Genomic DNA, 144,179 nt, shown 5'->3' with positions numbered 1-144,179 from the left:
ATGAGTGTAAAGACAAATCCGGAAGCAGAATTTGGTTATGGAGCAGGCCTAATAAACCCTGTAGGTGCCATTAATCCTGGCCTTGTGTATGATGCAAATCTAACTGACTATGTGCAGTTCTTGTGTGGCCAAAACTACACCAACAAACAGTTGAGCCTTATTACGGGTGACGAAATCGCTTGCACTCATTATGGGAGTAAAACTTCTTTAAATCTTAACATGCCTTCATTTTCCTTTCCCATCGTTCCGTCAAATACTCCTTTTAATGTCTCCGTTAATAGGAGAGTTACCAATGTAGGATCATTAAGATCTACATACATCGCCAAGATTCTTACTCCGCCTACATTCACAATACGAGTTGTACCGAGCACACTTTCTTTCACTAACGTTGGAGAAATTAAGTCATTTACATTGATTGTTGAGGGAATAATGGATCGTGTGACAGCGGTTTCGGCTTCTTTGTCATGGATGAGTAGCACAAACGAAGTGAGAAGTCCCATTATTATTTTTGGTTCTTATTTACAATGATATGAGATTGTGAATCATGGTAAACATATGTTTTATGAAATAAAAATAAAGGAAATATGAAGAAAAAAAATAAATTATATAACATATGTGATTTTTTTACATTGAAGAGTTCTTGAATAATGTTTTTTTTTTTTTTGAGAATTTGTATTTTGAGTGATCAGTCTATGTTTGTGGTGTGTTAGTGTCCCAAATATTGTTGAAAAAAAAAACTTCTGTAAATCTTAACATACCTACGTTTTCCATCCCAATTGATCAGCCAAATACTCATTTAATGTCTCCTTGAGTTGAAGAGTTACCAATGTGGGATCGTTAAGATCTACTTACATTCACAATAGAGTGTTTCCGAGCAGACTTTCTTTCACTATTGTCGGACAAACTCAGTCATTTACATTGATTGTTGAGGGAATAATGAATCCATTGAAAGTGGTTTCAGCTTTTTTTTCATGATAGGTGACACAAACACAGTGAGAAGTCCCATTATTATTTTTGATACTGAATACATATGAAGGACAATGATATGGGATTTTGAATCATGGTAAACATATGTTTTATGAAATAAAATAGATGATTTTATTATATTGATGAGTTCTCAAATAATATTTTTTTTTAGTCTTATAATATATTTATGAGATGTTATCACAATAGGATAAATTATGATAATATTAATATTATATTATATTAATTTCTTTATAAGTCTAATGTAATGTTTATATATTAGACATAACTCATGTAACTCTAAATATAATATCATTCAATACAATTTTCTTTCTTTATTCTAATATGAGCCTAGTTTTTTTTCTCTTCACTTTTCCGTCGCGCCCTAGGTTAACGGTCCATTTTCTACTATCTTCTCTTCAATCAATTTTTTACATCGTATCCTAATATTTCATCTTATGTTCATCATCTCTTCAATCATTTTTCATTTCCGATGAAGAGTAACAAACAAGGATTTCACCTAGCCCTTGTCGTTTCCAAAATTGAGAATCACGTCTCTATTTTCTTAAGTTGGAAAACGTTCAATACACGACATGGGTGAGGTTGTTCAAGATCCACGCCCGTTCTCATCGGGTCATTCATCACATCATCCCGCCAGTCCTTGTTCTACCGCCGCTAACGACGGATGAAGAAAAATATATGTGGCTAACTCTTGATGCCACTGTCCTTTAGTGGATCTATACCACAACCTCACAAGATCTCCTTCATAAGATCTTGGAACCGGACTCTACAGGTGAGAAGCCTAGACACGGCTACGTGAGATTTTTCAAGATAACCGCCATTCTCGTGCGGTTTCCCTCGAGTAATAGTTTTCCACCACCATCATGGTGGATTTTCCCAAGGTCTCAACTTATTGTCAACGTCTCAAAGTCTTGGTCGATCAGTTGCACGACGTCGGTAGCCCGGTCTCGAAAGACCGCCTTGTATTGTAGTTGGTCACGGTCCTAGAGGAGGTGTACAACGGGGCGACGATATTACTCCGACATAGTGATCCTTTACCTCAATTCTACCAAGCACGATACATGTTGATTTTAGAAGAATATGGCTTGGTAAAGCGGGTGGCCTCTGGTTCGGCACCGACGTCACAAACCATACAATGATTTCTTCAAACAATAGACATAATGAGAAAATGAGGAATCACTAAACCAAAGGGCTCGTCCATCGACGCCACAACAACAGTCAAGTCTCCTTGGCCTGCGTCTGCAAGCATTCATGGCTCAGTCTCCACTAACTACGACGGACATTGAAGTGACCATGTATACCCTTGGTATTACGTCTCCTGATCCGACAAGGTACATGGATATTAGTGCGACTTCTCACATGACATTTCTCACTCGTCTTATTTCAATTCAAGCATTAAATATAATATTCTTGTAGGTGATGGTAATATGATTCCAGTTTCAGGTATTGGGTATACCACTATTTCTTTTTTGAATCCTAAACTTACCTTGAATATTATTCTCCAAGCTCCTACTATTGTTAAAAATCTAGTTTATGTTCATAAATTCATTACGGATAATTATGTGTCTGTTGAGTTTGATCCTTTGGGTTTTCAGTTAAGAATTTTCAGATGGGGACACGCCTAATGAGATGTGACAGTCAGGGGATCTATATCCGGTCACAACTAGGAGTAAGGTGTCGTCTTCTGTTTTTCTTTCTTTGTCGTCATCCTTGTGGCATAGTGGCCTGGGTCATCCTGAAACCTCTAGTTTTGAATCTATTAGATTAAATAAATTAATTCATTGTAATAAACTAGAATAATGAAACAAAATTTTATAAATGATATTATATTTAGAGTTATATAAATTATGTCTAATATATACATTATAAACCTCATTTGAAAGTTGTTGGAACAAGTGTTAGGCCATGAGATGGACTAAATCAAAAGTTCTCAAATCTTTCCTTAAAAGTTAGGTTGAGAAATCTATCATCATAGAGCTCGATTGATCGGGTTTAGGATTATGGATTACGATCCCTACATCCATATGAATTGTTAGAAACTTACGGATCATGTTTTCATGATCTATATCAAAAGATACAAATATTCAATTTTCAAACCAAATGAAGAACACTCGGTCCTCTTGGACCGAGTCCAATAGGACCGAGGAATAAGATGTATGAACGAGTATGCTCGGTCCTTATTGAGACCAATGACCAAGAAAATTGACCTAGGACCGAGACCAAGGACGGTGTTCTTGAGTTAGGACCGATTCCTAGGACTGATGTTTTTGATAAAGGATCAAGAAATCCGACCAAGAGACCGAGAGATCTGACGTGGAACTGAGACTCCCAGGTCCCACGACCGAGAAATCTAAATTTGGGACCAAGACTCCCAGACATAGGACTGAACAATTTGATTTCAGAACCGAGCCTCCCTAATCCCATGGTCAAACCCTCCAGTCCTCTAACCAAGTATCCCGAGTTCTGATCTAGACCACATCCGATCACAGACCGGTAAAAATGGACCCAAAACCTAGAACTCCGATTCTAAGGCCTATTTGGTTTAACTTTTCAAAATTCAAAATTAGTTTTGTAATTTGGAACCTCAATCCATTTTCAAATAATCCCAAGAGGTCTTGTACTCAATCTTATATAACGCAATCGCAGAACCCCGAAAATACTAATTAAAGTAAATAAATGTTATAAATAAATATTTCAATAGCCACTTTAAAAAAATAAAACTCTTTTCAACTGGCGTAGAGGACATAGCGCGAAAGTTATTTCCAGAGCGTAACCAAATAACGAACCCTTATGGAAACTCCATTATAAAGTACGTTTATACACGTACATTTTACTTATTATTCTAAAATCATTTGGAGACTCAGTTTTCAAATAAATAATCTTTTATTAAATTAATTATGTTTGATTAACTTAAACTGGATTTCAATCAAATTATCATTTGATTATAACAAATCACTAAATTATTAAAATTTGAATAAAATTAATTATTTTAAATATATTTAATTTAAAAGCAGCCAAGTACTATCAAAATCTTTAAAAACAAAATATTTTAAAAATATGTCTGACACGCAAACCCATGTTAAAACGTATCGAATCTCAAGACACCCTAGATCCCTTGTATTGCCACGCTAAGCTACAGAAGAAATTTTCCGGGGTTAAAAAAACATATAAACAAATAATGTATTTCTAAATAGTATGTGTATCCTATTGTCATCAATGTAGAACTTAAAACATACCTAAATATAGCTAGGGTTCCATTCTAGAACTACAACCCCAAACAAATAATTCTTTACAATAATGATGTATTTTTGGAATTTCATTCAAAATATTGTGTTGATATGAATTGAGACGCTTTAAGAGTACTAATATCATTTAATGTTAAGAAAAAAAAATCCTTTTATCTAGAAATACATCATTTATTTATTTTAAACTATTTTTAATTTAAACTATTTTTAATTTGGTAAAGTACTAAAAATATTAATATATAACGGTAAACATGAAAATTTGACATACCCCAATTTATAATAATATTAAATAATTTAAATAATATTTTGAATTTTTTTAATTCAAAATAATATAAAGGAGAAGTTAAAATTAAATTAGGATTAGTTAGTGTTATAGTTAAATCCTAATTAGAAAAATTAAATAAAAATCATAAATAATTTGAGATTAAAATATTATATTTATTTTAGCCCAACTAAACCTAAAAATAGGTTAAAATAATTTAATTATTATTTTAAATAATATTAAGTATAATTTATGGTTTAAAACAATTAAATAAATACCTCAAAATACTAAAAAAAAAATTAATAAACATTATTTTTATAATGTTGTTAAAAATAATTTTGTGTATTAATATCGTGAAGAAAAGCACAATACATGGTTAAAAATTTGATTTCAAATAACCTTTACGTTAAAAATAAAAAACTAATTATCCAGTGTGGCCGAAAATAAGGAAGTTGGCTGCAGCGGGATTCGTATCCATCATTGAATCAACGCTGGATGAGGAAGAAGTCACGCATTTGGTTGTAGAAAGGAAGCACGCGCCCGGGTCAACATGAGATTAGCTAACGAGACGCTAACCCCGTTAACCTAGACACTCCAATGACCAATGGAATGCCAACGGAACGCAACAACGAATTTTATTTAAACAAAACAACGTCGTTTTATTCCTCTTCTTTGCAAGGCCAGATGAACGCGCCCGACGCCGACAATCTTCCAGAAGCCCTATCTCCACTTTTACTCAACCTTATTCCTTCATTCTTTCACCAACATGCACGTCTCTCCCTTTTCTTACATTCTCATAGGATCAGAAGTCAAAACCTACTCTAGAACTAGGCTGCCGAGGATAAATAAAAAAGAAGAAGAAGGATTTCATAAGCAAAATCGAAGATGAATTCGACTATAAAACCGACCAAGCTCAGGAATAAATAATTCCTAGGTGTTCTTCTTCCAATCCATGGACTAGAAACCACAAATCATTGCCTACTTAAAGAATTCTTGAGAACTCCGGCGACTGTCTTTTTGAATAAAATTTTCCGGCGATCTCGACTTCAATCTAGGGCTTGGGAAAGCTTCCTTAAGATCATTGGAGTGTTGTCTAATCAGTAGTAAGCTTTCAGACCTACTATAATTCAAGTTAGGATTCAAAATTGGATTTTTCCAAGTTCGATCGGGTTGATTTTATTTAGGGCTCAATTTTGTGCTTTCTTTAGTTGAAATCAATCTCAAGATGATTTCTAAGCTTTCTGTCAAATGAGATTTCATCAATTCAACTTCAATAAAAAAACTAAATTTAATTTGAATTTCATGATCTTGAGCTTTTATGATTGAATTTTGATTCAAATAGTTTCCTAACATGTTTGTGAACATGTTAGAATAATTTTCAAATCATATTACATACATCCTGATCATGTTTGATCGAACTGAAATTTTTGAAATAAAAGTTTGAATTTCATTTTTAAAAGTTTTTACAGAGTTTGATTAGTGTTCTTGTTTTGGTTATGTTCGACTATGAACCTCCTTTGAAAGTTGTTGGAACAAGAATTAGGCCATAAGATGGCCTAAATAAAAAGTTCTGAAATCTTGCCCTAGATATCTGGTTGAGAAATCGATTATTTTAGAACTCAATTGATCGAGTTTAAGATTAGGGACTATGATCCCTACATCGATATGACTTGTTAGATACTTACGGATCATGTTTTCATGATCTGTATCAAAAGATACAAACCTGTAATCTTCATACCAAATGAAGAACACTCGGTCGTCTTGGACCGAGTCCTATATGACCGAGGACGGGTGTTCTTGAATTAGGACTGAGCCCTAGGACCGGTGTTCTTAAGAAAAGAACGAGAAATTCGATCAAGGATTCTCACCTAGGACTGAGAGTTCTGGCCTGGGACCGAGACTTCTAGGTCCCACGACCGAGAAATCTAGATATGGGACCGAGACTCTCAAACCTAGGACCGAACAATCTTAGTTCAGGACCGAACATTCCGAATCATAGGGCTGAACCCTCAAGTCCTCTGACCAAGTATCCTGAGCTCCAATCCAGACCACCCTCAGTCTAGACCGAGCCCATTCGGTCCCAGATCGGTAAAACGGACCCAAGCCCTAGGACTTAGGTCCTAAGGCGTGTTTGGTTCCAATTTTCAATTTTCAAAATTATTTTCCAATCCATTTTCACATAATCCTGAAAGGTTAGAAAATGAATTTTTAATACTTTTGTGATATTTTTTAAACAAATATTTGACTAAGGCCACATTTGGATATTTTTAAATTCTAATACTTTTATGATATTTTTCAATGTACTCAATTTTAAAGTTAATTAAGAAATTAATTTAGTTGGATGTTCATGTAATTACTTTTTTTTTACAATTTTTTTTTTGTCTAAAAGTAATTTAGATTGATATTTTAAGAAATTTTTGTTGAAACTACTATAGTTTGTATTTTCTTAAATAAAATTCAGTAGTTACATTTTATTACTTTGTTTTTTTTCTTCTATTTTTCTGAAATAAGATATCGTCTAATATTTTAATTTTAAAAATCATAACTCTAATATTTTTTATGATATGATCATTGACTTAAGATACTTTAAAAATATATATTTGATTAGAAATGATTTAATGAGTCCAAAGACGGATCTATGTACAAGCCTACCGGGCTCTAAAATATGTGGTATGTAAATAACAATAATGACGAAAAAATATCTTCGTTGATAATTTTTCCGTCGCTAAATGGAATTGGTGTATTTTTCATAGAGAAATTTCTAATAAACATATTTTGTTTTTTTGCTTGATATTATTATTAATCTATCTCAAGTATATTTTATGAAAAAAGTTTAGCCCTGTTAAATTTTAAATCCTTGCTTCACCCTTTTATAGGTCTAAGCATGGTATTGCTTTTGATTTATGATGCTTTTAAAAACATTTGATTAACATTGATTTAAAATCTAAGCATCATATTGTTCTTTATTATAATACATTTTATAACTATTTGGTTAAATATGATTTAGTGTCTAAGTTATATAAATTTTTATTTAGGATAAATTTTTGTTACAAAATTGAGAAATTGATTATTGAAGGAATTTTCTATCAATTCTATTCATTTTTAATTGTTTGGTCTTCCTCTCTAGTTTGTTTATAAAATAGCTCGAACTAAAATAGATTATTATTGGTCCGCAGATTTAAAATTATATAATACAAAGAGGTTGTTTTCTTCCCATCTAAGGTTTGTACTAAATCATAATTTATAAGGGAGTGAGAATATATGACAATGATTAAGAGGTTTTTTTTGCAACGAACTCATTGATTCACATCCGTGAATCTTGACTATATTACTAAACCGGTAAAATTTATGATTACTCGTTTTCCTTTTCCATTTGGTTATCATTGCTATTATGTATCAGGTATGAAGATTTCAAATTATTAATAGATTTTTGTTAGTTTTATGTGTTTGATTACATTTCACAATATTACAATTATTTTTTCTTCTATAATCTCAAACTCACGCTTTCGATCATCGTTACCTTAGTTGGGTGAAGAACCATGCAAATATTTACAAACTTTATATTTATTTAGTATTACTCACAGTTTTCATATTTTGTTTTTGAGTATTTTGGTTTTAGAATTTTTAAGAAGACTTATTTGAGGATCTCCTCTTGTATGGTCAACCAAGATCATTCCATGACACCAGTTCATCCTATGGCTCGCCTTCTAGGAAAGATTCAACACTCGAGATCGCATCAGTAAGTATATAATTAGCATCCCAAACGTGAATTGTCTACTATGGAACGGAAATGAGGAAACCACTGATCACCTGTTTAGAAGTTATAGTATCGCTATGGAGCTTTGGGATTGTTTTGCAAAGAGTCTGGAGCTGATCAATTTCCTGAAAGAATGGAAAGAACTCAAGGAGATAGCACTCAAATCCAAAGGAAACAAATTAGCAACAAACATATTCAAATGTGGCTTTGGAGCAGTGGTCTACAACATATGATAGGAACAAAATGCGAGAGTTTATGGCAGAACCCGCAAAAGCGTTGAAGAGCTATGGAGAGAAATCGTCTCTGATTTGTGGCGCCCTCGCGGGAACATGGAGGAGAATTTCAAGCACGAAACAGAATTGAAATATATGCAGAAATTGGAATCTACCTTTTACAGAAATCACTAGTATTGAATGCATTATAATGAGATAATATGTTTACTTTTTTAGCTTTTTAGAATTTATTCAGAAATTGTTACAAACTCAAAATCGTTCTAGGCCTGTCTAGAATGATCTCGTAAAACCCGTGATTTTTTTCCTTTTTAGAAATTTTTAATGAAATAACGTTAATTCTTTTTTCAAAAAAAAATTATAATGTAACTAACCTACACTTAAATTTTATCTTAAATTGAAATTTACCGCATATATTTATCCTTTAAAATTTTATTAATTATGTGTTGACACAACAACGTAGGAAAATAACCATATATATATATATATATATATATATATATATATATATATATATATATATATATAAAAATAAATAAAAGTTCATTAATCACATCGATCTTTGATATATAATAATTACAATAATTTTTTTAATTTAATTTATAATTTTTATAATTTAAATTATCATTTATTACAAATTTTAGGAGTTATTAAGTATTTATAAAAATATTTGTTTTTTTATAAAATCTTGGTGCATGATCTACTTATTGTTTTTCTTAATTGAGCTAATAAGAAATTAATAATGGTTTAGAATAGGGATTTGAAATTAGTATACCTGACAAGTATGGTATCTAATAAGTATAGTATCGATACTTTTCAAAATTTTGGTATATTAGTGTATACCAAAATAATATTTACAAGTAATAAATTACTAATGTAATTATAAATAATTGAAATTTTACTTTTATTTAAACAACCAATCTCAGTAAATTTAATTTTTTCTTTGAACATATTTGAGACTCAACTTTCAAGTTATTTATTCTATCACTTTAACCTTGACAAATTTATTTTATTCTCCAAATAAATTTTAAGTTAATTCAATTATACAAACATAATTTTTAAAAACCAAATTAAAATATAATTATACTATAATATTATTCAATATATATATATGTCATCCTTAGATATTTTATTTTACGAATCTGAAACACAAGTGTATACTGATTTTTTTTAAATAAATGTATTTTTTTGGTATAACGATATAGTATCGATACCATATCGAAATCATGGTATACTATTAATATTCGATACGACAAATATGTTACTTGTATCCTACACAGATTTCGGTATACCAAAATATTTGTAGTATACCAAATTTTTTAATACAGTATAAGATATAAATAAAATATTATGGCATACCGCATAGATCCACCCTTAATTTAGATAGAATCAACTCACCCCTGTATAGATAGAATCAAACAAAGATAATACAAGTAACAAAAAGTAATAGGTAAGAGTTAGTGCTAAGAAATCATAATTTGTGAATTTGATTCTCACCTCGAATATGCTTTAAATTTAAGGAAAGATTATGAGTTTGAGTCATACTAACTACCTATCTTACAATATGAAGATAGGTTAAATTAACATAGTTAAAATAAAAGGTGTAATGAAAAAAAAAAGAAAAAAAAGAAGAAGAGGAATTTAGAAAACATGTAGGCACGTACTTTTAGATTACATAATGGAGTATTTTTTTTCTGAAAAAACTTTGTAAATAGAATATACTCGCAATATTACAAAAGTGATAGTAATTTCATTTGAATTACCTTCAAATCGAGCACTAATTATAAATTTGAATGGTTCAGTTTTTTAAAAGTTTCCAATTTTATTAACGTGCAAGTCTAATAAAGTTAAAAACCAAAAAAAATACATAAAACAATTACCAAAGAAGTCAATATTAATTTGAAAATGTCAAATAGTTATTAGTGTAGTCATTGTTTTTAAAATCTATAAAAGGGCTCTCAATAAGAACCTCTCTTCAAATCTTAAGTACAGCAAGAAATTAAAATCACCTAAGATGATGCAAGCTAAAACACATTTAGATGTTTTAAGTTTTCTTCAATTATGTACATTTTATGCTATGTTTCTTACTTTCGCCTGTGTAAATGGGCAAGATCGACAGGCACACATTTCTATTTTTTTATTCAACTTTTAATATATTCTTGATCTATATTTTTATTAGGCATTGTTTGTAGTGAAGTTTGTAATAAAAAATTTAAATAGTTCATATAGAAATAAACTAAGACATCATTCTAAGATCACATGCATGTTCAATTGTCATTAAAAACGCTCAAAGTTGGCCTCGGTTTTGTTCTCCTTTAGAGAATTTTTAATACATCTCCAATATTTCAAACTTTAGCAATCTTTAAGGGGGAAACATATACTATGTGTTACAATTGATATTCTAATATACAAAATAGTAAAATATTAAGGTTAAATATGTATTTGTGGTAATGTTAACAAACAATTTAGAACAATGTTATAGTTTTTACTTTTATGTAGATGGGCTAGATGCAATCTAGGTATTGAAATACTACACATATCTAGACCTCATTCATGATTCACAAATAAAGTAGATTTAAATAATCATTCACATCTTTTATCAACAATTTGTACATGTATAAAATAAACTAGTTATTATGTTAATACAGGAGTATATAGTGTACATGGGAGACTTGAATCCATCTGCAGGCATCCCTACACCTATATTGCATTCAAGATTTCTAGAAAAAGCTCTTCACATGTAATATTACTAATAACTGTTTTTTTAAATATTCTTCGTTTGTTATTAATACAAATCACATCACTTTTGTGACTAAGCTGTTTATTTCATTTTTGTTTTCTTCTGTAGAAACTCTTCGACATCACTTATTCACAGTTACAAAAGTATTTTCAATGGTTTTGTTGCCCTATTGACCAATGATGAGGTTCACCGGATTTCTGGTAAGATAATTAATTAGTTAAAAAATAATTAATTAACTTTATAACAAATTAAATCATGTTAAGAACATTTTATTAATCAATTAATTTAATGATCAGCGATGGAAGAAGTTGTATCAGTGTTTCCAAATAGAAAAAATCATATGCACACTACAAAATCATGGGACTTTTTGAAATTTCCTCAAACGGTTAGCAGAGTGAAAAAGGTTGAGAGCAACATCATTGTTGGAGTAATAGATTCTGGAATTTGGCCAGAATTAGATAGCTTTAGTGATGTTGGAATGAGATCGCCACCGAGCAAATGGAAGGGATCGTGTCATGGGCTACGGAATTTCAAATGTAACAAGTAAGGACTTGTTTTATTTGAATTATCAAACAAACTACTCAAACAAATTTAAAACAATCTTATATTATCATTTATAACATTTTAAAATATTAAATAATTCAAATTTTATAGTACAAGATGATATTATTATATATCTCAATTAATGCAGCAAAATAATTGGAGCAAGGTACTACAGAAGAAATGGCAAATTCTCCCAAGAGGATATTATTTCTCCAAGAGATACCATTGGTCATGGAACTCATGTAGCTTCAATCATTGCCAGAAATCTTGTTAGTTCGGCGAACTTTTATGGTCTTGGACAAGGTACAGCACGAGGAGGAGTCCCTTCTTCGAGGATTGCGGTATATAAAGTAGTTTGGACTGATGGTTCTGATGACATCGACATCATTGACGCATTTGAGGATGCCATCAAAGATAGGGTTGACATAATATCAATTTCAATGGGAACAGGTATTAATGCAAACTATTTGAAGGATTCGATAACTGTTGGGAGTTTTCAAGCAATGAGAAAAGGAATTATGACGATATGTTCTGCGGGAAACGGTGGTCCTGAACATGGAACTGTCGAGAATATTTCTCCATGGGTTCTTACCGTCGCAGCAAGTTCCACTGATCGAAAGATAGTCACCTATTTGAAGTTGGGTAATGCCCAGACATTTGTGGTATAGTATTTCATTATCATTTCTTATTTTTTTACTTAGGCACACAATTGCATGCACAACATGGATACAAGATTTTTTTATTTTATTTTGTATTATTGATTTCATTAATTTATCTCTCGAATGCAGGGAACTACATTGAATGCGTTTGATGAGACTAATTTCTCCACTTTGGTGTATGCCGGTGATGTTCCAAATATAAGAGAGATGGTTTCTCGTAATACATCGAGGTATTTACTTAGTTATCATGCATGACTGTTAATTTATTCTCTAAAAATGTTTACCTAGATATTATCACTAAAGGCGAATCCAGGATTTTATTTTTGTGTGGGTTATAAAGATTATATGTATTATATATTATTACGGGTAACAATATTAATCGAAATGATTCACGGATATCCTTATTAAAATAAAATAAATATACGAATTCTAAAAAGTGATAAGAATACAAATTTAAGTAGAAAATTTATATATACTTAAAATTATATAGTTTAAGAGAATTATATTAAGGAAACCTGAGAAGTTAAATTAATTAGGTTTTAAATGAATGAAAGCTAACTATATAAATAAAGAAAATATAAAAGTCTAATTTAATAGATTTTAGTCTAATTTGGTGAGATTGTAGAAAAAAAGACACAAAACGTGAAAATAAAAACAAAGACACAAAATCATCTGAAAAAACTGATTATCAAATGAGTAACCCTCGGAAAAACTATTATAGCATATTAATGCCTTTAAACTGTAAACCATTTTGGAAGAATAAATACAAAAACCAATTTCCAATTGAATGGTTTGCTATATCCAATCAATCAGTTTATTATATGATCGAATATTTATTTTATAATCGATTTAAATTTTGGTTAAATAATATAATCAAATTAATATAACTGTTTTAATTATTTTTAATATTATTTTTATAAACATTAAAATAGTTTAAAACTAATTTAAAACAAACTACATAGTTTTTTTACTTAATATTTCTCAATTTAGTATGGTTTAAATCTAATTACTCGATAGTGATAAAACATTTTAGGTATTATTATTATTGGTATACTATTAACAAGTTATAATTCTTTGTTTTTTTGTTTAATATTAATATTACATTTTTTTTTTATGAAAATTATGATTTTCACTATTGATATTTGAGTGGTTATATTGGACTTTGCCTTATAAAACTCTGAAATAACATATTGAAAACTGAGAGGGTAATTTTATTTTACAAAAACATTTTTTTAAGTTAATATAATTCTTAAATTGATGTTTTACAACTAATGTTTCCTCTTTTAATCTTAATTTTGTTTAGAAGAACTAAGCAAAATTGTTATTGTAATATTATTTCTTAAAAAGGTGAAATGATTATTTTAATATGGCTCTAGTTGAAATCATAAAAAAACTTAATTTATAATGGTTCACAATCTCTATTCAGGTATTAAATCTGAAATTGATAGGGCGTCATCTAATAAAAAAAATTCTCTTTATAAAACCTCAAATAAATTTATATCTTTGATTAAGAGGCAATCAAAATAATTAAATATTTACAGTGAATTAGTTTTCTCTATTTAATTGACAAACATTCAATATTTGACATCTCCAAGCTTTAATTTGTAATTACAATTTCAAATGCAAATAAATAGAAAAAATTACTTGGTTTGCTTGCTTGCTGTTATTTTGCTCATACAGATTCATTTTTACAAAGTTAATTATAAACTTGTATAATCTCATAATATTTTTTAACAATAAAACTTGTATGATAAGTAATTACTGAATTTTAATTAATTAGTTTTAAAAATGAATCTTATAATTACTGAACTAAATAATAGTAAAATGAGTTTTGTAATCACAATTTCAAATGCATAATATTGATAAAATACTAGTTTCCAAATATCCTCAATGAAGTTTCATGATGTTTCATTTTTTTATTGTTTTTGAAATCTAAGATTGTGAAAGAAATAGTTTAACTTTCTTAATTTCAATAGTTATTTTATTAAGAAACTAATTATTTCAGTAATTAATTAACAAATTAAATCTCATCAAATGCAGACTTTGCCTAGACACAAAGTCACTAGATGCTAGACTTGTAAAAGGTAAGATTGTCATTTGTGATGAATACAATGTAGGGGACGCAGCCTTAACTGCTGGTGCAACTGGTATGGTGATACGAGGCAATGATATCGCTGTCGATTATAGGACATTTGCTCTCCCGGCACTTTTTGTTGGAAACAGGGAGTCATTCGAACTCATGAGATATTTGGTCAGACCAAGGTATTTATGATAATACTTCACTAGATGTTCATTAAAACATATTATAATTTCCTTCATTTATTTATTTTTTAAAACAGGAGTATTCCAACTGCAATCATATTTAAAAGTCATGAAACATTTGATCAGTTTGCACCATATACTGTATCCTTCTCATCGAGGGGACCAAATCGTATAACACCTCAAATTCTTAAGGTTGTATAGTTATTCCTCTTGTACTGTCATATTGTTAAAGATGAACCCTAATATTGCTCAATTAAGTTATAATTATTTATTTATATAAAAATATTATTAAAACAATATTTCAAAGAAATTATACAATTGTTTTCAATGATTGTAGCCAGATTTGTCTGCGCCTGGTGTTAGAATCTTGGCAGCATGGACACATAACAATTCTCCTTCATTCTTGATTCGAGAAGGGTGTCATATAACATCCTATCAGGTACGTCAATGTCATGCCCACATGCTTCTGCTGCAGCCGCTTATGTCAAATCCTTCCATCCATCATGGTCTCCGGCTGCTATAAAATCTGCACTTATAACCACTGGTATAATGACATTTCCTAACTCATTTATTTATTAGAACATGTTTTAATCTTTTTAGAAGCATTATCAAATTGTTTCACATTTGAACCTAAACAATTCTTTTACAGCCTCCGAGATGAGTGCAAGGACAACTCAGTCACTAGAATTTGGTTATGGAGCAGGCCTAATAAACCCTGTAGGTGCCATTAATCCTGGCCTTGTGTATGATGCAAATCTAGCTGACTATGTGCAGTTCTTGTGTGGCCAAAACTACACCAACAAACAGTTGAGCCTTATTACGGGTGACAAAATAGCTTGCACTCATTATGGGAGTAAAACTTCTTTAAATCTTAACATGCCTTCATTTTCCTTTCCCATCGTTCCGTCAAATACTCCTTTTAATGTCTCCGTTAATAGGAGAGTTACCAATGTTGGATCATTAAGATCTACATACATCGCCAAGATTCTTACTCCGCCTACATTCACAATACGAGTTGTACCGAGCACACTTTCTTTCACTAAAGTCGGAGAAGTTAAGTCATTTACATTGATTGTTGAGGGAATAATGAATCATGTGGCAGCGGTTTCGGCTTCTTTGTCATGGATTGGTAGCACAAACAAAGTGAGAAGTCCCATTATTATTTTTGGTTCTTATATACAATGATATGAGATTGTGTATCATGGTAAACATATGTTTTATGAAATAAAAATAAGGGAAATATGAAGAAATAAATAAAGTAAAACATATGTGATTTTATTACATTGAAGAGTTCTCAAATAATGCTATGAATTTTTTAAAATGTGTATTGAGTGATAACTCTATGTTTGTGGTGTGTTAGTGTCCCAACATTGGGGTTTTGATTTATTTCTCCCAATAATTTTATTACCTTTGAATTAAGGTATGAATATTTGCATTCTTTTTCTATGTATGCGAGCTTTTACTAATGAGATCTTTTTTATTTAGATTTTCCCTTTATTATTTACTTTATGTAATCTCTGAATATAATAGTTACATCCTCAATTATCTTTTATTTTTTTATATATAAAAAAATAAGATATAAATTGAAATTTATAGAAAACATATAAAAAATAATGTATTTCTAAATAGTATGTGTAATATCCAATTGTCATCAATGTAGAACTTGAAACCTACCCAAATATAGCTAGGGTTCCATTTTAGAACTACAACCCCAAACAAATACTTCTTCACAATGTATTTTTGGAATTTCATTCAAAATATTGTGCTGGTATATTGAGACACTTTAACAGTATTAATATCATTAAATTTTAAGAAAAAATATATTTAGCTAGAAGTATATCATTTATTTATTTATTTTTCACTATTTTCAATTTGGTAAAGCACTCAAAATATTAATGTATAACATTTATAGTTTAACTACTATCTAATATTTCATAATGAATACAACTAATTTGATATTTATAACCACTAAAATATTTATTACATAAAAATATTTAATTTAATTTAATTATAATTATTCTATGAACACATTATATAATGTTAATAATTAGGTAATCAATATCAATTTTATACAGTGATATTTTATTATAATAAGGATTAAATCATTTTATTTAATTATATTATTAATTTAAAATATGTTACAAAATTACACTTATTGGTGAAAATAATACAAATTAACTTAAAATTCAAACCTAACACCAATAATTAATTTGAATAACTTATTTCACTTTGGGTTGAATATTCATATTCCAAAAAATGTGCTGGCATATTGAATACATTGGGTCTAAACATATAAAATGTGTAAATTATATATATATATATATATATATATATATATATATATATATATATATATATATATATATATATATATATATATATATATAAGTTAGGAATATATGACCTCAACTTTAACCTCAACTTTAATTAAAAAAAGTTATAAGGGACAATTGAACTAGGGATATTTCATGATATTAGGAATTACTTTTACACTTACTACAAATATATTAAATGAGTTAAAATATGATAACAATAATAAAATAGGAGGAAATAGCGACACAATTTATCTATGATATCATATTAATGTCGCTGTTGAAAAATAATAATAGTAGTGTATTAGCTATTTATGAAATAGTAACGAGTATTTTATATCACGTTGTCATCTTATCCATTTTATTTTTTAAAGATCAATTATTAATATTTTAAATATTTTTTTTTTACTTTTCATCACCCTCATTCACTAGCAACTGGGCATCGCATTCATGAAATGATCACAAGTAGAAAATATAAGAGACATGTTAGGTTTATCTTCCATCTACAAACACGCACAAACAAACACTAACTCAATATTGGAGACTAGAGTGTGGTGTTGAGAATAGATTTACAATATCACAAATATGTATATTCATACTACATAATCTTAGTACAAGGAAAATGTATATTTAATATAAAAGAAAACTATATCTTCCTATAATCTTTATATTAGGAAATAAAATTATCATAAAAAGAAATTATATCTTTTGTTATGGAAATACAATTAGAAAATATTGTAAAAATATTTTGGAAGCTCTTTGAGAAATTTGAACAAAATATTGATATTGAACTAATTAATGCTTATTTAAAATTGTAGTCGGACACCTCAAAAAGTCAAGTCTTTTCCTTAAGAGCATTGCTTCCTTGTGAGTTTTGTGTAAGCTTTCATTATAATATAATCATTATAATACTACTATAACAATCTTGATAATAAAGTTGAGAGTCTCTTTTGTGCTTCAAAAGTGAATGTTACAGCATCATTTGGTCAAACCACTATAAATCTTGTGTTTGCATTTTTAATTTGATTTCTTTCGTTTCCTTAATTGGTCAATGTTGTTATTGTTCTTGCATTAAGGAATACTTCATCTCCTGGTATCCTAACAAGTGGTATCAGAGCGAGGTTGTTCGAGAGGAGAGAAAGCTGAAGAGATTGGATGATCCTTCGAGAATTATTGACAAGTTCTAGAGAGGTATTCAAAAGATATCCAAGTTGTAATTCTTATTGGTATGAATGATTACCAATTTTGAGGTGGAAGAAGTACGAACTACTTCATTTCCAAGGAACAAAACAAGATGACAGATTGTAGACAGGAAGACAATGGAGAAGACATAAATAACATCACGAGAAAGAATGCAGAGCAGTAAGAGTTTAAAGTATATGTTGAAGATTGAAGAAAATGTGAAGTGCTTCCAGTGTTAAAAGGAAGGACACTTTAGAAATGACTTCTAAAGAAGCATAATAGAAAATGTTATGTTTGGAAGGCAAGAGATGGAACATTGCTGGTGAGCAATGTACTTTAGTTGTAATGGAATTAGTAAATAATAATGATGTGTAATCTCTATAAGGTAATTCACAAGTATGTTCAGTTATTATCTCCGCTTTTGCGAGGCTTCAAATCCCTCTCTTTGACTCAATATACATCAATCTTCTAGCATCTGAGGCCTGGTCTCAAAGGCTTGTAAGAATTGAGTAAGAAATGAGTTCTTAATACAAGAACTTTAACTCATGGTAATGCAAGAGAAGTTAAATCCAAAGACAAATAAATTTTTCTTTATTGGATTTTCAAAGAATGTCCAAAGGTATAAAGTTTGATTAGAATAAGTTGGAGATAATGTTATGTTAAGTCGAAATGTAAAGTTTGAAAAAACTGGAGCACACACAATGAAGATACAAGTAATGATTCAAGAGAAATCACAACTCAAGGTGGATACATGTCATCAAAAATGCACACTACCAAGGGAGAATTGTCATGTGACCATTGAGATTTCTTCTAATATTGGGGAGGAGGATGACCTTGGTAAAGAGTTATCCTTGGCCATGGATGGAGGAAAAATGGTACACAACAAGTCTTATAAAAAGATGTTTACCGATGATGACATTGTCAACATGTTGACAAGGCAATCCTTCGGGCCAAATTACAAGATTGCATTGAGTTGGTGGGTAATTAAGGTTTCGCATATTGCTAGTTAACACTCAATATGAATAAAAGACTAAGAAGAAGACTAATGAAAGACACTTATAAGTTTAGTTGGAGACATCATGAAGCAACTCTCAAACGAACCAAGAAAAAATTATTGCATTATCTTTCAATATGAGAAGATGAATAAGACCTTGAGTGAGATTCCTAGTTATAAAAAATGCTAGATGGGAGGCTCGGTCAATTCAAATGTGATGATTTCTTTTATTCAATCTTAATTGTCCATGCATTGTGGATCATAGTTAAGGTTAATGAGATGATTGATTTGTCATCTTATTAAGAAAATGATTGAGACCTTGAATGACATTTCTAGTCAGGGGGCTAGATGAGAGGCTCGGTCAAATCAAAGGTGAATGAGATCATTAAATTGTCATGTAATGCGAGAAGATGAATGAGAGCTTGAATGTGATTCCTAGTTATGAAAAAAAAGGCTAGATGAGACGCTCAATTAATTCAAATGAAAGGACATTCACGATTTCTTTTGAATAAACTATGAAACATGGTAAAAACAATTGAAGACAATTAGTGAATCTTGAAAGAATATTCTTGAATTGCTAGTTGTTTTAACATTATTTAAAAACTAGTAGATTGCAAGTTAATTTGTTCAAGGAGAAGTATGCGGTTCAAACTAGTTAAGTGTGCAAAGTTCAAGTAAGGATGGGTGAAAAATGTTTTTCTAGATCTTGAGCTTGAGTAAAGAGATTTCGCTAAATACCTAATTATTTTTTTATTAAGTAGATGGTGAAAGTTTGACTTGGATCTTCTTGCTTACGATTAGTATCTAAGTTTGAGGAAGTAAATGGAGGATGTTCGTTTAGGGTGTCTTCGGTGTTCAAAAGATATCTGATTTTGAAAAAGTAGATGATGGTAGTCCGTCTTGAGTCTTCTCGGCTTTCGATCAATATTTAACTTTGAGGAAGTAGTTGATGGATGTTCGTCTAGAGTGTCCTCATTTTTGACAGATATCTGATTTTGAAAAAGTAGACGATGGAAGTTCATCTTGAGTTTTCTCGTCTTCGATCAATATCTTATTTTGAGAAAGTAGACGATGAATGTTTGTCTTGAGTGTTCTCAGTTTCGATATATATTTGATTTTGAAGAAGTGGACGATGGAAGTTCGTCTTGGGTCTTCTCGTATTTCGATTAGTATCTTATTTTGAGAACGTAGACGATGAAGATCGTAATTAGTGTCCTCTATTTTCGATCGATATTTAATTTTGAAAATGAAGAAGATAGGGAGACAGAGGCGAATTAAGACGAAGGCAGATGTTAGGAAGAAAAACTATGTTTTTCAACTACTTTCTCTTCACTTTCTAGATACATATGATTATGTATTTCCAAAATTTATGAAGATACATTCCATATGTATGTACCATTTTTCATGATAATGATATTCTCGAAAATTTATGTAATCTGTGAGATTGTAAATTCCAGAGACAAGAACAAGACAAAGAGAGGGAAACAAATCAAGACGAAGGCAGGTGTTAGGAAGAAAAAAATCATTTTTCTTTAACCACTTTCTATTCAATCCCTAGATACATAGGTTAGGTATTTCCACCATTGGTGAAGATACATTTTATATGTATGTATCATCTCAAGATCATTTCTACTAATGTAGAGTCTCCCAACATTTCACCATTACTTCTTATCTTATTGGCTACTGCTACAACTCTAGCAAAATAGTATTTATCGTATCTCTATTTTTCATCTCAAGTATTTAGAATTCTCTACGTATAGTATTCATATGTGATCTTTTTACCTTCTCATTACCTCCATACTTGCTCTTTAAAGAGTCTCAGATGATTTTGGAGATACTTTTATTCAATATTTATTCAAATGGTACTCGATTGAATGCTTGATACAAATAGTTTTTCACCTTACAATCTTTCATATTCATCCCGTTAAATTAGTTTTGGATCCACTAATTAATGGATCACTGAGCGCCTCAAATCCCATTTTTACTAAATCTCACCGACCCTTGGAGCGAAGTCAGTTTTCAATTAACTCGCTCCAGTGATCGTTGCGGAAACCGTCAAAACTAGAGATTCTCATTGTAGTGACCTCAACTCTTTCAACCACCATTATTCTCTTATTTTCTTTGATCTCACAGATCTGGTCAATCAAACTTAATGCTCAATTCCTCACTTCAAGCTCATAACTTGATTCATTCGTGTTTGAGATGCTTTGGATTTAATACCACTTGTTAGAATTTAAAATTACAAAACCAACAAATTTGTTTACTAACAAAACTAGGAAGATTCATGTGCGATTCACACGAATAATGTATTGAAATAATAAATAGAAACTCTCATTCCATTCACTTCGGTAAAACAATACATGTTCTCACATATCTCATAACATATTTTTTCCTAATGAACCTTTAATTTCGTGACCTTACACTTTCTCTTTGGTCAATCAAATATTTGGTTCATATTTTTTGATATTTAGCATTGTGACCTCACACTTTGGTCAATCAAATATTTGATTCATATTTTTTAACTGTTTTCAATTGTTACCGGCTATTATACATCGGCAAACCACATCTCAATCACACTTGGTTAAAGGGTTGTACTTATTTTGTTAGGTTACAAGTTCGAAACATACATATAGAATTTTTAATTTTAATTTTAACCGTTTTAAGTTTATGGGCAGGTCAACCCACAATCCGACTCAAGTATCCATTTACTCTCACATATATATTCAAATTAACAACAACTCTCGACCCGACAATTCAGATACTATGAAATTAAGCAACATTATATATATATTAGTTAGTTAAAAAGTTGAACTTTCTATTAAGAATGTCCCGTGTTTATCAAATTTGGTGTTGTATTTAAAATATAACGTCTTATTATCATAGTCAGTTAAAGGGTTGTAAATTTGAAACATACATAAAGCATTTATTATTTTATTTTTTTGACCGTTTTAAGTTTATGCGCGGGTCTAATCGTAATCCGACCCAAGTATCCATTTACTCTCACGTATATATATATTCAAATTAACCACATCTCTCAACCTGACAATCCGGACATTTTCAAATTAGGCATCAATTATATATAGATACTTTATAAATAGGCTACACAAAATATAGAAAATTAAGGGATTATTAACTTTCTTATTTGTAAAATTAAATTAACGTCTAATTATAAATTTTATATTGCATTAATTTAGAATTTCAAAACTAAATTGTAACTGAGAAATTAATATAAAATTTATTCCTCTTTATTATTAAATCAAACAATTAGAAATTTTTTTATTTGAATTATTTCTATTATAGTCAAAAATAATAACATATTAATGATCAAACAAACTACTCAAACAAATTTAAAAAGTCTTATATTATATCATAATAACATTTTAACATATTAAATCCTAAAGATATTTGGATCAAGAATTCAATTTTCATAGTACATGATCTTATTATTATATCAATTCAGGGAAATAATTGGAGGATGGTACTACAAATCAAATGGCATTCTCTCCTAAACTGATATCAAGTCTCCAAGAGATACCCTTGGACATGAAGCTCGTGTAACTTCAATCATTGTCGGAAATTTTGTGAGTTCGACAAACTTTTATGGTCATGGAGAAGGTACAACACGAGGAGGAGCTCCTTTGAGGATTGCTGCATATAAAGTAATTTGGTTCGATGGTGCTTATGACACCGACATCATTCACGCATTCGAGGATGCCATCAACGATAGGGTTGATATAATATCAATTTATTTGGGAAAACGTTATAATGAAAACTATATGAAGGATTCAATAATTGTTGGTAGTTTCAAGCAAGGAGAAAAGGAATTATTACAGTATATGGTGCCCAAAATGATGGTCCTTGACATGAAATTGTTGCGAATAATTCTCCATCGGCTCTTACCGTTTGCAGCAAGCTCGACTGAATGAAAGATCATGAACTATTTGAAGTTGGGTATTACGGAGACTTGATATAATTTTCGGAGAAAATGCCATTTGTTTTGTAGTACCTTCCTCCAATTATTTTCCTGCATTGAGATAATAATAAGATCATGTACTATTAAAATTGTATTTATGTAATACACAGACTTTTGTGATAGAGTATTTCATTATCATTTCTTATTTTTTACTTAGGAACAACATGGATACAAGATTTTTATTTATTTATTATTATTGATTTCACTAATATTTATTCATCTCTCGAACGCAGGGATCTTCATTGAATGCATTTGATCAGAATAATTTCTCCACTTTGGTGAATGCTGGTGATGTGCCAAATATAAATTACTTATTATCATGTATGCCTATTTTATTTTTTTCCTCTACAAATGTATACTTAGTTATTATTTTGTAGGTAACCTTAGATTACATAAATTAAATAATCTTTTTCTGAAATAACTTTATAATTGTAGAAGATATGCACAATATTACAAAATTACAAAAGTAATAATCATCTCATTTGAATTAGATTAAGCACTAATTAAAAACTTGAATAGTTCAACTTTGAAAACGTTCCCATTTTATTAACGTGCAATCTAAGTTAAAAACCAAAAAAGGATTAGATAAAATAATTACCAAAGAAGTCATTACTTGAAAATGTCAAATATATATATATATATATATATATATATATATATATATATATATATATATATATATATATATATATATATATACATATATATATATATATATATATATATATATATATATAATCCCTAGATTTGCAAGATTAAAAGTGATTTGAAATTTTTTTAAATAAATCATGTTTTAAATTTAAATCCGATCCTAAATTAATGGGTATATATATAATAAATGAATAATTAATTATGAAACTTAATTAATAATAGAATAACAAAAGTTTTGTATAATTTTGTATAATTATATATTTTTATTTTTTCAATCAATAAATAATTATATATATATAACCATCTAATTAAAAAATAATTCGTAATATAATTAAATAAAAATAAATTAACCTGATTTAATTATTAGTCTCTCATTTGTATTAACATATTTTTATCTTTCCATATTTATTAAATTAATTTTTAATAATTTTTAATTTAAATTAAAATATTTTTTAAGTATCTACATATTTATTTGAAATGCCATTATTTTAACTATTTTTTTAATTTTTGTTTTTAAATAATCTGATTTAATTATTTGTCTTTAATTTGTGTTAACATATTTTTCTCTCTCCATATTTATTAATTTAATCTTTAATATTTTTTAATTTAGATTAAAATACTTTTTACTTATCTCTATATTTATTAGATATACCATTATTTTAACTATTATTCTTAATTTAACTTTTTAAATAAATTATATATATATATATAATACTATTTGTAATCATTATTTTATAATATATAATTATATATAAAATTTTAAAACTATTTTAAACTAATTATCTAAATAATTTATTACAAATTTCTAATTTTTATATATTCTTTCTATATATCTATTATTCATATAATTAATTTTTTATTCATTATATTTTTATTTTTTATTTAATAAAATGATTAAATATATATATATATATAAAATTATAAAATAAATTCAATAATTACAAATAATTTAATGTTAAATAATTAACATTTCAAACTCATGGTTCAAATTTCAACCGGTGCAAATTTGATATTTAAAGAATGGTAGTGCAAATGTATTTGCAAATAAGGTAAAATAAAAGTCCAATTTTAAATTTTGACACTTGTCTGATCCAAGAAATATAAATTTAATGTGACTATTTTTAATGTCTATTTTTCTATTATGTTTTCTCTTTCTTTTGTTATTATTTTTGTAGGTTAATTAGAATATTAGAAAATTAATATTATAAATTCATCCATAATGAAATAAAATATTTATTTATATACTATGAATAATGCTATAATTATTCAATTATGTGATTTGTTTTTCTATTTTATTATCAATTTTTATCATATAATATAATTTAATTGAATAGTTATTAAAAAAAATTCGAAACATGTGATCTTGATTATTAATTTTAAATCGAAAATATATTTTTTAAATTATTATATAACGTATTAATATTTGATAATTTATTTAATTAATTTTTGCCCTCACAAGGTGACTAGGCTAATTTAATAAATGAATAATATGTCTTCATACATCATCTTGTTTTACATTGTTCATTATACATTTATTTTTCTTTGAAATTGAACTTTATATATTTATTTTTGTTTGAAATTTCTCTTCATACATATTTATTTATTTGAATTTACATAAAAATAATAATTAATACCATTTAAAATGTTAAACTCGTTAGTTTGTAAGTTTGTATTGAAAATATGCACAAATTCCTTTTATATTAGATATATTCATTTTTTATTTATTAAATCCTAATATGGGCCACCAGTAAGAAAAGCATTAATGCCGTCTGATTTTTTTCGCTCGCAGATTTGAATTAAAGGGATTGAGGGAATGATGCCATGGTGGGTAGGATTTGAGAATGAAAGAATGATGGTTCGAACGCGTTAATAAATGAATTTCTTGAAAGAAAATTTATTGATAAAATATGTGAATTTCAGAGTGATGGAATGGTGGTGCAAATTTGAGAATGAAAGAATGATGGTTCGAACGCGTTAATAGATGAATTTCTTGAAAGAAAATATATTGATAAAATATGTGAATTTCAGAGTGATGGAATGGTGGAGCAAATTTGAAAATGAAAGAATATAGTGGTTTGAACGCGATAATAGAGTTTTGAAGGATAAGATATAATGAAACATGGTGTATTTAGGGAAATGCGGAATTTGAGAATAAAATAATAGTGATTTGAATGTCGTTAATAATGAAATCTTTGAAGAATAAGATATGTAGGATAAAGTTCTTAAATTTTCGGAATGGATATGGCGTGGTCCCTTAAAAATTTTTTTGAAACATAAAGACAGCGCGAGCAAGATGATCAACATTCAAATTGGAAATGGTAATGACACTCTGTTCTTGAATGACCCCTGGTTCGAAAACAGACCCATCCTTCATAACAGTGTATTCTCCATCACTCAAATCAGGTGAGAATTTCAATTGGCCACAGTTCAACAAGTCAAAATCGGCGATTAGAACAGCCTTCTGAGGACTATTCCAGAAGGTGCGAGAATCCTTGAAGCACTTTCATCCTATCATCTGAATAATAATGAGGATTCTCATGTTTGAAGTGTCGAGAACAATGGTAGGTTCAACTCAGGGTCTGCATGGGTTTGTGTTGTGATCATGGGAACGTTGTCCCATGGTCCCACTTAGTGTGGTCTACCAAAGTGATCCCTAGACACCAATTCATTTTATGGATCGCCTTTCGTGAGAGACTCAATACCCGTGATCGGATAAAGAAGTACATGAGCATCCCGGATCCTAATTGCTTTCTTTGCTTGGGAAATAAGGAGTCCATTTAACACCTCCTTGGGAACTGCCCTTTTGCCTCCTTGCTTTGGCGTAGATTCTCCGCATCAATGAGCCTCCTCATCTTCCCAAACAAATGGACTAACATCAAGGACCTCGCCATCATAAAGACCAAGGGCAACGAATTCAGCTCTAATACCTTCAAGTATTTTTTCGCCAACATTGTTTATCACATTTGGATGGAGAGGAACGCTAGATCCTTCTCAGGTGTCCGCAACTGTGTGGATACAGTCTGGAACAATATTGTCACCGATGACAACTCCCTCATTTGAACGTGGAGACGTAATCCTACAGGCAAGAAGAATTGGTTAATCTGTAAAAACTAGAACACCGCTTACGAGAAAGTCACCATAACCACTGATTTCATTATACTTTAATTCTCAATTCTCATCTTTTATCTATATTTTTTTTGTTCCTCATTCAGTTTGTTTTTTTACTCTGATTTCCTTTGAACTCATGTAACTCCTTTGCCTTTTTATGGCTTATATTATATTACGCTACGTTGCCTTTAAAAAAAAAATCTAAAATTTTAAGTATATATATTTTAATATGTCATTTTATAACTATTTTACTATTAAGGTGTGTATAATTTGAAAAGATCAATTAAGAGATTTGAAAAAAAATGATAAACACATTCAAAATGAGGGAAAATAAATGTTCACCAATTTTTAATTTTGATATTTTAACTTCTCCTATAGAACAAATATAAATTTAATGTCACTACTTTTAATGTCCATTTTGCTATAATGTTTTTTTTTTATCACTTTGCAGGTTAATTTTGAATGGTTAATTAGAATATTATAAATTCATTCAAAATATGATAAAATATTTATTTATGTACTATAATTATTCGATTTTGTAATTTGTTTTTCTATTTTATTATCAGTTTTTACCATATAATATTTTTAATTTAATTGGATAGTTATTAAATATTTTTTTTTAAACCTGTGATCTTGATTACTAATTTTAAATCAAAAAGATATTTTTAAAATTATTATATAACGTATCAATGTTTGGTAATTTATTTGATTAATTCTTGCAATCGCAAAGGTGACTACTAATTTAATAAATGGATAATATGTCTTCTACATGCTCGTTTTACCTAGTTCATTATACATTTATTTTTATTTGAAATTGGACTTTATATATATTTATTTTTGTTTGAAATTTCTAAGTTTTTATTTATTTATTTGAATTTACATCAAAAATAACTAATACCATTTAAAATGTTATTAACTCGTTAATTTGTATTAAAAATTGAGAAATAGGTATAATTTGAAAAGATCAATTAAGAGATTCGAGACGAGAAAATGATAAATACATTCAAAATGAGGTAAAATAAATATTTATCAATTTTAAATTTTGACATTAACTGTCCGATAGAACAAATATAAATTTTGATGTAAGATTTTTTAATGTCCATTTTGCTATTATGTTTTCTCTTTTTTATTTTTTTATTTATTTTTGTATGTTAATTTTAAATGGTTAATTAGAATATTATAAATTAATATTATAAATTTATTCAAAATGGGATAAAATATTTATTTATGTACTATAATTATTCAATTATATATGTGATTTGTTTATCTATTTTATTATCATTTTTTACCATATAATATTTGTTAATTTAATAGAATAGTTATTAAATATATTTTTAAATATGTGATCTTGATTATTAATTTCAAAATAATTTTTTAAAAATTATTATATAATGTATCAATGTTTGGTAATTTACTTGATTAATTTTTCACAAGGTGACTATGCTAATTTATTAAATGGATAATATGTCTTCATCATGATCATCTTGTTTTACATTGTTCATTCTGCATTTATTTTTATTTGAAATTGGACTTTATATATTTAATTTTGTTTAAAATTTTTCTTTATATATTTATTTGTTTGAATTTATATAAAAATAACTAATATCATTTAAAATGTTATAATTTTTTTTTATTAAAAATACGTCACAAATTTCTTTTTTTATGTGATATATTCTTTTTTATTTTTCTAAATCCTACCCTAACCCTAGGCCTAGTAGTAAAAATATATTGAATAGCGTCAGGTTTTAATCAGCATAGGGAATGATCCATTGGATTTAAATAATTATATGATTAATTTAATATTAAAATAAAATAATAAATGTTTAAAAATTTAGACATCATATTTTACTTTTAATAATATATAATTATGTTCTGAATTATTCTAATTAAATTATTTAAAATTTAAATATTGAAATATATAATAAAATTATAGTAACTACAAAAAGATATTATAAATAGTTAAGCTCAATTATTAATGAGTCAAAATTACACCCTTCACAAGAGACTTAAGGATTAGATACATGGAAACTCAGCACGAATTAAAAATTGATTCTTTATATATTCAACATTTCATATACTTTCTTGATGTATAAATCATCAAATAATATTAAAAAAATTAATTACACACAAGATTTTGATTTTCATATTTGTTTTTCTATTTATTTGTATATACTCTTTCTAGTATATTAGCTAACTTGATAATTTCTTGACTATTGAAAATATTTTAAAAATTAAAATAAAATCATACGAAATTATTTAAAGTTAATAATTTAAACTATGTCAAAAAAAAAATTGATACTTTAAATTAATAAGTATTATACATTCTAACCTAAAATTGAATTCAAATAAAAAATAAAAAAATAATATCTTTAAATAGGATAACAAATTAACATAATTAAATATAAGCAAACATGACTTATCATTTTATTAACATTGCCTAAATAAAATATGAACATTGGCATAAACACTTTTAAAAAACATATATAATTTGTCGGTATTCAATTTAAATCTCTTTTATTATATTTTGTTTGAAATATTTCTATACACTAACTCTTTTTAAACAAAATAGAATGTACAAAGAGTTTTATCAAACAAATTAGTGTAGGAGAGATATTTCAAACAAAATATATTTTATATTTAAAAAGCAAAATATATATTATCCCTAATTTATATTCATTTTCAACTTCCTACCCTCATTTCAAATATTGTGCATAAACCGAAAAAGACATTCTAAATGTCACATATATGCTATTATTCCCCACATATAAATTTCTGTATTTATCCAATATGCATCTTATAATTTCTCAAAATTTGTAATTGCCAAGATTCGAACCTCTTATAATATTTTGTAATAAACTCGCTTAACATTACCCTATCACACATAAAAAATATTATTCTATCACATAAATTTTATAGTTTCTGAAATTTTCCATTTACTAGAAATTTTTTCATTATTAGATCACTTAATATCATTTTTTTTATATTTATAATTTTGTATAAATATATTTTAATTGATATTACTTTATATATATATATATATAATAAAAAGTATTAAGTTATTATAAGAAAATAAATATATAGTTATAGAAGAGAAAATATTAATTCCAAAATAATATTTTTTAAATAAAGTAAGAGATATTTTTTTAATAGTTTAGTTTTTTAATTAAAATAAAAATTAAATTATTGAATATGAATATATTTTTATAAAAAATTATTCTCAATAAGTTCAATTAGGAGTAGCATCTAAAAAAATATATTAATTAATAAATAATAATATAAAATAACATCTATAAAATAAAAAATAACAATGCATGATGATCGATATAGCTATTAAATTATACTAAGAATTTACAAAATAAAAAATTTCAACGTTTAGGCAATTTGTTGAGTGTCACTCCAAAGAAAAACTCATTTAAATTCTTAAACAATGAATATTAAAGTAGAGCAAGTTGAACCAGCCATTAAAATAGTGTCCCAAAGATCTCTACTAAATATACGAAACCGACAGTTAAAATTATCTTTAATCAAGTGTTAGTGTTAGTAAGTAATGCAGAATAAAAATCTTGTTCGCCAAAATGGTAAGAAACCATACAAATCATTTGAGAATACATGTAAAAAAGTCTCTATGTGAAAAAACAATTATAATAATCTTTATTGAAAAAATAAAAATAACAACGGATTCGATTATTTCTTCTTATGCGTTAAGAAGGGGACGAACATTGACTCGAGAAATGATCACAACAAAATCAGAGAATATAAATATCAATTAAACTTAATATCGAACCAAAATAATTAAAGATTACATAAATAAACAAAGATATTACCTATACACATGGAAGATTACATAAATAAAATCCTAACCAAAAATACATTAAAGATTACATTAATAATTTTTTTTAAATAACTTTGTAATTGTAGAAGATATTACCAATATTAGAAAAGTGATAGTAATCTCATTTGAATTACATTTGAATTATATTAATTGCATCAAGCACTAATTAAAAACTTCAATAGTTCAATTTTGAAAAGTTTCCATTTTATTAACGTGTATATCTAAGTTAAAAACCAAAAATAAAATACATAAAATAATTAGAAAAGAGCCATTAATTGAAAATTTCTAATCTATACATATAATGATGCTTAATTTTTAAAGTGATTGGATTGCCAGATCGAGAGTTGTGGTTAATTTGGATATATCTGTGCAAGTAAATGAATACTTAGGTCGGATTGTGGGTTGACCCGCTCGTAAACTTAATCTATACATTAAAAATAAAATAATCATATTTCAAACTTACAACCTAACAAAAACAAGTAACACTTTTTAACCAACTAGGCTAATATAATAAGACTTCATATTTTAAATTCAATACCAATTAATTGAACGCGAGACATTTAAACAATATAAGTTCAAATGATACTTAATTTTTAAAGTGTCCGGATTATCAGGTCGAGAGATATGGTTAATTTTAATATATATATATGAAAATAAATAGTTATTAGTATTTCCATAGTTTTTAGGATATATAAAGGGTCTCCCAATAAGAACGAATCTTACAACTTAGTAAGGCAAGGAAATCACATAAGATATGATGCAAACAAGAACATATTTAGATGTTTTAAGTTTTCTTCAACTATGTACATTTTATGTTATGTTTCTTACTTTCACCCATGTAAACGGGCAAGATAGACAGGTACACACTCGTTATTCAACTTTTAATATTAAATCTTAATCTATATTTTGATTAGGCATTGTTTGTAGTGATTTTTTTAATACAAAACTGAAATAGTTTATATAAAAATAAACTTAGACACCATTCTAAGATCACATCTATGTTCAATTTTTATTGAGAACCTCAAAGTCACATGTTTTATAATAAAAAAAAATTAAATAGTTCATAAAAAATATACATTAGACACCATTCATGATTCAAAAATAAAGTATGTTTAAATAATCATTCACATCTTATCAACAAAACAATTTTTATATGTACAAAATAAACTAGTTATTATGTTTATACAGGAATATATAGTGTACATGGGAGACTTGAATCCGACCTCAGACATCCCTACACCTATCTTGCATTCAAGATTTCTAGAAAAAGCTCTTCACATGTAATATTACTAATAACTGTTTTTTAAATATTCTTCTTTTGTTATTAATACAAATCACATCACTTTTATGACTAAGCTGTTTATTTCATTTTTGTTTTCTTCTGTAGAAACTCTTCGACATCACTTATTCACAGTTACAAAAGTATTTTCAATGGTTTTGTTGCCCTATTGACCAATGATGAGGTTCACTGGATTTCTGGTAAGATCATTAATTAGTTAAAAAATTATTAACTAACTTTATAACAAATTAAATCATGTTAAGTCCATTTTATTAATCAATTAATTGAATGATCAGCAATGGAAGAAGTTGTATCAGTGTTTCCAAATAGAAAAAATCATATGCACACTACAAAATCATGGGACTTTTTGAAATTTCCTCAAACGGTTAGCAGAGTGAAAAAGGTTGAGAGCAACATCATTGTTGGAGTAATCGATTCTGGAATTTGGCCAGAATTAGATAGCTTTAGTGATGTTGGAATGAGATCGCCACCGAGCAAATGGAAGGGATCGTGTCATGGGCTACGGAATTTCAAATGTAACAAGTAAGGACTTGTTTTATTTGAATTATCAAACAAACTACTCAAACAAATTTAAAACAATCTTATATTATCATTTATAACATTTTAAAATATTAAATAATTCAAATTTTATAGTACAAGATGATATTATTATATATCTCAATTAATGCAGCAAAATAATTGGAGCAAGGTACTACAGAAGAAATGGCAAATTCTCCCAAGAGGATATTATTTCTCCAAGAGATACCATTGGTCATGGAACTCATGTAGCTTCAATCATTGCCGGAAATCTTGTTAGTTCGGCCAACTTTTATGGTCTTGGACAAGGTACAGCACGAGGAGGAGTCCCTTCTTCGAGGATTGCGGTATATAAAGTAGTTTGGACTGATGGTTCTGATGACACCGACGCCATTCACGCATTTGAGGATGCTATCAGTGATGGGGTTGACATAATATCAATTTCTTTAGGATCAATTATTATTGAAAACTATATGCAGAATTCAATATCTGTTGGGACTTTTCAAGCAATGAGAAAAGGAATTATGACAATATGTTCTTCCGGAAACAATGGTCCTCGACATAGAATTGTCGTGAATGTTTCTCCATGGGATCTTACTGTGGCAGCAAGCTCAACTGATCGAAAGATCGTCAACTATTTGAAGTTGGGCAATATGGAGAGTTTGTTGGTATAGTATTTCATTATCATTTCTTATTGTTTACATAGGCACAACATTGATACAAGATTTTTTATTTATTTTTTACTATTGATTTCATTAATATTCATTCATTCATCTCTCGAACGCAGGGATCTTCAATGAATGCGTTTGATCAGACTAATTTCTCCAATTTGGTGTATGCTGGTGATGTGCCAAATATTAGAGAAGGGTTTTCTCCTGATACATCAAGGTATTTGTTTAGTTATCATGTATGCTTATTTTAATTCATCTTCTAAAAATGTTTACTTAATTGATTATTATCACCTTCTACTGGACTTTTGCACAGGATAATTTCTTGTTTTCCATGAATTTTAATTTACAATTTTTACAATATTATATTTAGTTTCGATATCATGTTTTTACAATATTAAATGTTTTGTGAAGTAAATTTTACATGCACATTAACTCATAATGTGCAGACTTTGCCGAGAGACTAACTCACTAGATGCTAGATTTGTAAGTGGTAAGATTGTCATTTGTGCTGAACAAAATAGAGGGGACGCAGCTCTTTTCGCTGGTGCAATTGGTATGGTGATAATAGACCCACGCTACGATCTTTTCGAACATAAAATGACATTTGCCCTCCCGACAACCGTTTTTAACGAGAAAGAATCAAACATATTCATTAGATATTTCCAAAACTCAAGGCAGGTATTTATGGTATTACTTCATTAGTTGTTCTAAAAATATATGATAATTTCCTTCTGTTTTTAAAACAGGAATTCAATTGCAAGAATATTGAAAAGTCATGAAATAATTGATCTATCTGCACCATATATTGCATCCTTCTCATCAAGGGGACCAAATCCTGTAACACCTCAAATTCTTAAGGTTCTATAGATATTCCTCTTGTATTTTCATATTGTTAAGGATGGTCATAATCTTGAAAATAGTTTTTCTAAAACTCAATTAAGTTATGATTTATTTATATAAAAATATCATCAAGAACTATATAATTATAGTTGATGTAATTCAAAGAAATTAAACCAAAGTTTTCAATGATTTTGTAGCCAGACTTATCTGCACCTGGTGTTAGAATCTTGGCAGCATGGTTACCTACTAGATCTCCTTCAACGTCGATTTTAGATACAAGAAGGTTGTCATATAACATTATATCGGGCACGTCAATGGCATGCCCGCATGCTGCTGCTGCAGCCGCTTATGTGAAATCCTTCCATCCATCTTGGTCTCCGGCTGCTATAAAATCTGCACTTATAACCACCGGTATAATGCATGACATTTCCTAACTCATTTAATAACAATAAACATGTTTAATCTTTTTAGAAGCTTTATTAAATTGTTTCTCATTTGAACCTAATCAATTCATTTACAGCCTCCGAGATGAGTGTAAAGACAAATCCGGAAGCAGAATTTGGTTATGGAGCAGGCCTAATAAACCCTGTAGGTGCCATTAATCCTGGCCTTGTGTATGATGCAAATCTAGCTGACTATGTGCAGTTCTTGTGTGGCCAAAACTACACTAACAAACAGTTGAGCCTTATTACGGGTGACAAAATCGCTTGCACTCATTATGGGAGTAAAACTTCTTTAAATCTTAACATGCCTTCATTTTCCTTTCCCATCGTTCCGTCAAATACTCCTTTTAATGTCTCCGTTAATAGGAGAGTTACCAATGTAGGATCATTAAGATCTACATACATCGCCAAGATTCTTACTCCGCCTACATTCACAATACGAGTTGTACCGAGCACACTTTCTTTCACTAACGTTGGAGAAATTAAGTCATTTACATTGATTGTTGAGGGAATAATGGATCGTGTGACAGCGGTTTCGGCTTCTTTGTCATGGATGAGTAGCACAAACGAAGTGAGAAGTCCCATTATTATTTTTGGTTCTTATTTACAATGATATGAGATTGTGAATCATGGTAAACATATGTTTTATGAAATAAAAATAAAGGAAATATGAAGAAAAAAAATAAATTATATAACATATGTGATTTTTTTACATTGAAGAGTTCTTGAATAATGTTTTTTTTTTTTTTTGAGAATTTGTATTTTGAGTGATCAGTCTATGTTTGTGGTGTGTTAGTGTCCCAAATATTGTTGAAAAAAAAAACTTCTGTAAATCTTAACATACCTACGTTTTCCATCCCAATTGATCAGCCAAATACTCATTTAATGTCTCCTTGAGTAGAAGAGTTACCAATGTGGGATCGTTAAGATCTACTTACATTCACAATAGAGTGTTTCCGAGCAGACTTTCTTTCACTATTGTCGGACAAACTCAGTCATGTTACATTGATTGTTGAGGGAATAATGAATCCATTGAAAGTGGTTTCAGCTTTTTTGTCATGATAGGTGGCACAAACACAGTGAGAAGTCCCATTATTATTTTTGATACTGAATACATATGAAGGACAATGATATGGGATTTTGAATCATGGTAAACATATGTTTTATGAAATAAAATAGATGATTTTATTATATTGATGAGTTCTCAAATAATATTTTTTTTAGTCTTATAATATATTTATGAGATGTTATCACAATAGGATAAATTATGATAATATTAATATTATATTATATTAATTTCTTTATAAATCTAATGTAATGTTTATATATTAGACATAACTCATGTAACTCTAAATATAATATCATTCAATACAATTTTCTTTCTTTATTCTAATATGAGCCTAGTTTTTTTTCTCTTCACTTTTCCGTCGCGCCCTAGGTTAACGGTCCATTTTCTACTATCTTCTCTTCAATCACTTTTTTACGTCGTATCCTAATAGTTCATCTTATGTTCATCATCTCTTCAATCACTTTTTATTTCCGGTGACGAGTAACAAACAAGGATTTCATTCGGCCCTTGTCATTTCCAACATTGAGAATCACGTCTCTATTGTTCTTGAGTTGGAAAACGTTCAATACACGATACATGTGGAGTTGTTCAAGATCCATGCCTATTTTCATCGGGTCATTCATCACATCATCCCGTCGGTCCTTGTTCCGCCAACAACGGATGAAGATAAATATATGTGGCTAACTCTCGATGCCACTGTCCTTTAGTGGATCTATGAAACAATCTCACAAGATCTCCTTCACAAGATCTTGGAACGGACTCTACAGCCGAGCAAGCATGGACACTACTACATGGGAGTTTTTAAGATAACCGTCATTTTCATGCGGTTTCCACCTCGAGCAAGAGTTTTCCACCACCATCAGGTGGATTTTCCCAAGGTCTCAGCTTATTGTCAACGTCTCAAAGTCACGTACCTGTTAAAACAAAAGAGATGATACTGCCCTTTTTAATTTTATTGTTATTCAACAATAACCATTAACAACACTTTTTAAATTATTTAAAATCGACTTCATCCTTCAAGCAACATTCATCATCACTTTTGTAATATCCAGCTTGTATTTCTGAAACATCAAAAACAAAAATATTTAATAGAGCAAACTACTTAATAGTTTAACACAATGAGACTATTTTATGATTTTTAGACATCTTGTCTTTAATAAATTACAGAAAAATATATAAAATGATGTTACAAATAAATGAAATAAATAAAATCTATGAAGAACGATATCATCGAATAAGTGGTGATTCGAGGCATGTGTTTAGCACATTTATCTTAAAACAGTTTCATCGTGTCCCGTTTATACTAAAGCTTATCGTAGATGACTGTCTCCCATGGTACAACGAATCTAGTAGTGACTCTACACTAGAATTACTATGCATTGAACTTGATTAATGTATCCGAATTATCACTGGGTTTCAACGGAAAATATCGAGCGAAGAACTCGAAGAACATTCACAAAATTAGAAGAGGAGAGCTTTTGGAATTCTAGAGTGGGAACATTCACAAAATTAGAAGAGGAGAGCTTTTGGAATTCTAGAGTGAGAAATGGTAAGTGGATGAAATGAGTTTTAGAATAGAGATGAGAGATTTTATATTGTAAAAAAGTTAAACCATTAAATAAAATCATCAATCGATCCAACAGTGTATATTGTTTGTCTCTTCATTACTTTAACGTTTCATCTTTATTAATGAGTAATTGTTTGTCAAAAATAATTAACGCATTTACAATCCAATATTAACGTTATATTGTTTTACAATTTGTTAATAATATTATTAAATTATCATAACAATTGATAATAATAACAAACAGCTGTAAGTTATAGTACAAATTAATTATATTTTGTTAATTGGTTATAAAGGCATTTTAAACCAATTAATTTAAATCAATTAATTCAAATTATATAATTGGATCAAATTTCACCCCTTAATTCACATTTGAATTTATGTTAATTTGATTTGATTTTATTACCCACATTCTAGTTTCCATTCATTAATGGAATTTATAGAATTAGTTTAAAATTTTCAACATTTAGCTCGGCATCTTGTTTAGCTAGATCAAATTTTTCGTTACAGATTTTTATAATCCGAATAATACTCTTAATCATTGATGGGTTCTTTGTTTGTTGCTCATACCCTATAATTTTGTTGGTGATAATTTCTCGAGTCCGTGTTCGTCCTCTTCTTAACAGTAAAGGGGATAAAAAAATCGTATATGTTGTTATTTTATCAATAAAGAGTTACTAGAATTTTTATTTCATATGAAGACATTTTTCTGGTATATTTTCATGATTTGTACGAGTTTCTTATAGTTTTGGTCATATTTATAGATAGTCCATTATCATTTGACAAAATCGTTGTCTTTGTCTACGTTGCTTACCAACTCTTGGCTAAGGATATTCTTAATTGTCGTCCTGAATATTTAGTAGAGATTTTTTGGACACTATTTTAATGATTCGTTAGTTTTCTATATTTTTTTTGGGGGAAAAACGACTTAGTGTCATTTCATTAAAAATTCCCAAAAATGGAAGAAAAAAAACCACGATTTTAAGAGATCATTCTAGACAGGTCTATATTCAATACTTATGTAACACTTATAGTTCAAAAACTCATGTGAGCTTGTGTTCTTTTCAATTACTTTGAATGTAATTTACAATTACAAGTTATATTCAATGTTTGTCTTGTTTACAATTACAAGATATTTTGAATTTTTCTTATTTTTTTTTCTTTTTCTTTTTCTTTTTCTTTTTTTGTCATTAAATAGATTTATTTTAATTATGTTGACTCAACTTTTGCTTTTACTTATCTTTATATATAAATTGTTCTTAAATTTTGATGTAAATTAAGAAAAATATTGGAGTATGTACGGATTTATTTGATTTTTTGGTAATATTAAGGTAACTAGCGAGATTTCATTACATTTGTACGGTTAAAAACTAAATTATCATAATCATATACAATCAACTATATAATACTCCTCCTACTAACTCACTTTCGTCAACCACAAATTCTTTATTACCTAACTATCTCCTCTTTACCGACCTTTATCAACTCAATTCGGTCAACCAACTCCTCTTTACCGACCTTTATCAACTCACTTTGGTCAACCAACATATTCATTATTACTCAACCATCTCCTCTTTAACAACCTTTATCAACTCACTTCCTTCAAACAACAATATTATTTTAACCCACTTACCAACTTATTTTCGTCAACCAATATATTCATTATTTTCTCTTTATAATTATTACAAATTTCCACTACGTGAGATTCAAACCCTCAATTTTTATTATGCATAATAATGAACACTTAACCATTACACCACTTAAGATTGTTAATTTTTTAAATAATTTTATGTAAATATATAATTGATATGACTAACAATTATATATATTGAATGTTATATATATATATATATATATATATATATATTTAATTATGAGAAAATATATATATATATATAATTAAATTATATTAACAAATTTAAAATATTATTAGTTTAGTTGTTTAAAATGTTGAAGATACATATGGTTAGAAATGTATACGTTCATCAATTTTGAATTTGAATTTAAAATATAAAGTATTATTAGCCTAGTTGGTTAAAATATTATTTTTATTGAAAATAGTTAAAATCATTTCATTAAAATACCAAAAGTGGGAGAGTCAAGGATCAAAACTAGACAAACTCTAGCTATGATTAAAGGATGACAATTAAACGACCATAAAAAAACTTGATTAGTAACAATCAAATATATAAACAAAGATTATAAACTGTATCAAATCTTAATTATCTCAATTAGGATTTTTATTTCCATATCAACATGTTGTATCAGAAGGTTGTCTTCCTCATTCCCTTGTCCTTCATCTTCCCCTTCCTCTTGCAATGAAAGGGGGATAAACATGAGAGGTTAATGAATACTGCATATTCTCATTTTAATTTATTTCTTTATATAAACTCATTCTAATTTGATATAAAATAATTATTTTTCAGGATTTTTGGGTTCTTCACTTTGTTGTTCTGAACTTGAATTTCTATATCATTGTCTTCATTTCCTTCGGTTTCAGCTTTGGAATCCTCAAGAACTTTAGATTTCTCTATATCAACCTTGGAATTATATTCTTCCTCATAATTAGTCTAGTATCTTTCACTCTATTTTCATCAGCAACCACACTTCAACTTGATTTGATTGTAATTCTTCAACTATCTCTTCAACATGATAAGGTTGAGGTTTCTACTCCTTTTTCGTATTGCTTTCTTCTTGTACATAATTTTCTTTATCTTTTATTTCATGTTCTTTAACCACATTTTTCTCTTTGATTATAGGAACCTCTATTTCATTTTCCTGCATCTGTATTTTCTAACCTTTATGAATTTTTTGATCTTCTTCCTTAGACAAATCACATTGAAATTATATAAACAAATTTAAAATATTATTAGTTTAGTTGGTTAAAATATTGAACTTATATTGTGAGATTGTGAGGTTACAAGTTTGAAACTTTTGTATATCACATTTTTTATTTAATTTTTCAATTTTATGGACGGACAGTTTAACCTACACGACCCGACCCAAATATTTATTACTCTCATATACATATCCAAATTAACCATAACTCTCGACCCGACACCCTTGACATATTGAAATTAAGTATTTTATTATATAAAAGTATTTTTGAAATTAATAATTTATAATTAAAACTTTTAAATTATAAAATTCATAACAAATAATAATTTAAATTTTATTCGTTTAAATTTTATTCGTTCAAAGTTTTATAAAATTCATAACAAATTCATAACAAAGTAAAAATCTATATTAAGTATCAAGATGTGATTAGCCAACTTATTGCCATATTATTTAAATAATTATATGATTAATTAGTATATATATATATATATATAATAAAAAACTTTTATAAGAAAATAAATATATAATTATAGAAGATAAAATATTCGTTCCAAAATAATATTTTCTTAAATAAAGTAAGAGATACTTTTATAATAGTTTATATTTTAATTAAAATAAAAATTATCATAATTAAATTATTGAATATGAATAAATTTTTTATACTAAGTTCAATTAGGAGTAATATCTAAAAAAATTAATTAATAAATAATAATCCTAACAAAAAATACATTAAAAAAATATTTTTTTTGTTTAATTTAAACAACTTTGTTATTATAGAAGATATTACCAATATTACAAAAGTGATAGTAATCTCATTTGAATTACATTTGAATTATATTAATTACATCCAGCACTAATTAAAAACTTCATGAATATTTCAATTTTGAAAAAAGTTTTTCATTTTATTAACGTGTAAATATAAGTTAAAAACCAAAAATGAAATACATAAAATAATTACAAAATGAGATTAATTGAAAATGTCAAATAGTTATTAGTGTTGCCATCGTTTTTAGGATCTATAAAGGTCTCTCAATAAGAACCACTCTTCAATATTAAGTAAGACAAGGAAATCACATAAGATGATGCAAACAAGAACATGTTTAGATGTTTTAAGTTTTCTTCGATTATGTATATTTTATGTGATGTTTCTTACTTTCACCCATGTAAATGGGCAAGATAGACAGGCACGCATCTCTACTCATTATTCAACTTTTAATATTCTTAATCTATATTTTGATTAGGCATTATTATTTATAGTGAATTTTGTAATACAAAATTTAAATAGTTTACATAAAAATATACTTAGACGTCATTCTAAGATCACATGTATGTTCAATTTTTATTGAGATCGCTCAAAAGTCACATCTTTTATAATAAAATAAATAAATAGTTCATATAAAAATATACGTAGACATCATTCTAAGATCACGTACCTGTTTAATTTTCATTAAAAACGCTCAAAATTCACATGTTTACTCACAAAGCTTCTTATAGATATAAAAAAATGGTTAATATTCTGGTCTAAGAGTATTGTCTTCGGGTTTTTCCTCCTTTTGAGATTTTTTTACTGCATCTCTAGAATTTCGAACTTCAACAATCTTTATAGCGAGAAACATATACTATGTATTACAATTGATATTCTAATATACAAAAATAGTAAAAGAAAAATATTAAGGTTAAAGGTGTATTTGTGGAAATGTTAACATACAACATAGAACAATATTATAGTTTTTACTTTTAAGTAGTTGTGCTAGATGCATTCTAGGCATGTAAATATTACACCTATCTAGACCTCATTAATGATTCTCAAATAAAGTATATTTCAATAATCATTCAGATCTTATTAACAAAACAATTTTTATATGTACAAAATAAACTAGTTATTATGTTTATACAGGAATATATAGTATACATGGGAGACTTGAATCCGAACTCAGACATCCCTACACCTATTTTGCATTCAAGCTTTTTAGAAAAAGCTCTTCACATGTAATATTACTTTTAATTGTTTTTTTTATATATATATATATTCTTCTTTTTGTTAGATCACCTTTATAGATTTTACTTATTTATATGTTTGTTTATTTTCCTTCTATAGAAACTCTTCTGCATCAGTTATTCACAGTTACAAAAGTATATTCAATGGTTTTGTCGCCCTATTAACGACTGATGAGGTTCACCTGCTTTCCTGTAAGAACATTAATTAGATTTGAAATAATTACCAAAATCCATAATTAATTAAATTATGTTACATCCATTTAAATGAATATAATTGAATTATCAGCAATGGAAGAAGTTGTGTCAATATTTCCAAATGGAAAAATTGATATGTACACTACAAGATCATGGGACTTCTTGAAATTTCCTCAAACGATTAGAAGAGCGAAAGAAGTTGAAAGCAAAATCATTGTTGGAATAATAGATTCTGGAATTTGGCCAGAATTAGATACGTTTAGTGATATTGGAATGGAATCTCCACCGCCCAAATGGAAAGGCTCATGTAATGGACTACTAAATTTCAAATGTAACAAGTATGGGTTTTTTATTTGAATTATTTCTATTATGTTCAAATATAATAACATCTTATTTACCATTATTTTATTTTTTCAATCATCTAAATTATCAAACAAAGTCTAGGTGAGTCATGAGAATTTATAGGAATGGAAAAAAATGGAATATGCTCAAGAAACGAAACATGACTGGAGACATATAATTTTTGACTGACGGGATCAAAACAACGATAACCTTTCTATCCTATCTCGTACCCCAAGAAAACACACATTACAAATCGTGAAGTCAATTTTCTACACTCAACGTGTGGACGTAATACAAAACAAGCGGAACCAAAGACACGTAATGAGGAATAAGTAGGATCATATCCTTGAAACTTTTCAAACGGTGACAAACCTGAGTTGTGAGATGTTGGAATCATATTAATAAGATATACAGCAGTGAGGATGACTTCACCCCCAAAAGACACTAGAAACATTGGCAAACAATAAGAGAGAGCGAGTTGTTTCAACAATATGTCAATGTTTTCTTTCTGCAACGCCATTTTGTTGAGGGGTGTCTGAACAAGAACTCTGATGAAGAGTTCCGTCAGAAGCAAGTAACCTAGAGAAATCATTAGAGGTGTATTCCCCACCCAAATCACAACGAAAGCATTTAATGACAGACGAATACTGAGTTTTCACAAGTGCTCTAAAAGTATAAAATATACCTAAAAATTCAGAACGACGCTTCATAAGAAAAACCCAAGTATAACGAGTATAATCATCAATAAACGAAACATAATAGCGGGAACCGACAAACCGACATGAGAAGACGCTGACATGGCATGAGGTTGCGAAGCGAGAAACCTTTGGAACTGCTCAATCATTGATGGATCTATAGGAGGTGGAGTCAATACACTACTAGCTTGGAATGCTTGACTTGTAGGTTTCCATGGGGGAAAATGAGATGATGATTGTGGAGGGCGTCTTTGTGATTGCTGTTGTGGTTGCGATTGTTGTTGTTGGTGCGGTTGTTTACCTTTATTGATTAACAAAGGACATTGGCCTTTCCAGTGACCCTTCTTCTTACAGAAAGAACATTCATCCATAGTCACTCATGAGTTCAATCGATTCGGATGATTACTAGAGAGATTATGTGGAGTTGCAAGAATGAATGAAGTAGATGTTGGGTTATGCTCTTTGTCAAGTCGAGTTTTGATTCGTATCTCCTCAGCTATCAACTCATGGACAACCGAATCAACTGAAGGCAAAGGGTTCCGATGCAAGATTGATCCACGCAAAGTCTCAAAATCAGATTGAGTGTTGAGGGAATAATGAATCATATGACAACGGTTTCAGCTTCTTTGTCATGGATAAGTAGCACAAACAAAGTGAGAAGTCCCATTATTATTTTTGATTCTTATATACAATGATATGAGATTGTGAATCATGGTAAACATATGTTTTATGAAATAAAAATAAGGGAAATATGAAGAAATAAATAAACTATAAAATATGTGATTTTTTTACATTGAAGAGTTCTTGAATAATGTTAAGTTTTTTTGAGAATTTTTATTGAGTGATTAGTCTATATATGTTTGTTGTGTGTTAGTGTCCCAAATATTGAGGTTTGGATTTATTTCTCCCAATAATTTTATTACATTTGAATTAAGGTATGAATACTTGCATTCTTTTATATATATATGTATGCTAGCTTTTACTAACAAGATATTTTTTTTTTTAGATTTTCCCTTTATTTTTTACAATCTCTAAATATAATTAATAGTTACATCCTCAATTTTTTTTTTAATTTATTTATAAAAAACTAAGACATGCATTTAAATTTATAGAGAACGGTAAGTATGAAAAATTTACATCCACTAATTTATAATGATAATAGATAATTTCAATAATATAATCCAAAGAAATTAAAATTAAATTAAGATTAATTATTGTGATAATTACACCCTACTTAAAAAAATTAAATAAAAACCAAAAAATAATTTGAGGTTAAAATATATTTTACCCAAATTAAACTCAAAAATGGGTTGAAATAATTTAATTATGATTTGAAATATAAATTATGTATAATTTAGGTCTTAAAACAATTAAATAAATATCCCAAAATATCCAAAAATAAAATAAATAAACATAATTTTTATTATGTTATCAAAAATAATTTTGTGTAAAAATTTGGGGAAGAAAAATGTAATAAAGGGTTAAAAATTCGATTTCAAATAATCCTTATAATATAAATAAAAACTGATAATCTAGTGTGGCAAAAAATAAGGGAGTTGGCTGCAACGGGGTTCATATCCATCGGATCAGCGCTGGATGAAAGGAACAAGCCACGCATCTGGTTGTAACCAAGGAAGCGCGTGCCCGAGTCCGCACAGGATCAACTAACAGGACGTTAACTCCATTAGCCCAAACGCTCCAGTGACCGACGGAACACCAACAGAACGCAACAACGCATTTTTTTAAACAAAAAGATGTTATTTTTTTTCATCTTCTTCGAAAGGCCGGAGGAACGCGCCCGACGCCGACGATCTTCCAGAAGCCTTATCTTCGTTATTACTCAACCTTATCCCTTCATTCTTTCACCAACGTGCATGTCTCTCCCGCTTTAAATTCTCCTAGGATTTGAAGTCAAAACCTACCCTAGAACTAGGCTGCCGAGGACAAAACATAAACGAAGAAAAAGGATTTTAGAAGCAAAATCGAAGATGAATTCGATTATGAAACCGACATAGATCGGGTATAAATAGTACCTAAATGTTCTTCTTCCAATCCATCGAACAAAATTCACAAATCATAGCCTGCATTTAGAATTTCGAAGAACTCCGACGACTGTGTTTTTGAAGAAATCGTTCCGGCGATCTAGATTTCGATCTAGGGATTGGGAAAGCTTCATACAAATCATTGGAGTGTTCTCCAATTACTAGTAAGCTTCTAGACATACTGTAATTCAAGTTATGATTCAAAATTGGATTTTTCCAAGTTCGGTCGGATTGATTTTATTTAGGGCTCAATTTCATGCTTTCTTTAGTTGAAATCAATCCCTAGATAATTTCTAAGCTTTCTGTCGAAAGATGTTTCATCAATTCAACCTAATCAAAAAACACCCAAAACTTATTTGAAAATATGGAAATTTTGAATTTCGTGTTTTAGAGCCTTTAAGCTTAAATTTCGATTCAAATACTTACATGATTTTCAAATCATATTACATACATCCCGGTCATTATTGATCGAACTGAAAATTTTGAATTAAAAAGTATGAATTACAGTTTTAAAAGTTGTTACAGACTTGATTGATGTTCTGGTTTTAGTTGTGTTCGACTATAAACCTCATTTGAAAGTTGTTGGAACAAGTGTTAGGCCATGAGATGGACTAAATCAAAAGTTCTCAAATCTTTCCTTAAAAGTTAGGTTGAGAAATCTATCATCATAGAGCTCGATTGATCGGGTTTAGGATTATGGATTACGATCCCTACATCCATATGAGTTGTTAGAAACTTACGGATCATGTTTTCATGATCTATATCAAAAGATACAAATATTCAATTTTCAAACCAAATGAAGAACACTCGGTCCTCTTGGACCGAGTCCAATAGGACCGAGGAATAAGAAGTATGAACGAGTATGCTCGGTCCTTATCGAGACCAATGACCAAGAAAATTCACCTAGGACCGAGACCAAGGACGGTGTTCTTGAGTTAGGACCGATTCCTAGGACTGATGTTTTTGATAAAGGATCAAGAAATCCGACCAAGAGACCGAGAGATCTGACGTGGAACTGAGACTCCCAGGTCCCACGACCGAGAAATCTAAATTTGGGACCAAGACTCCCAGACATAGGACTAAACAATTTGATTTCAGAACCGAGCCTCCCTAATCCCATGGTCAAACCCTCCAGTCCTCTAACCAAGTATCCCGAGTTCTGATCTAGACCACATCCGATCACAGACCGGTAAAAATGGACCCAAAACCTAGAACTCCGATTCTAAGGCCTATTTGGTTTAACTTTTCAAAATTCAAAATTATTTTTGTAATTTGGAACCTCAATCCATTTTCAAATAATCCCAAGAGGTCTTGTACTCAATCTTATCAAACGCAATCGCAGAACCCCGAAAATACTAATTAAAGTAAATAAATGTTATAAATAAATATTTCAATAGCCACTTTAAAAAAATAAAACTCTTTTCAACTGGCGTAGAGGACATAGAGCGAAAGTTATTTCCAGAGCGTAACCAAATAACGAACCCCTTATGGAAACTCCATTATAAAGTACGTTTATACACGTATATTTTACTTATTATTCTAAAATCATTTGGCGACTCAGTTTTCAAATAAATAATCTTTTATTAAATTAATTATGTTTGATTAACTTAAACTGGATTTCAATCAAATTGTCATTTGATTATAACAAATCCCTAAATTATTAAAATTTGAATAAAATTAATTATTTTAAATATATTTAATTTAAAAGCAGCCAAGTACTATCAAAATCTTTAAAAACAAAGTATTTTAAAAATATGTCTGACACGCAAACCCATGTTAAAACGTATCGAATCTCAAGACACCCTAGATCCCTTGTATTGCCACGTGTCATGACACGTGCTAACCTACAGAAGGAATTTTCCGGGGTTACAAAAACATATAAACAAATAATGTATTTCTAAATAGTATGTGTATCCTATTGTCATGAATGTAGAACTTAAAACATAACTAAATATAGCTAGGGTTCCATTCTAGAACTACAACCTCAAACAAATAATTCTTTACAATAATGATGTATTTTTGGAATTTCATTCAAAATATTGTGTTGATATGAATTGAGACGCTTTAACAGTACTAATATCATTTAATGTTAAGAAGAAAAAAAATCCTTTTATTTAGAAATACATCATTTATTTATTTTAAACTATTTTTAATTTGGTAAAGTACTAAAAATATTAATATATAACGGTAAACATGAAAATTTGACATACCCCAATTTATAATAATTTAAATAATATTTTGAATTTTTTTAATTCAAAATAATATAAAGGAGAAGTTAAAATTAAATTAGGATTAGTTAGTGTGATAGTTAAATCCTAATTAGAAAAATTAAATAAAAATCATAAATAATTTGAGATTAAAATATTATATTTATTTTAGCCCAACTAAACCTAAAAATAGGTTAAAATAATTTAATTATGATTTTAAATAATATTAAGTATAATTTATGGTTTAAAACAATTAAATAAATACCTCAAAATACTAAAAAAAAATTAATAAACATTATTTTTATAATGTTGTTAAAAATAATTTTGTGTATTAATATCGTGAAGAAAAGCACAATACATTGTTAAAAATTTGATTTCAAATAACCTTTACATTAAAAATAAAAACTAATTATCCAGTGTGGCCAAAAATAAGGAAGTTGGCTGCAGCGGGATTCGTATCCATCATTGAATCAACGCTGGATGAGGAAGAAGTCACGCATTTGGTTGTAACCAAGGAAGCACACGCCCGGGTCAACATGAGATTAGCTAATGAGACGCTAACCCCGTTAACCTAGACACTCCAATGACCAATGGAATGCCAACGGAACGCAACAACGCATTTTATTTAAACAAAACAATGTCGTTTTGTTCCTCTTCTTTGCAAGGTCAGATGAACGCGCCCGACGCCGACAATCTTCCAGAACCCCTATCTCCACTTTTACTCAACCTTATTCCTTCATTCTTTCACCAACATGCACGTCTCTCCCTTTTATTCCATTCCCATAGGATCAGAAGTCAAAACCTACTCTAGAACTAGGCTGCCGAAGATAAATAAAAAAAAAGAAGAAGGATTTCATAAGCAAAATTGAAGATGAATTCGACTATAAAACCGACCAAGCTCAAGAATAAATAATTCCTAGGTGTTCTTCTTCCAATCCATGGACTAGAAACCACAAATCATTGCCTACTTAAAGAATTCTTGAGAACTCCGGCGACTGTCTTTTTGAATAAAATTTTCCGGCAATCTCGACTTCAATCTAGGGCTTGGGAAAGCTTCCTTAAGATCATTGGAGTGTTCTCTAAAAAGTAGTAAGCTTTCAGACCTACTATAATTCAAGTTAGGATTCAAAATTGGATTTTTCCAAGTTCGATCGGGTTGATTTTATTTAGGGCTTAATTTTGTGCTTTCTTTAGTTGAAATCAATCTCAAGATGATTTCTAAGCTTTCTGTCAAATGAGATTTCATCAATTAAACTTCAATAAAAAAACTAAATTTAATTTGAATTTCATGATATTGAGCTTTTATGATTGAATTTTGATTCAAATAGTTTCCTAACATGTTTGTGAACATGTTAGAATGATTTTCAAATCATATTACATACATCCTGATCATGTTTGATCGAACTGAAATTTTTGAAATAAAAGTTTGAATTTCATTTTTAAAAGTTTTTACAGAGTTTGATTAGTGTTCTTGTTTTGGTTATGTTCGACTATGAACCTCCTTTGAAAGTTGTTGGAACAAGAATTAGGCCATAAGATGGCCTAAATAAAAAGTTCTGAAATCTTGCCCTAGATATTGGGTTGAGAAATCGATTATTTTAGAACTCAATTGATCGAGTTTAAGATTAGGGACTATGATCCCTACATCGATATGACTTGTTAGATACTTACGGATCATGTTTTCATGATCTGTATCAAAAGATACAAACCTGTAATCTTCATACCAAATGAAGAACACTCGGTCGTCTTGGACCGAGTCCTATATGACCGAGGACGGGTGTTCTTGAGTTAGGACTGAGCCCTAGGACCGGTGTTCTTGAGAAAAAAACGAGAAATCCGATCAAGAATTCTCACCTAGGACTGAGAGTTCTGGCCTGGGACCGAGACTTCTAGGTCCCACGACCGAGAAATCTAGATATGGGACCGAGACTCTCAGACCTAGGACCGAACAATCTTAGTTCAGGACCGAACATTCTGAATCCTAGGGCTGAACCCTCAAGTCCTCTGACCAAGTATCCTGAGCTCCGATCCAGACCACCCTCGGTCTAGACCGAGCCCATTCGGTCCCAGATCGGTAAAACGGACCCAAGCCCTAGGACTTAGGTCCTAAGGCGTGTTTGGTTCCAATTTTCAATTTTCAAAATTATTTTCCAATCCATTTTCACATAATCCTGAAAGGTTAGAAAATGAATTTTTAATACTTTTGTGATATTTTTTAAACAAATATTTGACTAAGGTCGTATTTAGATATTTTTAAATTCTAATACTTTTATGATATTTTCCAATGTACTCAATTTTAAAGTTAATTAAGAAATTAATTTAGTTGGATGTTCATGTAAATACTTTTTTTTTACAATTTTTTTTTGTCTAAAAGTAATTTAGATTGATATTTTAAGAAATTTTTGTTGAAACTACTATAGTTTGTATTTTCTTAAATAAAATTCAGTAGTTACATTTTATTACTTTGTTTTTTTTCTTCTATTTTTTCTGAAATAAGATATCGTCTAATATTTTAATTTTAAAAATCATAACTCTAATATTTTTTATGATATGATCATTGACTTAAGATACTTTAAAAATATATATTTGATTAAAAATGATTTAATGAGTCCAAAGACGGATCTATGTACAAGCCTACCGGGCTCTAAAATATGTGGTATGTAAATAACAATAATGACGAAAAAATATCTTCGTTGATAGTTTTTCCGTCGCTAAATGGAATTGGTGTATTTTTCATAGAGAAATTTCTAATAAACATATTTTTTTTTTGCTTGATATTATTATTAATCTATCTCAAGTATATTTTATGAAAAAAGTTTAGCCCTGTTAAATTTTAAATCCTAGCTTCACCCTTTTATAGGTCTAAGCATGGTATTACTTTTGATTTATGATGCTTTTAAAAACATTTGATTAACATTGATTTAAAATCTAAGCATCATATTGTTCTTTATTATAATACATTTTATAACTATTTGGTTAAATATGATTTAGTGTCTAAGTTATATAAATTTTTATTTATGATAAATTTTTGTTACAAAATTGAGAAATTGATTATTGAAGGAATTTTCTATCAATTCTATTCATTTTTAATTGTTTGGTCTTCCTCTCTAGTTTGTTTATAAAATAGCTCGAACTAAAATAGATTATTATTGGTCCGCAGATTTAAAATTATATAATACAAAGAGGTTGTTTTCTTCCCATCTAAGGTTTGCACTAAATCATAATTTATAAGGGAGTGAGAATATATGACAATGATTAAGAGGTTTTTTTTCAACAAACTCATTCGATTAACATCCGTGAATCTTGACTATATTACTAAACCGGTAAAATTTATGATTATTCGTTTTCCTTTTCCATTTGGTTATCATTGCTATTATGTATCAGGTATGAAGATTTCAAATTATTAATAGATTTTTGTTAGTTTTATGTGTTTGATTACATTTCACAATATTACAATTATTTTTTCTTCTATAATCTCAAACTCACGCTTTCGATCATCGTTACCTTAGTTGGGTGAAGAACCATGCAAATATTTACAAACTTTATATTTATTTAGTATTACTCACAGTTTTCATATTTTGTTTTTGAGTATTTTGGTTTTAGAATTTTTAAGAAGACTTATTTGAGGATCTCCTCTTGTATGGTCAACCAAGATCATTCTATGACACCAGTTCATCCTATGGCTCGCCTTCTAGGAAAGATTCAACACTCGAGATCGCATCAGTAAGTATATAATTAGCATCCCAAACGTGAATTGTCTACTATGGAACGGAAATGAGGAAACCACTGATCACCTGTTTAGAAGTTATAGTATCGCTATGGAGCTTTGGGATTGTTTTGCAAAGAGTCTGGAGCTGATCAATTTCCTGAAAGAATGGAAAGAACTCAAGGAGATAGCACTCAAATCCAAAGGAAACAAATTAGCAACAAACATATTCAAATGTGGCTTTGGAGCAGTTGTCTACAACATATGATAGGAGCAAAATGCGAGAGTTTATGGCAGAACCCGCAAAAGCGTTGAAGAGCTATGGAGAGAAATCGTCTCTGATTTGTGGCGCTCTCGCGGGAACATGGAGGAGAATTTCAAGCACGAAACAGAATTGAAATATATGTAGAAATTGGAATCTACCTTTTACAGAAATCACTAGTATTGAATGCATTATAATGAGATAATATGTTTACTTTTTTAGCTTTTTAGAATTTATTCAGAAATTGTTACAAACTCAAAATCGTTCTAGGCCTGTCTAGAATGATCTCGTAAAACCCGTGATTTTTTTCCTTTTTAGAAATTTTTAATGAAATAACGTTAAGTCTTTTTTCAAAAAAAATTATAATGTAACTAACCTACACTTAAAGTTTATCTTAAATTGAAATTTACTACATATATTTATCCTTTAAAATTTTATTAATTATGTGTTGACACAACAACGTAGGAAAATAACCCTATTTATATATATATATATATAAATAAATAAATAAAAGTTCATTAATCACATCGATCTTTGATATATAATAATTACAATAATTTTTTTAATTTAATTTATAATTTTTATAATTTAAATTATCATTTATTACAAATTTTAGGAGTTATTAAGTATTTATAAAAATATTTGTTTTTTTTATAAAATCTTGGTGCATGATCTACTTATTGTTTTTCTTAATTGAGCTAATAAGAAATTAATAATGGTTTAGAATAGGGATTTGAAATTAGTATACCTGATAAGTATGGTATCTAATAAGTATAGTATCGATACTTTTCAAAATTTTGGTATATTAGTGTATACCAAAATAATATTTACAAGTAATAAATTACTAATGTAATTATAAATAATTGAAATTTTACTTTTATTTAATCAACCAATCTTAGTAAATTCAATTTTTTCTTCAAACATATTTGAGACTCAACTTTCAAGTTATCTATTCTATCACTTTAACCTTGACAAATTTATTTTATTCTCCAAATAAATTTTAAGTTAATTCAATTATACAGACATAATTTTTAAAAACCAAATTAAAATATAATTATACTATAATATTATTCAATATATATGTCATCCTTAGATATTTTATTTTACGAATCTGAAACACAAGTGTATACTGATTTTTTTTAAATAAATGTATTTTTTTGGTATAACGATATAGTATCGATACCATATCGAAATCATGGTATACTATTAATATTCGATACGACAAATATGTTACTTGTATCCTACAACGATTTCGGTATACCAAAATATTTGTAGTATACCAAATTTTTTAATACAGTATAAGATATAAATAAAATATTATGGCATACCGCATAGATCCACCCTTAATTTAGATAGAATCAACTCACCCCTTGTATAGATAGAATCAAACAAAGATAATACAAGTAACAAAAAGTAATAGGTAAGAGTTAGTGTTAAGAAATCATAATTTATGAATTTGATTCTCACCTCGAATATGCTTTAAATTTAAGGAGAGATTATGAGTTTGAGAGTCATACTAACTACCTATCTTACAATATGAAGATAGGTTAAATTAACATAGTTAAAATAAAAGGTGTAATGAAAAAAAAAGAAAATAAAGAAGAAGAGGAATTTAGAAAACATGTAGGCACGTACTTTTAGATTACATAATGGAGTATTTTTTTTTTCTGAAAAAACTTTGTAAATAGAATATACTCGCAATATTACAAAAGTGATAGTAATTTCATTTGAATTACCTTCAAATCGAGCACTAATTATAAACTTGAATGGTTCAGTTTTTTAAAAGTTTCCAATTTTATTAACGTGCAAGTCTAATAAAGTTAAAAACCAAAAAAAATACATAAAACAATTACCAAAGAAGTCAATATTAATTTGAAAATGTCAAATAGTTATTAGTGTAGTCATTGTTTTTAAAATCTATAAAAGGGCTCTCAATAAGAACCTCTCTTCAAATCTTAAGTACAGCAAGAAATTAAAATCACCTAAGATGATGCAAGCTAAAACACATTTAGATGTTTTAAGTTTTCTTCAATTATGTACATTTTATGCTATGTTTCTTACTTTCGCCTGTGTAAATGGGCAAGATCGACATGCACACATTTCTATTTTTTTATTCAACTTTTAATATATTCTTGATCTATATTTTTATTAGGCATTGTTTGTAGTGAAGTTTGTAATAAAAATTTTAAATAGTTCATATAGAAATAAACTAAGACATCATTCTAAGATCACATGCATGTTCAATTTTCATTAAAAACGCTCAAAGTTGGCCTCGGTTTTGTTCTCCTTTAGAGAATTTTTAATACATCCCCAATATTTCAAACTTTAGCAATCTTTAAGGGGGAAACATAAACTATGTGTTACAATTGATATTCTAATATACAAAATAGTAAAATATTAAGGTTAAATATGTATTTGTGGCAATTTTAACATACAATTTAGAACAATGTTATAGTTTTACTTTTAAGTAGATGGGCAAGATGCAATCTAGGTATTGAAATACTACACATATCTAGACCTCATTCATGATTCACAAATAAAGTAGATTTAAATAATCATTCACATCTTCTTATAACCAATTTGTACATGTATAAAATAAACTAGTAATTATGTTTATACAGGAATATATAGTGTACATGGGAGACTTGAATCCATCTGCAGGCATCCCTACACCTATATTGCATTCAAGATTTCTAGAAAAAGCTCTTCACATGTAATATTACTAATAACTGTTTTTTAAATATTCTTCTTTTGTTATTAATACAAATCACATCACTTTTATGACTAAGCTGTTTATTTCATTTTTGTTTTCTTCTGTAGAAACTCTTCGACATCACTTATTCACAGTTACAAAAGTATTTTCAATGGTTTTGTTGCCCTATTGACCAATGATGAAGTTCACCGGATTTCTGGTAAGATCATTAATTAGTAAAAAATTAATTAATTAACTTTATAACAAATTAAATCATGGGAAGTCCATTTTTATTAATCAATTAATTGAATGAGCAGCAATGGAAGAAGTTGTATCAGTGTTTCCAAATAGAAAAAATCATATGCACACTACAAAATCATGGGACTTTTTGAAATTTCCTCAAACGGTTAGCAGAGTGAAAAAGGTTGAGAGTAACATCATTGTTGGAGTAATCGATTCTGGAATTTGGCCAGAATTAGATAGCTTTAGTGATGTTGGAATGAGATCGCCGCCGAGCAAATGGAAGGGATCGTGTCATGGGCTACGGAATTTCAAATGTAACAAGTAAGGACTTGTTTTATTTGAATTATCAAACAAATTTAAAACAATCTTATATTATCATTTATAACATTTTAAAATATTAAATAATTCAAATTTTATAGTACAAGATGATATTATTATATATCTCAATTAATGCAGCAAAATAATTGGAGCAAGGTACTACAGAAGAAATGGCAAATTCTCCCAAGAGGATATTATTTCTCCAAGAGATACCATTGGTCATGGAACTCATGTAGCTTCAATCATTGCCGGAAATCTTGTTAGTTCGGCGAACTTTTATGGTCTTGGACAAGGTACAGCACGAGGAGGAGTCCCTTCTTCGAGGATTGCGGTATATAAAGTAGTTTGGACTGATGGTTCTGATGACATCGACATCATTGACGCATTTGAGGATGCCATCAAAGATAGGGTTGACATAATATCAATTTCAATGGGAACAGGTATTAATGCAAACTATTTGAAGGATTCGATAACTGTTGGGAGTTTTCAAGCAATGAGAAAAGGAATTATGACGATATGTTCTGCGGGAAACGGTGGTCCTGAACATGGAACTGTCGAGAATATTTCTCCATGGGTTCTTACCGTCGCAGCAAGTTCCACTGATCGAAAGATAGTCACCTATTTGAAGTTGGGTAATGCCCAGACATTTGTGGTATAGTATTTCATTATCATTTCTTATTTTTTTACTTAGGCACACAATTGCATGCACAACATGGATACAAGATTTTTTTTTTTATTTTGTATTATTGATTTCATTAATATTCATTCATTTGTCTCTCGAACGCAGGGAATTACATTGAATGCGTTTGATGAGACTAATTTCTCCACTTTGGTGTATGCTGGTGATGTTCCAAATATAAGAGAGATGGTTTCTCGTAATACATCGAGGTATTTACTTAGTTATCATGCATGACTGTTAATTTATTCTCTAAAAATGTTTACCTATAGTTATTATCACTAAAGGCGAATCCAGAATTTTATTTTTGTGTGGGTTATAAAGATTATATGTATTATATATTATTACGGGTAACAATATTAATCGAAATGATTCACGAATATCTCTATTCTTATCACGAATTTTAAAAAGTGATAAAAAAATACCCATTTAAATAGAAAATTTATATATACTTCAAATTATATAGTTTAAGTGGAATTATATTAAGGAAACGTGAGAAATTAAATTAATTAGGTTTTAAATGAAGGAAAGCTAACTATGTAAATAAAGAAAATATAAAAGTCTAATTTAATAGATTTCAGTCTAATTTGATGAAATTATAGGAAAAAAAAAAGACACAAAACGTGAAAATAAAAACAAAAACACAAAATCATCTGCAAAAACTGATTATCAAATGATTAGACACTCGAAAAAACGATTATAGCATATTAATGCCTGTAAACTGTAAACCGATTTGGAAGAATAAATACCAAAACCAATTTCCAATTGAATGGTTTGCTATATCCAATCAGTTTATTATATGATCGAATATTTATTTTATAATCGATTTAAATTTTGGTTAAATAATATAATCAAATCAATATAACTGTTTTTTAATTATTTTTATAAACTTTAAAATAGTTTAAAACTAATTTAAAACAAACTACATAGTTTTTTACTTAATATTTCTCAATTTAGTATGGTTTAAATCTAATTACTCGATAGTGATAAAACATTTTAGGTATTATTATTATTGGTATACTATTAACAAGTTATAATTCTTTGTTTTTTTGTTTAATATTAATATTACATTTTTTTTATGAAAATTATGATTTTCACCATTGATATTTGAGTGGTTATATTGGACTTTGTCTTATAAAACTCTGAAATAACATATTGAAAACTGAGAGGGTAACTTTATTTTACAAAAACATTTTTTTAAGTTAATATAATTCTTAAATTGATGTTTTACAACTAATGTTTCCTCTTTTAATCTTAATTTTGTTTAGAAGAACTAAGCAAAATTGTTATTGTAATATTATTTCTTAAAAAGGTGAAATGATTATTTTAATATGGCTCTAGTTGAAATCATAAAAAACTTAATTTATAATGGTTCACAATCTCTATTCATGTATTATATCTGAAATTGATAGGGCGTCATCTAATAAAAAAAATTCTCTTTATAAAACCTCAAATAAATTTATATCTTTGATTAAGAGGCAATCAAAATAATTAAATATTTACAGTGAATTAGTTTTCTCTATTTAATTGACAAACATTCAATATTTGACATCTCCACACTTTAATTTGTAATTACAATTTCAAATGCAAATAAATAGAAAAAATTACTTGGTTTGCTTGCTTGCTGTTATTTTGCTCATACTGATTCATTTTTACAAAGTTAATTATAAACTTGTATAATCTCATAATATTTTTTAACAATAAAACTTGTATGATAAGTAATTACTGAATTTTAATTAATTAGTTTTAAAAATGAATCTTATAATTACTGAACTAAATAATAGTAAAATGAGTTTTGTAATCACAATTTCAAATGCATAATATTGATAAAATACTAGTTTCCAAATATCCTCAATGAAGTTTCTTGATGTTTCATTTTTTTTTATTGTTTTTGAAATCTAAGATTGTGAAAGAAATAATTTAACTTTCTTAATTTCAATAGTTACTTTATTAAGAAACTAATTATTTCAATAATTAATTAACAAATTAAATCTCATCAAATGCAGACTTTGCCTAGACACAAAGTCACTAGATGCTAGACTTGTAAAAGGTAAGATTGTCATTTGTGATGAATACAATGTAGGGGACGCAGCCTTAACTGCTGGTGCAACTGGTATGGTGATACGAGGCAATGATATCGCTGTCGATTATAGGACATTTGCTCTCCCGACACTTTTTGTTGGCAACAGGGAGTCATTCGAACTCGTGAGATATTTGGTCAGACCAAGGTATTTATGATAATACTTCACTAGATGTTCATTAAAACATATTATAATTTCCTTCATTGATTTATTTTTTAAAACAGGAGTATTCCAACTGCAAGCATATTTAAAAGTCATGAAACATTTGATCAGTTTGCACCATATACTGTATCCTTCTCATCGAGGGGACCGAATCGTATAACACCTCAAATTCTTAAGGTTGTATAGTTATTCCACTTGTATTGTCATATTATTAAAGATGAACCCTAATCTTGCTCAATTAAGTTATTATTTATTTATATAAAATATCATAAAAACACTATAATTATAGTTGAAGTAATTCAAAGAATTATACCAATGTTTTCAATGATTTTGTAGCCGGATTTGTCTGCACCTGGTGTTAGAATCTTGGCAGCATGGACACATAAAAATTCTCCTTCATTTTCAGTGCTTGATTCGAGAAGGGTATCATATAACATTCTATCAGGTACGTCAATGTCATGCCCACATGCTGCTGCTGCAGCCGCCTATGTCAAATCCTTCCATCCATCATGGTCTCCGGCTGCTATAAAATCTGCACTTATAACCACTGGTATAATGACATTTCCTAACTCATTTATTTATTAGAACATGTTTTAATCTTTATAGAAGCATTGTCAAATTGTTTTACATTTGAACCTAAACAATTCTTTTACAGCCTCCGAGATGAGTGCAAGGACAACTCATTCACTAGAATTTGGTTATGGAGCAGGCCTAATAAACCCTGTAGGTGCCATTAATCCTGGCCTTGTGTATGATGCAAATCTAGCTGACTATGTGCAGTTCTTGTGTGGGCAAAACTACACCAACAAACAGTTGAGCCTTATTACGGGTGACAAAATAGCTTGCACTCATTATGGGAGTAAAACTTCTTTAAATCTTAACTTGCCTTCATTTTCCTTCCCCATCGTTCCGTCAAATACTCCTTTTAATGTCTCCGTTAATAGGAGAGTTACCAATGTTGGATCATTAAGATCTACATACATCGCCAAGATTCTTACTCCGCCTACATTCACAATACGAGTTGTACCGAGCACACTTTCTTTCACTAACGTTGGAGAAATTAAGTCATTTACATTGATTGTTGAGGGAATAATGAATCATGTGGCAGCGGTTTCGGCTTCTTTGTCATGGATTGGTAGCACAAACAAAGTGAGAAGTCCCATTATTATTTTTGGTTCTTATATACAATGATATGAGATTGTGTATCATGGTAAACATATGTTTTATGGAATAAAAATAAGGGAAATATGAAGAAATAAATAAAGTACAACATATGTGATTTTATTACATTGAAGAGTTCTCAAATAATGCTATGTTTTTTTTAGTAATGACTCTATGTTTGTGTCCCAATATTGGGGTTTTGATTTATTTCTCCCAATAATTTTATTACCTTTGAATTAAGGTATGAATATTTACATTCTTTTTCTATGTATGCGGGCTTTTACTAACAAGATTTTTTTATTTAGATTTTCCCTTTATTATTTACTTTATGTAATCTCTAAATACAATAAATACAATAGTTTTATCCTCAATTGTCTTTTTTTTTATATATAAAAAACTAAGTTATAAATTGAAATTTATAGAAAACATATAAAAAATAATGTATTTCTAAATAGTATGTGTAATATCCAATTGTCATCAATGTAGAACTTAAAACCTACCCATATATAGCTAGGGTTCCATTCTAGGACTACAACCCCAAATAAATACTTCTTCACAATAATGATGTATTTTTGGAATTTCATCCAAAATATTGTGCTGGTATGAATTGAGACACTTTAACAGTATTAATATCATTTAATTTTAAGAAAAAAATATTTTATCTAGCAGTATATCATTTATTTATTTATTTTTAACTATTTTCAATTTTGTAAAGCACTCAAAATATTAATATATAACATTTATAGTTTAACTACTATCTAATATTTAATAATGAATACAACTAATTTGATATTTATAACCACTAAAATATTTATTACAAAAATATTTAATTTAATTTAATTATAATTAATCTATGAATACATTATATAATTTTAAAAATTAGGTAATCAATATCAATTTTATACAGTGATATTTTATTATTATAAGGATTAAATAATTTTATTTAATTACATTATTAATTTAGAATATGTTACCCAAATCACACTTATTTGTGAACATAATACGAATTAACTTAAAATTCAAACCTAACACCTATAATTAATTTGAATAATTTATTTCACTTTGGGTTGAATATTCATATTCCAAAAACTGTGCTGGCATATTGAATACATTGGGTCTAAACATATAAAATGTGTTAAATTATATATATATATATATATATATATATATATATATATATATATATATATATATATATATATATATATATATATATATATATATATATATATATATATATATATATATATATATATATATATTTATATATATATATACATATTTATATATATATATACATATTTATATATATATATACATATTTATATATATATATACATATTTATATATATATATATATATATAAGTTAGGAATACAACATAACTCACATCTATATATGACCTCAACTTTAATTAAAAAAAAGTTATAAGGGACAATTGAACTAGGGATATTTGATATTAGGAATTACTTTTACACTTACTACAAATATATATTAAATGAGTTAAAATATGTTAACAATAATAAAATAGGAGGCAATAGAGACATAATTTAGCTATGATATCCTATTAATGTCGCTATTGAAAAATAATAATAGTATTGTATTAGCTATTTATGAAATAGTAACGAGTATTTTATATCACGTTTCCATCTTATCCATTTTATTTTTTAAAGATCAATTTTTAATATTTAAAATATTTTTTTTTTTACTTTTCATCACCCTCATTCACTAGCAAAAAACAAGAAACTTATTAGATATATCTTCCATCTATCTACACGCACAAACAAACACTAACTCAACATTGGAGACTATAGTGTGGTGTTGAGAATAAATTTACAATATTACCAATATGGTATATTCATGTTACATAATCTTAGTACAAGAAAATGTATGTATATTCAATAAAAGGAAATTATAACTTTTGATGTATAATTATATTAGGAAATAAAATTATCATAAAAGGAAATTAGATCTTTTGTTATGGAAATACAATTAGAAAATATTGTAAGAATATTTTGGAAGCTCTTTGAGAGATTTGAACAAAATATTGATATTGAACTAATTGATGCTTATTTAAAGGTGTAGTCGGACACTTTAAAAAGCCAAGTCTTTTTCCTTAAGAGTATTGATTTCTTGTGAGTTTTGTGTAAGCTTTCATTATGAGAGAATCATTGTAATACTTCTATAACAATCTTGATAATAAAGTTGGGAGTCTCTTTTGTGCTTCAAAAGTGGATATAGGCATGTTTTGGTCAAACCACTATAAATCTTGTGTTCGCGTTCTTTAATTTGATTTTTTCGTTTCCTCAATTGTTCAATGTTGTTATTGTTTTTGCATTAAGGAATACTTCATCTCATGGTATCCCAACAAGTGGTATCAGAGCGAGGCTGTTCGAGAGGAGAGAAAGCTGAAAAGATTGGATGATCCTTCGAGAGTTATTGACAAGTTCTAGAGAGGTTTTCAAAAGATGTCCAAGTTGTAATTCTTGTTGGTATGAATGACTACCAAGTTTGAGGTGGAAGAAGTACGAGCTACTTGATTTCCAAGGAACAAACCAAGATGACAAATTGTAGACAAGAAGATAATGGAGAAGACCTAAACAACATCATGAGAAAGAATACAGAGAAGTAAGAGTTTTAAGTATATATTGAAGACTAAAGAAAATGTGAAGTGCTTCCGGTGTTAAGAGGAAGGACACTTCAGAAAAGACTTCCTAAAACTAAATAATCATAATAGAAAATGTTATGTTTGGAAGGCAAGAGATGGAACATTGCTGGCGAGCAATGTACTTTAGTTGTAATGGAAGTAGTAAATAATAATGATGTGTATTCTCTATAAGGTAATTCACTTATGTTTAGTTATTATCTCCAAGGTCACTCAATAAACATCAATCTTCTGGCATCTGAGGCTTGGTCTCAAAGACTTGCAAGAATTGAGTAAGAAAGGAGTTCTTAATACAAGAACTTTAACTCATGGTAATGCAAGAGAAGCTAAATCCAAAGAAAAAGAAATTTTTCTTTATTGGATTTTCAGAGAATGTCAAAAGGTATAGAGTTTGATTAGAAGAAGGTGGAGATAATGTTATGTTGAGTCAAAATGTGAAGTTTGACAAAGCTGGAGCACACACAATGAAGATACAAGTAGTGATTCAAGAGATATCACAACTCAAGGTGAATACATGTCATAAAAAATGCACACTACCAAGGGAGAATTGTCACGGGACCATTGAGATTTCTTCTAATATTGGGGAAGAGGATGATCTTGGTGAAGAGGTATCCTTGGCCATGGATGGAGAAAAAATGGTACACAACAAATCTTATAGAAAAGATGTTTACCGATGACGACATTGTCAACATGTGGACAAGGCAATCCTTCGGGTAAAATTACAAGATTGCATTGAGTTGGCATGTGATTAAGGTTTGGCATATTGCTAGTTAACACGCAATATGAATAAAAGACTAAGAAGAAGACTAATGAAAGACACTTATAAGTTTAGTTGGAGACATCATGAAGCAACTCTCAAACGAACTAAGAAAAAATTATTGCATTATCTTTTAATATGAGAAGATGAATAAGACCTTGAGTGAGATTCTAAGTTATGAAAAATACTAAATGGGAGGCTCGGTCAATTCGAATGAGATGATTTTGGTACTTCTTTTATTCTATCTTAATTGTCCATGTATTGTGGATCATAGTTAAGATTACTGAGATGATTGATTTATCATCTAATTAAGAAAATGATTGAGACATTGAATGAGATTTCTAGTAATGAAAGGGAGCTAGATGAGATGCTTAGTCAAATCAAATGTGAATGAGATCATTGAATTATTATGTAATGCGAGAAGATGAATGAAACCTTCAATATGATTTCTAGTTATGAAAAAAAGGCTAGATGAGACGCTCAATCAATTCAAATGAAAGGACACTCACGAATTTTTTCGAATAAACTATGAAACATGGTAAAAACAATTGAAGACAATTAGTGAATCTTGAAAGAATATTCTTGAATATTTAGTTGTTTTGACATTATTCAAAAACTAGTAGATTGTAAGTTAATTTGTTCAAGGAGAAATATGTGGTTCAAACTAGTTAAGTGTGCAAAGTTCAAGTCAAGATGGGTGACAAATGTTTTACTAGATCTTGAGCTTAAGTAAAGAGATGTCGCTAGATACCTAATTATTTTTTATGAAGTAGATGGTGAAAGTTTGACTTGGGTCTTCTTTCTTTCGATTAGTATCTAACTTTGAGGAAGTAGACGAAGGATGTTCGTTTGGGGTGTCTTCGATTTTTGAAAGATACCTGATTTTGAAAAAGTAGACGATGGTAGCCCGTCTTGAGTCTTCTTGGCTTTCGATCAATATCTAACTTTGAGGAAGTAGACAATGAATGTTCGTTTGGAGTGTCCTCATTTTTTTTGACAAATATATGATTTTGAAAAAGTAGATGATGGAAGTTCATCTTGGGTTTTCTCGGCTTCGATCAATATCTTATTTTGAGAAAGTAGACGATGGATGTTTATCTTGAGTGTCCTCATTTTCGATAGATATATGATTTTGAAGAAGTGGACAAGGAATTTCGTCTTGGGTCTTCTCGGATTTTGATTAGTATCTTATTTTATGGAAGTAAGAAATGAAGTTCGTTATGAGTGTCCACTTTTTTGATAGATATTTAAATTTGAAAATGAAGAAGATAGAGAGATAGAGGCAAATTAAGACAAAGGCAGGTGTTACGAAGAAAAGCTATGTTTCTTCAACTACTTTCTCTTCACTCTGTAGATACATATGATTATGTATTTTCACAATTTATGAAGATACATTCCATATGTATGTACCATTTTTCATGTTGATGATGTTCTCGAGAATCTATGTAATCTGTGAGATTGTAAATTCCAGAGACAAGAACAAGACAAAGAGAGGGAGACAAATCAAGACGAAGGCAGGTGTTAGCATTTTTCTTCAACCAATTTCTATTCACTCCCTATATACCTAGGTTAGGTATCTCCACCATTGGTGAAGATACATTTGATATGTATGTACCATCTTAGGATCATTTCAACTAAAGTAAAGTCTCCCACATTTCACCATTACTTCTTATCTTATTGGTTACTACTACAATTCTAGCAAAAATAGTCATTTATCGTCTCTTTATTTTTCATCTAAAGTATTTAGAATTCTCTACGTAGAGTATTCATAAGTGATCTTTTACCTTCTAATTATCTCCATAGTTTCTCTTTAAAGAGTCTCATATGATTTTGGAGATAGTTTTATTCAATATTTATTCGAACGTTACTCAATTGAATGCTTGATACAAATAGTTTTTCACCTTACAGTTTTTCATATTCATCTTGTTAAATTTAATTCTAGATCCACTAGTTGCTGGATCACTGAGCGCCTCAAATCCTGTTTCTACTAAATCTCACCGATCCTTGAAGCGAAGTAAGTTTTCAATTAACTCGCTCCAGTGATCGTTACAGAGACCGTTAAAACTAGAGATTCTCATTGTAGTGACCTCAATTCTTTCATCCACTATTATTTTCTTATTTTCTTTTATCTCACAGATCCGGTCAATCAAGCTTAAGGCTCAATTCCTCACTTCAAGCTCATAACTTGATTCATTCGTGTTTGAGATTCTTTGGATTTTAATACCACTTGTTAGAATTAAAAGATTGCAAAACTAACAAATTTATTTACTAACAACACTAGAAAGATCCATGTGCGATTCACACGGATAAAATATAAAAAAAATAAATTTAATAAAAAAATTAAAATAATATGTAATCAATGTTTAAAATTCTTAATAAATCACAAATAATATATTGAAATAATAAATAGAAACTCTCATTCCATTCACTTCGCTAAAACAATACATGTTCTCAAATATCTCATAACATATTTTTCCTAATGAACCTCTAATTTCGTGACCTTATACTTTCTCTTTGGTCAATTAAATATTTGAATAATATTTTTTGATATTTAGCATTGCGAACTCACACTTTGGTCAATCAAATATTTGATTCATATTTTTTAACCGTTTTCAATTTTTACCGGCTATTATCCCTCGACAAATCACATCTCAATCATACTTGGTTAAAGGGTTGTACTTGTTTTATTAGGTTACAAGTTTGAAACATACATATAGCATTTTTAATTTTAATTTTAACCGTTTTAAATTTATGGCAGGTCAACCCACAATCCGACTCAAGTATCCATTACTCTCACATACATATTTAAATTAACAACGACTCTTGACCGACCGTCAATTCAGACACTATGAAATTAAGAATCATTATATATATAGATTAGTTAGTTAAAAAGTTGAACTTATATTATTAAGAATGTAATGCGTTCATCAAATTTGGTGTTGAATTTAAAATATAACGTCTTATTAGCCTAGTTGGTTAAAGGGTTGTACTTGTTTTGTTAGGTTGCAAGTTTAAAACATACATAAAACATTTTTTATTTTAATTTTTGACCGTTTTAAGTTTATGGGTGGGTCAATCCGCAATCCGACCCAAGTATCTATTTACTCTTACATATATATCCAAATTAACCACATCTCTCAACCTGAAAATCCGGACACTTTCAAATTAAGCATCACTATATATATATATATAGATACTTTATAAATAAGCTACACAAAATACAGACAATTAAGGTATTATTAACTTTCTTATTTGTAAAATCAAATTAACGTCTAATTATAACTTTTATATTGCATTAATTTAGAAATTCAAAACTAAATTGTAACTAAAATTTATTCCTCTTTATTATTAAATCAAACAATTAGGATTTTTTTATTTGAATTATTTCTATTATATTAAAAAATAATAACATATTAATGATCAAACAAACTACTCAAACAAATTTAAAAAGTCTTATATTATATCATAATAACATTTTAACATATTAAATCCTAATTGTTTGTAGTGATTTTTTTAATACAAAACTGAAATAGTTTATATAAAATTAAACTTAGACACCATTCTAAGATCACATCTATGTTCAATTTTTATTGAGAACCTCAAAAGTCACATGTTTTATAATAAAAAAAAATTAAATAGTTCATAAAAAATATACATTAGACACCATTCATGATTCAGAAATAAAGTATGTTTAAATAATCATTCACATCTTATCAACAAAACAATTTTTATATGTACAAAATAAACTAGTTATTATGTTTATACAGGAATATATAGTGTACATGGGAGACTTGAATCCGACCTCAGACATCTCTACACCTATCTTGCATTCAAGATTTCTAGAAAAAGCTCTTCACATGTAATATTACTAATAACTGTTTTTTAAATATTCTTCGTTTGTTATTAATACAAATCACATCACTTTTGTGACTAAGCTGTTTATTTCATGTTTTCTTCTGTAGAAACTCTTCGACATCACTTATTCACAGTTACAAAAGTATTTTCAATGGTTTTGTTGCCCTATTGACCAATGATGAGGTTCACCGGATTTCTGGTAAGATAATTAATTAGTTAAAAAATAATTAATTAACTTTATAACAAATTAAATCATGTTAAGTCCATTTTATTAATCAATTAATTGAATGATCAGCAATGGAAGAAGTTGTATCAGTGTTTCCAAATAGAAAAAATCATATGCACACTACAAAATCATGGGACTTTTTGAAATTTCCTCAAACGGTTAGCAGAGTGAAAAAGGTTGAGAGCAACATCATTGTTGGAGTAATCGATTCTGGAATTTGGCCAGAATTAGATAGCTTTAGTGATGTTGGAATGAGATCGCCACCGAGCTAATGGAAGGGATCGTGTCATGGGCTACGGAATTTCAAATGTAACAAGTAAGGACTTGTTTTATTTGAATTATCAAACAAACTACTCAAACAAATTTAAAACAATCTTATATTATCATTTATAACATTTTAAAATATTAAATAATTCAAATTTTATAGTACAAGATGATATTATTATATATATCAATTAATGCAGCAAAATAATTGGAGCAAGGTACTACAGAAGAAATGGCAAATTCTCCCAAGAGGATATTATTTCTCCAAGAGATACCATTGGTCATGGAACTCATGTAGCTTCAATCATTGCCGGAAATCTTGTTAGTTCGGCGAACTTTTATGGTCTTGGACAAGGTACAGCACGAGGAGGAGTCCCTTCTTCGAGGATTGCGGTATATAAAGTAGTTTGGACTGATGGTTCTGATGACATCGACATCATTGACGCATTTGAGGATGCCATCAAAGATAGGGTTGACATAATATCAATTTCAATGGGAACAGGTATTAATGCAAACTATTTGAAGGATTCGATAACTGTTGGGAGTTTTCAAGCAATGAGAAAAGGAATTATGACGATATGTTCTGCGGGAAACGGTGGTCCTGAACATGGAACTGTCGAGAATATTTCTCCATGGGTTCTTACCGTCGCAGCAAGTTCCACTGATCGAAAGATAGTCACCTATTTGAAGTTGGGTAATGCCCAGACATTTGTGGTATAGTATTTCATTATCATTTCTTATTTTTTTACTTAGGCACACAATTGCATGCACAACATGGATACAAGATTTTTTTATTTTATTTTGTATTATTGATTTCATTAATTTATCTCTCGAATGCAGGGAACTACATTGAATGCGTTTGATGAGACTAATTTCTCCACTTTGGTGTATGCCGGTGATGTTCCAAATATAAGAGAGATGGTTTCTCGTAATACATCGAGGTATTTACTTAGTTATCATGCATGACTGTTAATTTATTCTCTAAAAATGTTTACCTAGATATTATCACTAAAGGCGAATCCAGGATTTTATTTTTGTGTGGGTTATAAAGATTATATGTATTATATATTATTACGGGTAACAATATTAATCGAAATGATTCACGGATATCCTTATTAAAATAAAATAAATATACGAATTCTAAAAAGTGATAAGAATACACAATTTAAGTAGAAAATTTATATATACTTAAAATTATATAGTTTAAGAGAGTTATATTAAGGAAACCTGAGAAGTTAAATTAATTAGGTTTTAAATGAATGAAAGCTAACTATATAAATAAAGAAAATATAAAAGTCTAATTTAATAGATTTTAGTCTAATTTGGTGAGATTGTAGAAAAAAAGACACAAAACGTGAAAATAAAAACAAAGACACAAAATCATCTGAAAAAACTGATTATCAAATGAGTAACCCTCGGAAAAACTATTATAGCATATTAATGCCTTTAAACTGTAAACCATTTTGGAAGAATAAATACAAAAACCAATTTCCAATTGAATGGTTTGCTATATCCAATCAATCAGTTTATTATATGATCGAATATTTATTTTATAATCAATTTAAATTTTGGTTAAATAATATAATCAAATCAATATAACTGTTTTAATTATTTTTTATATTATTTTTATAAACTTTAAAATAGTTTAAAACTAATTTAAAACAAACTACATAGTTTTTTTACTTAATATTTCTCAATTTAGTATGGTTTAAATCTAATTACTCGATAGTGATAAAACATTTTAGGTATTATTATTATTAGTATACTATTAACAAGTTATAATTCTTTGTTTTTTTGTTTAATATTAATATTACATTTTTTTTTTATGAAAATTATGATTTTCACCATTGATATTTGAGTGGTTATATTGGACTTTGCCTTATAAAACTCTGAAATAACATATTGAAAACTGAGAGGGTAACTTTATTTTACAAAAACATTTTTTTAAGTTAATATAATTCTTAAATTGATGTTTTACAACTAATGTTTCCTCTTTTAATCTTAATTTTGTTTAGAAGAACTAAGCAAAATTGTTATTGTAATATTATTTCTTAAAAAGGTGAAATGATTATTTTAATATGGCTCTAGTTGAAATCATAAAAAAACTTAATTTATAATGGTTCACAATCTCTATTCATGTATTATATCTGAAATTGATAGGGCGTCATCTAATAAAAAAAATTCTCTTTATAAAACCTCAAATAAATTTATATCTTTGATTAAGAGGCAATCAAAATAATTAAATATTTACAGTGAATTAGTTTTCTCTATTTAATTGACAAACATTCAATATTTGACATCTCCACACTTTAATTTGTAATTACAATTTCAAATGCATATAAATAGAAAAAAATTACTTTGTTTGCTTGCTTGCTGTTATTTTGCTCATACAGATTCATTTTTACAAAGTTAATTATAAACTTGTATAATCTCATAATATTTTTTAACAATAAAACTTGTATGATAAGTAATTACTGAATTTTAATTAATTAGTTTTAAAAATGAATCTTATAATTACTTAACTAAATAATAGTAAAATGAGTTTTGTAATCACAATTTCAAATGCATAATATTGATAAAATACTAGTTTCCAAATATTCTCAATGAAGTTTGATGATGTTTCATTTTTTTATTGTTTTTGAAATCTAAGATTGTGAAAGAAATAGTTTAACTTTCTTAATTTCAATAGTTATTTTATTAAGAAACTAATTATTTCAGTAATTAATTAACAAATTAAATCTCATCAAATGCAGACTTTGCCTAGACACAAAGTCACTAGATGCTAGACTTGTAAAAGGTAAGATTGTCATTTGTGATGAATACAATGTAGGGGACGCAGCCTTAACTGCTGGTGCAACTGGTATGGTGATACGAGGCAATGATATCGCTGTCGATTATAGGACATTTGCTCTCCCGGCACTTTTTGTTGGCAACAGGGAGTCATTCGAACTCGTGAGATATTTGGTCAGACCAAGGTATTTATGATAATACTTCACTAGATGTTCATTAAAACATATTATAATTTCCTTCATTGATTTATTTTTTAAAACAGGAGTATTCCAACTGCAAGCATATTTAAAAGTCATGAAACATTTGATCAGTTTGCACCATATACTGTATCCTTCTCATCGAGGGGACCAAATCGTATAACACCTCAAATTCTTAAGGTTGTATAGTTAATCCTCTTGTACTGTCATATTGTTAAAGATGAACCCTAATATTGCTCAATTAAGTTATAGTTATTTATTTATATAAAAATATTATTAAAACAATATTTCAAAGAAATTATACAATTGTTTTCAATGATTGTAACCAGATTTGTCTGCGCCTGGTGTTAGAATCTTGGCAGCATGGACACATAACAATTCTCCTTCATTTTCAATGCTTGATTCGAGAAGGGTGTCATATAACATTCTATCAGGTACGTCAATGTCATGCCCACATGCTTCTGCTGCAGCCGCTTATGTCAAATCCTTCCATCCATCATGGTCTCCAGCTGCTATAAAATCTGCACTTATAACCACTGGTATAATGACATTTCCTAACTCATTTATTTATTAGAACATGTTTTAATCTTTATAGAAGCATTGTCAAATTGTTTTACATTTGAACCTAAACAATTCTTTTACAGCCTCCGAGATGAGTGCAAGGACAACTCAGTCACTAGAATTTGGTTATGGAGCAGGCCTAATAAACCCTGTAGGTGCCATTAATCCTGGCCTTGTGTATGATGCAAATCTAGCTGACTATGTGCTAGTAAAAAAATAACATTTAAGGGCAGTTTTTACTGCCGTTATTGCATAATTTACCACTGCTAAAAGACAATTACGGCGGTAAAATTACCGTAGTCAACCGCCGTTAATAGTTCCGCCGTTAAAGAGATTTTGACAATTAAGGGCGGTAAATTTACCGCAGATACTAGCCTTTAACTGCGGTTTATAAAACTGCAGTTAATAGTCTTTAACTGCGGTTTATAAGACCGTAGTTAATAGTCTCTAACTGCGGTTCCTAAAACCGTAGTAAATTGTTTACTTATAAAGGCGGGATATTCACCGCAAATAATAGTTTCTAACTGCGGTTTAAAAACCACAGTTAATAGTGGCTATAAAGGCGGTACAAAAACCGTAGTTAATATTTAGTTGGCTATATATAAATGCGATATTTTTACCGTAATTAATAGTCTTTAACTTCTGTTTAAAAACCACAATTAATAGTGTTCATAAGTTAAAACAATATTTGTAACAATATTTTTACCACGGTTTAAAAATAGCTGATAGTTATAAGTGTAGTTAATAGTCCACTGGCAACAATAAAAATCATTCAAAATAATATTATATAATTAACACTCCCATTTTATATTATAATATTATCTAAAAATATAATTATATCCAAATATAATTACATCAAAATATAATTATATAGTATTTAAAGTCATACAAAATAAACATTATTATATCAATAAAAATGATCAAATTTTAAAATTTGAAACAACTTCTCTTCCTTCTCCCTAACTTCTCTTCCTTCTCTTCCTTCTCACTTTTCTTCCTTCTCACGACCTATAAAAGATTCAAATACAAATTTATCAATTAGTAACAAATTACACTTTTTTATTCTCTTTTAACAAAAGAAATAAGTAAAATATTTCCTATATTAAATAAATTGATATAAATTACATATGATAAATTAATTGGAAGAGAGAATTCATACCAACATGCTAATGCGCGCTGCAAATTTCCCTCAAAGAAATTTTATTGTTTCATCTATTTGTCATTGTCTTATATTGGACTTCTAAAAGAGATCACTTAAATAAAATCATGGAGAAAAATAAGGAAATGAATTTAGAACATTCATTAGTTTTTTCAAATTTATATTAATGACAACCACATTTTGATAACCTAAAATTCATAAATAAAGTTAATTATATTCAATGACGAAATTTCTTTCATGCTTTTATTAATACACCATAACACAACTTAATAAATGCATCTTTACAAAGTTACAAATAATCATTATCTACAAGATGGAGGAAGATGAAACAAAAGTACTATACTTACATATTAGCTTCTTCAAATGTACTAGGGAGCCGGGTGAACCTATGAAAAAATCTTCTTCAAATGTACTAGGGAGCCGGGTGAACCTATGAAAAAATCTTCTTCAAATGTACCGAGTGAGGTGAATCACTATAAAGATAATAGGGAAGGTACATAATGCGCAAAAAGAGAATAGAGATTTTAGATAGTGAGTAGGTTGAAGCTCCACAAAAAGAGGAAGATGAAACCGAAGAAAGTGGAGTACTGGGTGAAGTGGAATAAATAACCCTTAATTCCTTAATATTTTTATTATTTTATATAATTAAAAATTACATAATATTAAATACAATAATTCTCAATTATATTTATAAATTTACATATTATATAATTTAAAGATATTATATGCATCTCATTTTTTTAATTAAATTCTTATATTTTATTTATTTTATTTAAAAATTACAAATTTTATTTTATTTTATAAAGTTCAAATTTTATAAAAAATAAACACTAATATTAATTAAAACTGATATATAATTATAAATTTTATATACAATAATTTTTTATAAAAAATATTCTCGTACTAAAAAATTTATATTTTTTCGTAGCTTTTATTATTACTTATGATTACCAGATTATTAATAATCCTAAATATTGATCTAAACATAAATTAGAAATAAATAAAAAAAATACTTTCACACACTTTCTTAATTAGTTTTTATTTTTATTTTTATTTTCATTAATTAAAAACCAAAAATATTTTTATTGTATTTTATAATTTATAAATTATAAATTAAAATACAAAAAATATTATTAATAATTAAACAAATTACAATTTCAAATACCTTTGAGTTTAAACTAAATTCAAAAACAAATATAACAAAATTGCTAAATAAATAATTGATGACAATTTATCTCCATTAATTAATAAGAAAATAGTCATTGAAATGATCAAATCTTCATTAAAATATTTTAGGAAGGTAAATTAGATAAAAATGACTAGTCTTTTATATTTTTAGAATTGATTTAATAAAGAGTTTATCATAAGATATATATCGAATTATAAAAGTTTACACAAAAATGATAAAGAGTTTATATATATATATATATATATATATATATATATATATATATATATATATATATATATATATATATATAATTTTATAAAAGTAATTTAGATATAAATGTTGACTAAAATGATAGAGAGTTTATCTTCAATTAAAATATATGAATATAATATATATATATATATATATATATATATATATATATATATATATATATATATATATATATATATATATTATCATTTGAAATTTAGATATATTATTTGTAAATATGATTAAATTATTTAATATAAAATTAATCTTAAATAAAAAAAATATATATTTATGTAACTGTGTGATGAACGATACAAATTACCAAGTTTTTATAAATATAAAGTTATAAATTAGACTTTTGTTATTAATTAAAATTTAATTTTATGAATTAATTTGAGATGAATTAGTCTATTATTTAATTTATTATTTAATTAGTGATTAAATATTAATAAGATTTAATATTACTTTTAGTATTATTTATAAACTAAATATATATAAAATTATTTATAAACTAAATATATATAAAATTATGAAACTAAATCTTTTTATCGATATAATAGTTTAATATTTAAATTTATAATAATATATATTTATTGATTCAATCACTATATATATATATATATATATATATATATATATATATATATATTTATATATTGGTTATAACTAATTTCATTACGGTTTAAAGTCTTAATAATGTTAATTAGTATATATATGTATATTTATTATATTATTTCAAGAATTTAATTAAAATATAAGTTAAAAATAATAATACAACAAAATGCTAAGTAAATAATTGACAACAATTTATCTCCATTAATCAATAAAAAAAATCTTGATAATATCAAATCTCCATTAAACATATTTTAAGAATCTAAATGAGATAAAAATGACTAATTACTCATCTTTTTAGAATTTATTTCACTTAAAAATATAAAAGTGAATACCAAATTATATAAAGGTTTATACAAAAATGATAAATAGTTTATCTTAATATATATTTATATATTATTTTATAAAAGACACAATTTAAATTTACCATTAATTGTGATAATTACATTAACTAATTTTAAATAAAAAAAATATTTAAAATCTTTATATAATTGTGATTCACATAACAAATTATTTGTATAAGACATTTGTTATATATAAATATAAACTTATAAACTAAATTTTTTTAATTATTTTGAATTTTATTTTATAAAATAATTAGTGATTAATTAGTCTATTAAATTAGTGAAAGAAAAAAATATTAATAAGATTTAATATTATTTTTAGTATTATTTATAAATTAAATGTATATAAAATTATGAAACTAAATTTAATTTAAATTTAACCGATATAATAGGTTAATATTTTAATTTATGATAATATTTAATTATTGACTCAGTCACTTCTTTAAACTTATATTTTAATTAAATTTCTAAGATAATGCATAAAAATAATCTTATTTAGCTTTTTAAAATTAAATTAATATTTATTTTTAACTTACTTTTATACAAAAAATTTATATACATATAAAGTGAATTGAGAGGGAATGATGTGTTAATTGGTTGAAAAAACTAAATAACTTTCTCTATTTTATTTTTTATTTTCCTCACACTCTTTTATTTTTTTTTAATTTCAAATCATTCTTACACTCTTTCATTTTTTCAACTTCAAATCATTCTCTTTCATCATATATAATATATATATATATATATATATATATATAATATATAATATATTTTTTCAATATTTCATTTTAATTAATAAATATACTAGTATATACTTGTAACTACATTACGGTTTAAAAATCTTAATATTTGTAATTTTGTTATATTATTTTATAAACTTATATTCTAATTATATTCATAAAATAATGTAATATATATATATATATATTACATTATTTTATGAATATAATTAGAATATAAGTTTATAAAATAATACAACAAAAAATTTAAATAAATATTTGATAACAATTTATCTCTATTAATTAATAAAAAAAAATAGTCTTGACAATATCAAATCTTCATTAAACATATTTTAATAATGTAAATAAAAGAAACTAGTTTTCTATATTTTTAAAATTTATTTGACTTAAAAAATATAATTTGAAAAATATAATAGTGCATACCAAATTATAAAGGTTAAAAAATAAAAAAAAAATATTTTATCTTAATATATATATATATATATATTATTTTATAAAAATAATTAGTGATAAATTCGTCTATTATTTAATTAGTAATTAATTATGAGAGAGAAAAATATTAATAAAATTTAATATTATTTTTAAAATTATTTATAAACTAAATCAAGTGGATACGATATAAAACTATATATAAATACGAAGTCTCAATATAATATTTTACTATTTCATCTTTTATTGAATTAATATTTGATCAAATAATATTTTAAAAGTATATATATCTTAATTAACTTATCTAATATTCTCTTTTAAAACTTATCTCAATCTATTTTTAAAATAATAAAAATTAATATTTATTAATATTTTTTTTATGATTTATAATAATATAAGACTTTTAAATGTGGATCAATATATCGCAGTTAAAAGTAAAAACTTTTAACTGAGGTATAAAAAACAGAAAAAACACCGTTAGAGATAAGACATTAACTACGGTATAAAAAACCGCAGTTAAAGATAAGACTTTTAACTACGGTTTTTATATACCACAGTTAAATGTAAGACTTTTAAAGGCGGTTTTATATACCGTAGTTAAATGTAAGACTTTTAAAGGCGGTTTTATATACCACAGTTAAAAATAAGGTATTAACTACGGTTTTAAATACCGCCGTAAAATTTCGCCGTTAAAAACACTTTTTAGTTCTTATGTGGACAAAACTACACCAACAAACAGTTGAGCCTTATTACGGGTGACAAAATAGCTTGCACTCATTATGGGAGTAAAACTTCTTTAAATCTTAACTTGCCTTCATTTTCCTTCCCCATCGTTCCGTCAAATACTCCTTTTAATGTCTCCGTTAATAGGAGAGTTACCAGTGTTGGATCATTAAGATCTACATACATCGCCAAGATTCTTACTCCGCCTACATTCACAATACGAGTTGTACCGAGCACACTTTCTTTCACTAACGTTGGAGAAATTAAGTCATTTACATTGATTGTTGAGGGAATAATGAATCATGTGGCAGCGGTTTCGGCTTCTTTGTCATGGATAGGAAGCACAAACAAAGTGAGAAGTCCCATTATTATTTTTGGTTCTTATATACAATGATATGAGATTGTGTATCATGGTAAACATATGTTTTATGAAATAAAAATAAGGGAAATATGAAGAAATAAATAAAGTAGAACATATGTGAGTTTATTACATTGAAGAGTTCTCAAATAATGCTATGTTTTTTTTTATAATGTGTATTGAGTGATCACTCTATGTTTGTGGTGTGTTAGTGTACCAATATTGGGGTTTTGATTTATTTCTCCCAATAATTTTATTACAATTTGAATTAAGGTGTGAATATTTACGTACATTCTTTTTCTATGTATGCGAGCATTTACTAACAAGATTTTTTTATTTAGATTTTCCCTTTATTATTTACTGTATGTAATCTCTGAATATAATAGTTTCATCCTCAATTATCTTTTTTTTTATATAAAAAACTAAGTTATAAATTGAAATTTATTGAAAACATATAAAAAATAATGTATTTCTAAATAGTATGTGTAATATCCAATTGTCATCAATGTAGAACTTAAAACCTACCGAAATATAGCTAGGGTTCCATTCTAGGACTACAACCCCAAACAAATACTTCTTCACAATAATGATGTATTTTTGGAATTTCATCCAAAATATTGTGCTGGTATGAATTGAGACACTTTAACAGTATTAATATCATTTAATTTTAAGAAAAAAATATTTTATCTAGCAGTATATCATTTATTTATTTATTTTTAACTATTTTCAATTTGGTAAAGCACTCAAAATATTAATATATAACATTTATAGTTTAACTACTATCTAATATTTAATAATGAATACAACTAATTTGATATTTATAACCACTAAAATATTTATTACAAAAATATTTAATTTAATTTAATTATAATTAATCTATGAATACATTATATAATTTTAAAAATTAGGTAATCAATATCCATTTTATACAGTGATATTTTATTATTATAAGGATTAAATAATTTTATTTAATTACATTATTAATTTAGAATATGTTACCCAAATCACACTTATTTGTGAACATAATACGAATTAACTTAAAATTCAAACCTAACACCTATAATTAATTTGAATAATTTATTTCACTTTGGGTTGAATATTCATATTCCAAAAACTGTGCTGGCATATTGAATACATTGGGTCTAAACATATAAAATGTGTTAAATTATATATATATATATATATATATAAGTTAGGAATACAACATAACTCACATCTATATATGACCTCAACTTTAATTAAAAAAAAAGTTATAAGGGACAATTGAACTAGGGATATTTGATATTAGGAATTACTTTTACACTTACTACAAATATATATTAAATGAGTTAAAATATGTTAACAATAATAAAATAGGAGGCAATAGAGACATAATTTAGCTATGATATCCTATTAATGTCGCTATTGAAAAATAATAATAGTATTGTATTAGCTATTTATGAAATAGTAACGAGTATTTTATATCACGTTGCCATCTTATCCATTTTATTTTTTAAAGATCAATTTTTAATATTTAAAATATTTTTTTTTTACTTTTCATCACCCTCATTCACTAGCAAAAAATAAGAAACTTATTAGATATATCTTCCATCTATCTACACGTACAAACAAACACTAACTCAACATTGGAGACTATAGAGTGGTGTTGAGAATAAATTTACAATATTACCAATATGGTATATTCATGTTACATAATCTTAGTACAAGAAAATGTATGTATATTCAATAAAAGGAAATTATAACTTTTGATGTATAATTATATTAGGAAATAAAATTATCATAAAAGGAAATTAGATCTTTTGTTATGGAAATACAATTAGAAAATATTGTAAGAATATTTTGGAAGCTTTTTGAGAGATTTGAACAAAATATTGATATTGAACTAATTGATGCTTATTTAAAGGTGTAGTCGGACACTTTAAAAATCCAAGTCTTTTTCCTTAAGAGTATTGATTTCTTGTGAGTTTTGTGTAAGCTTTCATTATGAGAGAATCATTGTAATACTTCTATAACAATCTTGATAATAAAGTTGGGAGTCTCTTTTGTGCTTCAAGTTAATTTGTTCAAGGAGAAATATGTGGTTCAAACTAGTTAAGTGTGCAAAGTTCAAGTCAAGATGGGTGACAAATGTTTTGCTAGATCTTGAGCTTAAGTAAAGAGATGTCGCTAGATACCTAATTATTTTTTATGAAGTAGATGGTGAAAGTTTGACTTGGGTCTTCTTTCTTTCGATTAGTATCTAACTTTGAGGAAGTAGACGAAGGATGTTCGTTTGGGGTGTCTTCAATTTTTGAAAGATACCTGATTTTGAAAAAGTAGACGATGGTAGCCCGTCTTGAGTCTTCTTGGCTTTCGATCAATATCTAACTTTGAGGAAGTAGACGATGAATGTTCGTTTGGAGTGTCCTCATTTTTTTTTTGACAAATATATGATTTTGAAAAAGTAGATGATGGAAGTTCATCTTGGGTTTTCTCGGCTTCGATCAATATCTTATTTTGAGAAAGTAGACGATGGATGTTTATCTTGAGTGTCCTCATTTTCGATAGATATATGATTTTGAAGAAGTGGACAAGGAAGTTCGTCTTGGGTCTTCTCGGATTTTGATTAGTATCTTATTTTATGGAAGTAAGAAATGAAGTTCGTTATGAGTGTCCACTTTTTTGATAGATATTTAATTTTGAAAATCAAGAAGATAGAGAGATAGAGGCAAATTAAGACAAAGGCAGGTGTTACGAAGAAAAGCTATGTTTCTTCAACTACTTTCTCTTCACTCTCTAGATACATATGATTATGTATTTTCACAATTTATGAAGATACATTCCATATGTATGTACCATTTTCATGTTGATGATGTTCTCGAGAATCTATGTAATATGTGAGATTGTAAATTCCAGAGACAAGAACAAGACAAAGAGAGGGAGACAAATCAAGACGAAGGCAGGTGTTAGCATTTTTCTTCAACCACTTTCTATTCACTCCCTATATACCTAGGTTAGGTATCTCCACCATTGGTGAAGATACATTTGATATGTATGTACCTGATAGAAAAATTAAGTAAGTTAATTTTCTTAAAACCGGCCACACATTACAATTTTTGAATATTTATTCTAAATAATCAAAAAGGGAGAAATTGATAGAAAAATTAAGTAAGTTAATTTTCTTAAAACCGGCCACACATTACAATTTTTGAATATTTATTCTAAATAATCAAAAAGGGAGAAATTGATAGAAAAATTAAGTAGATTAATTTTTGAACCGGCCAGACAAACTAAACAGAAGTTAAATTTCATGTGCAGGTACTTAACAAACCGGAACCGGAAATCTTGTGTCAAGAACCGGTTGCTACCACTTCAAAGAAACCGGCTCCAAGTAATCAAGTGAAAGGATCACAAGAACCGGCTTCACCTTCTCAAAGCGACCGGTTAACGAAGAACAAAAGATTACACTCCAACCGGATCATAATGCACAAGACACAGAAACCGGAAAGTACAGATCAAAAGTCAGAAGATTCAAATCTCAAGAGTGACGTACCATGACAGAAGAAACGTGTCTCGAAAGAATAAAAGAAGATCGGATCCGATCAGAAGCATGGGAGGAAAGCAATGATACCTTGGTGATCCGATGCTGACGACCGGAAGCGGATGTTCAACACGTGTATCAATCTGAAAACCGGCTTCGTCATCATCTGTTCAGAGTCACCTGCATGAATGCCAGGTGTTGAGGAAGTTGAAGCGTGCAAGCAACCTTTCTGCAAACAGGCGTGATGACGATCAACCAATCCAGAAGAGAGAGAAGAAAGTAGCCGTTAGCTATTTTCAGCTATAAAAGGAAGATGGATCGTCTTCATTCAATGCAGTTCGAAGAAGTTCAGAAATAGTTAATGAGTTGTAAAAAGCATTAAATTCTAGAGAGATAAACAGTGTTATATTCTAAAACCGGTTTGCCTAAAATCGGAAGTCATTCGTGTGATATTGTGTTGAGTTGTTGTATTACATCAAAGTGTGAGTTTGGTGTAACCGGCGAGTAGCGAAGTTGGGCTCGACCGGAAGTGTGATTGTAACTCTAAAGAGTTAGTGGAGATCCTTCTCATAACCTGAGAAGAAGGGGTGACGTAGGAGGGTTTGCTCCGAACATCCATAAACAAATTTCCTTGTCTCATGTCCTTTCATTCGCTTTCATTTCCCGCTCTTTCTAAACGTAAACCGCAAAACTAATCATTCTTCTAAAAAACGGCCACTCACCTCCATTAAACCGACTCCTTCTTAAACATCATCTAAAGTCGCAAACGTTGCTTCAACCTGAAACAGACATTTCCGCCCTTGAACCCGGTTCAAGAGTCTGTGACAGGTTGTGCAGTGCTGAGAACGGTTTTAGTCTCTAACCGGACTATCACCAAGTTGTGTGTTGTGTAAGCGGTCACCCTTACCGAAACCGGAAAAACACCCCGGTCCTCCAAGGGCGTCCCCGATCCTAACAAGTGGTATCAGAGCCAGGTTCTTAGCACTCAAGCAACCAAAGATGGTGGGAAGCATGACCCACAGCGACAAGCCGCCAATGCTAAACAGCGAAGCATTTAGCAGTTGGAAGAAACAGATGTATCTACATCTGATAACATTAGATGATGAGATGAGCCGAGTCCTGAAAGAAGGACCGATCAAGATCAACAAGGAGGAAAGCCAGTGGACGAGTGAAGATCGGAGAAGAAGCAACCTGGACAACCATTGCATGAGGCACATCTATAAAGCCATAGATAACAACACTTTGAACAAAATATCAGAGTGCGAAAATGCAAAGGAAGCCTGGGAAACGATTATTCAGATTCACGAGGGAAACGAAAGAACCAAGGAGAATAAAATCTTGGTGGCTACGCAGAAGTATAAAAACATAAGGATGAAACCGGGAGAAAATATGAAAGAATTTAGCAATCGGTTCACCAGCGTAGTAAGCGAGCTTCAAACACTCGGAAAGAAGTATGACAACCGAGAAGTGATCATCAAAGCCCTAAGATCACTGCCAAGCACGTGGGATATCAAGACCATGGTGATGAGGGAGTCCAGCACCCTTGGGCAGATGAAGTTGCATGATGTGTTTGAGGATTTGAAAGCCTACGAATTCGAGATCAATTCTCGGATCGAAGATGAAACATCTACATCAACCGCAACAAGAGCCTTAGTCACATCGGTGGAACCGGCGGCTCTAGTATCAACCGCACCGGCTCCAGTCAAAAACACTGATCAAATAACCGACGATGTGATGGCGATGCTAGCCCAGAAATTCGGGAAATTCATGAAGAAGAACCAACCACCATCTAATAATGACTTTAATTATAACTATGTAGATAAATCAAACAAAAGATGCTATAACTGTGATGGTTTTGGACATTTCAGGTCAGAGTGTAGAAAACCAAGAAGAGACGATAGAAAACCGGAAGGAAATTATCCAAAAAATAATTATCAAGGGAATAATTATCAAGGCAACCGGTATCAGGGAAATAATTATCAAGGAAACAATTATCGGGGAAACAACAATAACCAACGAAACGACTACCGAAGAAATGATGATCAACATGCTGATGAAGGAAAGGAGATCCAAAAAGCTCTCATTGCATCCGACGGTGGAAGCGAGTGGGCATATTCCGACAATGAAGATGGTGAAGAGAAAGTAACATGCTTCATGGCAAACGACGAAGAGGTATTTGATTTTTCTTCTGATGAGTTTACTAAAGAAGATCTAGTATCTGCACTCAACCAAATGGTTGCTGAGTTCAGAAATATATCTGCATATATACCAACATCTGTAGAACCTAAAACCGAACAAATAAATAATGAAAACGATAAAACATATGAGATCAAAACACATGAACCGGATGAACTATTCTCGGATAATGAGGAGACAGTTCAACCGGTAATGGAAACCGATGAACGAGCAATGTACGTCACGGCTGCGTGGGAGAGATCACGTCAAGCAGTGAAACAAATGTGTAACTATAAACGACATCCGAAATGTAGATATGGTATCGGTTATGATCCAAGTAAACAAAATGAAACAAAACAATCTAACGGGATGAAACTAACGAAAAATAATCTTCCATTTATAAAATTTGTCAAAAGTTCACAAACCGAAAATGACCTAAAACCGGAAGAAACGCTTAAGTATGTAGGTCCCAATGAATCTGAAAAATGGCTTAATCCTGAGAGAAGGAAAGCCAACCGGAAACCAAACAACAATAAAAATAATAAAAACCGACATCAAAGAAGTCCATCACCACATAAGGCATTCTTGAGCAACGGCCAAGAAGTTAAGCCAAATATTATCAAAACAACAACCGGGAAAGTGATCCGACTAATTAAAGTCTGGATCCCAAAGGGACTAATCAACCATGGACCCAACTAAATGTGGGTACCAAAAAGTTGTAAATAATTGTTTGTTGCAGGTTAGGAGGAGCAATCGGTTGAAGAATTCTGAATGGTACTTGGACAGTGGATGCTCAAGGCACATGACCGGAAACAAGGAACTACTGACCGACATCAAGTACGAAACTGGAGCATTCATCACATTCGGGGATAATTCAAAAGGTAAAATCGTGGGCAAAGGTAAGATTGTCCATGGTGAATTATCCATAAATAACGTGCTATTGGTAGAAAAACTAAGCTTTAATTTACTAAGCATAAGCCAAATGTGTGATGTGGGCTATAAGGTTGAATTTCATAAAAACTCATGTTTAGTCAAAAATCAAAATGATGACACTTTGTTAACCGGTAACCGGATAGGAAACATCTACAAAGTAAACTGGAAAACTGATTTCGAAAAACCTGTGTGTATGATAGCCGGAAATGATCCAAATTGGCTTTGGCATAAACGGTTAAATCACTTGAATTTCAAAACGATTAACTTTATTTGTTCCAAGGAACTGGTTCACGGTTTTCCAAATGTTAAATTTTCAAAAGATAAAGTATGTGCTGCATGTCAAATGGGAAAACAAGTGAAATCATCTTTTAAAAGTAAAGGAAATTATCAATCTGAAAGATGTTTAGAACTGTTGCATATGGACTTGTTCGGTCCGGTTAGAGTAACTAGTTTAGGAGGCATGCATTATACTATGGTAGTTATTGATGATTACTCCAAATTTACTTGGGTTACTTTCCTAGCTTCTAAAAATCAAGCAACTTCAAACTTGATTAAACTGATTTTGAGAATACAAAATGAAAAATCTATTCGAGTAAACAAAATTAGAAGTGATAGAGGAACTGAGTTCATTAACAGTAATTTAACTACTTTTCTTGATGATTCCGGTATTAGGCACGAGTTGTCTAGTGCCAGAACTCCTCAACAAAACGGCCTGGCTGAGAGAAGAAACCGAACTCTCAAGGAAGCCGCAAGGTCAATGATAGCCGATTCGGGTATCGCTCAAAAGTTTTGGGCTGAAGCTATCAACACCGCTTGCTATACACAAAATCGATCTCTAGTGACTAAACGGTTTTCGAAAACTCCTTTTGAAATTTATTTTGATAAAATTCCAAGTGTACGGTATTTTCGAATTTTTGGTAGTAAATGCTTTGTTCACAATAACGGCAAGAAGTACTTGACCGCTTTTGACGCTAAATCCGATGAGGGAATAATGTTGGGATATTCAGCTGTGAGTAAAGCCTACAGAGTATACAATACTAGGACTTTAACAGTTGAAGAAACCGCACACGTTGTTTTCGATGAATCGGTTGAGCGAAACACTGCATTACCCTTCGACCTTCACAACAGAATGGAAAATTTCAATATCTATTCTGATGATGAAGACGAGGTTCCGGTTTTTAGACGCTTTGTCAAGGACCAAGCGGTTGATGTTGAAATTCAACCTGATCAAGCTGCCTTACCGCAGAAAGTTGACGCTTCAGTTTCTACTGAAGAAATCGGTCGGTCTGACTCTGTTCAACCTACCGATCAGTCTAATCTTGATCAGCCAGCCGAAAGCTTGGTAGACACGTCTCGGATTAACCTCAGAAGGAACAAAAATCATCCTCTTGAACTAGTAATAGGTAACATATCCTCACCCGTCCGAACTAGGCAACAAAATTTGGATCACTATGGAAACTCTGCTTTCATATCACAAATTGAGCCGAAAAAGGTGGATGAAGCACTGTCAGATCCAGATTGGATCTTGGCAATGCAAGAGGAATTAAACGAGTTTGAGAGAAATAAAGTCTGGTACCTAGTTCCTAGACCGAAAAACAAACCGGTTATAGGCACACGATGGGTATTCAGAAATAAACTCAATGAAGACGGTTTAGTTACGAGGAACAAAGCCCGGTTAGTGGCTCAAGGCTATAAGCAGGAAGAAGGCATTGATTTTGAAGAATCATTCGCCCCTGTAGCTAGACTTGAGGCCATTAGAATATTCTTAGCATATGCAGCTTTCAAAAAGTTCAAAGTTTATCAAATGGATGTAAAAAGCGTTTTTCTAAACGGTAAAGTAAATGAAGAGGTGTATGTTAATCAACCTCTAGGTTTTAAAAATCCAGAACATGAAAATCACGTTTACCGGCTGAATAAAGCCCTTTACGGTTTGAAACAAGCTCCAAGAGCTTGGTATGATACTTTGACTCAATTTCTATTTGATCACAAGTTTACAATAGGTTCAGTAGACAAAACCCTCTTTAAATTTGAAAGAAAGGAGCAAATTTTACTTGTTCAAATTTATGTTGATGATATCATATTCGGGTCAACCGATCCAAAGTTATGTGACAAATTTTCGAAAATGATGACTGATAGATTTCAAATGAGTATGATGGGGGAAATGAGCTTCTTTCTAGGACTTCAGGTTAAGCAGATGGAAGCCGAAATCTTTATAAGCCAACCGAAATATACAGCCGAACTGCTGAAGAGATTTGGGATGGATACATGTGCCGAAGCGGCTACGCCAATGAGTCCTTCCGTGAAGCTGGACAAAGATGATGATGGTCAAGCCGTTGACATCACAGCATATCGAGGAATGATCGGATCGTTGTTATATCTCACGGCTAGCCGACCTGATATTCTGTTTGCGGTTGGAGTGTGCGGAAGGTTCCAAGCAAATCCAAAGCAATCTCATTACACGGCGGCTAAAAGAATCCTAAAATATCTGAAGGGAACTCAAGAAGTGGGACTCTGGTATCCAAAAGACTCGAGCTTCAATCTAATAAGCTACTCAGATGCCGATTACGCGGGTTGCAAAATTGACCGAAAGAGTACAAGTGGAACTTGTCAGTTTCTGGGTGACCGGTTAGTTACCTGGAGCAGCAAGAAACAAACGTCCGTTGCAACGTCAACCGGAGAGGCGGAGTACTTAGCGGCTGGAAGCTGCTGTGCACAACTCCTCTGGATTCAACAGCAACTCAGGGACTTCGGAATAGAGGCAAAGGAGTCTCCAATATTCTGTGACAACACCAGCGCCATAGCGATCACATACAATCCGGTGTTGCACTCAAGAACAAAGCATATCGACATTCGACACCATTTCGTCCGGGAGCATGTTCAGGAGAAACACATCCGGCTGGAATATGTGTCGACCGAGCAACAAGTAGCGGATATCTTCACGAAACCGCTACAGGAAGCTAAGTTTTCACATTTTCGAAATATCTTGGGTCTTACCAATCTTAATCAATTGATATAATCAAAATGCTGGTATACAAAACCGGGATATGTGTTCAGGGAGAAGCTAAAGCTTCTCAAACCATATTCAAATAGGCCATTAATAAATCAAATATGCCAACCGGGAGGAAGTCTCCAGTTATGCCCGATTATCTCATTTATTTCAAATCAAATGTATGTTTACTATACGGTTGAAATAACCAGGTTGAAGTGGATAAAACAAATCCAAAGTTGAACAATTGTTGACATTAATCAACTTTTCTTCATAAACGGAAATATCCTACGAAAACCGGTCATGGAAAACCGCTCAGTACATATGCACTTTGGTCTGATGAAATGAACTTTTCCGGTTAACATGAGATGACCAACCGAGTTTTCGTGCATGTTTTGAAAAATGAAGCCTGTAATTAATTAAAACAAGTCTACCACAATCGAGATGACGACATGTGTCCATCATCAAGAGAGGGAGACTTACATCTTGTCAATAGATATTGTTCATCATTGCTATCTTAGTAATTATTAGATTTACCTTGGAAATAACCATTAGTTACTTCAACAAGTTAAGTCTATTAAATAGCTGATGACATCATCAGGCATGCTTAACTTCATTAAAGACCAAGCCGAATCCACGGGCTATATAAACCATCCTTAATCCTTTGCAAAAACATCACAAGCTCACTATTCACAAGTATCATCCTTGAGATAAAATCCTTTTTCTCTCTCAAAAACAAACATGAACTCCAACCCTCTAGCCAAGAAAATCCTATTGGCAGATTTTGAATCAATCTACCAGTATGAGGATCATGAAGTCAGGGAAATGTTCTTAGCCATTGAAAGGAGTGGGCTAAGAAGCTTTCTTGAAAACAGGTTCATCATCGACTACCTTGTAGTCGAAGAACTGTTTGAAACCGTAAAAGAGGTGCATCGAGATATACTCGTCGCACAGGTTTACGGTCAAAAATTCCTATTCAGCGAGACGGATTTCGCTGTCTACTGCGGTTTACCCAATGAAGGGGTAACCGATCTAACCTATTCTCCGGTGACAATGGAAGAAATGTGTCGCCGGTTCTCTGGATCTAACATCCCGGTTAAACCCTGGGGTGCTAAGAGTCAACTTTCTCACAAGTACCAGATTCTCTGCGAAATTCTGGGAAAATCTGTTCTGTGCAGAGAGAAAAGTTACTATTACACTCAAAGGGTCTTCGAGATGATGATCGCTGTAACGGTTGGGACACCGGTTAACTGGTCCTGGATCATCTTCAGCAACCTGAAGAAGATGATTCTCTCCAACAAAACCGGATACGCTCCTCAGATGAGCGGTTTTTGCGCAAGTCTGAAGCCACAACCGGAGACGAATATCAATACACCTTAGAGCAAGAAAATGAACTATTTGATGAATTTATTCAAGACATGAACAAAGGTGCAAGTGACGCACTAGCTCTATACATCCGGTGGGTGAAGCTTCGATGCGAGACCAAATTATCCGACATGCTTCCAGGTTTTAGTGGAAACAGGCAGTGGGACGCACTTGTCAAGCTAGAAGAGATGGCACTCGAGTTAGCCAACACCAATCTAATCCAACCGGCGTTTTCCAAAGCTCCGGTAATCCTTGAAAACGTTCGGTTACAGGCAGTTGAGAATGCCTTTCAAGAAATCCAAGGAAAAACACTAGAACCGATTGAAATGAAGATGGCAGAACGATTTCTTGGAGTACGAGAACAGCTTGTGCGTAATTTCGATCGTCTTGACAAGAAATGGTGGGATACTTGCCAACGTCAATTCAACAATCCTGAGTTATTTCAAAGTAAACCTTTCTTTATAACTGGTGAAACATCCGGCACTTCTGAAAACCTGGAACAAGAAGCCTCTCAACCGGCTAAAGCTCTGGACATCGATCAAATCAAGCAAGCAGTGGTGGAAACAGCTGATTCATACCTTGGAAACTTTAAAGCAGTAACCGAAGAAAGAATCTCAGTGGCTGAAGATAAAAATGGTAAACTCTCTACAAACCATGATGGATACGACAATGCAAACAACTGTGAAAGCCATGATTGCCGAGTCCGTCAAAGCCGCAACCGCTCCACTTTTGGACATGCTGCAAGCAATGGCAATTCAAATCGGGGAAATGTCTAAAGTTCAAGTCAGCTCAACCCAAACTCAAATCGAAAAGGATGCTGAAACCGCACGGAAATTACAAGAAGAAGAGATTGAAAGAGAACGGCTACAGAAGGAACTTGAAGATAAAGACCATGAGCTTGCCCAACAATGTAATGAAGAGGAGCAGGCTAACGTTCAGGAACCGGTACTGGGTCAATCGTCCCACTCCATGAGTACAAGGAACCAGAACAAGAAGAAACGAAGTGCCATTAAAAACGTGATGAAGCGGGCAGAACTGAAAACTGCCGAACCGGTTGCGTTAAATGCTGAAACCGCACGGAAATTACAAGAAGAAGAAGATCCGGAGGAACTTAACAGACGGAAGAGAAGGACAACCGGAGAATCCACAGCAACTCCAAGCTTCAGACCCTTGACTGTTCCACCTCCTCCACCGCCAAAGCCAGTCTGCGCCAACTTCAACCTTAAGAAAAAGGTCACCGGTCATTCAAGTGTATGGGCCGGTGTGCTGATCGACGCCGACAGACGCGCCAGAGAACACAGAGCACGGCAAGAAGAAGCAAGAAGACGGTTGGAGAAAGAACTGGAAAAAGAGCAAGACAAGGGGGGACCATCCAAGCCCTAAACTTTATTTCTATAACTATTTTTGAACAATTATGCTTTATTGTGTTTCAGAACTCGGTTACTCTGTTATTTCTTATGTTTTTCAAACATATCTTTGATGCTTTTCAAACATATTTTTCTTAAAAATCTTACTTACTTCTTTTAAAACATACACCTATCAAAAATCAAACTCATGTTTTTCAAACACGTTTCTCTCAAAGCAATTCTTAAAACCGGCCACACATTACAATTTTTGAATATTTATTCTAAATAATCAAAAAGGGAGAAATTGATAGAAAAATTAAGTAAGTTAATTTTCTTAAAACCGGCCACACATTACAATTTTTGAATATTTATTCTAAATAATCAAAAAGGGAGAAATTGATAGAAAAATTAAGTAGATTAATTTTTGAACCGGCCAGACAAACTAAACAGAAGTTAAATTTCATGTGCAGGTACTTAACAAACCGGAACCGGAAATCTTGTGTCAAGAACCGGTTGCTACCACTTCAAAGAAACCGGCTCCAAGTAATCAAGTGAAAGGATCACAGGAACCGGCTTCACCTTCTCAAAGCGACCGGTTAACGAAGAACAAAAGATTGCACTCCAACCGGATCATAATGCACAAGACACAGAAACCGGAAAGTACAGATCAAAAGTCAGAAGATTCAAATCTCAAGAGTGACGTACCATGACGGAAGAAACGTGTCTCGAAAGAATAAAAGAAGATCGGATCCGATCAGAAGCATGGGAGGAAAGCAATGATACCTTGGTGATCCGATGCTGACGACCGGAAGCGGATGTTCAACACGTGTATCAATCTGAAAACCGGCTTCGTCATCATCTGTTCAGAGTCACCTGCATGAATGCCAGGTGTTGAGGAAGTTGAAGCGTGCAAGCAACCTTTCTGCAAACAGGCGTGATGACGATCAACCAATCCAGAAGAGAGAGAAGAAAGTAGCCGTTAGCTATTTTCAGCTATAAAAGGAAGATGGATCGTCTTCATTCAATGCAGTTCGAAGAAGTTCAGAAATAGTTAATGAGTTGTAAAAAGCATTAAATTCTAGAGAGATAAACAGTGTTATATTCTAAAACCGGTTTGCCTAAAACCGGAAGTCATTCGTGTGATATTGTGTTGAGTTGTTGTATTACATCAAAGTGTGAGTTTGGTGTAACCGGCGAATAGTGAAGTTGGGCTCGACCGGAAGTGTGATTGTAACTCTAAAGAGTTAGTGGAGATCCTTCTCATAACCTGAGAAGAAGGGGTGACGTAGGAGGGTTTGCTCCGAACATCCATAAACAAATTTCCTTGTCTCATGTCCTTTCATTCGCTTTCATTTCCCGCTCTTTCTAAACGTAAACCGCAAAACTAATCATTCTTCTAAAAAACGGCCACTCACCTCCATTAAACCGACTCCTTCTTAAACATTATCTAAAGTCGCAAACGTTGCTTCAACCTGAAACAGATATTTCCGCCCTTGAACCCGGTTCAAGAGTCTGTGACAGGTTGTGCAGTGCTGAGAACGGTTTTAGTCTCTAACCGGACTATCACCAAGTTGTGTGTTGTGTAAGCGGTCACCCTTACCGAAACCGGAAAAACACCCCGGTCCTCCAAGGGCGTCCCCGATCCTAACAGTACCATCTTAGGATCATTTCAACTAAAGTAGAGTCTCCCACATTTCACCATTACTTTTTATCTTATTGGTTACTACTACAATTCTAGCAAAAATAGTCATTTATCGTCTCTTTATTTTTCATCTAAAGTATTTAGAATTCTCTATGTAGAGTATTCATAAGTGACCTTTTACCTTCTAATTATCTCCATAGTTGCTCTTTAAAGAGTCTCATATGATTTTGGAGATAATTTTATTCAATATTTATTCGAACGTTACTCAATTGAATGCTTGATACAAATAGTTTTTCACCTTACAGTTTTTCATATTCATCTCGTTAAATTTAATTCTAGATCCACTAGTTGCTGGATCACTGAGCGCCTCAAATCCTGTTTCTACTAAATCTCACCGATCCTTGGAGCGAAGTAAGTTTTCAATTAACTCGCTCCAGTGATCGTTACAGAGACCGTTAAAACTAGAGATTCTCATTGTAGTGACCTCAACTCTTTCATCCACTATTATTTTCTTATTTTCTTTTATCTCACAGATCCGGTCAATCAAGCTTAAGGCTCAATTCCTCACTTCAAGCTCATAACTTGATTCATTCGTGTTTGAGATTCTTTGGATTTTAATACCACTTGTTAGAATTAAAAGATTGCAAAACTAATAAATTTATTTACTAACAACACTAGAAAGATCCATGTGCGATTCACACGGATAAAAATATAAACAAAATAAATTTAATAAAAAAATTAAAATAATATGTAATCAATGTTTAAAATTCTTAATAAATCACAAATAATATATTGAAATAATAAATAGAAACTCTCATTCCATTCACTTCGCTAAAACAATACATGTTCTCAAATATCTCATAACATATTTTTTCCTAATGAACTTCTAATTTCGTGACCTTATACTTTCTCTTTGGTCAATTAAATATTTGAATAATATTTTTTGATATTTAGCATTGCGAACTCACACTTTGGTCAATCAAATATTTGATTCATATTTTTTAACCGTTTTCAATTTTTACCGGCTATTATCCCTCGACAAATCACATCTCAATCATACATGGTTAAAGGGTTGTACTTGTTTTATTAGGTTACAAGTTTGAAACATACATATAGCATTTTTAATTTTAATTTTAACCGTTTTAAATTTAAATCCGATCCTAAATAAATGGGTATATATATAATAAATGAATAATTAATTATGAAACTTAATTAATAATAGAATAACAAAAGTTTTGTATAATTTTGTATAATTATATATTTTTATTTTTTCAATCAATAAATAATTATATATATAACCATCTAATTAAAAAATAATTCGTAATATAATTAAATAAAAATAAATTAACCTGATTTAATTATTAGTCTCTCATTTGTATTAACATATTTTTATTTTTCCATATTTATTAAATTAATTTTTAATAATTTTTAATTTAAATTAAAATATTTTTTAAGTATCTACATATTTATTTGAAATGCCATTATTTTAACTATTTTTTTAATTTTTGTTTTTAAATAATCTGATTTAATTATTTGTCTTTAATTTGTGTTAACATATTTTTCTCTCTCCATATTTATTAATTTAATCTTTAATATTTTTTAATTTAGATTAAAATACTTTTTACTTATCTCTATATTTATTAGATATACCATTATTTTAACTATTATTCTTAATTTAACTTTTTAAATAAATTATATATATATATATATATAATACTATTTGTAATCATTATTTTATAATATATAATTATATATAAAATTTTAAAACTATTTTAAACTAATTATCTAAATAATTTATTACAAATTTCTAATTTTTATATATTCTTTCTATATATCTATTATTCATATAATTAATTTTTTATTCATTATATTTTTATTTTTTATTTAATAAAATGATTAAATATATATATACATAAAATTATAAAATAAATTCAATAATTACAAATAATTTAATGTTAAATAATTAACATTTCAAACTCATGGTTCGAATTTCAACTGGTGCAAATTTGATATTTAAAGAATGGTAGTGCAAATGTATTTGCAAATAAGGTAAAATAAAAGTCCAATTTTAAATTTTGATCCAAGAAATATAAATTTAATGTGACTATTTTTAATGTCTATTTTGCTATTATGTTTTCTCTTTCTTTTGTTATTATTTTTGTAGGTTAATTAGAATATTAGAAAATTAATATTATAAATTCATCCATAATGAAATAAAATATTTATTTATATACTATGAATAATGCTATAATTATTCAATTATGTGATTTGTTTTTCTATTTTATTATCAATTTTTATCATATAATATAATTTAATTGAATAGTTATTAAAAAAAATTCGAAACATGTGATCTTGATTATTAATTTTAAATCGAAAATATATTTTTTAAATTATTATATAACGTATTAATATTTGATAATTTATTTAATTAATTTTTGCCCTCACAAGGTGACTAGGCTAATTTAATAAATGAATAATATGTCTTCATACATCATCTTGTTTTACATTGTTCATTATACATTTATTTTTCTTTGAAATTGAACTTTATATATTTATTTTTGTTTGAAATTTCTCTCCATACATATTTATTTATTTGAATTTACATAAAAATAATAATTAATACCATTTAAAATGTTAAACTCGTTAGTTTGTAAGTTTGTATTGAAAATATGCACAAATTCCTTTTATATTAGATATATTCATTTTTTATTTATTAAATCCTAATATGGGACAAAAGTAAGAAAAGCATTAATGCCGTCTGATTTTTTTCGCTCGCAGATTTGAATTAAAGGGATTGAGGGAATGATGCCATGGTGGGTAGGATTTGAGAATGAAAGAATGATGGTTCGAACGCGTTAATAAATGAATTTCTTGAAAGAAAATATATTGATAAAATATGTGAATTTCAGAGTGATGGAATGGTGGTGCAAATTTGAGAATGAAAGAATGATGGTTCGAACGCGTTAATAGATGAATTTCTTGAAAGAAAATATATTGATAAAATATGTGAATTTCAGAGTGATGGAATGGTGGAGCAAATTTGAAAATGAAAGAATATAGTGGTTTGAACGCGATAATAGAGTCTTTGAAGGATAAGATATAATGAAACATGGTGTATTTAGGGAAATGCGGAATTTGAGAATAAAATAATAGTGATTTGAATGTCGTTAATAATGAAATCTTTGAAGAATAAGATATGTAGGATAAAGTTCTTAAATTTTCGGAATGGATATGGCGTGGTCCCTTAAATTTTTTTTTGAAACTTAAAGACAGCGCGAGCAAGATGATCAACATTCAAATTGGAAATGGTAATGACACTCTGTTCTTGAATGACCCCTGGTTCGAAAACAGACCCATCCTTCATAACAGTGTATTCTCCATCACTCAAATCAGGTGAGAATTTCAATTGGCCACAGTTCAACAAGTCAAAATCGGCGATTAGAACAGCCTTCTGAGGACTATTCCAGAAGGTGCGAGAATCCTTGAAACACTTTCATCCTATCATCTGAATAATAATGAGGATTCTCATGTTTGAAGTGTCAAAACAATGGTAGGTTCAACTCAGGGTCTGCATGGGTTTGTGTTGTGATCATGGGAACGTTGTCCCATGGTCCCACTTAGTGTGGTCTACCAAAGTGATCCCTAGACACCAATTCATTTTATGGATCGCCTTTCGTGAGAGACTCAATACCCGTGATCGGATAAAGAAGTACATGAGCATCCCGGATCCTAATTGCTTTCTTTGCTTGGGAAATAAGGAGTCCATTTAACACCTCCTTGGGAACTGCCCTTTTGCCTCCTTGCTTTGGCGTAGATTCTCCGCATCAATGAGCCTCCTCATCTTCCCAAACAAATGGACTAACATCAAGGACCTCGCCATCATAAAGACCAAGGGCAACGAATTCAGCTCTAATACCTTCAAGTATTTTTTCGCCAACATTGTTTATCACATTTGGATGGAGAGGAACGCTAGATCCTTCTCAGGTGTCCGCAACTGTGTGGATACAGTCTGGAACAATATTGTCACCGATGACAACTCCCTCATTTGAACGTGGAGACGTAATCCTACAGGCAAGAAGAATTGGTTAATCTGTAAAAACTAGAACACCGCTTACGAGAAAGTCACCATAACCACTGATTTCATTATACTTTAATTCTCAATTCTCATCTTTTATCTATATTTTTTTTGTTCCTCATTCAGTTTGTTTTTTTACTCTGATTTCCTTTGAACTCATGTAACTCCTTTGCCTTTTTATGGCTTATATTATATTACGCTACGTTGCCTTTAAAAAAAAAATTTAAAATTTTAAGTATATATATTTTAATATGTCATTTTATAACTATTTTACTATTAATTTGAGAGGTGTGTATAATTTGAAAAGATCAATTAAGAGATTTGAAAAAAAAATGATAAACACATTCAAAATGAGTGAAAATAAATGTTCACCAATTTTTAATTTTGATATTTTAACTTCTCCTATAGAACAAATATAAATTTAATGTGACTACTTTTAATGTCCATTTTGCTATAATGTTTTTTTTTTTTATCACTTTGCAGGTTAATTTTGAATGGTTAATTAGAATATTATAAATTCATTCAAATATTTATTTATGTACTATAATTATTCGATTTTGTAATTTGTTTTTCTATTTTATTATCAGTTTTTACCATGTAATATTTTTAATTTAATTGGATAGTTATTAAATATTTTTTTTTTAAACCTGTGATCTTGATTACTAATTTTAAATCGAAAAGATATTTTTAAAATTATTATATAACGTATCAATGTTTGGTAATTTATTTGATTAATTCTTGCAATCGCAAAGGTGACTACTAATTTAATAAATGGATAATATGTCTTCTACATGCTCGTTTTACATAGTTCATTATACATTTATTTTTATTTGAAATTGGACTTTATATATATTTATTTTTGTTTGAAATTTCTAAGTTTTTATTTATTTGTTTGAATTTACATCAAAAATAACTAATACCATTTAAAATGTTATTAACTCGTTAATTTGTATTAAAAATTGAGAAATATGTATAATTTGAAAAGATCAATTAAGAGATTCGAGACGAGAAAATGATAAATACATTCAAAATGAGGTAAAATAAATATTTATCAATTTTAAATTTTGACATTAACTGTCCGACAGAACAAATATAAATTTTGATGTAAGATTTTTTAATGTCCATTTTGCTATTATGTTTTCTCTTTTTTATTTTTTTATTTATTTTTGTATGTTAATTTTAAATGGTTAATTAGAATATTATAAATTAATATTATAAATTTATTCCAAATGGGATAAAATATTTATTTATGTACTATAATTATTCAATTATATATGTGATTTGTTTATCTATTTTATTATCATTTTTTACCATATAATATTTGTTAATTTAATAGAATAGTTATTAAATATATTTTTAAATATGTGATCTTGATTATTAATTTCAAAATAATTTTTTAAAAATTATTATATAATGTATCAATGTTTGGTAATTTACTTGATTAATTTTTCACAAGGTGACTATGCTAATTTATTAAATGGATAATATGTCTTCATCATGATCATCTTGTTTTACATTGTTCATTCTGCATTTATTTTTATTTGAAATTGAACTTTATATATTTAATTTTGTTTAAAATTTTTCTTTATATATTTATTTGTTTGAATTTATATAAAAATAACTAATATCATTTAAAATGTTATAATTTTTTTTATTAAAAATACGTCACAAATTTCTTTTTTTATGTGATATATTCTTTTTTATTTTTCTAAATCCTACCCTAACCCTAGGCCTAGTAGTAAAAATATATTGAATAGCGTCAGGTTTTAATCAGCCTAGGGAATGACCCATTGGATTTAAATAATTATATGATTAATTTAATATTAAAATAAAATAATAAATGTTTAAAAATTTAGACATCATATTTTACTTTTAATAATATATAATTATGTTCTGAATTATTCTAATTAAATTATTTAAATTTAAATATTGAAAAATATAATAAAATTATAGTAACTACAAAAAGATATTATAAATAGTTAAGCTCAATTATTAATGAGTCAAAATTACACCCTTCACAAGAGACTTAAGGATTAGATACATGGAAACTCAGCACGAATTAAAAATTGATTCTTTATATATTCAACATTTCATATACTTTCTTGATGTATAAATCATCAAATAATATTAAAAAAATTAATTACACACAAGATTTTGATTTTCATATTTGTTTTTCTATTTATTAGTATATACTCTTTCTAGTATATTAGCTAACTTGATAATTTCTTGACTATTGAAAATATTTTAAAAATTAAAATAAAATCATACGAAATTATTTAAAGTTAATAATTTAAACTATGTCAAAAAAAATTGATACTTTAAATTAATAAGTATTATACATTATAACCTAAAATTGAATTCAAATAAAAAATAAAAAAATAATATCTTTAAATAGGATAACAAATTAACATAATTAAATATAAGCAAACATGACTTATCATTTTATTAACATTGCCTAAATAAAATATGAACATTGGCATAAACACTTTTAAAAAACATATATAATTTGTCGGTATTCAATTTAAATCTCTTTTATTATATTTTGTTTGAAATATTTCTATACACTAACTCTTTTTAAACAAAATAGAATGTACAAAGAGTTTTATCAAACAAATTAGTGTAGGAGAGATATTTCAAACAAAATATATTTTATATTTAAAAAGCAAAATATATATTATCCCTAATTTATATTCATTTTCAACTTCCTACCCTCATTTCAAATATTGTGCATAAACCGAAAAAGACATTCTAAATGTCACATATATGCTATTATTCCCCACATATAAATTTCTGTATTTATCCAATATGCATCTTATAATTTCTCAAAATTTGTAATTGCCAAGATTCGAACCTCTTATAATATTTTGTAATAAACTCGCTTAACATTACCCTATCACACATAAAAAATATTATTCTATCACATAAATTTTATAGTTTCTGAAATTTTCCATTTACTAGAAATTTTTTCATTATTAGATCACTTAATATCATTTTTTTTATATTTATAATTTTGTATAAATATATTTTAATTGATATTAGTTTATATATATATATATATATATATATATATATATATATATATATATATATATATATAATAAAAAGTATTAAGTTATTATAAGAAAATAAATATATAGTTATAGAAGAGAAAATATTAATTCCAAAATAATATTTTTTAAATAAAGTAAGAGATATTTTTTTAATAGTTTAGTTTTTTAATTAAAATAAAAATTAAATTATTGAATATGAATATATTTTTATAAAAAATTATTCTCAATAAGTTCAATTAGGAGTAGCATCTAAAAAAATATATTAATTAATAAATAATAATATAAAATAACATCTATAAAATAAAAAATAACAATGCATGATGATCGATATAGCTATTAAATTATACTAAGAATTTACAAAATAAAAAATTTCAACGTTTAGGCAATTTGTTGAGTGTCACTCCAAAGAAAAACTCATTTAAATTCTTAAACAATGAATATTAAAGTAGAGCAAGTTGAACCAGCCATTAAAATAGTGTCCAAAAGATCTCTACTAAATATACGAAACCGACAGTTAAAATTATCTTTAATCAAGTGTTAGTGTTAGTAAGTAATGCAGAATAAAAATCTTGTTCGCCAAAATGGTAAGAAACCATACAAATCATTTGAGAATACATGTAAAAAAGTCTCTATGTGAAAAAACAATTATAATAATCTTTATTGAAAAAATAAAAATAACAACGGATTCGATTATTTCTTCTTATGCGTTAAGAAGGGGACGAACATTGACTCGAGAAATGATCACAACAAAATCAGAGAATATAAATATCAATTAAACTTAATATCGAACCAAAATAATTAAAGATTACATAAATAAACAAAGATATTACCTATACACATGGAAGATTACATAAATAAAATCCTAACCAAAAATACATTAAAGATTACATTAATAATTTTTTTAAAATAACTTTGTAATTGTAGAAGATATTACCAATATTAGAAAAGTGATAGTAATCTCATTTGAATTATATTAATTGCATCAAGCACTAATTAAAAACTTCAATAGTTCAATTTTGAAAAGTTTCCATTTTATTAACGTGTATATCTAAGTTAAAAACCAAAAATAAAATACATAAAATAATTAGAAAAGAGCCATTAATTGAAAATTTCTAATCTATATATATAATGATGCTTAATTTTTAAAGTGATTGGATTGCCAGATCGAGAGTTGTGGCTAATTTGGATATATCTGTGAAAGTAAATGAATACTTAGGTCGGATTGTGGGTTGACCCGCTCGTAAACTTAATCTATACATTAAAAATAAAATAATCATATTTCAAACTTACAACCTAACAAAAACAAGTAACACTTTTTAACCAACTAGGCTAATATAATAAGACTTCATATTTTAAATTCAATACCAATTAATTGAACGCGAGACATTTAAACAATATAAGTTCAAATGATACTTAATTTTTAAAGTGTCCGGATTGTCAGGTCGAGAGATGTGGTTAATTTTAATATATATATGAAAATAAATAGTTATTAGTATTTCCATAGTTTTTAGGATATATAAAGGGTCTCCCAATAAGAACGAATCTTACAACTTAGTAAGGCAAGGAAATCACATAAGATATGATGCAAACAAGAACATATTTAGATGTTTTAAGTTTTCTTCAACTATGTACATTTTATGTTATGTTTCTTACTTTCACCCATGTAAACGGGCAAGATAGACAGGTACACACTCGTTATTCAACTTTTAATATTAAATCTTAATCTATATTTTGATTAGGCATTGTTTGTAGTGATTTTTTTAATACAAAACTGAAATAGTTTATATAAAAATAAACTTAGACACCATTCTAAGATCACATCTATGTTCAATTTTTATTGAGAACCTCAAAAGTCACATGTTTTATAATAAAAAAAAATTAAATAGTTCATAAAAAATATACATTAGACACCATTCATGATTCAAAAATAAAGTATGTTTAAATAATCATTCACATCTTATCAACAAAACAATTTTTATATGTACAAAATAAACTAGTTATTATGTTTATACAGGAATATATAGTGTACATGGGAGACTTGAATCCGACCTCAGACATCCCTACACCTATCTTGCATTCAAGATTTCTAGAAAAAGCTCTTCACATGTAATATTACTAATAACTGTTTTTTAAATATTCTTCTTTTGTTATTAATACAAATCACATCACTTTTATGACCAAGCTGTTTATTTCATTTTTGTTTTCTTCTGTAGAAACTCTTCGACATCACTTATTCACAGTTACAAAAGTATTTTCAATGGTTTTGTTGCCCTATTGACCAATGATGAGGTTCACCGGATTTCTGGTAAGATAATTAATTAGTTAAAAAATAATTAACTAACTTTATAACAAATTAAATCATGTTAAGTCCATTTTATTAATCAATTAATTGAATGATCAGCAATGGAAGAAGTTGTATCAGTGTTTCCAAATAGAAAAAATCATATGCACACTACAAAATCATGGGACTTTTTGAAATTTCCTCAAACGGTTAGCAGAGTGAAAAAGGTTGAGAGCAAGATCATTGTTGGAATAATAGATTCTGGAATTTGGCCAGAATTAGATAGCTTTAGTGATGTTGGAATGAGATCGCCGCCGAGCAAATGGAAGGGATCGTGTCATGGGCTACGGAATTTCAAATGTAACAAGTAAGGACTTGTTTTATTTGAATTATCAAACAAACTACTCAAACAAATTTAAAACAATCTTATATTATCATTTATAACATTTTAAAATATTAAATAATTCAAATTTTATAGTACAAGATGATATTATTATATATCTCAATTAATGCAGCAAAATAATTGGAGCAAGGTACTACAGAAGAAATGGCAAATTCTCCCAAGAGGATATTATTTCTCCAAGAGATACCATTGGTCATGGAACTCATGTAGCTTCAATCATTGCCGGAAATCTTGTTAGTTCGGCGAACTTTTATGGTCTTGGACAAGGTACAGCACGAGGAGGAGTCCCTTCTTCGAGGATTGCGGTATATAAAGTAGTTTGGACTGATGGTTCTGATGACACCGACGCCATTCACTCATTTGAGGATGCTATCAGTGATGGGGTTGACATAATATCAATTTCTTTAGGATCAATTATTATTGAAAACTATATGCAGAATTCAATATCTGTTGGGAGTTTTCAAGCAATGAGAAAAGGAATTATGACAATATGTTCTTCCGGAAACAATGGTCCTCGACATAGAACTGTCGTGAATGTTTCTCCATGGGATCTTACTGTGGCAGCAAGCTCAACTGATCGAAAGATCGTGAACTATTTGAAGTTGGGCAATATGGAGAGTTTGTTGGTATAGTATTTCATTATCATTTCTTATTGTTTACATAGGCACAACATTGATACAAGATTTTTTATTTATTTTTTACTATTGATTTCATTAATATTCATTCATTCATCTCTCGAACGCAGGGATCTTCAATGAATGCGTTTGATCAGACTAATTTCTCCACTTTGGTGTATGCTGGTGATGTGCCAAATATTAGAGAAGGGTTTTCTCCTGATACATCAAGGTATTTGTTTAGTTATCATGTATGCTTATTTTAATTCATCTTCTAAAAATGTTTACTTAATTGATTATTATCACCTTCTACTGGACTTTTGCACAGGATAATTTCTTGTTTTCCATGAATTTTAATTTACAATTTTTACAATATTATATTTAGTTTCGATATCATGTTTTTACAATATTAAATGTTTTGTGAAGTAAATTTTACATGCACATTAACTCATAATGTGCAGACTTTGCCGAGAGACTAACTCACTAGATGCTAGATTTGTAAGTGGTAAGATTGTCATTTGTGCTGAACAAAATAGAGGGGACGCAGCTCTTTTCGCTGGTGCAATTGGTATGGTGATAATAGACCCACGCTACGATCTTTTCGAACATAAAATGACATTTGCCCTCCCGACAACCGTTTTAAACGAGAAAGAATCAAACATATTCATGAGATATTTCCAAAACTCAAGGCAGGTATTTATGGTATTACTTCATTAGTTGTTCTAAAAATATATTATAATTTCCTTCTGTTTTTAAAACAGGAATTCAATTGCAAGAATATTGAAAAGTCATGAAATAATTGATCTATCTGCACCATATATTGCATCCTTCTCATCAAGGGGACCAAATCCTGTAACACCTCAAATTCTTAAGGTTCTATAGATCTTCCTCTTGTATTAAATATTGTTAAGGATGGTCATAATCTTGAAAATAGTTTTTCTAAAACTCAATTAAGTTATGATTTATTTATATAAAAATATCATCAAGAACTATATAATTATAGTTGATGTAATTCAAAGAAATTAAACCAAAGTTTTCAATGATTTTGTAGCCAGACTTATCTGCACCTGGTGTTAGAATCTTGGCAGCATGGTTACCTACTAGATCTCCTTCAACGTCGATTTTAGATACAAGAAGGTTGTCATATAACATTATATCGGGCACGTCAATGGCATGCCCGCATGCTGCTGCTGCAGCCGCGTATGTAAAATCCTTCCATCCATCTTGGTCTCCGGCTGCTATAAAATCTGCACTTATAACCACTGGTATAATGACATTTCCTAACTCATTTAATTACAATAAATATGTTTAATCTTTTTAGAAGCTTTATTAAATTGCTTCTCATTTGAACCTAAACAATTCATTTACAGCCTCCGAGATGAGTGTAAAGACAAATCCGGAAGCAGAATTTGGTTATGGAGCAGGCCTAATAAACCCTGTAGGTGCCATTAATCCTGGCCTTGTGTATGATGCAAATCTAGCTGACTATGTGCAGTTCTTGTGTGGCCAAAACTACACCAACAAACAGTTGAGCCTTATTACGGGTGACAAAATCGCTTGCACTCATTATGGGAGTAAAACTTCTTTAAATCTTAACTTGCCTTCATTTTCCTTTCCCATCGTTCCGTCAAATACTCCTTTTAATGTCTCCGTTAATAGGAGAGTTACCAATGTAGGATCATTAAGATCTACATACATCGCCAAGATTCTTACTCCGCCTACATTCACAATACGAGTTGTACCGAGCACACTTTCTTTCACTAACGTCGGAGAAATTAAGTCATTTACATTGATTGTTCAGGGAATAATGGATCGTGTGACAGCGGTTTCGGCTTCTTTGTCATGGATAAGTAGCACAAACAAAGTGAGAAGTCCCATTATTATTTTTGGTTCTTATTTACAATGATATGAGATTGTGAATCATGGTAAACATATGTTTTATGAAATAAAAATAAAGGAAATATGAAGAAAAAATAAATTATATAACATATGTGATTTTTTTACATTGAAGAGTTCTTGAATAATGTTTTTTTTTTTAGAATTTGTATTTTGAGTGATCAGTCTATGTTTGTGGTGTGTTAGTGTCCCAAATATTGTTGAAAAAAAAACTTCTTTAAATCTTAACATACCTACGTTTTCCATCCCAATTGATCAGCCAAATACTCATTTAATGTCTCCATGAGTAGAAGAGTTACCAATGTGGGATCGTTAAGATCTACTTACATTCACAATAGAGTGTTTCCGAGCAGACTTTCTTCAACTACTTTCTCTTCACTCTCTAGATACATATGATTATGTATTTTCACAATTTATGAAGATACATTCCATATGTATGTACCATTTTTCATGTTGATGATGTTCTCGAGAATCTATGTAATCTGTGAGATTGTAAATTCCAAAGACAAGAACAAGACAAAGAGAGGGAGACAAATCAAGATGAAGGCAGGTGTTAGGAAGAAAAAAATCATTTTTCTTCAACCACTCTCTATTCACTCCCTATATACCTAGGTTAGGTATCTCCACCATTGGTGAAGATACATTTGATATGTATGTACCATCTTAGGATCATTTCAACTAAAGTAGAGTCTCCCACATTTCACCATTACTTCTTATCTTATTGGTTACTACTACAATTCTAGCAAAATAGTCATTTATCGTCTTTTTATTTTTCATCTAAAGTATTTAGAATTCTCTACGTAGAGTATTCAGAAGTGACCTTTTTACCTTCTGATTATCTCCATAGTTGCTCTTTAAAGAGTCTCATATGATTTTGGAGATAGTTTTATTCAATATTTATTCGAACGTTACTCAATTGAATGCTTGATACAAATAGTTTTTCACCTTACAGTTTTTCATATTCATCTCGTTAAATTTAATTCTAGATCCACTAGTTGCTGGATCACTGAGCGCCTCAAATCCTGTTTCTACTAAATCTCACCGATCCTTGGAGCGAAGTATGTTTTCAATTAACTCGCTCCAGTGATCGTTACAGAGACCGTTAAAACTAGAGATTCTCATTGTAGTGACCTCAACTCTTTCATCCACTATTATTTTCTTATTTTCTTTTATCTCACAGATCCGGTCAAACAAGCTTAAGGCTCAATTCCTCACTTCAAGCTCATAACTTGATTCATTCGTGTTTGAGATTCTTTGGATTTTAATACCACTTGTTAGAATTAAAAGATTGCAAAACTAACAAATTTATTTACTAACAACACTAGAAAGATCCATGTGCGATTCACACGGATAAAAATATAAACAAAATAAATTTAATAAAAAAATTAAAATAATATGTAATCAATGTTTAAAATTCTTAATAAATCACAAATAATATATTGAAATAATAAATAGAAACTCTCATTCCATTCACTTAGCTAAAACAATACATGTTCTCAAATATCTCATAACATATTTTTTCCTAATGAACCTCTAATTTCGTGACCTTATACTTTCTCTTTGGTCAATTAAATATTTGAATAATATTTTTTTATATTTAGCATTATGAACTCACACTTTGGTCAATCAAATATTTGATTCATATTTTTTAACCGTTTTCAATTTTTACCGGCTATTATCCCTCGACAAATCACATCTCAATCATACTTGGTTAAAGGGTTGTACTTGTTTTATTAGGTTACAAGTTTGAAACATACATATAGCATTTTTAATTTTAATTTTAACCGTTTTAAGTTTATGGCAGGTCAACCCACAATCCGACTCAAGTATCCATTACTCTCACATACATATTTAAATTAACAACTCTTGACCGACCGACAATTCAGACACTATAAAATTAAGAATCATTATATATATAGATTAGTTAGTTAAAAAGTTGAACTTATATTATTAAGAATGTAATGCGTTCATCAAATTTGGTGTTGAATTTAAAATATAACGTCTTATTAGCCTAGTTGGTTAAAGGGTTGTACTTGTTTTGTTAGGTTGCAAGTTTAAAACATACATAAAACATTTTTTATTTTAATTTTTGACCGTTTTAAGTTTATGGGTGGGTCAATCCGCAATCAGACCCAAGTATCTATTTACTCTTACATATATATCCAAATTAACCACATCTCTCAACCTGGAAATCCGAACACTTTCAAATTAAGCATCACTATATATATATATAGATACTTTATAAATAAGCTACACAAAATACAGACAATTAAGGTATTATTAACTTTCTTATTTGTAAAATCAAATTAACGTCTAATTATAACTTTTATATTGCATTAATTTAGAAATTCAAAACTAAATTGTAACTAAAATTTATTCCTCTTTATTATTAAATCAAACAATTAGGATTTTTTTATTTGAATTATTTCTATTATATTAAAAAATAATAACATATTAATGATCAAACAAACTACTCAAACAAATTTAAAAAGTCTTATATTATCTCATAATAACATTTTAACATATTAAATCCTAAAGATATTTGGATCAATAATTCAATTTTCATAGTACATGATCTTATTATTATATCAATTCAGGGAAATAATTGGAGGATGGTACTTAAAATCAAATGGCATTCTCTCCTAAACTGATATCAAGTCTCCAAGAGATACCCTTGGACATGAAGCTCGTGTAACTTCAATCATTGTCGGAAATTTTGTGAGTTCGACAAACTTTTATGGTCATGGAGAAGGTACAACACGAGGAGGAGCTCCTTTGAGGATTGCTGCATATAAAGTAATTTGGTTCGATGGTGCTTATGACACCGACATCATTCACGCATTCGAGGATGCCATCAACGATAGGGTTGATATAATATCAATTTATTTGGGAAAACGTTATAATGAAAACTATATGAAGGATTCAATAATTGTTGGTAGTTTCAAGCAATGAGAAAAGGAATTATTACAGTATATGGTGCCCAAAATGATGGTCCTTGACATGAAATTGTTGCGAATAATTCTCCATCGGCTCTTACCGTTTGCAGCAAGCTCGACTGAATGAAAGATCATGAACTATTTGAAGTTGGGTATTACGGAGACTTGATATAATTTTCGGAGAAAATGCCATTTGTTTTTTAGTACCTTCCTCCAATTATTTTCCTGCATTGAGATAATAATAAGATCATGTACTATTAAAATTGTATTTATGTAATATACAGACTTTTGTGATAGAGTATTTCATTATCATTTCTTATTGTTTACTTAGGAACAACATGGATACAAGATTTTTATTTATTTATTATTATTGATTTCACTAATATTTATTCATCTCTCGAACGCAGGGATCTTCATTGAATGCATTTGATCAGAATAATTTCTCCACTTTGGTGAATGCTGGTGATGTGCCAAATATAAATTACTTATTATCATGTATGCCTATTTTATTTTTTTCCTCTACAAATGTATACTTAGTTATTATTTTGTAGGTAACCTTAGATTACATAAATTAAATAATCTTTTTCTGAAATAACTTTGTAATTGTAGAAGATATGCACAATATTACAAAAGTAATAATAATCTCATTTGAATTAGATTAAGCACTAATTACAAAGTTGAATAGTTCAACTTTGAAAACATTCCCATTTTATTAACGTGCAGTCTAAGTTAAAAACCAAAAAAAGAAATAGATAAAATAATTAAATTACCAAAGAAGTCATTACTTGAAAATGTCAAATATAAATATATATATATATATATATATATATATATATATATAATCCTAGATTTGCAAGATTAGAAGTGATTTGAATTTTTTTTAAATAAATCATGTTTTAAATTTAAATCCGATCCTAAATTAATGGGTATATATATAATAAATGAATAATTAATTATGAAACTTAATTAATAATAGAATAACAAAAGTTTTGTATAATTTTGTATAATTATATATTTTTATTTTTTCAATCAATAAATAATTATATATATAACCATCTAATTAAAAAATAATTCGTAATATAATTAAATAAAAATAAATTAACCTGATTTAATTATTAGTCTCTCATTTGTATTAACATATTTTTATTTTTCCATATTTATTAAATTAATTTTTAATAATTTTTAATTTAAATTAAAATATTTTTTAAGTATCTACATATTTATTTGAAATGCCATTATTTTAACTATTTTTTTAATTTTTGTTTTTAAATAATCTGATTTAATTATTTGTCTTTAATTTGTGTTAACATATTTTTCTCTCTCCATATTTATTAATTTAATCTTTAATATTTTTTAATTTAGATTAAAATACTTTTTACTTATCTCTATATTTATTAGATATACCATTATTTTAACTATTATTCTTAATTTAACTTTTTAAATAAATTATATATATATATATATAATACTATTTGTAATCATTATTTTATAATATATAATTATATATAAAATTTTAAAACTATTTTAAACTAATTATCTAAATAATTTATTACAAATTTCTAATTTTTATATATTCTTTCTATATATCTATTATTCATATAATTAATTTTTTATTCATTATATTTTTATTTTTTATTTAATAAAATGATTAAATATATATACATAAAATTATAAAATAAATTCAATAATTACAAATAATTTAATGTTAAATAATTAACATTTCAAACTCATGGTTCGAATTTCAACTGATGCAAATTTGATATTTAAAGAATGGTAGTGCAAATGTATTTGCAAATAAGGTAAAATAAAAGTCCAATTTTAAATTTTGACACTTGTCTGATCCAAGAAATATAAATTTAATGTGACTATTTTTAATGTCTATTTTGCTATTATGTTTTCTCTTTCTTTTGTTATTATTTTTGTAGGTTAATTAGAATATTAGAAAATTAATATTATAAATTCATCCATAATGAAATAAAATATTTATTTATATACTATGAATAATGCTATAATTATTCAATTATGTGATTTGCTTTTCTATTTTATTATCAAATTTTATCATATAATATAATTTAATTTAATTGTTATTAAAAATAAATTCGAAACATGTGATCTTGATTATTAATTTTAAATCGAAAATATATTTTTTAAATTATTATATAACGTATTAATATTTGATAATTTATTTAATTAATTTTTGCCCTCACAAGGTGACTAGGCTAATTTAATAAATGAATAATATGTCTTCATACATCATCTTGTTTTACATTGTTCATTATACATTTATTTTTCTTTGAAATTGAACTTTATATATTTATTTTTGTTTGAAATTTCTCTTCATACATATTTATTTATTTGAATTTACATAAAAATAATAATTAATACCATTTAAAATGTTAAACTCGTTAGTTTGTAAGTTTGTATTGAAAATATGCACAAATTCCTTTATATTAGATATATTCATTTTTTATTTATTAAATCCTAATATGGGCCACCAGTAAGAAAAGCATTAATGCCGTCTGATTTTTTTCGCTCGCAGATTTGAATTAAAGGGATTGAGGGAATGATGCCATGGTGGGTAGGATTTGAGAATGAAAGAATGATGGTTCGAACGCGTTAATAAATGAATTTCTTGAAAGAAAATATATTGATAAAATATGTGAATTTCAGAGTGATGGAATGGTGGTGCAAATTTGAGAATGAAAGAATGATGGTTCGAATGCGTTAATAGATGAATTTCTTGAAAGAAAATATATTGATAAAATATGTGAATTTCAGAGTGATGGAATGGTGGAGCAAATTTGAAAATGAAAGAATATAGTGGTTTGAACGCGATAATAGAGTCTTTGAAGGATAAGATATAATGAAACATGGTGTATTTAGGGAAATGCGGAATTTGAGAATAAAATAATAGTGATTTGAATGTCGTTAATAATGAAATCTTTGAAGAATAAGATATGTAGGATAAAGTTCTTAAATTTTCGGAATGGATATGGCGTGGTCCCTTAAATTTTTTTTTGAAACTTAAAGACAGCGCGAGCAAGATGATCAACATTCAAATTGGAAATGGTAATGACACTCTGTTCTTGAATGACCCCTGGTTCGAAAACAGACCAATCCTTCATAACAGTGTATTCTGCATCACTCAAATCAGGTGAGAATTTCAATTGGCCACAGTTCAAAAAGTCAAAATCGGCGATTAGAACAGCCTTCTGAGGACTATTCCAGAAGGTGCGAGAATCCTTGAAGCACTTTCATCCTATCATCTGAATAATAATGAGGATTCTCATGTTTGAAGTGTCGAGAACAATGGTAGGTTCAACTCAGGGTCTGCATGGGTTTGTGTTGTGATCATGGGAACGTTGTCCCATGGTCCCACTTAGTGTGGTCTACCAAAGTGATCCCTAGACACCAATTCATTTTATGGATCGCCTTTCGTGAGAGACTCAATGCCCGTGATCGGATAAAGAAGTACATGAGCATCCCGGATCCTAATTGCTTTCTTTGCTTGGGAAATAAGGAGTCCATTTAACACCTCCTTGGGAACTGCCCTTTTGCCTCCTTGCTTTGGCGTAGATTCTCCGCATCAATGAGCCTCCTCATCTTCCCAAACAAATGGACTAACATCAAGGACCTCGCCATCATAAAGACCAAGGGCAACGAATTCAGCTCTAATACCTTCAAGTATTTTTTCGCCAACATTGTTTATCACATTTGGATGGAGAGAAACGCTAGATCCTTCTCAGGTGTCCGCAACTGTGTGGATACAGTCTGGAACAATATTGTCACCGATGACAACTCCTTCATTTGAACGTGGAGACGTAATCCTACAAGCAAGAAGAATTGGTTAATCTGTAAAAACTAGAACACCGCTTACGAGAAAGTCACCATAACCACTGATTTCATTATACTTTAATTCTCAATTCTCATCTTTTATCTATATTTTTTTTGTTCCTCATTCAGTTTGTTTTTTTACTCTGATTTCCTTTGAACTCATGTAACTCCTTTGCCTTTTTATGGCTTATATTATATTACGCTACGTTGCCTTTAAAAAAAAAATCTAAAATTTTAAGTATATATATTTTAATATGTCATTTTATAACTATTTTACTATTAATTTGAGAGGTGTGTATAATTTGAAAAGATCAATTAAGAGATTTGAAAAAAAATGATAAACACATTCAAAATGAGGGAAAATAAATGTTCACCAATTTTTAATTTTGATATTTTAACTTCTCCTATAGAACAAATATAAATTTAATGTGACTACTTTTAATGTCCATTTTGCTATAATGTTTTTTTTTTTTATCACTTTGCAGGTTAATTTTGAATGGTTAATTAGAATATTATAAATTCATTCAAAATATGATAAAATATTTATTTATGTACTATAATTATTCGATTTTGTAATTTGTTTTTCTATTTTATTATCAGTTTTTACCATGTAATATTTTTAATTTAATTGGATAGTTATTAAATATTTTTTTTAAACATGTGATCTTGATTACTAATTTTAAATCGAAAAGATATTTTTAAAATTATTATATAACGTATCAATGTTTGGTAATTTATTTGATTAATTCTTGCAATCGCAAAGGTGACTACTAATTTAATAAATGGATAATATGTCTTCTACATGCTCGTTTTACATAGTTCATTATACATTTATTTTTATTTGAAATTGGACTTTATATATATTTATTTTTGTTTGAAATTTTTAAGTTTTTATTTATTTGTTTGAATTTACATCAAAAATAACTAATACCATTTAAAATGTTATTAACTCGTTAATTTGTATTAAAAATTGAGAAATATGTATAATTTGAAAAGATCAATTAAGAGATTCGAGACGAGAAAATGATAAATACATTCAAAATGAGGTAAAATAAATATTTATCAATTTTAAATTTTGACATTAACTGTCCGATAGAACAAATATAAATTTTGATGTAAGATTTTTTAATGTCCATTTTGCTATTATGTTTTCTCTTTTTTATTTTTTATTTATTTTTGTATGTTAATTTTAAATGGTTAATTAGAATATTATAAATTAATATTATAAATTTATTCAAAATGGGATAAAATATTTATTTATGTACTATAATTATTCAATTATATATGTGATTTGTTTATCTATTTTATTATCATTTTTTACCATATAATATTTGTTAATTTAATAGAATAGTTATTAAATATATTTTTAAATATGTGATCTTGATTATTAATTTCAAAATAATTTTTTAAAAATTATTATATAATGTATCAATGTTTGGTAATTTACTTGATTAATTTTTCACAAAGTGACTATACTAATTTATTAAATGGATAATATGTCTTCATCATGATCATCTTGTTTTACATTGTTCATTCTGCATTTATTTTTATTTGAAGTTGGACTTTATATATTTAATTTTGTTTAAAATTTTTCTTTATATATTTATTTGTTTGAATTTATATAAAAATAACTAATATCATTTAAAATGTTATAATTTTTTTTATTAAAAATACGTCACAAATTTCTTTTTTTATGTGATATATTCTTTTTTATTTTTCTAAATCCTACCCTAACCCTAGGCCTAGTAGTAAAAATATATTGAATAGCGTCAGGTTTTAATCAGCATAGGGAATGACCCATTGGATTTAAATAATTATATGATTAATTTAATATTAAAATAAAATAATAAATGTTTCAAAATTTAGACATCATATTTTACTTTTAATAATATATAATTATGTTCTGAATTATTCTAATTAAATTATTTAAAATTTAAATATTGAAATATATAATGAAATTATAGTAACTACAAAAAGATATTATAAATAGTTAAGCTCAATTATTAATGAGTCAAAATTACACCCTTCACAAGAGACTTAAGGATTAGATACATGGAAACTCAGCACGAATTAAAAATTGATTCTTTATATATTCAACATTTCATATACTTTCTTGATGTATAAATCATCAAATAATATTAAAAAAATTAATTACACACAAGATTTTGATTTTCATATTTGTTTTTCTATTTATTAGTATATACTCTTTCTAGTATATTAGCTAACTTGATAATTTCTTGACTATTGAAAATATTTTAAAAATTAAAATAAAATCATACGAAATTATTTAAAGTTAATAATTTAAACTATGTCAAAAAAAATTGATACTTTAAATTAATAAGTATTATATATTATAACCTAAAATTGAATTCAAATAAAAAATAAAAAAATAATATCTTTAAATAGGATAACAAATTAACATAATTAAATATAAGCAAACATGACTTATCATTTTATTAACATTGCCTAAATAAAATATGAACATTGGCATAAACACTTTTAAAAAACATATATAATTTGTCGGTATTCAATTTAAATCTCTTTTATTATATTTTGTTTGAAATATTTCTATACACTAACTCTTTTTAAACAAAATAGAATGTGCAAAGAGTTTTATCAAACAAATTAGTGTAGGAGAGATATTTCAAAAAAAATAAATTTTATATTTAAAAAGCAAAATATATATTATCCCTAATTTATATTCATTTTCAACTTCCTACCCTCATTTCAAATATTGTGCATAAACCGAAAAAGACATTCTAAATGTCACATATATGCTATTATTCCCCACATATAAATTTCTGTATTTATCCAATATGCATCTTATAATTTCTCAAAATTTGTAATTGCCAAGATTCGAACCTCTTATAATATTTTGTAATAAACTCGCTTAACATTACCCTATCACACATAAAAAATATTATTCTATCACATAAATTTTGTAGTTTCTGAAATTTTCCATTTACTAGAAATTTTTTCATTATTAGATCACTTAATATCATTTTTTTTATATTTATAATTTTGTATAAATATATTTTAATTGATATTAGTTTATATATATATATAATAAAAAGTATTAAGTTATTATAAGAAAATAAATATATAGTTATAGAAGAGAAAATATTAATTCCAAAATAATATTTTTTAAATAAAGTAAGAGATATTTTTTTAATAGTTTAGTTTTTTAATTAAAATAAAAATTAAATTATTGAATATGAATATATTTTTATAAAAAATTATTCTCAATAAGTTCAATTAGGAGTAGCATCTAAAAAAATATATTAATTAATAAATAATAATATAAAATAACATCTATAAAATAAAAAATAACAATGCATGATGATCGATATAGCTATTAAATTATACTAAGAATTTACAAAATAAAAAATTTCAACGTTTAGGCAATTTGTTGAGTGTCACTCCAAAGAAAAACTCATTTAAATTCTTAAACAATGAATATTAAAGTAGAGCAAGTTGAACCAGCCATTAAAATAGTGTCCAAAAGATCTCTACTAAATATACGAAACCGACAGTTAAAATTATCTTTAATCAAGTGTTAGTGTTATTAAGTAATGCAGAATAAAAATCTTGTTCGCCAAAATGGTAAGAAACCATACAAATCATTTGAGAATACATGTAAAAAAGTCTCTATGTGAAAAAACAATTATATTAATCTTTATTGAAAAAATAAAAATAACAACGGATTCGATTATTTCTTCTTATGCGTTAAGAAGGGGACGAACATTGACTCGAGAAATGATCACAACAAAATCAGAGAATATAAATATCAATTAAACTTAATATCGAACCAAAATAATTAAAGATTACATAAATAAACAAAGATATTACCTATACACATGGAAGATTACATAAATAAAATCCTAACCAAAAATACATTAAAGATTACATTAATAATTTTTTTAAAATAACTTTGTAATTGTAGAAGATATTACCAATATTAGAAAAGTGATAGTAATCTCATTTGAATTACATTTGAATTATATTAATTGCATCAAGCACTAATTAAAAACTTCAATAGTTCAATTTTGAAAAGTTTCCATTTTATTAACGTGTATATCTAAGTTAAAAACCAAAAATAAAATACATAAAATAATTAGAAAAGAGCCATTAATTGAAAATTTCTAATATATATATATAATGATGCTTAATTTTTAAAGTGATTGGATTGCTAGATCGAGAGTTGTGGTTAATTTGGATATATCTGTGAAAGTAAATGAATACTTAGGTCGGATTGTGGGTTGACCCGCTCGTAAACTTAATCTATACATTAAAAATAAAATAATCATATTTCAAACTTACAACCTAACAAAAACAAGTAACACTTTTTAACCAACTAGGCTAATATAATAAGACTTCATATTTTAAATTCAATACCAATTAATTGAACGCGAGACATTTAAACAATATAAGTTCAAATGATACTTAATTTTTAAAGTGTCCGGATTGTCAGGTCGAGAGATGTGGTTAATTTGAATATATATATGAAAATAAATAGTTATTAGTATTTCCATAGTTTTTAGGATATATAAAGGGTCTCCCAATAAGAACGAATCTTACAACTTAGTAAGGCAAGGAAATCACATAAGATATGATGCAAACAAGAACATATTTAGATGTTTTAAGTTTTCTTCAACTATGTACATTTTATGTTATGTTTCTTACTTTCACCCATGTAAACGGGCAAGATAGACAGGTACACACTCGTTATTCAACTTTTAATATTAAATCTTAATCTATATTTTGATTAGGCATTGTTTGTAGTGAATTTTTTAATACAAAACTGAAATAGTTTATATAAAAATACAGGAATATATAGTGTACATGGGAGACTTGAATCCGACCTCAGACATCCCTACACCTATCTTGCATTCAAGCTTTCTAGAAAAAGCTCTTCACATGTAATATTATTTTTAATTTTTTTATTTATTTATTTATATATTCTTGTTTTGTTAGATCACTTTTATGACTGAGATGTTTAGATTTTACTTATTTAGATGTTTGTTTATTTTCCTTCTGTAGCAACTCTTCTGCATCAGTTATTCACAGTTACAAAAGTATATTCAATGGTTTTGTCGCTCTATTAACGACCGATGAGGTTCACCTGCTTTCCTGTAAGAACATTAATTAGATTTGAAATTATTACCAAAATCTATAACTAATTAAATCATGTTACGTTCATTTACATGAATATAACTGAATTATCAGCAATGGAAGAAGTTGTGTCAGTGTTTCCAAATAGAAAAAATCATATGCACACTACAAAATCATGGGATTTCTTGAAATTTCCTCGAACGATTAAAAGACAGAAAGAAGTTGAGAGCAACATCATTGTTGGAGTAATAGATTCTGGAATTTGGCCAGAACTAGATAGCTTTAGTGATGTTGGAATGAGATCGCCACCGAGCAAATGGAAGGGATCGTGTCATGGGCTACGGAATTTCAAATGTAACAAGTAAGGACTTGTTTTATTTGAATTATTTCTAATATATTCAAATATTATAACATTTTAACATATTAAAGATATTTGGATCAATAGTTCAATTTTCATAGTACATGATCTTATTTATATCTCAATGCAGTAAAATAATTGGAGGAAGGTACTACAAAAGAGATGGTATTTTCTCCCAAGATGATATTAAGTCTCCAAGAGATACTCTTGGTCATGGAACTCATATAGCTTCAATCATTGTCGGAAATCTTGTTAGTTCGGCAAACTTTTATGGTTTAGGAGAAGGTACAGCACGAGGAGGAGTCCCTTCTTCGAGGATTGCGGTGTATAAAGTACTTTGGGTCGAAGGTGCTGATGACATCGACACCATTCACGCATTTGAGGATGCTATCAGTGATGGGGTTGACATAATATCAATTTCTTTAGGATCAATTATTATTGAAAACTATATGCAGAATTCAATATCTATTGGGACTTTTCAAGCAATGAGAAAAGGAATTATGACAATATGTTCTTCCGGAAACAATGGTCCTCGACATAGAACTGTCAGGAATGTTTCTCCATGGGATCTTACTGTGGCAGCAAGCTCAACTGATCGAAAGATCGTGAACTATTTGAAGTTGGGTAATATGGAGAGTTTGTTGGTATAGTATTTCATTATCATTTCTTATTGTTTACATAGGCATAACATGGATACAAGATTTTTTATTTATTTTTATATTCATTCATTCATCTCTCGAATGCAGGGATCTTCAATGAATGCGTTTGATCAGACTAATTTCTCCACTTTGGTGTATGCTGGTGATGTGCCAAATATTAGAGAGGGGTTTTCTCCTAATACATCAAGGTAGTATTTGCTTAGTTATCATGTATGCTTATTTTAATTCATCTTCTAAAAATGTTTACTTAATTGGTTATTATCACCTTCTACTGGACATTTGCACAAGATAATTTCTTGTTTTCCATGAATTTTAGTTTACAATTTTTACAATAATATATGTAGTTTCGATATCATTAATTGATTCTCCAAATGAAAAACATAACAATATGTACTGTTTTTGAAAAAATATATGTTTTTTAAGTAAATTTACATTATTAATTGTTGGGAATCAGGTATCACCACATCATTGTCTGAAAAATGAATAAAAGGTGAAGAGAGAGAAAATTTGTTATTTTTTCAGGGAAAGAGTATACTACATTATTATCTCTCAGTCATTTCTTTAACCATAAATAATTGATGAAAAAACATTTTTTAACTTGATATAACAATTTATAAAAAAAAAATCACTTTTTCTGTAAAAAGGTTTGATTTTATAATTCAATTAACTATTTCATACCGAATGAAACAAAATTATTTAATAATTTAAAAAAATTATTATGATGTTGATAAATACTAGTTTCTAAAAAATCTCAATCGAGTTCTATAGGGTTTTATTTATATTAATTTTAAATCTGTGATTGATCTTTTGTGTTTAGGTGAACATTGTGAAAGAAATGGTTTATCTTTATTTTCAATGGTTATTTTATATAATTGTCTTATTAAGAAACAAATTATTTGAGTAATTAATTTACTGATTAGAACTCATAATGTGCAGATTTTGCCAAGAGACTAACTCACTAGATGCTAGATTTGTAAGTGGTAAGATTGTCATTTGTGCTGAACAAAATAGAGGGGACGCAGCTCTTTTCGCTGGTGCAATTGGTATGGTGATAATAGACCCACGCTACGATTTTTTCGAAGATAAAAAGACATTTGCCCTCCCGACAACCGTTTTTAACGAGAAAGAATCGAGCATATTCATGAGATATTTCCAAAACTCAAGGCAGGTATTTATGGTATTACTTCATAAGTTGTTCTAAAAATATATTATAATTTCCTTCTTTTTTTTAAAACAGGAATTCAATTGCAAGAATATTGAAAAGTCATGAAATAATTGATCTATCTGCACCATATATTGCATCCTTCTCATCAAGGGGACCAAATCCTGTAACACCTCAAATTCTTAAGGTTCTATAGATATTCTCCTCTTGTATTTTCATATTGTTAAGGATGGTCATATTAATCTTGAAAATAGTTTTTCTAAAACTCAATTAAGTTATGATTTATTTATATAAAAATATCATCAAGAACTATATAATTATAGTTGATGTAATTCAAAGAAATTAAACCAAAGTTTTCAATGATTTTGTAGCCAGACTTATCTGCGCCTGGTGTTAGAATCTTGGCAGCATGGTTACCTACTGTATCTCCTTCAACATCGATTTTAGATACAAGAAGGTTGTCATATAACATTATATCGGGCACGTCAATGGCATGCCCGCATGCTGCTGCTGCAGCCGCTTATGTGAAATCCTTCCATCCATCTTGGTCTCCGGCTGCTATAAAATCTGCACTTATAACCACCGGTATAATGACATTTCCTAACTCATTTAATTACAATAAACATGTTTAATCTTTTTAGAAGCTTTATTAAATTGTTTCTCATTTGAACCTAATCAATTCATTTACAGCCTCCGAGATGAGTGTAAAGACAAATCCGGAAGCAGAATTTGGTTATGGAGCAGGCCTAATAAACCCTGTAGGTGCCATAAATCCTGGCCTTGTGTATGATGCAAATCTAGCTGACTATGTGCAGTTCTTGTGTGGGCAAAACTACACCAACAAACAGTTGAGCCTTATTACGGGTGACAAAATAGCTTGCACTCATTATGGGAGTAAAACTTCTTTAAATCTTAACATGCCTTCATTTTCCTTTCCCATCGTTCCGTCAAATACTCCTTTTAATGTCTCCGTTAATAGGAGAGTTACCAATGTAGGATCATTAAGATCTACATACATCGCCAAGATTCTTACTCCGCCTACATTCACAATACGAGTTGTACCGAGCACACTTTCTTTCACTAACGTTGGAGAAATTAAGTCATTTACATTGATTGTTGAGGGAATAATGGATCGTGTGACAGCGGTTTCGGCTTCTTTGTCATGGATGAGTAGCACAAACGAAGTGAGAAGTCCCATTATTATTTTTGGTTCTTATTTACAATGATATGAGATTGTGAATCATGGTAAACATATGTTTTATGAAATAAAAATAAAGGAAATATGAAGAAAAAAAATAAATTATATAACATATGTGATTTTTTTACATTGAAGAGTTCTTGAATAATGTTTTTTTTTTTTTTTTTTTTGAGAATTTGTATTTTGAGTGATCAGTCTATGTTTGTGGTGTGTTAGTGTCCCAAATATTGTTGGAAAAAAAAACTTCTTTAAATCTTAACATACCTACGTTTTCCATCCCAATTGATCAGCCAAATACTCATTTAATGTCTCCTTGAGTAGAAGAGTTACCAATGTGGGATCGTTAAGATCTACTTACATTCACAATAGAGTGTTTCCGAGCAGACTTTCTTTCACTATTGTCGGACAAACTCAGTCATTTACATTGATTGTTGAGGGAATAATGAATCCATTGAAAGTGGTTTCAGCTTTTTTGTCATGATAGGTGGCACAAACACAGTGAGAAGTCCCATTATTATTTTTGATACTGAATACATATGAAGGACAATGATATGGGATTTTGAATCATGGTAAACATATGTTTTATGAAATAAAATAGATGATTTTATTATATTGATGAGTTCTCAAATAATATTTTTTTTTTTAGTCTTATAATATATTTATGAGATGTTATCACAATAGGATAAATTATGATAATATTAATATTATATTATATTAATTTCTTTATAAGTCTAATGTAATGTTTATATATTAGACATAACTCATGTAACTCTAAATATAATATCATTCAATATAATTTTCTTTCTTTATTCTAATATGAGCCTAGTTTTTTTTCTCTTCACTTTTCCGTCGCGCCCTAGGTTAACGGTCCATTTTCTACTATCTTCTCTTCAATCAATTTTTTACATCGTATCCTAATATTTCATCTTATGTTCATCATCTCTTCAATCATTTTTCATTTCCGATGAAGAGTAACAAACAAGGATTTCACCTAGCCCTTGTCGTTTCCAAAATTGAGAATCACGTCTCTATTTTCTTAAGTTGGAAAACGTTCAATACACGACATGGGTGGGGTTGTTCAAGATCCACGCCCGTTCTCATCGGGTCATTCATCACATCATCCCGCCAGTCCTTGTTCTACCGCCGCTAACGACGGATGAAGAAAAATATATGTGGCTAACTCTTGATGCCACTGTCCTTTAGTGGATCTATACCACAACCTCACAAGATCTCCTTCATAAGATCTTGGAACCGGACTCTACAGGTGAGCAAGCCTAGACACGGCTACGTGAGATTTTTCAAGATAACCGCCATTCTCGTGCGGTTTCCCTCGAGTAATAGTTTTCCACCACCATCATGGTGGATTTTCCCAAGGTCTCAACTTATTGTCAACGTCTCAAAGTCTTGGTCGATCAGTTGCACGACGTCGGTAGCCCGGTCTCGAAAGACCGCCTTGTATTGTAGTTGGTCACGGTCCTAGAGGAGGCGTACAACGGGGCGACGATATTACTCCGACATAGTGATCCTTTACCTCAATTCTACCAAGCACGATACATGTTGATTTTAGAGGAATATGGCTTGGTAAAGCGGGTGGCCTCTGGTTCGGCACCGACGTCACAAACCATACAATGATTTCTTCAAACAATAGACATAATGAGAAAATGAGGAATCACTGAACCAAAGGGCTCGTCCATCGACGCCACAACAACAGTCAAGTCTCCTTGGCCTGCGTCTGCAAGCATTCATGGCTCAGTCTCCACTAACTACAACGGACATTGAAGTGACCATGTATACCCTTGGTATTACGTCTCCTGATCCGACATGGTACATGGATATTAGTGCGACTTCTCACATGACATTTCTCACTCGTCTTATTTCAATTCAAGCATTAAATATAATATTCTTGTAGGTGATGGTAATATGATTCCAGTTTCAGGTAATGGGTATACCACTATTTCTTTTTTGAATCCTAAACTTACCTTGAATATTATTCTCCAAGCTCCTACTATTGTTAAAAATCTAGTTTATGTTCATAAATTCATTACGGATAATTATGTGTCTGTTGAGTTTGATCCTTTGGGTTTTCAGTTAAGAATTTTCAGATGGGGACACGCCTAATGAGATGTGACAGTTAGGGGATCTATATCCGGTCACAACTAGGAGTAAGGTGTCGTCTTTTGTTTTTCTTTCTTTGTCGTCATCCTTGTGGCATAGTGGCCTGGGTCATCCTGAAACCTCTAGTTTTGAATCTATTAGATTAAATAAATTAATTCATTGTAATAAACTAGAATAATGAAACAAAATTTTATAAATGATATTATATTTAGAGTTATATAAATTATGTCTAATATATACATTATAAACCTCATTTGAAAGTTGTTGGAACAAGTGTTAGGCCATGAGATGGACTAAATCAAAAGTTCTCAAATCTTTCCTTAAAAGTTAGGTTGAGAAATCTATCATCATAGAGCTCGATTGATCGGGTTTAGGATTATGGATTACGATCCCTACATCCATATGAGTTGTTAGAAACTTACGGATCATGTTTTTATGATCTATATCAAAGGATACAAATATTCAATTTTCAAACCAAATGAAGAACACTCGGTCCTCTTGGACCGAGTCCAATAGGACCGAGGAATAAGATGTATGAACGAGTATGCTCGGTCCTTATTGAGACCAATGACCAAGAAAATTGACCTAGGACCGAGACCAATGACGGTGTTCTTGAGTTAGGACCGATTCCTAGGACTGATGTTTTTGATAAAGGATAAAAAATCCGACCAAGAGACCGAGAGATCTGACGTGGAACTGAGACTCCCAGGTCCCACGACCGAGAAATCTAAATTTGGGACCAAGACTCCCAGACATAGGACTGAACAATTTGATTTCAGAACCGAGCCTCCCTAATCCCATGGTCAAACCCTCCAGTCCTCTAACCAAGTATCCCGAGTTCTGATCTAGACCACATCCGATCACAGACCGGTAAAAATGGACCCAAAACCTAGAACTCCGATTCTAAGGCCTATTTGGTTTAACTTTTCAAAATTCAAAATTATTTTTGTAATTTGGAACCTCAATCCATTTTCAAATAATCCCAAGAGGTCTTGTACTCAATCTTATATAACGCAATCGCAGAACCCCGAAAATACTAATTAAAGTAAATAAATGTTATAAATAAATATTTCAATAGCCACTTTAAAAAAATAAAACTCTTTTCAACTGGCGTAGAGGACATAGCGCGAAAGTTATTTCCAGAGCGTAACCAAATAACGAACCCTTATGGAAACTCCATTATAAAGTACGTTTATACACGTACATTTTACTTATTATTCTAAAATCATTTGGCGACTCAGTTTTCAAATAAATAATCTTTTATTAAATTAATTATGTTTGATTAACTTAAACTGGATTTCAATCAAATTGTCATTTGATTATAACAAATCACTAAATTATTAAAATTTGAATAAAATTAATTATTTTAAATATATTTAATTTAAAAGCAGCCAAGTACTATCAAAATCTTTAAAAACAAAATATTTTAAAAATATGTCTGACACGCAAACCCATGTTAAAACGTATCGAATCTCAAGACACCCTAGATCCCTTGTATTGCCACGCTAAGCTACAGAAGAAATTTTCCGGGGTTACAAAAACATATAAACAAATAATGTATTTCTAAATAGTATGTGTATCCTATTGTCATCAATGTAGAACTTAAAACATACCTAAATATAGCTAGGGTTCCATTCTAGAACTACAACCCCAAACAAATAATTCTTTACAATAATGATGTATTTTTGGAATTTCATTCAAAATATTGTGTTGATATGAATTGAGACGCTTTAACAGTACTAATATCATTTAATGTTAAGAAAAAAAATCCTTTTATCTAGAAATACATCATTTATTTATTTTAAACTATTTTTAATTTGGTAAAGTACTAAAAATATTAATATATAACGGTAAACATGAAAATTTGACATACCCCAATTTATAATAATATTAAATAATTTAAATAATATTTTGAATTTTTTTAATTCAAAATAATATAAAGGAGAAGTTAAAATTAAATTAGGATTAGTTAGTGTGATAGTTAAATCCTAATTAGAAAAATTAAATAAAAATCATAAATAATTTGAGATTAAAATATTATATTTATTTTAGCCCAACTAAACCTAAAAATAGGTTAAAATAATTTAATTATTATTTTAAATAATATTAAGTATAATTTATGGTTTAAAACAATTAAATAAATACCTCAAAATACTAAAAAAAAAATTAATAAACATTATTTTTATAATGTTGTTAAAAATAATTTTGTGTATTAATATCGTGAAGAAAAGCACAATACATGGTTAACAATTTGATTTCAAATAACCTTTACGTTAAAAATAAAAAACTAATTATCCAGTGTGGCCGAAAATAAGGAAGTTGGCTGCAGCGGGATTCGTATCCATCATTGAATCAACGCTGGATGAGGAAGAAGTCACGCATTTGGTTGTAACCAAGGAAGCACGCGCCCGGGTCAACATGAGATTAGCTAACGAGACGCTAACCCCGTTAACCTAGACACTCCAATGACCAATGGAATGCCAACGGAACGCAACAACGCATTTTATTTAAACAAAATAACGTCGTTTTATTCATCTTCTTTGCAAGGCAAGATGAACGCGCCCGACGCCGACAATCTTCCAGAAGCCCTATCTCCACTTTTACTCAACCTTATTCCTTCATTCTTTCACCAACATGCACGTCTCTCCCTTTTCTTCCATTCTCATAGGATCAGAAGTCAAAACCTACTCTAGAACTAGGCTGCCGAGGATAAATAAAAAAGAAGAAGAAGGATTTCATAAGCAAAATCGAAGATGAATTCGACTATAAAACCGACCAAGCTCAGGAATAAATAATTCCTAGGTGTTCTTCTTCCAATCCATGGACTAGAAACCACAAATCATTGCCTACTTAAAGAATTCTTGAGAACTCCGGCGACTGTCTTTTTGAATAAAATTTTCCGGCGATCTCGACTTCAATCTAGGGCTTGGGAAAGCTTCCTTAAGATCATTGGAGTGTTCTCTAATCAGTAGTAAGCTTTCAGACCTCCTATAATTCAAGTTAGGATTCAAAATTGGATTTTTCCAAGTTCGATCGGGTTGATTTTATTTAGGGCTCAATTTTGTGCTTTCTTTAGTTGAAATCAATCTCAAGATGATTTCTAAGCTTTCTGTCAAATGAGATTTCATCAATTCAACTTCAATAAAAAAACTAAATTTAATTTGAATTTCATGATCTTGAGCTTTTATGATTGAATTTTGATTCAAATAGTTTCCTAACATGTTTGTGAACATGTTAGAATAATTTTCAAATCATATTACATACATCCTGATCATGTTTGATCGAACTGAAATTTTTGAAATAAAAGTTTGAATTTCATTTTTAAAAGTTTTTACAGAGTTTGATTAGTGTTCTTGTTTTGGTTATGTTCGACTATGAACCTCCTTTGAAAGTTGTTGGAACAAGAATTAGGCCATAAGATGTCCTAAATAAAAAGTTCCGAAATCTTGCCCTAGATATCGGGTTGAGAAATCGATTATTTTAGAACTCAATTGATCGAGTTTAAGATTAGGGACTATGATCCCTACATCGATATGACTTGTTAGATACTTACGGATCATGTTTTCATGATCTGTATTAAAAGATACAAACCTGTAATCTTCATACCAAATGAAGAACACTCGGTCGTCTTGGACCGAGTCCTATATGACCGAGGACGGGTGTTCTTGAGTTAGGACTAAGCCCTAGGACCGGTGTTCTTGAGAAAAGAACGAGAAATCCGATCAAGGATTCTCACCTAGGACTGAGAGTTCTGGCCTGGGACCGAGACTTCTAGGTCCCACGACCGAGAAATCTAGATATGGGACCGAGACTCTCAAACCTAGGACCGAACAATCTTAGTTCAGGACCGAACATTCCGAATCCTAGGGCTGAACCCTCAAGTCCTCTGACCAAGTATCCTGAGCTCCAATCCAGACCACCCTCAGTCTAGACCGAGCCCATTCGGTCCCAGATCGGTAAAACGGACCCAAGCCCTAGGACTTAGGTCCTAAGGCGTGTTTGGTTCCAATTTTCAATTTTCAAAATTATTTTCCAATCCATTTTCACATAATCCTGAAAGGTTAGAAAATGAATTTTTAATACTTTTGTGATATTTTTTAAACAAATATTTGACTAAGGCCACATTTGGATATTTTTAAATTCTAATACTTTTATGATATTTTTCAATGTACTCAATTTTAAAGTTAATTAAGAAATTAATTTAGTTGGATGTTCATGTAATTACTTTTTTTTTACAATTTTTTTTTGTCTAAAAGTAATTTAGATTGATATTTTAAGAAATTTTTGTTGAAACTACTATAGTTTGTATTTTCTTAAATAAAATTCAGTAGTTACATTTTATTACTTTGTTTTTTTTCTTCTATTTTTCTAAAATAAGATATCGTCTAATATTTTAATTTTAAAAATCATAACTCTAATATTTTTTATGATATGATCATTGACTTAAGATACTTTAAAAATATATATTTGATTAAAAATGATTTAATGAGTCCAAAGACGGATCTATGTACAAGCCTACCGGGCTCTAAAATATATGGTATGTAAATAACAATAATGACGAAAAAATATCCTCGTTGATAATTTTTCCGTCGCTAAATGGAATTGGTGTATTTTTCATAGAGAAATTTCTAATAAACATATTTTGTTTTTTTGCTTGATATTATTATTAATCTATCTCAAGTATATTTTATGAAAAAAGTTTAGCCCTGTTAAATTTTAAATCCTAGCTTCACCCTTTTATAGGTCTAAGCATGGTATTGCTTTTGATTTATGATGCTTTTAAAAACATTTGATTAACATTGATTTAAAATCTAAGCATCATATTGTTCTTTATTATAATACTTTTTATAACTATTTGGTTAAATATGATTTAGTGTCTAAGTTATATAAATTTTTATTTAGGATAAATTTTTGTTACAAAATTGAGAAATTGATTATTGAAGGAATTTTCTATCAATTCTATTCATTTTTAATTGTTTGGTCTTCCTCTCTAGTTTGTTTATAAAATAGCTCGAACTAAAATAGATTATTATTGGTCCGCAGATTTAAAATTATATAATACAAAGAGGTTGTTTTCTTCCCATCTAAGGTTTGTACTAAATCATAATTTATAAGGGAGTGAGAATATATGACAATGATTAAGAGTTTTTTTTGCAACGAACTCATTCGATTCACATCCGTGAATCTTGACTATATTACTAAACCGGTAAAATTTATGATTATTCGTTTTCCTTTTCCATTTGGTTATCATTGCTATTATGTATCAGGTATGAAGATTTCAAATTATTAATAGATTTTTGTTAGTTTTATGTGTTTGATTACATTTCACAATATTACAATTATTTTTTCTTCTATAATCTCAAACTCACGCTTTCGATCATCGTTACCTTAGTTGGGTGAAGAACCATGCAAATATTTACAAACTTTATATTTATTTAGTATTACTCACAGTTTTCATATTTTGTTTTTGAGTATTTTGGTTTTAGAATTTTTAAGAAGACTTATTTGAGGATCTCCTCTTATATGGTCAACTAAGATCATTCCATGACACCAGTTCATCCTATGGCTCGCCTTCTAGGAAAGATTCAACACTCGAGATCGCATCAGTAAGTATATAATTAGCATCCCAAACGTGAATTGTCTACTATGGAACGGAAATGAGGAAACCACTGATCACCTGTTTAGAAGTTATAGTATCGCTATGGAGCTTTGGGATCGTTTTGCAAAGAGTCTGGAGCTGATCAATTTCCTGAAAGAATGGAAAGAACTCAAGGAGATAGCACTCAAATCCAAAGGAAACAAATTAGCAACAAACATATTCAAATGTGGCTTTGGAGCAGTGGTCTACAACATATGATAGGAACAAAATGCGAGAGTTTATGGCAGAACCCGCAAAAGCGTTGAAGAGCTATGGAGAGAAATCGTCTCTGATTTGTGGCGCCCTCGCGAGAACATGGAGGAGAATTTCAAGCACGAAACAGAATTGAAATATATGCAGAAATTGGAATCTACCTTTTACAGAAATCACTAGTATTGAATGCATTATAATGAGATAATATGTTTACTTTTTTAGCTTTTTAGAATTTATTCAGAAATTGTTACAAACTCAAAATCGTTCTAGGCCTGTCTAGAATGATCTCGTAAAACCCGTGATTTTTTTCCTTTTTAGAAATTTTTAATGAAATAACGTTAAGTCTTTTTTCAAAAAAAATTATAATGTAACTAACCTACACTTAAATTTTATCTTAAATTGAAATTTACTACATATATTTATCCTTTAAAATTTTATTAATTATGTGTTGACACAACAACGTAGGAAAATAACCCTATATATATATATATATATATATATATATATATATATATATATATATATATATATATATATATATATATATATATAAAAGTTCATTAATCACATCGATCTTTGATATATAATAATTACAATAATTTTTTTAATTTAATTTATAATTTTTATAATTTAAATTATCATTTATTACAAATTTTAGGAGTTATTAAGTATTTATAAAAATATTTGTTTTTTTATAAAATCTTGGTGCATGATCTACTTATTGTTTTTCTTAATTGAGCTAATAAGAAATTAATAATGGTTTAGAATAGGGATTTGAAATTAGTATACCTGATAAGTATGGTATCTAATAAGTATAGTATCGATACTTTTCAAAATTTTGGTATATTAGTGTATACCAAAATAATATTTACAAGTAATAAATTACTAATGTAATTATAAATAATTGAAATTTTACTTTTATTTAAACAACCAATCTCAGTAAATTTAATTTTTTCTTTGAACATATTTGAGACTCAACTTTCAAGTTATTTATTCTATCACTTTAACCTTGACAAATTTATTTTATTCTCCAAATAAATTTTAAGTTAATTCAATTATACAAACATAATTTTTAAAAACCAAATTAAAATATAATTATACTATAATATTATTCAATATATATATATGTCATCCTTAGATATTTTATTTTATGAATCTGAAACACAAGTGTATACTGATTTTTTTTAAATAAATGTATTTTTTTGGTATAACGATATAGTATCGATACCATATCGAAATCATGGTATACTATTAATATTCGATACGACAAATATGTTACTTGTATCCTACACAGATTTCGGTATACCAAAATATTTGTAGTATACCAAATTTTTTAATACAGTATAAGATATAAATAAAATATTATGGCATACCGCATAGATTCACCCTTAATTTAGATAGAATCAACTCACCCCTTGTATAGATAGAATCAAACAAAGATAATACAAGTAACAAAAAGTAATAGGTAAGAGTTAGTGCTAAGAAATCATAATTTATGAATTTGATTCTCACCTCGAATATGCTTTAAATTTAAGGAGAGATTATGAGTTTGAGAGTCATACTAACTACCTATCTTACAATATGAAGATAGGTTAAATTAACATAGTTAAAATAAAAGGTGTAATGAAAAAAAAAGAAAAAGAAGAAGAAGAGGAATTTAGAAAACATGTAGGCACGTACTTTTAGATTACATAAATGGAGTATTTATTTTATCTGAAAAAACTTTGTAAATAGAATATACTCGCAATATTACAAAAGTGATAGTAATCTTATTTGAATTACCTTCAAATCGAGCACTAATTATAAACTTAAATGGTTCAGTTTTTTAAAAAGTTTCCAATTTTATTAACGTGCAAGTCTAATAAAGTTAAAAACCAAAAAAAAATACATAAAACAATTATCAAAGAAGTCAATATTAATTTGAAAATGTCAAATAGTTATTAGTGTAGTCATTGTTTTTAAAATCTATAAAAGGGCTCTCAATAAGAACCTCTCTTCAAATCTTAAGTACATCAAGAAATTAAAATCACCTAAGATGATGCAAACTAAAACACATTTAGATGTTTTAAGTTTTCTTCAATTATGTACATTTTATGCTATGTTTCTTACTTTTGCCTGTGTAAATGGGCAAGATCCACAGGCACACATTTCTATTTTTTTATTCAACTTTTAATATATTCTTGATCTATATTTTTATTAGGCATTGTTTGTAGTGAAGTTTGTAATAAAAAATTTAAATAGTTCATATAGAAATAAACTAAGACATCATTCTAAGATCACATGCATGTTCAATTGTCATTAAAAACGCTCAAAGTTGGCCTAGGTTTTGTTCTCCTTTAGAGAATTTTTAATACATCTCCATTATTTCAAACTTTAGCAATCTTGAAGGGGGAATGTACAAAATAGTAAAATATTAAGGTTAAATATATATTTGTGGCAATTTTAACATAAAATTTAGAACAATGTTATAGTTTTTACTGTTAAGTAGATGGGCTAGATGCAATCTATGTATGGAAATACTGCACATATCTAGACCACATTCATGATTCACAAATAAAGTAGATTTAAATAATCATTCACATCTTTTATCAACAATTTGTACATGTATAAAATAAACTAGTTATTATGTTAATACAGGAGTATATAGTGTACATGGGAGACTTGAATCCATCCGCAGGCATCCCTACACCTATCTTGCATTCAAGATTTCTAGAAAAAGCTCTTCACATGTAATATTACTAATAATTGTTTTTAAATATTCTTCTTTTGTTATTAATACAAATCACATCACTTTTATGACTAAGCTGTTTATTTCATTTTTGTTTTCTTCTGTAGAAACTCTTCGACATCACTTATTCACAGTTACAAAAGTATTTTCAATGGTTTTGTTGCCCTATTGACCAATGATGAGGTTCACCGGATTTCTGGTAAGATCATTAATTAATTTTAAAAGAATTAATAAACTTTATAACAAATTAAAGCATGTCAAGTCCATTTTATTAATCAAGTAATTGAATGATCAGCAATGGAAGAAGTTGTATCAGTGTTTCCAAATAGAAAAAATCATATGCACACTACAAAATCATGGGACTTTTTGAAATTTCCTCAAACGGTTAGCAGAGTGAAAAATGTTGAGAGCAACATCATTGTTGGAGTAATCGATTCTGGAATTTGGCCAGAATTAGATAGCTTTAGTGGTGTTGGAATGAGATCGCCACCGAGCAAATGGAAGGGATCGTGTCATGGGCTACGGAATTTCAAATGTAACAAGTAAGGACTTGTTTTATTTGAATTATCAAACAAATTTAAAACAATCTTATATTATCATTTATAACATTTTAAAATATTAAATAATTCAAATTTTATAGTAGAAGATGATATTATTATATATCTCAATGCAGCAAAATAATTGGAGCAAGGTACTACAGAAGAAATGGCAAATTCTCCCAAGAGGATATTATTTCTCCAAGAGATACCATTGGTCATGGAACTCATGTAGCTTCAATCATTGCCGGAAATCTTGTTAGTTCGGCGAACTTTTATGGTCTTGGACAAGGTACAGCACGAGGAGGAGTCCCTTCTTCGAGGATTGCGGTATATAAAGTAGTTTGGACTGATGGTTCTGATGACATCGACATCATTGACGCATTTGAAGATGCCATCAAAGATAGGGTTGACATAATATCAATTTCAATGGGAACAGGTATTAATGCAAACTATTTGAAGGATTCGATAACTGTTGGGAGTTTTCAAGCAATGAGAAAAGGAATTATGACGATATGTTCTGCGGGAAACGATGGTCCTGAACATGGAACTGTCGAGAATATTTCTCCATGGGTTCTTACCGTCGCAGCAAGTTCCACTGATCGAAAGATAGTCACCTATTTGAAGTTGGGTAATGCCCAGACATTTGTGGTATAGTATTTCATTATCATTTCTTATTTTTTTTACTTAGGCACACAATTGCACAACATGGATACAAGATTTTTATTTATTTTGTATTATTGATTTCATTAATATTCATTCATTTGTCTCTCGAACGCAGGGAATTACATTGAATGCGTTTGATGAGACTAATTTCTCCTCTTTGGTGTATGCTGGTGATGTTCCAAATATAAGAGAAATGGTTTCTCGTAATACATCGAGGTATTTACTTAGTTATCATGCATGACTGTTAATTTATTCTCTAAAAATATTTACCTAGTTATTATCACTAAAGACGAATCCAGAATTTTATTTTTGTGTGGGTTATAAAGATTATATGTATTATATATTATTATGGGTAACAATATTAATCAAAATGATTCACAGATATCCTTATTAAAATAAAATAAATATACGAATTCTAAAAAGTGATAAGAATACACGATTTAAATAGAAAATTTATATATACTTAAAATTATATAGTTTAAGAGAATTATATTAAGGAAACATGAGAAATTAAATTAATTATGTTTTAAATAAATGAAAGTTAACTATATAAATAAAGAAAATATAAAAGTCTAATTTAATAGATTTCAGTTTAATTTGGTGAGATTGTAGGAAAAAAAAGACACAAAACGTGAAAATAAAAACAAAGACACAAAATCATCTGAAAAAACTGATTATCAAATGAGTAACCCTCGAAAAAACTATTATAGCATATTAATGCCTGTAAACTGTAAACCATTTTGGAAGAATAAATACAAAAACCAATTTCCAATTGAATGGTTTGCTATATCCAATCAATCAGTTTATTATATGATCGAATATTTATTTTATAATCGATTTAAATTTTGGTTAAATAATATAATCAAATCAATATAACTGTTTTAATTATTTTTAATATTATTTTTATAAACTTTAAAATAGTTTAAAACTAATTTAAAACAAACTACATAGTTTTTTTACTTAATATTTCTCAATTTAGTATGGTTTAAATCTAATTACTCTACTCGATAGTGATAAAACATTTTAGGTATTATTATTATTGGTATACTATTAACAAGTTATAATTCTTTGTTTTTTTGTTTAATATTAATATTACATTTTTTTTTTATGAAAATTATGATTTTCACCATTGATATTTGAGTGGTTATATTGGACTCTGCCTTATAAAACTCTGAAATAACATATTGAAAACTGAGAGGGTAACTTTATTTTACAAAAACATTTTTTTAAGTTAATATAATTCTTAAATTGATGTTTTACAACTAATGTTTCCTCTTTTAATCTTAATTTTGTTTAGAAGAACTAAGCAAAATTGTTATTGTAATATTATTTCTTAAAAAGGTGAAATGATTATTTTAATATGGCTCTAGTTGAAATCATAAAAAACTTAATTTATAATGGTTCACAATCTCTATTCATGTATTATATCTGAAATTGATAGGGCGTCATCTAATAAAAAAAATTCTCTTTATAAAACCTCAAATAAATTTATATCTTTGATTAAGAGGCAATCAAAATAATTAAATATTTACAGTGAATTAGTTTTCTCTATTTAATTGACAAACATTCAATATTTGACATCTCCACACTTTAATTTGTAATTACAATTTCAAATGCAAATAAATAGAAAAAATTACTTGGTTTGCTTGCTTGCTGTTATTTTGCTCATACAGATTCATTTTTACAAAGTTAATTATAAACTTGTATAATCTCATAATATTTTCTAACAATAAAACTTGTATGATAAGTAATTACTGAATTTTAATTAATTAGTTTTAAAAATGAATCTTATAATTACTGAACTAAATAATAGTAAAATGAGGTTTGTAATCACAATTTCAAATGCATAATATTGATAAAATACTAGTTTCCAAATATCCTCAATGAAGTTTCATTTTTTTTATTGTTTTTGAAATCTAAGATTGTGAAAGAAATAATTTAACTTTCTTAATTTCAATAGTTACTTTATTAAGAAACTAATTATTTCAGTAATTAATTAACAAATTAAATCTCATCAAATGCAGACTTTGCCTAGACACAAAGTCACTAGATGCCAGACTTGTAAAAGGTAAGATTGTCATTTGTGATGAATACAATGTAGGGGACGCAGCCTTAACTGCTGGTGCAACTGGAATGGTGATACGAGGCAATGATATCGCTGTCGATTATAGGACATTTGCTCTCCCGGCACTTTTTGTTGGCAACAGGGAGTCATTCGAACTCGGGAGATATTTGGTCAGACCAAGGTATTTATGATAATACTTCACTAGATGTTCATTAAAACATATTATAATTTCCTTCATTGATTTATTTTTTAAAACAGGAGTATTCCAACTGCAAGCATATTTAAAAGTCATGAAACATTTGATCAGTTTGCACCATATACTGTATCCTTCTCATCGAGGGGACCGAATCGTATAACACCTCAAATTCTTAAGGTTGTATAGTTATTCCTCTTGTACTGTCATATTGTTAAAGATGAACCCTAATCTTGCTCAATTAAGTTATAATTATTTATTTATATAAAAATATTATTAAAACAATATAATTATAGTTGAAGTAATATTTCAAAGAAATTATACAATTGTTTTCAATGATTGTAGCCGGATTTGTCTGCGCCTGGTGTTAGAATCTTGGCAGCATGGACACATAACAATTCTCCTTCATTTTCAATGCTTGATTCGAGAAGGGTATCATATAACATTCTATCAGGTACGTCAATGTCATGCCCACATGCTTCTGCTGCAGCCGCTTATGTCAAATCCTTCCATCCATCATGGTCTCCGGCTGCTATAAAATCTGCACTTATAACCACTGGTATAATGACATTTCCTAACGCATTATCAAAGTGTTTCACATTTGAACCTAAACAATTCTCTTACAGCCTCCGAGATGAGTGCAAGGACAACTCAGTCACTAGAATTTGGTTATGGAGCAGGCCTAATAAACCCTGTGGGTGCCATTAATCCTGGCCTTGTGTATGATGCAAATCTAGCTGACTATGTGCAGTTCTTGTGTGGCCAAAACTACACCAACAAACAGTTGAGCCTTATTACGGGTGACAAAATCGCTTGCACTCATTATGGGAGTAAAACTTCTTTAAATCTTAACCTGCCTTCATTTTCCTTCCCCATCGTTCCGTCAAATACTCCTTTTAATGTCTCCGTTAATAGGAGAGTTACCAATGTTGGATCATTAAGATCTACATACATCGCCAAGATTCTTACTCCGCCTACATTCACAATACGAGTTGTACCGAGCACACTTTCTTTCACTAACGTCGGAGAAATTAAGTCATTTACATTGATTGTTGAGGGAATAATGAATCATGTGGCAGCGGTTTCGGCTTCTTTGTCATGGATTGGTAGCACAAATAAAGTGAGAAGTCCCATTATTATTTTTGGTTCTTATATACAATGATATGAGATTGTGTATCATGGTAAACATATGTTTTATGAAATAAAAATAAGGGAAATATGAAGAAATAAATAAAGTATATATAACATATGTGATTTTATTACATTGAAGAGTTCTCAAATAATGCTATGTTTTTTTTAGAATGTGTATTGAGTGATCACTCTATGTTTGTGGTGTGTTAGTGTCCCAATATTGGGGTTTTGATTTATTTCTCTCAATAATTTTATTTCGTTTGAATTAAGGTATGAATATTTGCATTCTTTTTCTATGTACACGAGCTTTTACTAACAAGATTTTTTTATTTAGATTTTCCCTTTATTATTTACTTTATATAATCTCTGAATATAATAGTTACATCCTCAATTATCTTTTTTATGTTATAAAAAAACTAAGATATAAATTGAAATTTATAGAAAACATATAAAAAGTAATGTATTTCTAAATAGTATGTGTAATATCCAATTGTCATCAATGTAGAACTTAAAACCCCAAAATATAGCTAGGGTTCCATTCTAGGACTACAACCCCAAACAAATACTTCTTCACAATAATGATGTACTTTTGGAATTTCATTCAAAATATTGCGCTGGTATGAATTGAGACACTTTAACAGTATTAATATCATTTAATTTTAAGAAAAAAAATATTTTATCTAGCAGAATATCATTTATTTATTTATTTTTAACTATTTTCAATTTGGTAAAGCACTCAAAATTTTAATATATAACGTTTATAGTTTAACTACTATCTAATATTTAATAATGAATACAACTAATTTGATATTTATAACCACTAAAATATTTATTACAAAAAATATTTAATTTAATTATAATTAATCTATGAATACATTATATAATTTTAAAAATTAGGTAATCAATATCAATTTTATACAGTGATATTTTATTATTATAAGGATTAAATAATTTTATTTAATTATATTATTAATTTAGAATATGTCACCCAAATCACACTTATTTGTGAACATAATACGAATTAACTTAAAATTCAAACCTAACACCTATAATTAATTTGAATAATTTATTTCACTTTGGGTTGAATATTCATATTCCAAAAAATGTGCTGGCATATTGAAGAATACATTGGGTCTAAACATATAAAAATTAAATTATATATATATATATATATATATATATATATATATATATAAAAGTTAGGAATACAACATAACTCACATCTATATATGACCTCAACTTTAATTAAAAAAAAAAGTCATAAGGGACAATTGAACTAGGGATATTTGATATTAGGAATTACTTTTACACTTACTACAAATATATTAAATGAGTTAAAATATGTAAACAATAATAAAATAGGAGGCAATAGCAACATAATTTAGTTATGATATCATATTAATGTCGCTATTGAAAAATAATAATAGTATTGTATTAGCTATTTATGAAATAGTAACGAGTATTTTATACCACGTTGCCATCTTATCCATTTTATTGTTTAAAGATCAATTATTAATATTTAAAATATTTTTTTTTTACTAATTTTCATCACCCTCATTCACTAGCAACTGAGCAACGTATTCATGAAACGATCACAAGTAGAAAAAAAATAAGAAACTTGTTAGGTATATCTTCCATCTACAAACACGCACAAACAAACACTAACTCAACATTGGAGATTAGAGTGTGTTGTTGAGAATAGATTTACAATATTACAAATATGGTATATTCATGCTACATAATCTTAGTACAAGGAAATGTATGTACGTATATTCAATAAAAGGAAATTATATCTTTTGGTGTATAATTATATTAGGAAATAAAATTATCATAAAAGGAAATTAGATATTTTGTTATGGAAATACAATTAGAAAATATTTTGGAAGCTTTTTGAGAGATTTGAACAAAATATTGATATTGAACTAATTGATGTTTATTTAAAGGTGTAGTCGGACACTTTAAAAAGCCAAGTCTTTTTCCTTAAGAGCATTGATTTCTTGTGAGTTGTGTGTAAGCTTTCATTATGAGAGAATCATTGTAATACTTCTATAACAATCTTGATAATAAAGTTAGGAGTCTCTTTTGTGCTTCAAAAGTGGATGTAGGCATGTTTTGGTCAAACCACTATAAATCTTGTGTTTGTGTTCTTTAATTTGATTTTTTCATTTCATCAATTGTTCAATGTTGTTATTGTTTTTGCATTAAAGAATACTTCATCTCATGGTATCCCAACAAGTGGTATCAGAGCGAGGCTGTTCGAGAGGAGAGAAAGTTGAAGAGATTGGATGATCCTTCAAGAGTTATTGACAAGTTCTAGAGAGGTTTTCAAAAGATGTCCAAGTTGTAATTCTTGTTGGTATGAATGACTACCAAGTTTGAGGTGGAAGAAGTACGAGCTACTTGATTTCCAAGGAACAAACCAAGATGACAAATTGTAGACAAGAAGACAATGGAGAAGACGTAAACAACATAATGAGAAAGAATGCATAGTAGTAAGAGTTTTAAGTATATATTGAAGACTAAAGAAAATGTGAAGTGCTTCCGGTGTTAAGAGGAATGACACTTCAGAAAAGACTTCCTAAAACTAAAGAATCATAATAGAAAATGTTATGTTTGGAAGGCAAGAGATGGAACATTGTTGGTGAGCAATGTACTTTAGTTGTAATAGAATTAGTAAATAATAATGATGTGTATTCTCTATAAGGTAATTCACTTATGTTTAGTTATTATCTCCGAGGTCACTCAATATACATCAATTTTCTGGCATCTGAGGCTTGGTCTCAAAGGCTTGCAAGAATTGAGTAAGAAAGGAGTTCCTAATATAAGAACTTTAACTCATGGTAATGCAAGAGAAGCTAAATCCAAAGAAAAAGAAAATTTTCTTTATTGAATTTTCAGAGAATGTCAAAAGGTATATAGAGTTTGATTAGAAGAAGGTGGAGATAATGTTATGTTAAGTCAAAATGTTAAGTTTGACAAAGCTGGAGCACACACAATGAAGATACAAGTAGTGATTCAAGAGATATCATAACTCAAGGTGGATACATGTCATCAAAAATGCACACTACCAAGGGAGAATTGTTATGGGACCATTGAGATTTCTTCTAATATTGGGCAAGAGGATGACCTTGGTGAAGAGGAATCATTGACCATGGATGGAGGAAAAATGGTACACAACAAATCTTATAGAAAAGATGTTTACCGATGACAACATTGTCAACATGTGGACAAGGCAATCCTTCGGGCCAAATTACAAGATTGCATTGATTTGGCGGGTGATTAAGGTTTGGCATATTGCTAGTTAACACGCAATATGAATAAAAGACAAAGAAAAAGACTAATGAAAGACACTTATAAGTTTAGTTGGAGACATCATAAAGCAACTCTCAAACGAACTAAGAAAAAATTACTGCATTATCTTTTAATATGAGAAAATGAATAAGACCTTGAGTGAGATTCTATGTTATGAAAAATACTAAATGGGAGGCTCGGTCAATTCAAAGTAGATGATTTTGGTACTTATTTTATTCTATTTTAATTGTCCATGCATTGTGGATCATAGTTAAGATTAATAAGATGATTGATTTATCATCTTATTAAAAAATGATTGAGACATTGAATGAGATTTCTAATAATGAAAAGAGGCTAGATGAGAGGCTTAGTCAAATCAAAGGTGAATGAGATCATTGAATTGTCATGTAATGCAATAAGATGAATGAGACCTTCAATATGATTTCTAGTTATGAAAAAAGGCTAGATGAGACGCTCAATCAATTCAAATGAAAGGCCATTCACAATTTTTTTCGAATAAACTATGAAACATGGTAAAAAGAATTGAAGACAATTAGTGAATCTTGAAAGAATATATTCTTGAATTTCTAGTTGTTTTGACATTATTCAAAAACTAGTAAATTGCAAGTTAATTTGTTCAAGAAGAAGTATGTGGTTCAAACTAGTTAAGTGTGCAAAGTTCAAGTCAGGATGGGTGACAAATGTTTTGCTAGATCTTGAGCTTGAGTAAAGAGATGTCGCTAGATACCTAATTATTTTTTATGAAGTAGAAAGTGAAAGTTTGACTTGGGTCTTCTTTCTTTCGATTAGTATCTAACTTTGAGGAAGTAGACGAAGGATGTTCGTTTGGGGTGTCTTCGATTTTTGAAAGATATATGATTTTGAAAAAGTAGACGATGGTAGTCCGTCTTGAGTCTTCTCGGCTTTCGATCAATATCTAACTTTAAGGAAGTAGACGATGGATGTTCGTTTGGAGTATCCTCATTTTTTTTTGACAAATATCTGATTTTGAAAAAGTAGATGATGGAAGTTCATCTTGGATTTTCTCAGCTTCGATCAATATCTTATTTTGAGAAAGTAGACGATGGATGTTCGTCTTGAGTGTCCTCAGTTTCGATAGATATCTGATTTTGAAGAAGTGGACGATGGAAGTTCGCCTTGGATCTTCTCGGATTTCGATTAGTATCTTATTTTGAGGAAGTAGGCAATGAAGTTCGTTATGAGTGTCCACTTTTTTTATAGATATTTAATTTTTAAAATGAAGAAGATAAAGAGACGGAGGCGAATTAAGACGAAGGCAGGTGTTAGGAAGAAAAACTATGTTTCTTCAACTACTTTCTCTTCACTCTCTAGATACATATGATTAGGTATTTTCACAATTTATGAAGATACATTCCATATTTATGTACCATTTTTCATGTTGATGATGTTCTCGAGAATCTATGTAATCTGTGAGATTGTAAATTCCAGAGACAAGAACAAGACAAAGAGAGGGAGACAAATCAAGACGAAGGCAGGTATTAGGAAGAAAAAATTCATTTTCTTCAACCACTTTCTATTCACTCCCAAGATACCCAGGTTAGGTATCTCCACCATTGGTGAAGATACATTTTATATGTATGTACCATCTCAGGATCATTTCAAGAGTCTCCCACATTTCACCTTTACTTCTTATCTTATTGGTTACTACTACAACTCTAGCAAAATAGTCATTTATCGTCTATCTATTTTTCATCTCAAGTATTTAGAATTCTCTACATAGAGTATTCATAAGTGACCTTTTACTTTCTCATTACCTCCATACTTGCTCTTTAAAGAGTCTCATATGATTTTGGAGATATTTTTATTCAATATTTATTCGAATGTTACTTAATTGAATGCTTGATACAAATAATTTTTCACCTTACAATTTTTCATATTCACCTCGTTAAATTTAATTCTGGATCCACTAGTTGCTGGATCACTGAGCGCCTCAAATCCTGCTTCTACTAAATCCCATCGATCCTTGAAGCAAAGTAAGTTTTCAATTAACTCGCTCTAGTGATCGTTGCAGAGACCGTTAAAACTAGTGATGCTCATTGTAGTGACCTCAACTCTTTCATCCACTATTCTTTTCTTATTTTCTTTTATCTCACAGATCGGTCAATCAAGCTTAAGGCTCAATTCCTCACTTCAAGTTCATAACTTGATTCATTCGTGTTTGAGATTCTTTGGATTTTAATACCACTTGTTAGAATTAAAAGATTGCAAAACCAACAAATTTATTTACTAACAATACTAGGAAGATTCATGTGCGATTCACACGGATAAAAATATAAACAAAATAAATTTAATAAAAAAATTATAATAATATGTAATCAATGTTTAAATTTCTTAATAAATCACAAATAATATAGTGAAATAATAAATAGAAACTCTCATTCCATTTACTTCGCTAAAACAATACATGTTCTCACATATCTCATAACATATTTTTTCATAATTAACCTCTAATTTCGTGACCTTACACTTTCTCTTTGACAATCAAATATTTGAATCATTTTTTTTTATATTTTGCATTGTGACCTCAAACTTTGATCAATCAAATATTTGATTTATATTTTTTAACCGCTTTCAATTGTTACCGGCTATTATCCCTCGGTAAACCACATCTCAATCACACTTGGTTAAAGGGTTGTACTTGTTTTGTTAGGTTACAAGTTCGAAACATACATATATCATTTTAATTTTAATTTTAACCGTTTTAAGTTTATGGACACGTCAACCCACAATCCGACTCAAATATTCAATTACTCTCACATATATATAAATATTAAGAACAACTCTCGACCCGGAAACTAATATATATATATATATTAGTTAGTTAAAAAATTGAACTTATATTATTAAAAATGTCCAGCGTTTATCAAATTTTGTGTTGAATCTAAAATATAAAGTCTTATTAGCCTAGTTGGTTAAAGAGTTGTACTTGTTTTTGTTAAGTTGCACGTTCGAAACATACTTAAATCATTTTTTATTTTATTTTTTTGACAATTTTAAGTTTATATGCGGGTCAACCCGCAATCCGACCCAAGTATCCATTTACTCTCATATATATATATATATTAAATAAGCTACCCAAAATACAGAAAATTAAGGGATTATTAACTTTCTTATTTGTAAAATCAAATTTATGTCTAATTATAAATTTTATATTGCATTAATTAAGAAATTCAAAACTAAATTGTAACTGAGAAATTAATATAAAATTTATTCCTCTTTATTATTAAATCAAACAATTAGGAATTTTTTGATTTGAATTATTTCTATTATATTCAAAAAAAATAATAACATATTAATGATCAAACAAGCTACTCAAACAAATTTAAAAACCCTTATATTATATCATAATAACATTTTAACATATTAAATCCTAAAGATATTTGGATCAATAATTCAATTTTCATAGTACATGATCTTATTATTATATCAATTAAGGGAAATAATTGGAGGATGGTACTACAAAACAAATGGCATTCTCTCCTAAACTGATATCAAGTCTCCAAGAGATACCCTTGGACATGGAGCTCGTGTAACTTCAATCATTGTCGGAAATCTTGTGAGTTCGACAAACTTTTATGGTCATGGAGAAGGTACAACACGAGGAGGAGCTCTTCTTCGAGGATTGCTGTATATAAAGGAATTTGGTTCGATGGTGCTTATGACACCGACATCATTCACGCATTCGAGGATGCCATCAATGATAGGGTTGATCTAATATCAATTTATTTGGGAAAATGTAATAATGAAAACTATATGAAGGATTCAATAACTGTTGGTAGTTTTCAAGCAAGGAGAAAAGGAATTATTACAATATATGGTGCCCGAAATGATGGTCCTAGACATGAAATTGTTGTGAATAATTCTCCATCGGCTCTTACCGTTCGCAGCAAGCTCGACTGAATGAAAGATCATGAACTATTTGAAGTTGGGTATTACGGAGACTTGATATAATTTTCGGAGAAAATGCCATTTGTTTTGTAGTACCTTCCTCCAATTATTTTCCTGCATTGAGATAATAATAAGATCATGTACTATTAAAATTGTATTTATGTAATACACAGACTTTTGTGATAGAGTATTTCATTATCATTTCTTATTGTTTACTTAGGAACAACATGGATACAAGATTTTTATTTATTTATTATTATTGATTTCACTAATATTTATTCATCTCTCAAACGCAGGGATCTTCATTGAATACATTTGATCAGAATAATTTCTCCACTTTGGTGAATGCTGGTGATGTGCAAAGTATAGGAGAGGAGGTTTCTAGTGATGCATCGAGGTATTTACTTATTATCATGAATGCCTATTTTATTTTTTTCCTCTACAAATGTTTACTTAGTTATTATTTTGTAGGTAACCTTAGATTACATAAATTAAATAATATTTTTCTGAAATAACTTTGTAATTGTAGAAGATATGCACAATATTACAAAAGTAATAATAATCTCATTTGAATTAGATTAAGCACTAATTACAAAGTTGAATAGTTCAACTTTGAAAACATTCCCATTTTATTAACGTGCAGTCTAAGTTGAAAACCAAAAAAAGAAATAGATAAAATAATTACCAAAGAAGTCATTACTTGAAAATGTCAAATATATATATATATATATATATATATATATATATATATATATATATATATATATATATATATATAATCCTAGATTTGCACGATTAGAAGTGATAAATGAATAATTAATTATGAAACTTAATTAATAATAGAATAACAAAAGTTTTATATAATTTTGTATAATTATATATTTTTTTCAATCAATAAATAATTATATATATATAACCATCTAATTAAAAAATAATTCGTAATATAATTAAATAAAAATAAATTAACTTGATTTAATTATTAGTCTCTCATTTGTATTAACATATTTTTATCTCTCCATATTTATTAAATTAATTTTTAATATTTTTTAATTTAAATTAAAATATTTTTTAAGTATCTACATATTTATTTGAAATGCCATTATTTTAACTATTTTTTTAATTTTTGTTTTTAAATAATCTGATTTAATTATTTGTCTTTAATTTGTGTTAACATATTTTTCTCTCTCCATATTTATTAATTTAATCTTTAATATTTTTTAATTTAGATTAAAATACTTTTTACTTATCTCTATATTTATTAGATATACCATTATTTTAACTATTATTCTTAATTTAACTTTTTAAATAAATTATATATATATATATATATAATACTATTTGTAATCATTATTTTATAATATATAATTATATATAAAATTTTAAAACTATTTTAAACTAATTATCTAAATAATTTATTACAAATTTCTAATTTTTATATATTCTTTCTATATATCTATTATTCATATAATTAATTTTTTATTCATTATATTTTTATTTTTTATTTAATAAAATGATTAAATATATATATACATAAAATTATAAAATAAATTCAATAATTATAAATGATTTAATGTTAAATAATTAACATTTCAAACTCATGGTTCGAATTTCAACTGGTGCAAATTTGATATTTAAAGAATGGTAGTGCAAATGTATTTGCAAATAAGGTAAAATAAAAGTCCAATTTTAAATTTTGACACTTGTCTGATCCAAGAAATATAAATTTAATGTGACTATTTTTAATGTCTATTTTGCTATTATGTTTTCTCTTTCCTTTTTTGTTATTATTTTTGTAGGTTAATTAGAATATTAGAAAATTAATATTATAAATTCATCCATAATGAAATAAAATATTTATTTATATACTATGAATAATGCTATAATTATTCAATTATGTGATTTGTTTTTCTATTTTATTATCAATTTTTATCATATAATATAATTTAATTGAATAGTTATTAAAAAAAATTCGAAACATGTGATCTTGATTATTAATTTTAAATCGAAAATATATTTTTTAAATTATTATATAACGTATTAATATTTGATAATTTATTTAATTAATTTTTGCCCTCACAAGGTGACTAGGCTAATTTAATAAATGAATAATATGTCTTCATACATCATCTTGTTTTACATTGTTCATTATACATTTATTTTTCTTTGAAATTGAACTTTATATATTTATTTTTGTTTAAAATTTCTCTTTATACATATTTATTTATTTGAATTTACATAAAAATAATAATTAATACCATTTAAAATTTTAAACTCGTTAGTTTGTAAGTTTGTATTGAAAATATGCACAAATTCCTTTTATATTAGATATATTCATTTTTTATTTATTAAATCCTAATATGGGCCACCAGTAAGAAAAGCATTAATGCCGTCTGATTTTTTTGGCTCGCAGATTTGAATTAAAGGGATTGAGGGAATGATGCCATGGTGGATAGGATTTGAGAATGAAAGAATGATGGTTCGAACGCGTTAATAAATGAATTTCTTGAAAGAAAATATATTGATAAAATATGTGAATTTCAGAGTGATGGAATGGTGGTGCAAATTTGAGAATGAAAGAATGATGGTTCGAACGCGTTAATAGATGAATTTCTTGAAAGAAAATATATTGATAAAATATGTGAATTTCGGAGTGATGGAATGGTGGAGAAAATTTGAAAATGAAAGAATATAGTGGTTTGAACGCGATAATAGAGTCTTTGAAGGATAAGATATAATGAAACATGGTGTATTTAGGGAAATGCGGAATTTGAGAATAAAATAATAGTGATTTGAATGTCGTTAATAATGAAATCTTTGAAGAATAAGATATGTAGGATAAAGTTATTAAATTTTCGGAATGGATATGGCGTGGTCCCTTAAATTTTTTTTGAAACTTAGAGACAGCGCGAGCAAGATGATCAACATTCAAATTGGAAATGGTAATGACACTCTGTTCTTGAATGACCCCTGGTTCGAAAACAGACCCATCCTTCATAACAGTGTATTCTCCATCACTCAAATCAGGTGAGAATTTCAATTGGCCACAGTTCAACAAGTCAAAATCGGCGATTGGAACAGCCTTCTGAGGACTATTCCAGAAGGTGCGAGAATCCTTGAAGCACTTTCATCCTATCATCTGAATAATAATGAGGATTCTCATGTTTGAAGTGTCGAGAACAATGGTAGGTTCAACTCAGGGTCTGCATGGGTTTGTGTTGTGATCATGGGAACGTTGTCCCATGGTCCCACTTAGTGTGGTCTACCAAAGTGATCCCTAGACACCAATTCATTTTATGGATCGCCTTTCGTGAGAGACTCAATACCCGTGATCGGATAAAGAAGTACATGAGCATCCCGGATCCTAATTGCTTTCTTTGCTTGGGAGATAAGGAGTCCATTTAACACCTCCTTGGGAACTGCCCTTTTGCCTCCTTGCTTTGGCGTAGATTCTCCGCATCAATGAGCCTCCTCATCTTCCCAAACAAATGGACTAACATCAAGGACCTCGCCATCATAAAGACTAAGGGCAACGAATTCAGCTCTAATACCTTCAAGTATTTTTTCGCCAACATTGTTTATCACATTTGGATGGAGAGGAACGCTAGATCCTTCTCAGGTGTCCGCAACTGTGTGGATACAGTCTGGAACAATATTGTCACCGATGACAACTCCCTCATTTGAACGTGGAGACGTAATCCTACAGGCGAGAATAATTGGTTAATCTGTAAAAACTAGAACACCGCTTACGAGAAAGTCACCATAACCACTGATTTCATTATACTTTAATTCTCAATTCTCATCTTTTATCTATATTTTTTTTGTTCCTCATTCAGTTTGTTTTTTTACTCTGATTTCCTTTGAACTCATGTAACTCCTTTGCCTTTTTATGGCTTATATTATATTACGCTACGTTGCCTTTAAAAAAAAAAAATCTAAAATTTTAAGTATATATATATTTTAATATGTCATTTTATAACTATTTTACTATTAATTTGAGAGATGTGTATAATTTGAAAAGATCAATTAAGAGATTTGAAAAAAAAATGATAAACACATTCAAAATGAGGGAAAATAAATGTTCATCAATTTTTAATTTTGATATTTTAACTTTTTCTATAGAACAAATATAAATTTAATGTGACTACTTTTAATGTCCATTTTGCTATAATGTTTTTTTTTTTTATATCATTTTGTAGGTTAAATTTGAATGGTTAATTAGAATATTATAAATTCATTCAAAATATGATAAAATATTTATTTATGTACTATAA

The 144,179-nt window shown here is 28.6% G+C and overlaps 8 protein-coding genes across 8 annotated transcripts; all 8 read left to right on the top strand.

Annotated features, from left to right (window-relative positions):
* Window positions 1–11,141: 11,141 nt before the first annotated feature.
* Window positions 11,142–18,181, top strand: LOC124939385 (cucumisin-like). The gene is made up of 9 exons (XM_047479864.1): window positions 11,142–11,218; window positions 11,327–11,418; window positions 11,515–11,761; window positions 11,910–12,423; window positions 12,550–12,650; window positions 14,461–14,682; window positions 15,099–15,226; window positions 15,332–15,825; window positions 18,071–18,181. The coding sequence occupies exons 1-9, from the start codon at window positions 11,142–11,144 to the stop codon at window positions 18,179–18,181; spliced, it is 1,986 nt and encodes a 661-aa protein (XP_047335820.1).
* Window positions 18,182–31,937: 13,756 nt separating this feature from the next.
* Window positions 31,938–42,525, top strand: LOC124939383 (cucumisin-like). The gene is made up of 12 exons (XM_047479863.1): window positions 31,938–32,014; window positions 32,122–32,213; window positions 32,310–32,556; window positions 32,705–33,218; window positions 33,338–33,438; window positions 33,668–33,895; window positions 33,968–34,079; window positions 34,259–34,472; window positions 34,582–35,075; window positions 36,281–36,483; window positions 42,074–42,165; window positions 42,260–42,525. Exons 1-12 carry the CDS (start codon window positions 31,938–31,940, stop codon window positions 42,523–42,525), a joined length of 2,640 nt encoding a protein of 879 aa, XP_047335819.1.
* Window positions 42,526–54,379: 11,854 nt separating this feature from the next.
* LOC124939382 (cucumisin-like) lies at window positions 54,380–61,207 on the top strand. Its single transcript, XM_047479862.1, has 8 exons — window positions 54,380–54,678; window positions 54,814–55,327; window positions 55,463–55,563; window positions 57,358–57,579; window positions 57,657–57,771; window positions 57,931–58,144; window positions 58,250–58,743; window positions 61,097–61,207. Exons 1-8 carry the CDS (start codon window positions 54,434–54,436, stop codon window positions 61,205–61,207), a joined length of 2,016 nt encoding a protein of 671 aa, XP_047335818.1. The 5' UTR covers window positions 54,380–54,433.
* Window positions 61,208–65,958: 4,751 nt separating this feature from the next.
* On the top strand, window positions 65,959–66,529 carry LOC124939381 (cucumisin-like). Its single transcript, XM_047479861.1, has 3 exons — window positions 65,959–66,035; window positions 66,139–66,230; window positions 66,327–66,529. The coding sequence occupies exons 1-3, from the start codon at window positions 65,959–65,961 to the stop codon at window positions 66,527–66,529; spliced, it is 372 nt and encodes a 123-aa protein (XP_047335817.1).
* LOC124939380 (cucumisin-like) lies at window positions 66,529–70,450 on the top strand. The gene is made up of 8 exons (XM_047479860.1): window positions 66,529–66,566; window positions 66,722–67,235; window positions 67,362–67,462; window positions 69,275–69,496; window positions 69,574–69,686; window positions 69,832–70,047; window positions 70,153–70,277; window positions 70,370–70,450. The coding sequence occupies exons 1-8, from the start codon at window positions 66,529–66,531 to the stop codon at window positions 70,448–70,450; spliced, it is 1,410 nt and encodes a 469-aa protein (XP_047335816.1).
* A 28,528-nt stretch (window positions 70,451–98,978) lies between these two features.
* On the top strand, window positions 98,979–105,095 carry LOC124939379 (cucumisin-like). The gene is made up of 9 exons (XM_047479859.1): window positions 98,979–99,055; window positions 99,163–99,254; window positions 99,351–99,597; window positions 99,746–100,259; window positions 100,379–100,479; window positions 100,709–100,940; window positions 101,299–101,512; window positions 101,618–102,111; window positions 104,802–105,095. Exons 1-9 carry the CDS (start codon window positions 98,979–98,981, stop codon window positions 105,093–105,095), a joined length of 2,265 nt encoding a protein of 754 aa, XP_047335815.1.
* Window positions 105,096–113,755: 8,660 nt separating this feature from the next.
* Window positions 113,756–125,421, top strand: LOC124939378 (cucumisin-like). Its single transcript, XM_047479858.1, has 12 exons — window positions 113,756–113,832; window positions 113,954–114,045; window positions 114,140–114,386; window positions 114,514–115,027; window positions 115,130–115,230; window positions 115,979–116,210; window positions 116,576–116,789; window positions 116,895–117,388; window positions 118,667–118,776; window positions 119,086–119,226; window positions 125,072–125,123; window positions 125,212–125,421. The coding sequence occupies exons 1-12, from the start codon at window positions 113,756–113,758 to the stop codon at window positions 125,419–125,421; spliced, it is 2,484 nt and encodes an 827-aa protein (XP_047335814.1).
* A 2,599-nt stretch (window positions 125,422–128,020) lies between these two features.
* Window positions 128,021–135,004, top strand: LOC124939377 (cucumisin-like). The gene is made up of 10 exons (XM_047479857.1): window positions 128,021–128,097; window positions 128,204–128,295; window positions 128,392–128,638; window positions 128,770–129,283; window positions 129,414–129,514; window positions 131,323–131,544; window positions 131,622–131,736; window positions 131,902–132,115; window positions 132,183–132,662; window positions 134,895–135,004. The coding sequence occupies exons 1-10, from the start codon at window positions 128,021–128,023 to the stop codon at window positions 135,002–135,004; spliced, it is 2,172 nt and encodes a 723-aa protein (XP_047335813.1).
* The last annotated feature ends 9,175 nt before the right edge of the window (window positions 135,005–144,179 follow it).

Source organism: Impatiens glandulifera, chromosome 5, assembly GCF_907164915.1.
Source record: "Impatiens glandulifera chromosome 5, dImpGla2.1, whole genome shotgun sequence".
Classification (NCBI taxonomy): Eukaryota; Viridiplantae; Streptophyta; class Magnoliopsida; order Ericales; family Balsaminaceae; genus Impatiens; species Impatiens glandulifera.
Note: the sequence above shows the minus strand (reverse complement) of the source record. Positions and strands in the feature narration are given on the sequence as shown.

Coding starts and splice junctions, on each gene's coding strand:
- LOC124939382 (XM_047479862.1), top strand. CDS start 54,434: ATGGAAGAAGTTGTATCAGTGTTTCCAAATAGAAAAAATCATATGCAC. Junction 55,328..55,462: donor GTAATGCCCAGACATTTGTG/GTATAGTATTTC, acceptor TCTCGAACGCAG/GGAATTACATTGAATGCGTT. Junction 57,580..57,656: donor AGATATTTGGTCAGACCAAG/GTATTTATGATA, acceptor TTTTTAAAACAG/GAGTATTCCAACTGCAAGCA.
- LOC124939378 (XM_047479858.1), top strand. CDS start 113,756: ATGGGAGACTTGAATCCGACCTCAGACATCCCTACACCTATCTTGCAT. Junction 116,790..116,894: donor ATCTGCACTTATAACCACCG/GTATAATGACAT, acceptor ATTCATTTACAG/CCTCCGAGATGAGTGTAAAG. Junction 125,124..125,211: donor CAACACTCGAGATCGCATCA/GTAAGTATATAA, acceptor TAGAAGTTATAG/TATCGCTATGGAGCTTTGGG.
- LOC124939381 (XM_047479861.1), top strand. CDS start 65,959: ATGGGAGACTTGAATCCGACCTCAGACATCTCTACACCTATCTTGCAT. Junction 66,036..66,138: donor CTAGAAAAAGCTCTTCACAT/GTAATATTACTA, acceptor TTTCTTCTGTAG/AAACTCTTCGACATCACTTA. Junction 66,231..66,326: donor TGAGGTTCACCGGATTTCTG/GTAAGATAATTA, acceptor TTGAATGATCAG/CAATGGAAGAAGTTGTATCA.
- LOC124939377 (XM_047479857.1), top strand. CDS start 128,021: ATGGGAGACTTGAATCCATCCGCAGGCATCCCTACACCTATCTTGCAT. Junction 129,284..129,413: donor GTAATGCCCAGACATTTGTG/GTATAGTATTTC, acceptor TCTCGAACGCAG/GGAATTACATTGAATGCGTT. Junction 132,663..134,894: donor GGCTTCTTTGTCATGGATTG/GTAGCACAAATA, acceptor TTTGCATTAAAG/AATACTTCATCTCATGGTAT.
- LOC124939379 (XM_047479859.1), top strand. CDS start 98,979: ATGGGAGACTTGAATCCGACCTCAGACATCCCTACACCTATCTTGCAT. Junction 99,598..99,745: donor CGGAATTTCAAATGTAACAA/GTAAGGACTTGT, acceptor CAATTAATGCAG/CAAAATAATTGGAGCAAGGT. Junction 101,513..101,617: donor ATCTGCACTTATAACCACTG/GTATAATGACAT, acceptor ATTCATTTACAG/CCTCCGAGATGAGTGTAAAG.
- LOC124939380 (XM_047479860.1), top strand. CDS start 66,529: ATGGAAGGGATCGTGTCATGGGCTACGGAATTTCAAAT. Junction 67,463..69,274: donor GTTTCTCGTAATACATCGAG/GTATTTACTTAG, acceptor CATCAAATGCAG/ACTTTGCCTAGACACAAAGT. Junction 69,497..69,573: donor AGATATTTGGTCAGACCAAG/GTATTTATGATA, acceptor TTTTTAAAACAG/GAGTATTCCAACTGCAAGCA.
- LOC124939383 (XM_047479863.1), top strand. CDS start 31,938: ATGGGAGACTTGAATCCGACCTCAGACATCCCTACACCTATCTTGCAT. Junction 36,484..42,073: donor TGTCAACGTCTCAAAGTCAC/GTACCTGTTAAA, acceptor TTCCTTCTATAG/AAACTCTTCTGCATCAGTTA. Junction 42,166..42,259: donor TGAGGTTCACCTGCTTTCCT/GTAAGAACATTA, acceptor TTGAATTATCAG/CAATGGAAGAAGTTGTGTCA.
- LOC124939385 (XM_047479864.1), top strand. CDS start 11,142: ATGGGAGACTTGAATCCATCTGCAGGCATCCCTACACCTATATTGCAT. Junction 11,219..11,326: donor CTAGAAAAAGCTCTTCACAT/GTAATATTACTA, acceptor TTTCTTCTGTAG/AAACTCTTCGACATCACTTA. Junction 12,651..14,460: donor GTTTCTCGTAATACATCGAG/GTATTTACTTAG, acceptor CATCAAATGCAG/ACTTTGCCTAGACACAAAGT.